General features: G+C 32.4%; 5 protein-coding genes and 4 long non-coding RNA genes across 16 annotated transcripts; 3 read left to right on the forward strand and 6 right to left on the reverse strand.

Moving 5' to 3' along the window:
- Positions 1-1,790: 1,790 nt before the first annotated feature.
- On the reverse strand, positions 1,791-6,678 carry LOC132723815 (uncharacterized). Its single transcript, XM_060708599.1, has 3 exons — positions 6,483-6,678; positions 2,715-2,916; positions 1,791-2,088 (listed from the first exon to the last, which is right to left on the reverse strand). Exons 1-3 carry the CDS (start codon positions 6,592-6,594, stop codon positions 2,007-2,009), a joined length of 396 nt encoding a protein of 131 aa, XP_060564582.1. The 5' UTR covers positions 6,595-6,678; the 3' UTR covers positions 1,791-2,006.
- A 1,720-nt stretch (positions 6,679-8,398) lies between these two features.
- LOC132723807 (uncharacterized) lies at positions 8,399-25,125 on the reverse strand. 2 transcript variants are annotated; one of them, XR_009624789.1, is made up of 5 exons: positions 25,070-25,125; positions 13,732-15,314; positions 9,846-9,922; positions 8,981-9,057; positions 8,399-8,479 (listed from the first exon to the last, which is right to left on the reverse strand). It is a non-coding gene; the product is annotated as an uncharacterized LOC132723807 (long non-coding RNA). The 2 variants fall into 2 exon arrangements; XR_009624790.1 differs by lacking the exon at positions 8,981-9,057.
- Positions 25,126-25,863: 738 nt separating this feature from the next.
- On the forward strand, positions 25,864-29,552 carry LOC132723813 (jerky protein-like). The gene is made up of 3 exons (XM_060708598.1): positions 25,864-25,887; positions 28,502-28,570; positions 28,974-29,552. The coding sequence occupies exons 1-3, from the start codon at positions 25,864-25,866 to the stop codon at positions 29,550-29,552; spliced, it is 672 nt and encodes a 223-aa protein (XP_060564581.1).
- A 4,226-nt stretch (positions 29,553-33,778) lies between these two features.
- On the reverse strand, positions 33,779-38,608 carry LOC132723810 (uncharacterized). Of its 2 annotated transcripts, XR_009624795.1 has the most exons (3): positions 38,154-38,439; positions 36,741-36,837; positions 33,779-35,994 (listed from the first exon to the last, which is right to left on the reverse strand). It is a non-coding gene; the product is annotated as an uncharacterized LOC132723810 (long non-coding RNA). The 2 variants fall into 2 exon arrangements; XR_009624794.1 differs by lacking the exon at positions 36,741-36,837 and having other exon boundaries at positions 38,154-38,608.
- Positions 38,609-41,030: 2,422 nt separating this feature from the next.
- LOC132723811 (uncharacterized) lies at positions 41,031-42,962 on the reverse strand. The gene is made up of 2 exons (XR_009624796.1): positions 42,864-42,962; positions 41,031-42,100 (listed from the first exon to the last, which is right to left on the reverse strand). It is a non-coding gene; the product is annotated as an uncharacterized LOC132723811 (long non-coding RNA).
- Positions 42,963-49,963: 7,001 nt separating this feature from the next.
- Positions 49,964-70,087, reverse strand: LOC132723809 (zinc finger protein 600-like). Of its 5 annotated transcripts, XM_060708596.1 has the most exons (3): positions 55,799-59,009; positions 54,436-54,532; positions 49,964-51,629 (listed from the first exon to the last, which is right to left on the reverse strand). In XM_060708596.1, the coding sequence occupies exon 3, from the start codon at positions 51,592-51,594 to the stop codon at positions 50,476-50,478; it is 1,119 nt and encodes a 372-aa protein (XP_060564579.1). In that variant the 5' UTR covers positions 51,595-51,629; positions 54,436-54,532; positions 55,799-59,009; the 3' UTR covers positions 49,964-50,475. The 5 variants fall into 5 exon arrangements, 3 of the variants coding, with proteins under 3 accessions (XP_060564579.1, XP_060564577.1, XP_060564578.1); XM_060708594.1 differs by lacking the exons at positions 54,436-54,532; positions 55,799-59,009 and adding an exon at positions 62,158-63,243; XM_060708595.1 differs by lacking the exon at positions 54,436-54,532.
- A 3,254-nt stretch (positions 70,088-73,341) lies between these two features.
- Positions 73,342-80,848, forward strand: LOC132723812 (uncharacterized). Of its 2 annotated transcripts, none has more exons than XM_060708597.1 (4): positions 73,342-73,736; positions 76,731-76,798; positions 79,385-79,538; positions 80,557-80,848. In XM_060708597.1, the coding sequence occupies exons 1-3, from the start codon at positions 73,477-73,479 to the stop codon at positions 79,417-79,419; spliced, it is 363 nt and encodes a 120-aa protein (XP_060564580.1). In that variant the 5' UTR covers positions 73,342-73,476; the 3' UTR covers positions 79,420-79,538; positions 80,557-80,848. The 2 variants fall into 2 exon arrangements, 1 of the variants encoding a protein (XP_060564580.1); XR_009624797.1 differs by lacking the exon at positions 73,342-73,736 and adding an exon at positions 74,880-75,076.
- A 15,027-nt stretch (positions 80,849-95,875) lies between these two features.
- LOC132723816 (uncharacterized) lies at positions 95,876-97,744 on the reverse strand. Its single transcript, XR_009624798.1, has 3 exons — positions 97,544-97,744; positions 96,809-96,931; positions 95,876-95,996 (listed from the first exon to the last, which is right to left on the reverse strand). It is a non-coding gene; the product is annotated as an uncharacterized LOC132723816 (long non-coding RNA).
- Positions 97,745-103,503: 5,759 nt separating this feature from the next.
- Positions 103,504-105,225, forward strand: LOC132723817 (uncharacterized). Its single transcript, XM_060708600.1, has one exon. The coding sequence runs from the start codon at positions 103,504-103,506 to the stop codon at positions 105,223-105,225; it is 1,722 nt and encodes a 573-aa protein (XP_060564583.1).
- The last annotated feature ends 2,309 nt before the right edge of the window (positions 105,226-107,534 follow it).

The raw sequence follows: 107,534 nt of genomic DNA on the forward strand, positions 1-107,534 counted from the left end.
ATTTATACATTTATTAAACTTTAAAAAAAAAAAAATTACTTACTATTATAGTGAAAAACTTCCTTCCTAGTTCATTTACATAATTATTTCTTATTTTACAGATATAATATCCAAATATATACCAATACATTATACATGTATATTAGAAGTTACATAATAATAAATTATACAAATTTGAGAAAAAAATGTTTTTAAGGACCCGTTTTTAAACATTCAAATTTCCATCCCTTCTCAAAAGCATTATATCACTAAATTAGGATAGGTATTCTTTCTCTATGGTGACATTCCCTGCGGTCTGGAGACCGCAGGGTATTGGTATGCGTTTAACTTTTGAGGCATGGAGGAGCATGTGACCTGTTTTCGGTACATGGAGGAGCATGTGATTTGTAAACCGTATATGATTGGTTAATTGACCTTTTCGAAAACCCAGCTAAATACCGTTTGCCAGTACGTTACCGATTTACATGTAGGGAATTAGTCCGAATTACACCTAATTGAAAACAAAAATCTATTACGTGATATTTCTAACTTTCTATAATTATTTTACCTTTAAGGTGGAAAAACATGAGCAATGTCTTTGAAAATTATCAATGTTTCTTCAATATATATCTCAAATTTTACAAACAATAAATTGTTTATACTGAAAATCTACAAAATTAAAATATTCGTAGTGGCATCTGTCATAATAGAGTTGTTTTCTGTGTAAACTTGTGCGTTTACTTTATTCTTTTTTGGTCGGAATTATTCATAAAATGGTAGGCCTATGTAATCATTTTCTTAAAAAGAAATAATTGTTTTATGTTTGACCTTTTCCGGTCTTCAATGGTCACATACAGTTTCCAAAGACCTTCTTCTATATTGTTCGATTATGGTCAACTATGTTCCTGTTACAAACGTTTATTTATCCCCCCCCCCCCCCCCCCCCCCAAATAATGTTGAAAATAGTTAAATAAAATATTTTTATATCATTAAAATGTTCACCGCAGGAAACCATTTTACTTGTACATCTTTGATACTTAAAGGGACTACTCCACTGAGGTTTCTTCACATGGCAGGACTGAATAGTTATTTATCTAATTTGTGTACAATGAGATGAAGTTATGGATAAAAAATAACATGCAAAAATTTAGATCATTCACTTTCTCCATTTTTCTAAAATAAACATTTTTAATTTTTTATTAAGGGAAATGACACAAAAAAGAAAAGCCTTTAAACACTTATAACTCATAAAGAGCTAACAATGGTACAAACTATCCATTTTCAGTTAAATTTGTTTGATATTTTTCTATCATCTTTTTGCATATTCTCTGCTTTGAGTTTCCCAGTTGATCTATAAAAAAATTTCATTTTTTTTTATTTTAGGCTTTTGACCTCAGTGGAGTTCCTTTAAAAATATTGACATTATAAGACTATATATGAATGAGCAAGCTGGCCTGACTATAATGGTGACATGGGTTATTTTAAAATAACTAAAACAAGCACCCGAAATTGTTTACACTACTTTCATAATTATACTGAACACAACCTTATCATATGTTGAATAACACATTTCCTTAACAATAAATGAGCCGTGTCATGACAAAACCAACATAGTGGGTTTGAAACCAGCATGGATCCAGGCCAGCCTGCGCATCCGTGCAGTCTGATCAGGATCCATGCTGTTCGTTATCAGATTCTCTACTTGTTATAGGGTCTGTAAGCAAACAGCATGGATCCTGATCAGACTGCGCAGATGCGCAGGCTAGTTAGTCTGGATCCATGCTGGTCGCAAACTCATTACGTTGGTTTTGTCATGACGCGGCTCATTTAAAAATCACTTATTTTTCCAAGAATCTGTTCATATATGTTCACAATAATTGCTGTTGGCATATAGGCTGTTGGTACAAAGTCACTTGAACTGGGTACCATATATTTACCAGAATTCATTGGTCCCATTGCTTATCCATATTGTGAATGTGACGGAACTACGTTCACATTATGAGTAGGAATACTCTGTTGCGGTGGAACTACATTTTGCTGTGGGTGTGGTTGTTGGGGTTGTGATTTAACTGCATTATAACAGGCTCCTGACCTGGTAAATTGTGTGCACTGAAAATAAAGGTAAAATTAGTAATTACAATTCATAATGTCAAAAGAGGGTTTGTCTGCAATACATAAATGGCAAGTTTCTTGGAAGAACTATCAGCCTTCAATCTGCAATTCCTACACACATTTCACAGGAAAGAATATTTGATCATATAGAGTTATCCTCAACTATGCTACATGTATTAAGTCTTAGCCCCTAGGTAAATTATATAATGTAACATACAGAAAGATGAGAAATACTCACAAATATTTGTATCAATTTCAAACATTGTTTCCTGTCTTTCCTTGTCAGCTGATAAGGGTAACAAGTGTTACCTTTGCTAAACCTTGCTAAAAATTTATTATCCGATGGAACATTTAAACTAGATTAAGACAACAAACATGGGCAAGACAACAAATTTGTAACTACATTTGATTCTGTATATCTACTAATAATAAGTTTTCACCTCTGAAAAATAACTTAACTTTCATAACAGATAAATATATCAGTTAAAAATTCTGAGGCATACATACTTAAATCACATTAACGTTTTCCTATTATAAGGCATAGTTACAGAAGTTTATGTATCAAAATAGTCAAATTGTATCACAAACAGAGAATAGAAGTTATAATAATGACTAATTACTACCTATTATTATAGTTTTGACTAGAGGCTGTTGTGTATGTCTGAGGTTGACCTTGACCTGGAATCATCTGACCTGATCTTGAGACATTTGTCGCATCTGTGCTATCGGTCCAATTTGACCTAGTACCATTGGACCTTGACCTTGGGTCATTTGTGGCATTTGACTCATGGCTGCTGATGGCATGTATTGGGTGCCATTGAATTGCTGAAATAAAATGTGCATCAAAATAATTATACCATCATTTCTTGTTTAAACCTTAACATACCTTTAATATAAACTGTTTGTTTCAAACAAGAGCTGTCCATTGAACTATTCTCAGCGCATGACAGTAAGAAGTGATTTAGCTCTTTAAATATTAACTCTGAGTTATGAACTTTTCAAAAACTGTATGATCATGTTTATTATTCTTATAACTATGGTTTTTCTAACAAAAATCTCTGTAAATAATAGCTTTATAGATTTTAAAATGAAACTAAATACATGTATGAATAAAATCAGTAAAATTGTTTTATGTGACTTAGTTATGTGAATTACTTTAAAAGACAACATCACAACAAATCAAACTATTGATCAGAGATCCAACAAGAGCCATGTTATCATGGCCATCCCCCGCCGATGTGTTCGCTCATTGGAAGAATATATAAAATTATGTAGTAGAGCAAAATTAATTCAATTTTAAGAGGTCTTTTGTTGATGAAAACTTATGGCTGGAGTGATAAAAGCTATTGAAACCTATGTGAATACTGATGGCTGAAAATAACAAAGGGCAATAACTGAAAAATAATGCAGGGTAGGCTATCATTCTTGTGCTCAGCATTCCTCCTCAAGGAGATCTATCCACCTATGAAGTTTCAAGTTGATATCTCTAACACTTTTTGAGATAAGCTCTGGACAAAAAGTATGAACAAGAGCACCGCTAGGCAGAGCATTATATGCCCGAAAGTGTTTTTTTTTAGTAAGGATGAAGCATTTGTAAGACATGGGAATTAGCTGTTCATCCTATTAAATTTTACAGATGTAGTTTGATTAATACTTAAGTTATTAATAATGACCTTAACCTTTGACCTTGTGACCTTGGTCTTCTACCTTATATGGACAATCATCCTAAGGAGTTTGAATATTGTGGGCCAAATGGAACTTTAGTTATGCTCCAAAAACTGTTTTCAATTTTAAGGTGATAGTGACTTTGACCTTAGACCTTTTGACCCCAAAATCAATAGGGGTCTTCTACCCAATATGGACAATCATCCTATGAAGTTTGAATATTGTGGGCCAAATGGAACTTAAGTTATGCTCCGGAAACTGTTTTAAGTATCGAGGTAATAGTGACCTTGACCTTTCACTTGTGACCCCAAAATCAATAGGGGTCTTCTACCTAATATGGACAATCATCCTATGAAGTTTGATCATTGTGGGTCAAATGGAACTTAAGTTATGCTCCGGAAGCTGTTTCAGTTTTAAGGTAATAGTGACCTTGACCTTTGACCTTTTGACCCCAAAATCACTAGGGGTCTTCTACCCAATATGGACAATCATCCTATGAAGTTTGAACATTGTGGGCGAAATGGAACTTAAGTTATGCTCCGGAAACCAAACTGCTAACAGACAAATTGCTAACGGACAGAAACTGTTTTCAGTATCAAGGTAACAGTGACCTTGGCCTTTAACCTTTTGACCCAAAAATCAATAGAGATCTTCTACCCAATATTGACAATCATCCTATGAAGTTTGAACATTGTGGGTCATATGGAACTTAAGTTATGCTCTGGAAACTGTTTTCAGTTTTAAGGTAATAGTGACCTTGACCTTTGACCTTTTGACCCTAAAATCAATAGGGGGTCTTCTACCCAATATGGACAATCATCCTATGAAGTTTGAAGATTGTGGGCCAAATGAAACTTAAGTTATGCTCCGGAAACCAAATTGCTAACGGACAAATTGCTAACGGACGGAACTGTTTTCAGTATCAAGGTAATAGTGACCTTGACCTTTGACCTTTTGACCCAAAAATCAATAGGGGTCTTCTACCCAATATGGAAAATCATCCTATGAAGTTTGAACATTGTGGGTCAAATGGAACTTAAGTTCTGCTCCGCAAACTGTTTTCAGTTTTAAGGAAATAGTGACCTTGACCTTTGACCTTTTGACCCTAAAATCAATAGGGGTCTTCTACCCAATATGGACAATCATCCTATGAAGTTTGAACATTGTGGGCCAAATGAAACTTAAGTTATGCTCCGGAAACCAAATTGCTAACGGACAAATTGCTAACGGACGGAAACTGTTTTCAGTATCAAGGTAATAGTGACCTTGACCTTTGACCTTTTGACCCAAAAAATCAAAAGGGGGGTCTTCTACCCAATATGGAAAATCATCCTATGAAGTTTGAACATTGTGGGTCAAATGGAACTTAAGTTCTGCTCCGCAAACTGTTTTCAGTTTTAAGGTAATAGTGACCTTGACCTTTGACCTTTTGACCCTAAAATCAATAGGGGTCTTCTACCCAATATGGACAATCATCCTATGAAGTTTGAACATTGTGGGCCAAATGAAACTTAAGTTATGCTCCGGAAACCAAATTGCTAACAGACAAATTGCTAACGGACGGAAACTGTTTTCAGTATCAAGGTAATAGTGACCTTGACCTTTGACCTTTTGACCCCAAAATCAATAGGGGTCTTCTACCCAATATGGAAAATCATCCTATGAAGTTTGAACATTGTGGGTCAAATGGAACTTAAGTTCTGCTCCGCAAACTGTTTTCAGTTTTAAGGAAATAGTGACCTTGACCTTTAACCTTTTGACCCCAAAATCAATAGGGGTCTTCTACCAAATATGGACAATCATCCTATGAAGTTTGAACATTGTGGGCCAAATGGAACTTAAGTTATGCTCCGGAAACCAAATTGCTAACAGACAAATTGCTAACGGACGGAAACTGTTTTCAGTATAAAGGTAATAGTGACCTTGACCTTTGACCTTTTGACCCCAAAATCAATAGGGGTCTTCTACCCAATATGGACAATCATCCAATGAAGTTTGAACATTGTGGGCCAAACGAAACTTAAGTTATGCTCCTGAAACCACATTGCTAACGGACAAATTGCTAACAGACGGAAACTGTTTTCAGTATCAAGGTAATAGTGACCTTGACCTTTGACCTTTTGACCCAAAAATCAATAGGGATCTTCTACCCAATATGGACAATCATCCTATGAAGTTTGAACATTGTGGGTCAAATGGAACTTAAGTTATGCTCCGGAAACCAAATTGCTAACAGATGGACGGACGGACAGACGCCAGGGGGTATAACATAATATGCCCTTTCGGGCATATAAAAATAACAAAGGGCAATAACTCAAAAACTATGAAGGGTAGAGTTATCATTCTTGTGCACTGCATACCTCTTGAGTGAGATGTATCCACCTATGAAGTTTCATGTTGATATCTCAAAGGCTTATTGAGTTATGCTCTAGGCAAAGGTAAAGTTAGAAACATAACAAAGGGCTATAACTCAAAACTTATGCAAGGTAGAGTTATCATTCTTGTGCAATGCACTCCTCCTCAATATGACCTATCCACCTATGAAGTTTCAAGTTGACACCTCAAATACTTTTTGAGATATGCTCCGGACAAAAATGTCTGAGGGAAGGACGGACGGACGAAGACTATTTCTATATCGATAATAACCAATCCATACTTGATATTCTGGCATTTATTTCCTTTGTATATAGACAATATAGTAGGAATAAACCAATATAAATACCAACCTGTGGCACAGATCCAGGGGGGCATCGTCATGCTTGAAGCAGGGTTATATCCTGACTTTGACTGTGTGTAAGCATATGGCATCGGTGTCTCCTTCATTAAGTTATCGTACATCCGCAACGCTTCTAACACCTTGGTGTGAATTCCACATTACTCAGCATGTCTCCTGCAAATTATTTTAAACATTAAAAAAACAGAATTAAAGAATAGTTCTTAAATTGAAAGGATGTCTAATAAAAACAAGTGTTTAAGGTTAAAGACTTCAAATTACCTGCCTCTCATTACTATTTGTTCGAATCCTGTCCAAAATTTTCACCTGAGGAAATTATCCAACAAGCACAAAAAGGGTCAGTGGTTCTCAAGCCTAAAATAATGCATGAAAGGGCATCTGAGGTATTTCACCACTAGTAAAGCTAGAAAGTCCCCATTTAAGTTTAACATTGTTGCTTTAACTTGAATATTGCTCCTTGTACTATCAATATATTTGATTTGACAGAACAATTAAATTATTGTCCCAGTTGAGGGTAGGCAGCGATATTTGAATTCTGGATTTTCTTAAACTCATGGTAAATGGCTTAATGGCCTGTCATGCAGAGACTATTAGACGATTATTATAGTTAAATACCCCCATGCAATGAGAAATTAACATATATTTAGATGCCAAAACAAAGCAATCAAACTTCCATGGCAATACTGATGTAAACACACAAGGTAAGATCCCTAATCATTTGCCCAACTATCAACCATTGCACTGCCCAAAGCATGGAAACATCAATGTTAGGATTGACTTGTAGGGTATTATATGCAATATAAAGACATACAATCTTTTCCAGTTGTGCATCTATCAGTGGACCCATTGCGTTACATTGTTCTAGAAAACAAAACAAAGTTGAAAGAGTATTTCCTGCATACTGGATGGCACAAATCCAACTGAGCTTGGATGCTGATAAAAACCAGAACATGTTCAACAATTTAAATAAGGTCCTTTAAATCTCTACGCAGAATTGATACTTACATGAAAGGCCAATTATGCCTCAGAAATGCTATCAATCTTATTCCTCAAAAACTTTTATTTTTGGTATCTTGTTACAGTTTCCACAAGAATACTCATAAGATATAGTCATGAACTATCTTTGTTACTTTTCTTTGTTGGCAATTGGTATAATTATAATCATTAGTGAATCAGTATTTTTATGGAAATATGGAAGTCAAAATGCTACTTTGTTTACATTTTGCTACCTTTACAACACATTAATACATGCTCAGCGCTACTTTCCTAAGTTATATAACATCTAACATGCATTAAATGCATTATCAAAACATTATTAAACAAATATTTGACAGTTCCAAAGAATTAAAAAAGTATGAGTTTCTGAGGCATAAAGCGCCTTTAAAACACCATTGAAATTTTACTAATACTTAAAGATTCATCATTTATATTTCACTTCTTATTATTACTGAAGTACTATGTCAAATAAAATCGAAGCATTTATTTTTGTTACCAACACCATGTGTATATCTTCCTGCAGCAGTGTTATATCATTTATATTTCACAGACAAGTACAGAATCAATAAATTCTGATCATATACATTTCCATGATGAAATACAATTATTATTTCAAAAAGAAGTCTACCAATAACTTCAAATAGTAACTTTTCCATAGTAATAGACCTAGTCAAATATCACATATACTTCAAAGTTTTAAAAAACAACAATTGAGCCGCGTCACGACAAAACCAACATAGTGCGTTTGCGACCAGCATGGATCCGGACCAGCCTGCGCATCCGCGCAGTCTGATCAGGATCCATGCTGTTCGCTTACCAACTCTATTACAACTAGAGAAACTGATAGCGAACAGCATGGATCCTGATCAGACTGCGCGGATGCTCAATTTATAAAATCAATACCTTCTAACTTAACATTTCCATGGTATCCGGTCAGGTCTCTCCAGTGAGGTCAGTATTCTGTATCTGCTGCCACATTTCATCTATCTTTGACTGAAATAATGACAATTTTTTTTTCAAGATGGACTTAAAGATGGATTATGAAAATTAATAATTGTATGTAAAGTTACAAGTTATGATACATGTACTAACATTTTTGATGAACTTAGAAACATGATCTCTTATAATCAAAAAACTGGGATCGAAAATCAATCAGAATATAATGCTTGTTTGTTTTGTTTTGTTTTAAGGGATATTTAACACGCTGAAAACAGGAAAGATGATTTTGGCTACCCTCAGGTGTTACAAACTTAAAGCAACACTAGAGGTCAAAACCTGGTGACCCCCATCTGCTGGAGCTAAGAGAATCCAGTAATTTGAATCAATTTTGTCACCTCTTATGATCACGCATGGATATACAGTTGGTGTAATTCTGATGTCTCAACCCTTAAAGGCAGCACCTCAGCCACAAGGGGTAAACTTGAGGTTCGTTTTTAACAATAATGCATTGTCAAAATGACTGAGCTATGGTATCTCTATTTTAGCCATTCTTACCTCATCAATTTCCAGCTGTTCTGGTGCCTTTATCATCTTTACTTGAACTTCTTCACTAAACTCTACCTTTCGTTTTGCTATACAAATATATAGAATATATATATAAAATACATATGTACTAAGATTAACATTTAAGCTAGAATATTATGTGTAATATAACTTTGCTAACACTATTATATCAGGTGTCTTCAAGTCACACAAAAATGGTCAATATCATATTGGTCCCTTGATTTATTCTAGTGGAAAAATCTCTTTGTGTATAATTTAAGATATAAGCTCCTCATCCAGGATAGTTTCCTCTGACACATACATGCATGTATCAAAAAATCATCTTCCTCGACATGGTCTTTAACCCATTAATTCATATAGACATCTTTTCGAGCCCTTCTCCTTTCTTCTTTTGGGGCCTCAAATAGTGAAAAAATTATCCCATTTAGACCCTAAACACTTTTCGTTTGAGAAATGGTGTTTAAAAAATGATTACTTTTTCAGCGCCATCCCCTCTCCAAAAGAATTTTTCACTTTTGAGAAGCTAAAAATGGCCTCAAACATACAATAACATGTAACCAACACCGAAAAGCCTTTGACTCTATCTCAATCATTGAGAAGTTGCATCATTTTGAAATCAGTTTTTGATGGAAAAATCATTGCAAAATAATGATTTTTGGCAATTTTGAGATGTTCTTTCATTGCCATGGTAAAAGTTAATTTAAGACTGAGTATGCCATTACAGAGGTTATGGTCTAGTCAACATTTGTGCCTAGTTTGAACAGTATTAGATACTTTTTCATAGTTTCATAGCAGTTTGAACTTGTAACAGGTGGCATACTGAGACAACTTGATGATATATAAACATTATACATACGTTCTTCTGGTTCCACTGACAGGTCTGCTGTTACAAAGTTAACTGGGAACAAGCCCTCTCGTCATCATTAAGGGTCACTGAAATACCATATTTTTCAATAAATTTTGAAACAATAAATATATAAGAATCTTACACTGGCTGCCGGTACTGACCGATATATCTAGCTCTAGGGTAACTGTTTACTACGGTAATGAGGCTCTGCCCAGTTTACACTAAACACTTACCCGAGAGCTAGATATTTCCATCTGTTCTGTCCTGTACGAAAATGCCTACCCTGACTACACCCTGATTTGACATGGGATAAGACATTTATTCCCAGCCAGGTTTTTTAAGCTATTCAGTTGACTATAGAGAAGACAGAAATCTATTTTTAGATTTTTTAGTATACAATATATAGTGTTTTCAGGGTGGTTTCAACGAAATATTTAAATGAGCCAGAAAAAATACCACCCTGAAATGGAAATCCAGGGCAGAATTTTCACTGACACAGATTTCTAAAAATAGATTTACTTCTAGTTAAATTGAGAGCAATTTCAGGGTGGGATAAATTTGAAATATTTAAATGAGCCATAATTCACCCTGATTTCTGTTTAAAAAGTCAGGCCAGACTTTTTTCCTCCTGCTATTATCCCGCCCTAAAATTTTGCAGATCCCACCCTGAAATTAAAATAAAAATCCACCCAGATTCCTGTTCTTCTTAGAACCAGTCCAAGAAAATATTCTTAAATAAATTTCATCATATTCTGAGCATTATGTAAAATAGAATAATAGGTGATCACAAGTAGCTCATAAGAAACAAACAAATTAATTTGATGAAAATAGCGCTGAATTGATCATCTTCACAATTCAGTGGTGGCTATTTCCTTATAAATTTTCATCCATGACATTTGACAAAATAATAATTAATTCAGAATTTTGTTTCACTTATCTGTATTTGATTTTTATACAATTAAATACATTTCAAAAGTCATTCTTGTTTGATAATTCCACTTGATAACTGTCAGCTGTATTACATAATTCCACTAGTATCTGGACTGCACAATCTGTAAACATATGAAAGCAGTGTAGGAATATGCTATAGACAACTTTCAATTTATATATTAATCTAAAAGAAAATGTAACACCTTAATATAGAGAAATGTGTCCATACAATGTAGTTTTAGAGATATATATTGCATTAATTGCAATCAAAAAATCAAAAGAACAAATGATTGATGAAATTATTTTAAAGAAGTTACAGCATTATAGACATTATAAATTATGTACTGACTTTATGAAGTCATTAATTCTATAAAATTTGCAGGGATGAATACTTTTGATAATTAAAATTGAAAGTAATTTTGATAGAAAATAAAGAAAATAAAAATTACCAGTAATATTTCTTCTATTGTATTCTTTTGTTCCAACTACACCATTTTCTTCTTTTCATTCTCTTGTCACGTGTTACTGAAATATTTGGCTTCAACCTAAATTTTGAAAGAAGAAAATTTATTTTATTATAATTTTTATTTCATTTTAAGACTTAAGAGTTTTTTTTTCTAAAATGGAATGATCAAAATGTATAGTTTATTTAGAAAAATTAAGAATGATTTCTATTTTCCCTCCATATTTTAAAACAGGTTTCCTGGAAATTTATTTAAGGTCTTTTCAGAATACTTGGCTTGCAAAATTCATTATTTTATGAAAAATTAAAAATATTAAGAACTGTAATTAAATTATAACTTACCATTTATCTGTCACAAGTGGCTGCTAATTTCCCTCCATTTTTTTCAAAACGAATAACGAGGTTTAACACATCTATTATGCTCCATGTTATATATATTTTAAAGTTTCACAATAAATTTTCCAAGAAAGTTCTTTATAGCTGGGGCAGCTGAATTCTTAAATCTCATTATCTATATAATTATCAAAACTCATTTATATATTAATATATATAAGTGTAAGTTGATTTATTTGAAACAAAATCACAACTTAAGCCTCCAATCTTTCAAAAGAAAATGACCATGCTGGAAACAATTTTCAGGGTGTGATATTTGCTCTGGATTTTAAACTGCTGTCGGTCAATCTGTGGTAACTTCTGTATTTTCATCTGCCAGATAGCCCAGTTTAACATAAAGTATTTTGAAATACTGTACAAAGTTCCACTTGAAGGTTATTTGTTTATATAAACTGAAAGCTGACCTTAGACATGTGAGATTCTGTGCAGATTGTGAGATGGTGGATAAAAACTAAAAATCTTGAACATTACTTATTGCTGACCAAATTATGCATGAAATAAAAAAATTGTTTGCCATAAGTTAAATATTGATACAATCAATTACTGATAACAATTATCAATTTCATAGATAAAAATAAATCATGTTAATCTAAATAATCTCAAATTAATCTACATATTGATTTTAAAAAAATCAGTAACTGAAAAGATTTTTTGTTAAATGGAGTTTACCATAAATCAAGTGATACTTTCTAGAAATAGACATTATAAAATATTTTTCTTCTGACTTTAAAATTTAATTTTGTCTGAACAGCAATGTAAAATGTATAATTAGTGTATTGCAATTTTCATTTCTAATAACTCTAAGTCAGAAAAATCAGGCTGGAAATGAAGAACTTTAAAGACTTATTGAAACTGGTTCTAGAAAATTTTCTAACTTTGAAATATCTGGGTAGATTTTGCTTATATTTCTCAAAGTCAGTAAAATCTGTGCCAAAATATTTTCAAAGTGCAAATATTCCTGCCTCCACCCTGACTTTTACCAAAATGAAGACGGTGTCGGGGTAGAAAATACTTGAATTCCCATGTGAGATTTATTGAAAATTCAGGGTCCATGTCTATTTCACCCTGATTTTGCCAATTCTGGTTCAAAACAGGCCTGAATCGGTCCTGTTTTTCATAAAAGCCATGCTGATTTTTCGTACAGGGACAGCCAGTGTTTGATTCTTTTTCTTGCATATTACACATCAATTATTTCCAGAACAGAAATTATGAAAACTGATTATGCACTTTTTCTTAAGTAGTGTATATTCATGACGGTAAAAGGAAGTCATCCTAAGACTGCAATTCATTCATAAAAGGCACACGGCAATTAAAAGCATGCAACTTGTCTTACATAGGAGGTGTAACACAGAGTTTTCAAGCACTGGTGTAAATGGTAGATAATCCTGTCTGATATGCAAAAATAAATCTTAAATCTTACAAAAATGATTTGTGCCCTAGACATGTCAAGTCTGCAATTTTGAACTGTACATCAATAATGATAGCAAACAGAGTTTTATTATCAAACAAAAGCTGACAGACGGGCAGCGTCCTTGACAATTCTCAGTGCTTTAATTATAATAAAACAATTGCCTTTATAATGTAAAAGTTCAAAAACAGCCATAATTCTGTCTACATTAATGTTAGAGCTATCAAACTTCAGGATAAAGATCTACTATTATATCAAATAAGTGTGTAATTTGTGGTTTTAACCTGATCAAAGTGTGACACAAGCCCCAACATAAGTGCAATAGATCCAAGAGGTTAATTTTAGATTAAAGTAAGAACAAAAATTGAAGAAAAAAAACATCCGGAAATCGGAGTCGACAGGTTCCAGATCTGTTAAACTGTTGGTGTTGCAGGTACTTAACATACTGAGCATCAAATATACATGTAAGTTACCAGCTTTGATCCAATATCTTTTAGTTTGATATGTCTCATAAGGGTGCATTGTGTAGAAAATTCTTTATCACACACATCACACTTATGTTGTTTTTTTCTGCTCACCCATACGGTTTCTTACTGGTTGCGAGGGTAAACAAACGCAAACACACTCATGGAATTTTTGTCTGTATAAATAGTCATGTGTTTCATCAGTGAACTTTATTAAGAAAATGTTTTATCACATACCTTACAATTATGATTTTTTATCTCGCCAGTGTGTATTGTCATATGGCTGATAAGATGAACTCATTGAGAAAATTCTTTATAGATGATCCTTCTCGCCAATGTGTATTTTCATGTGTGCTTGTGTCGTATGCTTGATCAAATTACTTTGTTGAGAAAATGTTTTACCACATAATGTTACATTTATGATTGTTCTTACTAGTATATGTTGTCGTATGTTTGATAAGATATTGTCGTTGAGAAAAATGCTTTCTCACATATTTTACATTAATGATTCTTCTTGCCGGTGTGTACTGTCATATGTGTGATCAAATTTACTTCGATGAGAAAATGTTTTATCACATATTTTACATTCATGATTTTTCCCGCCAGTATGTTTTGTCATATGCCCGAACAAATTACTTCGATAAGAAAAAGTTTTGTCACATATTTAACATAAATTATATGGTTCTTCTTGCCAGTGTGTATTTTGATATGTGTGATCAAATTGATTCGATTAGGAAATGTTTTATCACATGTCACATCTTTGATTCTTCTCAACTTTTGTTTGTTTGTTTCATTTTACGCCTTTTCCCAACAGTATTTCAGTCAAATAGGCAGGTAGTTTCCTTACCTTTGTTCATGGAGATCAGTTACACCAGTACTAGACTACCTTCCTCCATGCTAAACATCCAAAGCATCTCCCCGGGATCGAATCCACGCCAGAGAGGTAACTTGATTAGAAGTCATGGACTATAACCCCTCGACCACAGAGGCCGTTTCTTCTCAACAGTGTGTATTCTCACCAGTATGTATTGTCATATGCCTGATCAAATTATTTCGTTGAGAAAATGCTTTACCACATTCGTCACATAAATGATTCTTCTCGTCATTGTGTATTTTCAAATGCCTGATCAAATTACTTTGATGAACAAATGATTTATCACATATTTTACATTCATGTTTTTTCTCGCCAGTATGTATTGTCATATGCGTGAACAAATTACTTTGATGAAAAAAAGTTTTGTCACATATTTTACATATATGATTCTTCCTATCATAGTGTATTGTCATATGCCTGATCAAAGAACTTCGTTGAGAAAATGTTTTGTCACATATTTCACACTTATGATTCTTCTCACCAGTGTGTATTCGCATATGTGTGATCAAATTACCTTGAAGAGAAAATGTTTTATCACATATTTTACATTCATGTATTTTCTCTCCAGTATGTATTGTCATATGTCTGACCAAATTAATTCGTTGTGAAAATGCTTTATCACATATGTTACATATATGATTCTTCTCGCCAGTATGTTTTGTCATATGTGTTTTCAGAGAATTTTTTCGAGAAAATGCTTTATCACAAATTTTACATACATGATTCTTCTCGCCAGTATGTATTGTCATATGTGTTTTCAGAGAACTTTGTCGAGTAAATGTTTTATCACAAATATAACAACTATGTGTCATTTTACACAGACTGAGCATCTTATTGCTTTGAACACCACTTTTTTGCAATTCAGATGATATCTTCTCACAAAGTGTGTCTTTATTTAGATTACTGTCCATCTTGTCAGCTTTTATTTCCTTGCTGGAAGTAAGACCTGGAATTAAAGAAATCATCACATATTTCACTTGTAATATTCACATTATACAAATTTTAACATCTTAAAGTTTGCTTTCATTGTACAATGTACTGATATTGGAATATAATATTCATCTTACTAAGTAAATGCATGTGGAACTGTAAAACTTAAATCGTAATAATAATGAAATAATTAACTAACGACGCTTATTCTAAACTTTTTGCTGATATATGATGAGATGACCTCATTTCTGCTATTTAGAAATTTTTTCAAATTACTTGCGTAGTTATAAGGAGAAAGTCATTTCTTTCCATAGTAAGTATAACATCATAAACAAGAGCTGTCCGTAAGACAGCGCGCTCGACTTTTTTATTGCTTGCCAATAAAAAAAGTTTTTGCAGTAAAAGGCAATACAAGAATCTCTGTATTTTTAAAGTGAACAATGGCCATGAGCATTAAGATATTTAGTGAAGAATTATTTTATTATGACATAATTTATGGTAAAGTGAACAAGTGGATAGGAATGAATTTTTTTAGATTTTTTAAGTTTTTTAGTGCTTGCCTATAATACAAAACATTGACAGTTAAGGGCCATAATTCAAATAAAATCTTTGACAGAATTACCTTCTCCTGGACATGTTTGGGAATCATGATTGTAAACAAGTATTCCAACTTTCAAATTAATATCTCAAACAGTTCAGTCAAAAAGTGGACTGGTACTAAAAAACTTAACCAAGATTCTAAGTCGATAAAAGGCCTTAATTTTTAAAACAAATCCTTGACAGAGTTACCTTCTCTTGCGTACAGATGGGGGTAATGATGTGAAATAGCATTAAAGTTTCAAAGCAATATCTCAAAGGGTTAAGGCAATAAGTGGATTTTACCCATATTCAATGTATTTTCTAAGTCAAAAAGGGGCATAATTCTGTCAAAAACCTTGACAGAGTTATGTCCTCTTGTCTGTTGATGAAGGTCGTGATGGTAAACAAGTATGGTCAGTTTCAAAGCAATACCTCCAATGGTTTTGAAATAAAGTGAGGTGGTACAAAAAACTTAACCAAGCTCAATACACTTTCTAAGTCAAAAAAGGGCCATAATTCTGTCAAAAACCTTGACAGAGTTATGTACTCTTGTCTGTAGATGGAGGTTATGATGGTGAACAAGTATGGTAAGTTTCAAAGCCATACTTGTAATACTTCTGAAATAAAGTGGGGTGGTACGAAAAACTTAACCAAGGTGTGACGCCGACGCCGACGCCGGGGCGAGTAGGATAGCTCCCCTTTTCATAGAAAAGTCGAGCTAAAAAGCATTGTCTGCCATAACTGACAGGGATATCTGGCTATCAGGTCAAGTAGTTAAGTCAGCACAAGTTGCAGGTGTGCAAGAGTACTGAGTCAACTATCGTTATCTCGACATCGCTTTTCTCGATATTTCGTTATCTCGATGAAATTATGAAAGTCCTGATTTTCTTACTTCTTTATCTATATTGGAAATATTTCTTTATATCGATATTTTTATTTCGAAAATTTCAGTATCTCGATGTAAAATTTAAATTTCAGCCCCAACATTTATTTACACACTAATATCCTTCCTTTATCTCAACTTATAATTTTCTTTCGTCTGTGTCATAATGATGACTATGTTTGTAACAAGTTTAAAGCTGTTTTTATAAAAAAAATTATCTATTTAGAGTGTTGGTTGACTTATGTCTAAAATGAGTGAATTTTACGTTCTTTATAAATATTCGAACACTGTATCAATTCATTATGACATTAAATGTAAATGAAATAGTGAAAGTATAGAAACGCTTTCGTTGCAATATTGTTTCACAACATCACCAGCAAATCCAATTCAGCGATCGAACAATATCGAGGATGACCCGATTGATAACCAGTGAGGATATTCGGATCAACCACCCTGAAAACAATGTTTTCACTATATTGGTGTATTAATGAGTAAACCTAACTATGTGTTTTTATCACAGACGCCTGTATGTCCGCTGGTAAACATCCGCTTATGTTACTTTGTTAAATATTGACTAGGCCTATGAAAACAAGACAAAGGGATATCATAGTTTATTTGACATAATGTTTGCACATGTCTTTTGTAAAATTCAGTTTCTGCCTTATTCAAACCCTAATATATTTATCCAGACATTTTGTTATCTCGATATTTTTAGACGGTCCCGATGACTTCGAGATAGCGAGAGTCGACTGTATTATATTATGCAGCAAAATGGTTAGGCATTTTAGTTGCGCAGAAAAGTTATTTAGTGCTTGCATATTATAAGACAGGATTTTCTAATGTATAATAAACAACCACATTTTATATATTTTCACTAAAAATGACGCCACTGTAACCCCTTTTATTTTTGAATATCGCATTCTTAGATCAAAAGCTACTCTGATAAAAATATGGAAATAGAAATGTTCCTATCTGAAACATGGTTTATATGTAACATTCAAGAAAAAGGACCAAATACTCTGTGTTGCTACTGATAGGAATATTCGGCTTTTGGTACCTTATGGGGGGGGGGGGGAACACAACATATTCTCTGTAACACTTAAAACAGTTTCCATGGGGTAGATTGCAAAATATCCAAGTCTGCTCCAAACTCAGTGTACAATATGTGTAGCCTAGCACATGTTCAAATAGTTAGAAACTCTTGTCTGATATGTAAGGAAAATTTATCTTAATCGCATTTTGTTCGCTACTTTTCAACTGGATCATATAGATCCATCATCAACTAACATAATACAGATTTATCTCTGCCACTTAATCAAAGAATAATAGAATGATATTTTTATCCAGTAAATGACTGACAGAATAACTGACAAAACATGTCAATATTGCAAACAAGAGCCACCCTCGGGTAGGGACAACACTTGACTTGTTTACTTCTTTAAAAAGCAAACTAATCAAAAGTTTATAAAAATCTTAAAAAATAATTTAAAGAAAAAAAATTAATGATAGAGTTAAGAAAAATATAATCAAAATTTTACAATTGATGGTCAAGGTCATTTTAAGGTCACTGTCATATCATAAATATTCCACATGTCTGTTTGGTCACATGTAAGATGTAAGTGTTGTTCTGTTCACGCATGAATCAAATCTGTACATAATAAGCAAAATTGTGACAACTTAACCAAAATTCAATACTTTGACTGTCATCTAAAGCTAAATGTGAAGATAAATTTAACTTTTTAAGAAGGTCTTCTCCAAAAGGTTGTTTTGTTCTAGTATGAAAATAATTCATTGATTAATCGTTACGTTAATTATACCACAATATTAATTAAGTGAAAAAGGAAATAATTTTACATTCAATGTCAATTTGAGTTAAATAACAATATACATGAAGTTACTGACCTAAAAGATGTTGTATCTAAATATGAAGTTAATCCATTGATAATTAACACAGTTATAGCCAGAAAAAAAAAACTAGAGAATTTCATTAAATGAGTTTATCAATATTTATCAATGGACTTTGAAAATATTTGACTTGATACACAAACTTGAACATAACTTGTTATGCCATGTAGGTGCTTGGATGACTAGGATATCTCAACTCATTCTTATCCAGGGCTCGCGCTGGCAGGAGCCAATGAGTAAATTGGCTCCAAAATTATTAAACTGGCTCAAGAAAATCACGATTGGTTCAAACTTACGAAAAATATGACTTTTGGAATCTCCAGTCTAAAGTTATTGAATAGAATGAGCTAAAATAATATTGTTTAAGGAAAATTCTAGGTTCAAGGGGAGGTAATTCTGAAAGTATTGCTTTTACAGTTATGAACCTTGTCACTTGTCTTAGATGTGACACATATTTAGAGTTTGAAGTAGATATCTTAAGAATTGAAAAAAAAAAAATAAAGTTAAATGTATTGTTTTGCACCAAAACTTTAATCTGAAATCACAACAAGGACGCCGGGGGGGGGGGTTGTAGGTCAACTCATCATATACATGTTCTTCATATTGTCCGGTTTTAAACTACATGTATTGACCATTTCAAAAATCTAGTTTAACACCGTTTTGAGGTACGTTATAGATTTAGCTCTGAGGAAATTACTTGTAAACAATTTAAATGGGATCTGCTAATAATAAATACAGTAATTTTCTGCGTAAAAGTTTAAGTTTTCATTTAAAAGAAAGAACAAGGGAAATTTTTACCTCGATATGTTATAATTTGGTTAACTGAGACCATAATGTATCACATTCATACCAACACATTCTTTTATTTTATACAACTAAGACGATTTGTCTCATCAACAAACTCAATCAAAATAGTTCTGTACAATAATCATTGCAGTATAAGGGGTAGTTTAATATTCACCATCAAGCAAATATTCAAACATTCAGAACATTATATTAATCCATTACTGTACAATTAGGTATACGAATAAAACAAATAGGAAGGGGTGGAATCTAAACATGTGATCTACTTGTCAACCAATTACAGTTATAATGAACTAAGACTTTTTGAGATGAAAAAAGGCAAAAATGTTTACCACAAATGATATACCCACTGTAGAGGTGTCATCGATAGTGATGGAAATCGGATGAAATTTGTCCCAATCGATCATCGGTTCAATCGGATGGGACATAATCGATAACTTTTCGATTAAAGTCGCGTTAAAAAGAAATAGGGAAGAAACATTTTACAGTTTTAATCCTATATAGTTAGTTATAATTTTAAGAAATACATATAGATTTAATTTTCCAATGGATGACAAATAATAACATTCACATCACATTATATATCTATTGTTTACATCACGTATTGATCCTATTTAACTCCAAATAGACGCTGAGATAATTTTTTGCGATCGGCGAGGTGTTCCTAAAAGAAAATTTACGTCAGAATTAATTCCCTTTGATACTTTAAACATTTTCGACGATGTCGCGGAACAAATATATGTGAATCGATTATTGTCGCTTTACATAACAGTAACTGATTATCGGCAACTTGCGACAATCGGAACATCACTAGTCATCGATAAGGATTTTTGTATCGATATATTGGTAATGAATTATCGGCGATACAGCAGTATATCGATTGCCAGGCTAAATTTTAGCTTTCAAGTCTTTTTAAATGTTTCCTAAGGCAGACTTCCTGAAATACATCTGGCCAACGGACATGTCCGATAAATTTTGATCAGGTCCGACGAGTTTTTATTCCGGACCAGTCCGACTGTCCGGCTTTTATCCAAGCCGCATGTATACAAAATGGCGTCGCTAAAGGTGCCAATACTCGGAAAAATAAAAAATCTATGTCAGAGGAACACTGAGGCAAAACAGCAGTAAAAGGATAAAAAGAATAGACCTGAGACAAAATTCAATGAAAAATAGAAGCAAGACAGTGAATCGTTGGTGTATGATAGGGAGGAGATGAAAATGCGCTTTAAGGAATGTGCCGATTTTACTGCGAAAAAAATAAAAACAAAAAGTGATTTAGAAATACAAACACAAGTCATTCTTTGATTTTGATCAATTTTATTTGGTCCGACAGATTTCGTTTCGGTCCGACAGATTTTCATGGTTTGTCAGACCGAATGTCTGACTAGGGTTGGATATCGTTCTTCATGAAACAGTCCGATACCGATACCGGTACTGACGAAACGATACAGGTATTTTTATCGATACTGATACTTTTACAATACCACATCAAACCCTTTGCTGAAAGTATAAGAACTGAAGAGATACAACATAATTATAGTGCTAGAAAATAATTATGTTACATTACTGGTCTTTCTGAAATTTCATGCTGTAAAGTATACTTTTCTCAAGTTCCATGTTTTGTTGTTTTGTGTTTACTGTTAATTGTAAAATACTTTTACTTTTTCATCAAAAGAACATGACATAATTTAAACACAGCAAAATATCTTATGCAGGACAGCAGTCTGCAGCTGAGAAGTCTACAAATTATTGTTTTAATCTTGATATCTCTACATCTGAAAGAATTTAAGACAGTTGGTTATCTTTTATTTTCTTACAGCTATTATTATTACTGTGTAGAAATTTTATTCTGATGCTGATATTCTTTTTTAAATCACATTATTGTTTACTGTAATAAATGAAATCACTGGATTGGCTGGCTTACTTTTCAATTTGGGAATTAAAATTTAAAGAAAAGTCATTAAGTTTTTTTTCAAAGTTTACTTAGGGTTTCCAGTCTGGGTTTTACTTTTTAAAAGCACAAAAAATTTTTTTCCACCCGTAATTTAAATTAGAAATTTGGGAAAAACAAAGTAATCACCCGATCAGACTGTTCCCCAAAAAGACTTTTTTTACAAATTTTTATGTTAACCAATATTTGTCCTTTTAGAAGCATTTTAAACAAATACCCATTTCTTTACAAAAAAATAAAGGGTTTGGTATTTATTTAAAATTAATTTCCTTTTTAAAATTTTTTAAAATCTTTTATTTTTTAAAAGCATACACCGTGAACATCTTTCTACAAGGGAAAAAAAATATTTTCCCCCAAATTGCATAAATTTCCCTACTGCCTTTCAAATACGCAAAAAATACTAGCCAACATTTTGCAAAAAATCCTACAAAACACTATATGAAATATGTTTCAGTTGTTTAAAGTATCACAGATCTAAATGTGTAATACACACAAGTTGACCTTTTGACAGGGTGCATAATAGGCTATTCAAAAGAATATGCCTCCCTTTGATGTTGTTACTCTATCACCATCAAAGAGCCGCTGACATTCACAATTTTGACTGAAGTTCTGTCAGCATTCTTTTGTTACGAAAATGTATTCATGTTTAATAATAGTTCAGTGTTTACACCAAAGACAAAAGGAGGCATATTTTGTTGGAATATTTCGGTCTCATTTATGTTCAAATCGTAATTCACGTGTGGACTTGTACATGTGGTAATGGAAGAAAAGAACCTGGAAAAACATTAAATATGTATTAATTATGAGTGTTTAGAAACTTAAACTGAAAAAAGGATTTAATTATTTTTAAAAGCATTGTTTGAATTAACAATTGTCATATGTTGGATTTACATTGTCATTACGGCAAAAGCTGCGTGCAATGTGTTTGGAAAGGGACTGTGTGCGATGTTCCGATGATTACTCAAGTATTTGAATTGTTTTCTCGTTGTTTCTTTGACATTTAAAACTTACAAACTTTTACCAAAATCAGTTTAAATAATCATATTTTCCATCTGAGTACAAAAAATATCATTATCTTGAACGTAAGTGGCACAATACTTTTACAAAAATATCGCCGGCGTTTCACAAACTTCAACTTTGCCCCGAAAGCCGTACTCGCCGCATGATAATAGTTGTTCATAGTTTTGTTTTACGTGTTTGTAGGCTGTTTTTATTTAAAAATCTTTCTTATTTTTTTTTGAATTGTTGACTATTAAATTATTTTTTTACAAAATTAACAAAAGTATCAAACCCCGTACCAGTATTTTACGAAACGGTATATACTGGTTATTTACGAAGTTTACTAATCAGTATAGGACATATACGGGAACCGCGTGTCCAACCCTATGTCTGACAGTTTTTTTTCAACTTTCGGGAAGTCTGCTAAGGACACTGACAAAAAGCAGTTTATATTAAGACAAATGCAAAAAAAGATATTGATAAACTATGAAAACTGAACAATTTGTTTCTTTTTTATCATATATAGCTATAAATGAAACTTTATAGTAACTATAAAGTTTAAAGCCTTTTCCATTTTGGTACTTTAGTTGTTGTTGTTACTGATCATGCTAAATCTTGTCCTTGCCGTTCCAATTACGCCGGGTTAATTGGCAAATTAAAGTGTTTGAATAATTATTAAAGTTTAACATTTTGTCAAATCATAATTTTTACAAAAAAACACTGACAAATTTTCTTGCCATTTTCCCTTTTTTAAAATCTGAATTGAGGGGGTCTATACATCCACTTAGCAGACTTGCAACGAAATTTAGGCAGCATTTGTTAGAGGACACTGGGAGGTAACCTTTGGCATTGATTTCCGTTTTCATTTTTAGAAAAAAAAATTATTTTCTGGCATTCATAACTTTATATGTCGCTTTTATTTTTGATGTTTTTGCGACAGTAAATAGGGTCTGTTCATTCTATAAAACCTGTTCGCTGAAGTCTCTTTAGCTAGAAATTATATGTGCATTCGATATCCGATATTTAAACAAGAGCTGTCGGTAGGACAGCAACGCTCCACTATTCTTAGTGCTTGATAGTTACCTCCTCCTGTTTACAGGTTGGGGTCATGATGGTGAACAAGTGTGCAAAGTTTCAAAGCCATATGTCAATGGACTTTGAAAATATTTGAACTATTACAAAAACTGTTATGTAAATTCTAAGTCGAAAAAGGGGCATAATTCTGTCAAAATGCTTGATAGAGTTACCTTCTCCTGTTTCCAGGTTGGGGTCATGATGGTGAACAAGTGTGTAAAGTTTCAAAGCCATATGTCAATGGACTTTGAAAATATTTGAACTATTACAAAAACTTTAACGTAAATTCTAAGTCGAAAAAGGGGCATAATTCTGTCAAAATGCTTGATAGAGTTACCTCCTCCTGTTTACAGGTTGGAGTCATATTGGTGAACAAGTGTGCAAAGTTTCAAAGCCATATGTCAATGGACTTTGAAAATATTTGAACTATTACAAAAACTTTAACGTAAATTCTAAGTCGAAAAAGGGGCATAATTCTGTCAAAATGCTTGATAGAGTTACCTCTTCCTGTTTACAGGTTGGGTTCATGATGGTGAACAAGTGTGCAAAGTTTCAAAGCCATATGTCAATGGACTTTGAAAATATTTAAACTTTTACAAAAACGTTAACGTAAATTCTAAGTCGAAAAAGGGGCATAATTCTGTCAAAATGCTTGATAGAGTTACCTCCTCCTGTTTACAGGTTGGGGTCATGATGTTGAACAAGTGTGCAAAGTTTCAAAGCCATATGTCAATGGACTTTGAAAATATTTGAACTATTACAAAAACTTTAACGTAAATTCTAAGTCGAAAAAGGGGCATAATTCTGTCAAAATGCTTGATAGAGTTACCTCCTCCTGTCTACAGGTTGGGGTCATGATGGTGAACAAGTGTGCAAAGTTTCAAAGCCATATGTCTATGGACTTTGAAAATATTTGAACTATTACAAAAACTTTAACATAAGTGGTTACGCCGACGCCGAAGCTCGGGTGACTGCAATAGCTCTACTTATTCTTATCGAATAGTTGAGCTAAAAATGGAATCGATATCGAATCGGATAACAAAGATCGTTGATACACCGATATTGATTCAATCGATGACACCCCTAACCCACTGTCACTCAAAGCGACGTCACTAATAGAAAGTTTTTTATGGCATACGTAAACCATTAACTAAAATCCACTAATGGAAACTTTCAAAAGAGTGATAAAAGGTCAACTTCATTTAATCTTCAAGATACATGTTATCAAGTTATTTTAGTTCAGTACAACTGAATTTTGTATTTTTTTGCATGGAATAATTCATTCAATTATAAATTTTGATTATACAGAAATATATATTTTATTTCATTTCAATCAAAAAGGCTATAAACACACAGATCGTTATTCAATACACCATTTTGTGATTTTGGTGAATTTCCAAAAGCTATGAACAGAAAGTACCGAAAACGGCGTTTAGCTAGGATTAGAATTCGTGAAAAAATCAATCATGATGTTTGTAGATAAACTCATAGAAATATAAAAAAAATTCAATATGCTTTTATTCAAAGGCTTATATCAAATGAAACAAAATCTATAAATATTAAACGTTTTTTTTACCTGTTATTAGACAAACTGTTAAACGATATATTTTTAGCAGGGTTAATGACGATCATGTCTCAAAGGGGAGTAACTATGTAAGAATTTGGAGGTTACGTACCTAGGAGGAATCGTACCACTGTATAAATGTACCAATTAGGAGGTTCTATCCATCTTGTCTTATGAATTTAGAAGTGCAGCTTAACGCATTCAACACTCTATATCTATATATTTATATTATATATAAATGAAGCTTTTACTTCGTGGAAATGTAATTCACTCTATGTCTTTATCTTTTAACTGAAAATGATATCATATATATATATTATTAACTTCATATAAATAAATAAGGCAAAGCATGAAAGTGATCTCTTTAAGAGAAATTATAGTTCAAATACATTTCACTACAAGTTTAGCTTTCAAAAATTTATTAATATGGTCATAATATAAACAGGAGTCTAGGTATAGTAGCTATTTTTTACACGGATCTTGCAATGAAAGAAGAAGCCGACATGTTAACTTATATATATGATCATATTTAACTTTAAAAATCCTTAATGGCCAATAATTTTGTATGAAATGAAAAAAAAATCACCATTGTATAAAAAATAGGTTCTACCGATATTTAAACTCGGATCGCAGTTCGCTGGATTCAAAGTCAAGAGTGATAACCATTACACCATAGAACCTGTACATGAACCATAGACATATATTATCTATAAACACATATGTTGTTTATTATCAGTTTATCAGGTACGTTGTCACAAATTTGACAATCGGACAGATCATAAATTAATTATAATGTGATTTGTAAGATGGTTGACAGACTTGACGATCGGGTGAATGATATTATTTGGTTATGGTTATCCCATATCGTATGCCGTCTTTCATATACAAGTCATAGACATTTGGTTACGTGACAAAAAGCCCTTTGAGAGATTGTAGAACTCAAATTTAATTGAATGTAACCAGAGTCTTTCTATTTGAAAGATTCTGATGTAACGATATTTTAACGTATATACTTTTTTTTAACTTTTCATTTTTCCATTTTTAGTAACATTGAAAATCAAAGCACATAAGGCGCTGAATTTGCTTGGGTCTCAGACTGTCAGAAAGGTGAAGGTTGTGAGATTATAAACCAATTTGTTTTTGTATAGTGCCACCAATGCTTTCCAGTGTTTAACTGTAGTAAATATTGGCTATAAGACTAATTGCAACACAGATAGTCAATTCAACTTAAACAATTGAAAAAATGGGTTGTTTCAACTAGGATTTGAACTCTAAGACCTCTCGACTCATAAGCGAGCGTGCAAACCCCTCAAACACGGTGAAGTTATATGTTAACGGCCTGAAGAAAACCATATTATTGTAAATTAGGGTTTGTAACTCTTATTATTTCGACGCTAAACCTGTTGTTTAACACAGATGTAAATAATCATGGAGCTTACTGTAAGCATGTATTTCTATAAAAAATGAAACAATATTAGAGATCTTCGACTATTCGGGAACTACTTTGCTTGAAAATTAATGCGCCTGTCATTTGACAATCTTTACGCATTGATCTCCCCTGAATATTTCGGCGTTAGTGTACATATAAAGGGAAGAAACTGCTTAAAAAGTGGATTACTTTAGGCATTTGCAATTAACAGCATTTGGCTCTGAAATATCGCTACCATTATTTGTTTGGTCTGACGACCCAAACAAATAAAAAACCGACAGTTTTAGAAGACTTCTAGGTTAAAAAATCGTTACATTCAATTGAATTGAGTTCTACAAACCTCTCAACGGTTTTTTTTATCCCGAAACCAATAGCCTATGATAAAGCATGTTTTATAAGAGACATATGAATGACAAATACAGTTTATTCTTCTAAGACAATATATTTACCATAAACTATAACTGTTAAACAAAATATTACTAAAGTATAATGTTGACATGGCAAAATCTTAAGCACTCTTAATAATAAGTTATGCAATCTCGTGGCAGTTTAACACCGGTTTTTTCTTCTTTGCCTATAGTGACAAAATCACGAGGAGTGTTAAAATTCACGTTTAATTGCCTTTCAGTGCAATAAACTATTAATACAAAGATTGATTATTAGTTTTCTCTATGTATCCAATACGATTCCGCCCCCAATTTATTTAAAAGTTATTGTAAATAAATTGAAATTGAATCGATTCCGCCCGTCCCTACCGTCATATTGGAACCGACGAAATATATAGAAAATTTCAGTGATATAAAACTGATAACTTCACTGTTTTAAACAGTAAAATTATCAATTTGATAATTTCACTGTTTTGAATTTAAGCCCCTTACGTTGTTTCAGTGAAATACCTGCGTGCACAGTACTGGGAACGTTGTATTATTATTAGGCGCGTTTTTCATCCAGTACGTATTATAATTAGGTTTAATGTCTTTTTAAAACGTTTCTTTGCATATAATAAAAAGAAAATTTTTTAAGTATAGTGTAAGATCCAAATATATTTCACCTTGTGAACACCAAAAGTTCATATTTCACGAGTGGCTGCGCCAAATGACAAAATGTTTTATCACATAGTTTACATCGATGATTCTTGTTGCCAGTGTGTATTGTCATATGTGTATTGAGAGACTTTTGTTGAGAAAATGCTTCATGACATATGTTACATACAGTGAGTTAGCCAATTGCGGGTCATAGCCAATAACTGGTCAGTCAGTAATTTAATAAATTATTTTACTTAATATTTTGAACTTAAAAGTGTTATAACCTAACAGTCATGTGCATTTGGATGTTAGCTACTCGACAGCGAAAAAAAAATGTAAACATCCGGATAATTCTAATCAGATTCATTCAGATGCTTTACTAAGCGTTTCCGTTTGTCGCGAAATATTGCGCCAGTAACAACACAAATTCGCAGTCGCTGCCTTATTGCCGAAAACCCCCAAAAGATATTAGATCAAAGCTTGTAGGTATTTGATACCCAATGTGTTAACTATCTGCAGCAGCAGCCGTTTAAAAAATGCATGATGAATTATAGTGATAGCGCTGGTCAATTAAATTGCATCACATTGCCCAATAGCGTGTCATGTAGTTTTCCAGGAAGGGACCGACTAAAAGTTATTCAATAGGTTTTAGAAAATATTTTTTAAAGCAAATTTTGGTTTGTATACAAATAAATATAAAATTTAATTCATTTATGTTATTATTGCAAGTGAATTGTGCAGTCCATGCTAAAATATGGTGTTTTATGTAGTATAAACTGCTGCAACATTGAAATAGCTCTTGACTAGATTCTAAAATATTATTTTTAACTGTACAGTAACTTCTTTATTTTTAAGTTATCCATTTTAAACTTCAAATACATGTTTTTTATCATCAACCACAGGATGTGTGACAAAATTTATTACTTTATCACTCATTTTTTTACAGAATTATTTGACAAGCTCAATTTTTTACTTGTTTTATTGTTTCAGATTCTAATGCCTAAGGGAAAGAGAAAGAGTGTTCAATGTAGTCCAGCCCAGAATGCAGCCTCCTCAGTGGTAAAAAATACAGAGGGAAGCGAATGAGTCCTTGGAAAGTGCAGAGAGTGAGACGAGCCCTATACAGTGTAAGTAACAAGAGTATGTCACTAAGAAAAAGCTGCATGTGAGTATGGACTGTCGTACGGGTTTTTGCAAAGGAGATACAGTGGGGAAACAGACATCAACGCTATGAAAGGTCCTGCTACTGTTTTCACTGAACAGGAAGAAACATCTATGGCTGAGTGGTTAAGTGAGATGGCCCAGAGGGGCTTTGGCCTCAGAATGTGTGAGTTTTTAGACTTTGTTCAAGACATTGTTAGAAAAGAGAAGCGTTAAACCCCATTTCTTGAGGGGAGACCAGGTTACAGCTGATATCAAGGATTAAGAAACTGGAATGCACACATAATTGGTTTACGCTCAGAAAACACCTCTTGAACTGAAGCGTTCAAAACTTTCAAAAGAGACACTTGATGAATGGTACACAAATTATAAGGATTTCCTGATCAGTAAAGGTTTTCTGGAAAAACCAGGTTGTATTTGGAATGCGGATGAAACTGGCTTCAACATGGGTGCAAACAAGAGCAAAGTTATAGGTCCATCCCGTAAGGATATTCCTGTGCCTCAGATAAGTGCTGGAAAGCAACGTCTAACTGTGATGTACTGTGGCAATGCTTCAGGACAAATGATGCCACTAGTTTTTGTTTTTCCTGAGCCCAAGCCTAGAGCATATGACCCATTAAATGGAGCTCCAGAAGGAAGTTATATTGCCTATACGAAGAAAGGCTGGATGGACGGCACAACATTTTCAAAGTTCATTGATCACTTCGATAAATTTGCCGTTGTTGAGCGACCTGTTGTGTTACTATTAGACAGTGTTGGAAGTCACATTAGCCAAGAAGTGTTTGTGAAAGCAAAGGAAAAGAACATTGAGCTGTATCGCATTGTCCCCAATGCGACACATTTGATGCAACCCTTGGACAAAGGTGTATCGGTCCTTTGAAAACGAAATGGCACTTGGTTGCTAGAAAATTTGCACGTGAAAACCCTGGAAGATGCATTGGGAAAGAGATATTTTGCCAGAAGTTAACAGTGGCTTTTTTGAACTTTTACAAACCTCTGACTGTTATCAATGCCTTCAAAGCTTCAGGAATTTATCCAGTGGATAGCTCAGTTATTTCAAGTGAATGTCTGAAACCCGGGCTGACATTCTGCAATGATAAGTCGAAGAAGTCTAGTACATCAAAGAAGTTGAAGTAGAGGAATATCTTGAACAAGTCAAGGCAAAGGGAGCACTTGAAGTATTGCAAGAAACGTTATCTACTCCTGTGCGTGAAAGATATCAATCACGGTTGTCTGAAGGCTATTGTCACAAAGTGAAAGTACGTTTGTAAATCTTGCATTATATTTTCACGCCGATCCTCATTTTTACTCTATATTCATTGATGTGAGATTGCATCATCTTTTGTTTAATTTAGAGTTTTCGGGTGAAATTATTATTTAGAGTATTTTTATGGTTTGCATAAATTTCCATGTCTCAATTTAAACATTTTGCCGTTTATTTCACAAAAATCCTTTCAGTAATAAGAAAGTTACATTTTTGTTTTATGAACCAGATATATGTATTATGTCTGTATTTGAAGGACGGGCCTTTATTTTACATAACTATTTTTCCCGCCGTCCAGCTTTATTTCGTGCAAATCGATTTTTCATGTTTTGCACGATCCGTTTTCCCGCTCAGTACTCAGTAGTTTGCTATATAATGACTAAATTTTAAGTGATATATTGCAATGCACTGGACGTTATACAGGTCACTATGACGGTGACAGACAAATTATATTTGTCATAAAATTACAGCCTGTACAAGGTAAATTTAATTTTCTAGTGATTTTGTTTCATAAATTTTTGCTATTTCGTAAAATACTATTTTCTATTAGAATTATAGTTTATTTGATTCAGGTTTAGTTATTTGGCAGTAATTTATTGTTTTCTAAATTTTCTAATTTTTTGCAGATTAAATTTTAAAAGCTCTTTTTATTCTAGTGTTTCGCTTTTGCAAATTTATACCGAGACATGTTAATTGATGTATGTTAATTGAAGTTTTAATTATATTGTAATTGTATAGGAGTTATGAATATTTTATAGATATATATATATATCTATTCATAAATAATTTTATTATGGTTCTACCGTATTTGTGTAACTTTATGTAAAATGCTGCAGTATCGTAATGATTTGTTTCAATCAATTTAATTTACGTTATCATCTTACTTCATTTCATTTATCATCAGTTTTTGTTATAAGTAAATACAACGTATCTCTAGAGAAGGATCTTCAGTGGCATGATTTTGGAAGACGTTTATTTATTGGTGGTTATTATGTGGCGTATATTTGAATATATTTGCAACGCAGTATTATGCGGATGTGATTGAATTTTTGTTCCACGGAATGTATGGTGTACTATAGTGGACATTTTGTTTATTCAAAGAAGCACGTTATTTTATTGGAAACCGACAAAGGCCGAGTCTTTTCCAAGGGACTTTATTATACCCTTATGTTTGATTATCATGGAACTTATCATGTTTTATACTTTGTAGCTTCTTATTTGAGGACACACCCGAAGATGACACGGGCCCTCCACACGTATGTCCATGGCTAAAGGGTGACGCATGCCCTTGTTCAGGATCCTATCCAACTGTGCCAACACTGTATGAAGTACAGTTACGCTTGATAAGATTTTATACAAGATCCCCGCCATTGTGACGAATTTTGTTCAACAACGCCACCACTTTATTGAAACATCATGACAGAAACTTTACGGGAGAAATAGACTGAGATACGTTGATAGTGTTTGTTTACGCAGTGACTTTTCATCTATAATCATTTTTCATTTATAAATATTCATTTCTTGTAAATAAATTTGTATATATTTTCTGTTCTGAGTTGTTGGTTGTTTTAGATAGCAATTGTGGTCGGCCTGGTATCCCATCGTAGTCTCTATTGTGACAGCTATGACATTGAAGGCCAGTCCCCCTGTTTTGACATTTATAAAAAGTTATATCAGAAAGCAAATCCAGTTAGTACTGCTGTGTCATCTGATAGAATGATTAAAAAAGTGGATTGGATTTATTAGCAGATGTGGCATTTCAGTCATACAATGATCCCCGATCGAGATGCTGATAATAATATGCAATCAACTGATGAACAGACCAAGCAAAACTGGCATACATGAAAAAAAAGAGTAAAACAAATCTATGTGAGAATGCCTTAAAGAAAGGAAAGTCTAAGATTAATGGAAGCAAAAGAAATGCACCAGGGAAAAAGAGTAAAACAAATAAAGTTAATAAAGCAGAACTGAGAACAGACTTTTGTAAGGGGTGTATGGCTACTTGGGAAGAAGATATGTCATATGGATTTGATAAACTGTGAATGCAGTGTGATGGCTGTGATAGGTGGTTGCATGCAGAATGTGTTTCAAGACCTGTTGATAAAAACCCAGACTTCTTTTGCCCAGATTGTCAATAAATGTAAATTAAAATTTTATTACACAAAGTATGAATTAAAGAATAATAGTTTTAAACCTGGCTAGCCCATAAAAAATAAATAAATGCTTTAATGCTGTGCTACTGTTTATTCTTTTTTCTTAACTTATACTCATTAGATTACTTTTTTATATAAATAAATCTATTGTTAAATATAATTTTCCTTTATTTATGAAATAATTTTTATTTTTCAAGAAACTTCAGAACAATCCATGGTCCTTAAAAAGTCAGTTATCAAAGGGTATCACGCTTTTCAAATAAGACCACTTTTCAACTACACCCCCAACACGTCTAACTGTAGAGCCTGAATATACAAATAACCATGATACTGATGCCTGCTTGGTGTGATGGCCGCCACTTGAGTCATTCCAAACATTGTTACATGATAGTGTCACTGACCAACAATAGCCACCGCCGGGCTAGAAAAGTTTGAACATATCTTAACGTTTACTTTTTATAAATTTAGTTAGTCTGTCTTGTCACATTAGTTTTGTTTATATATTTTATATATATATATATGAATACAAACATTACGCAATTTCTAAAGATAGCAACATTACGCAATTTCTATAAATAGCAACAATGACGCAATTTCTAAAAATAGAAACAATGACGCAATTCTATAAATAGAAACAATGACGCAATTCTATAAATAGAAACAATGACGCAATTCTATAAATAGAAACAATGACGCAATTCTATAAATAGAAACAATGACGCAATTCTTGTTGTTGTTGTTAATACACACGCACGCACGCACACACACACACACACCAATAAATATATAATTATGGTCATTTAATGCACAAATCTGAGAAAATTCAGTAATTTAACCTACAAGGTCAAGGTCATTAAAGAGCCAAAGCAAATGTGGGTTTCTTAAACAACGATGTCTGGTCCTTAAGAATGTTCTGTTATAATATGAAGTTGATCCCTTCAATAATAGCAAAGTTACAGTCAGTTACCGCCAAAACAATGAAAATTTCAATAATTTGACCTTCAAAGACAATGTCATTAATGAGTGAAGGTCAAGGTCTTTCGGTATATTTTTTACAGTTATCTTTGAAGATTATTATGTTCAAGTTTCAAGACAATCCATTCAAAAATAACAAAGTTACAGCCAATTATAGCAAAAAAATGAAAATTTCAATAATTTGACCTTCAAAGTCAAGGTCATTTATGAGTGAATGTCAAGGTCTGTCTAGTTATTTTAAGGGATATCCTTGAAGATAATTATGTTCAAGTTTGAAGACAATCCACACAAAAATAACAAAGTTACAGCCAATAATAGCCAAAAAAATGAAAATTTCAATAATTTGACCTTCAAAGTCAAGGTCATTTATAAGTGAAGGTCAAGGTATGTCGGTTATTTTTAAGGGATATCCTTGAAGATTATTATGTTCAACTTTGAAGACAATCCATTCAAAAATAACAAAGTTACAGCCAATAACAGCATGAACAAGCAAAAATTGGACTTTTAACCTTGAAGGTCAAGGTCATTTATGGATGAAGGTCAAGGTTAGTGTGGTCTACTGAAAGGTCTTGTCCAAAGGGTTGTTGTGGCCAAGTATGAAGACAATACACCAAGAAATAAAAAAGTTATGATCCAGGTACAAGTTTGCGGACGGCAACGGCAACGGCGACCTGACTATAACAATACCTCTACTTTTTTTTCCAAAAAAAAAAAAAAAAAAAAAGTCGAGCTAAAAATGCCAGCTACGGTTGCAAAATGTAGCAGGACTTCCAATTGGCCATGTTCCACGAGGGATAGCTGGTTTTTTTCGTACAAAGGACATATCGAAGCTGAAGTTACCGGTGAGCCTACTCAGAGTTTCCCACCATGGCCGGCTCCAAGTTCTGAAGGTGGTGGGGTTGTGTTGCCATGCAACTATATTATATTTCACCCAGATATTGAGAGTAATTTTCAAAAACTTTCTGTAATGTTAGATAAAATCCCAGAAGGCCATGCTATGACACTGAACAAGGAATAAACATGTGTAAATTTTCAACTCTGTAAAAGCCAATTAAGCCTAACAATGCTATCATTATTTTTTCAAAGTCTTGTTATTTTAAGGCTATCACTTTATTTTTTCAAAGCTTAGTTATTTTTAATGTCAATTTTGCACTTTCCAAAAGTTACTTATTGGTCATATTTCTGAACCATTTTTAGTTTCCTTTTTGCTTAGGTTTAGTACAGTAAAAGTTAATTAGTATTTTGTATTAATTTACTTGCTTTATCACAATGATTTAATATTCAAAGGTATTTTTATCAGATGATAAGCATCACATCATATGATATAAATCCCTATTACAACATACTTAAACTCATTTTTGCACTTTCGACAGAATTATTAATCTTTCATACACATAATGTGCCTGTAAGTGACTGTACATGTTACATGTATTTTGTTATAATTTTGTTTGTTTATATCACAGAGTGTACTCAATAAGAGAAAAACAATTTTGTTATTCTTAGAAAGTGTATCCTCATAATGACAACATAGAAGAACATGCACATTTCTTGAGACTGCATTTTAAGCTTTTGATTCACAAAAAATGACTTGTGTTACAGTTAATTTAATGGAATTTTACATAGAATGTGCACAAAATTGCTTCGATGAGCTGCTTTGTCCCCTGTAACCCTGAAAATGAAATAAATATGTTATCTACACAATTTACAATTCATTGAGCAGATATCTAGATCAGCAAAACTATAATCATTATTGTTTTTATCACAATCATGCAGCTGTCACTTGGATTTTTTACTTATTGGTACCCCTTTCACTTTAATACTCAGCGGTAACACATAGTTGTGTAATATTTTCCTGGTTAAGGGAAGAATTTGACAGATAATTAATGTTTTGAGAAAACCCCCCGTTCGTATATCACGTGACCCGCTAATGACCGATTTGATCCGCTATTGGCATGTTTACAAAGGGTTTGGAAATGGTAAATACACCACGATGCATTCAAAATATGAATTCACAAGAAGTATACAGTAAAAGGGGAATAAAAATACTTCTTATCATCATACATTTATATATGAATCTAAAAATCGTTCGTTCATAAACACTAAAAGTTTCGCTAGTGACCCGCTATTGGCCAACTCACTGTACATGATTTATCTTGCCAGTATGTATTGTCATATGTGTATTTAGATTATTTCGTTGAGAACATTTTTATCACACATTTCACATTGATAATTCTTCTTGCCACTATGTATTGCCATATGATTGATGAAATTACTTTGCTGCTCACATATGTCACATTTATGATTCTTCTCACCAGTATGTTTTGTCATATGGATATTCAGAGAAATTCGGTGAGAAAAGGTTTTGGCACATGATTCTTCTCGCCAGTATGTATTGTCATGTGCCTGATCAAATTACTTCGATAAGAAAATGCTTGATCACATGTCACATACATGATTCTTCTCGCCAGTATGCATTCTCATATGTCTATTCAAAGAACTTCGATCAGAAAATGCTTTATCACAAATTTTACATACATGATTCTTCTCGCCAGTATGTATTGTCATATGCCTAATCAAATTACTTCGAAAAGAAAATGCTTTATCACATATGTCACATACATGATTCTTTTCGCCAGTATGTATTCTCATATGTTTATTCAAATAACTTCGATCAGAAAATGCTTTATCACAAATTTTACATGCATGATTCTTCTCGCCAGTATGTATTGTCATATGTGTTTTCACAGATCTTCGTTGAGTAAATGTTTTATCACAAATATAACATCTATGTGTCATTTTACACGGACTGAGCATCTTATTTCTTTGAACACCACTTTTTCGCAATTCAGGTGATAACTTCTCACAAAGTGTGTCTTTGTTTAGATTACTGTCCATCATGTCAGCTTTTATTTCCTCGCTAGAAGTAAGACCTGGAATTAAAGAAATCATCACACATTTCACTAGTATGATTCACCTTATATTTACAAATCTTAACATTTTACTACAGGCACCCAGGGTCTTAAGTTTTGCTTGCACTGTACAATGTACTGATATTGGATATTCATCTTACTAAGTAAATGCATGTGGAGCTGTCAATTAAATCGATATATTATGAAATAATAAAACTAACACGCTTATTTTAAAATTTTTTGCTGATGTATTCTATCAACATGCTGAGTGACATCATCAAAAGCACGCAACTCCTTTCATAAAAAGACGCCACAATTTCGTCCTCGGAAAGAACAAAAGTTATCTTATATACATGTAAGATGAATGTTTGTTCCATTGTACTTTAATTTTAAGAATGATCTGCATTCTTTAGATGACCTCATTTCTGCTATAAGAAATATTTTCTAATTTTAATGCGTAAGTAATAAGGATCCAGTAGAAAGTATAGCATTTTTTCCAGGAAAATGAAATATGCATTGTCTCTCATAACAGACAGGAATGTCTGACTCTCTGAGTAAATTGTACACTTAAATAGCAAAACAGATTCCCTCAGGTCAAAAAGTTAAGTCTACACAAGTTGCATTAAGTCTGCAAAAGTTGTGTAAGAGTATTATATTTATATGCGGACAAATGGTTAGACATTTAACGTGCACAAAAAAAAATTCCTGCTTGCATATTAGATAGGATTTTAAAACGTCCACTAAACAATCTCATTTTATATACCCACTTTAAAATGACGCCAGTATGATGCTTTTATTATTGAATATTGCGTTCTTAGATCAGAAGCTGCTCTGAGAGAAATATGGAAATAGAAATGTCCTTATCTGAAACAGGATTTATATGAGACTTTAAAGAAAAAGGTTGCTACAGATGGGTGTATTCAGCTTTCGGGTAGTTCATGGTGGGAACTCGACATAGCCTTGTTTACACTTTAAATAGTAACTTACCATGGGCAAATTGCAAAATATCCATGTATGTACCAAACTCATTGTAAGATATTTGTGGAGTAGCTCCTGTTTAACAGTAGAAACCACTCTCCGATATGCCAGAAAAATGTCTTAACCGCATTTTGTTTGCTACTTTTCAACTGGATTTATCTTCAAATAACATTACACACAACATTCCTTACAAATAGATGACTATCATATATCTACTTATATTATCAAATAGTCAAGCTGAAAATAATATTGTTTAAAGAAAATTCTAGGTTCTAAGGGGAGATATTGATAATTCTGAACGTATTGCTTCTACAGTTATTACAGTCAAACTAAAAAAAATGACCTTTTAAAAAATCTAGCTAAACAACATTTTGAGGTACGTTACAGATTAAGCTCTTGGGAATTACACGTTATGAAACAAGTACAATCTTTAAAGTGTCATCTGCTACAATAAATGTAGCAATTTGTCTGCGTAAATTTTTAAGTTTTCATTTATGAGAAAACAAAAGATATTTTATTACCTTGATATAATATAATTCAATAAACTGAGATCATATTTAACACATTCATATAAACACATTCTTTTATCAAATACAAATAAGACAATTGTCTCATCAACAAATTCAATCAAGAGTTTTGTCTATCCATATTCTAGCACAATAATCATTACAGTAGTAATATTTATCATCAAGCAAATTTATATACAAACAAATCTAGCCTATACGAATTCATTATTGTATAGTTAGTTATACAAACAGATATTAGGAGGGATAGGAGTGTAAATGTGATCTACTTGCCATACAAATACAGTTAAAATGAACTAAAACTTGAAGAGATGAAAAAGACAAACATGTTTACAATACCACCAAGAATATAAGTCACAAAACATAATGAATTTATCTTTTGTTCAAAGTAAACAAACTTCTGTATATCTACATTTTTTGCATAAAATTATTCATATAATGATATTTTAATTATTTTCTTACAAAGAACTTATTTCTTAATAACATAGTTCGTTATTTAGTTCGTTATTATACGCCCCAGAGCTATGTACACTATGTACCGGAAAACGGCATTTAGCTAGATTTTCTAATTCGTGAATAATAAACGTTTGTACTCTCACAGAAAAATAATAATATGTTTTTTATTCAAAAACTTCTATCAAATGAAACTAAATCTATAAATATTAATCATTCTTTTACCTGATATTTCTATGAGAGAAAACTGTAAAACGTAGTTTTTGTGCAGGGTCAATGACGATCATTTATGAAAGGGGAGTAACTATGTAAGAATTTGGAGAGGATACGTACTATGGCGGAATCGTACCACTGTATAAATATACAATTTTTGGAGATTTAGGGTTTCATTTCGGGTATGTGATAAAATGTTATATTATATTCAAAACTAAATTAATTAAACTTGTTAAATAACAAATATCATGATCACCAGAGGCTCGAACAATAATCGAATAATTTAATTCATCTTATCTAATAAATTTATTAATGAAGCCTAACTCATTCATTATACCCTCTATTTATTTATATTATATGAAAATGAGAAGCTTTTACTTCATTGACATGCAATCGCTCTATGTATCTATCGTTTTACTGAAAAAGAACTTAAACATATAATTTTATTAACCTATAACTACACTTAAATCCACATATACATTCAATTATCTGACGAATGACAAGGTAAATATATTAACTTCAAAGCCTAAAATCGTGCTCTTTAAGAGAAATTACATTTCACTACAAGTTTAGCTTACCAAAATTCCTTCTATAGGACAACACTAAATTTATAAATATGGTAATTAACAGAAGTCCAGCTATAGAAGCTGAAAAAATATAATTGTAGGCCTATATATATGTATATCTTTTAAGATATATATTTACACGGATCGTGAATTGAAATGTTGCTTTATATGATCATATTAAACTAAAGAAATCTTTTTTTGGGCCAATAATTGAGTATAAAATGAAAAGATAAAAAAAAATCACAACTGTTAACAAAAATTAATGGGTTAAATTCTAGCGAGAATTGTACTCGGATCGCTGAATTCAAAGTCCAGAGTGCTAACCATTACATGATAGAACATGTAAGACTTGATAATCTAACGAATGATATCATTTGGTTATGATAAGCACATATCGTATGTCGTCTTTCATATACAAGTCATAGGCACTTGGTTTCGGGATAAGAACCCTTTTGAGAGCTTTTAATTGTAGAACTCAAATTCAATTGAATGTAACGATATTTTGACGTAGATGTCTCCTTTCCAAAAAGCATCATTTTTCCTTTTTTAGTAACATAGGAAAAATGACGGTTTAATTTTGATAAGACTTCTACGTTAAAGAAATCGTTACATTCAATTGAATTTGAGTTCTATAAACCTCTCAAAAGGGTTTTATAATCCCGAAAACAAGTGCCTATGATACAAGTGTGAGTAAAGAATGTTGTATGAGAAACACAGGAATGACAAACACAGTTTATTCTTTTTAGACGATATATTTACCATAAACTTTAAGTAATATTCTTCAGTGTTTGAACAAAATATAACCTGCAGGACCAGATCTAAAGAACACTTTATATAAGTTAAAACATTTTCACGGTATCACGTGTCACCTATACGAACATTTACCAGCTACTTGAAATGAACTCTGTCAGAAAATTTCTTTTTCTATCTCTTTCATTCAATTATTCATTTATATCTGGCAATAAACACATGCACTCTTTTATGCGGATTTACTTCCTAATTGTGGCCAATGGGAGGCAAAAAACTGTGGACTGATTCCTATTTAAATACTTTAGATCGTTTTAACATGAACACCAATGACACAAATCAGTCGCTGTGTTTTTTAGAGTCTTTTTTTAATTGCAATAACATTCTTTTGTAATCATTAGAATGTAAATTTATACCTTATAGTTTTATACAAGTACATGTATTATTAAACAAGAAGCCGAGATATTATCTAATGGTATGCCTAAAATACGAAAGTGACTTTATTGACGAAGGTGAGCGAAAGTGACCTGCAATTTTATTGTAAAAGTCTATTAAAACGCTATAATTCATATTTTAAAAGTCACTTTCGCTCACTTTCGTCGATAATGTCACTTTCGTATTTTAGGCAAACCCTATTATCTATTACTGATTGGAAAGATCCATCTATATTTCATTTCCAAATTGACACGTGTTACAATCCTAATTACGAACTGACTGTAATCACTGAACAGGAGACTTTCTTTGGGAACTCTGCGAAGAGTTGACTAACGAAAAGTAAACTTAATGTGCTGCCCACTCTTTGAGGCAGCATACTTGAATTTAAATAAACAGGTTTTAATATTTAAATGATAAAATCATCTTACTGTGTATTGACATAAGTGTGATACGATGAATTCGTTGAGAAAAACGCTTTATCACACCCTTCAAACTTAATAAAATGCTTCTTAATTATCCCCAGTGTGTATTGTCATGTGTGATCAGATGAATTTCTTTAGAAAACACGTTATCACACACTTCACTATGTTTCATATCGATAGAGTGTATTGTCCTAAGTAGGTTTTGTACACTTTGCTATAAAAAAAGTTTTTTCACACATCTGACACTTATGTTTCTACTAACCAGTGTGTATTTTCATTTGTGTGATAAGAGAAACTCGTGTAGAAAATCCTTCAATACCTTATGTTTCTTATTGCCAGTGTGTATTGTCATATGCGTGATAAGATGAATTCCTTGGAAAACGTTTCATTACACACATCCAATTATGTTTCTTATCACCAGAGTATATAGTCATATGACTGTGTGATCAGATGAATTTCTTTAGAAAACGCGTTATGAAACATTTCCAACTTATGTTTTATATTGCCAGAGTGTATTGTCATATTTCACATTGGTGAGAAAATGTTTTTTTCCACATACTTGACAATTATCAATGTTTCTACATTGCCTGTGTGTATTGCCATATGTGTGATAAAAAAAACTCTTGCAGAAAATTCTTTATCACACATTACACACTTATGATTCTTGTCGCCCGTGTGTAGCCTCATATGTCTGTTCATAGAACTCATTTGACAAAATGTTTGATCACATGCTATATTTATAATTCTTTTCACCAGTATGTATTGCCATATGTGTTTTCAGAGAATAGCGGTTAGAAAATACTTTACCACAAAAATTACATAAATGTTTTCTCTCGCCAGTGTGTATTGTCATATGTGTGATCAAAGCACCTCGTTGCAAAAATGATTTGTCACATATTTCACATTTATAATTCTTCTCGCCAGTATGTACTTTCATATGTGTGATCAAATTACTTGGATAAGAAAATGTTTTATTACATATTTTACATTTAAATCTATGTCTTTTCTCGCCAGTATGTATTGTCATATGCCTGTTTAAAGTACTCTTTTGAGAAAATCCTTTATCACATATGTCACATATATAATTCTTCTCACCAGTATGTGTTACCATATGATTGATAAGATACCGTCCTTGAGAAAATGCTTTATCACAAATTTTACATACATTTCTCGCCAGTATGTATTGTCATATGTCTATCCAGAGAACTTCGTTGAGAAAATGTTTTATCACATATTTTGCATATATAATTCTTCTCGCCAGTATGTGATGCCATATGTATGATAAGATATCGTTCTTAGGAAAATACTTTATCAGAAATGTCACATACATGATTCTTCTCGCCAGTGTGTATTGTCATATGTGTGATCAAATTACCACGATGAGAAAATGTTTTCTTACATATTTTACATCTATGATTCTTGTCGCCAGTATGTATTGTCATATGCATGATCAAAGTATTTTGTTGAGAAAATGCTTTATCAAATATGTTACATATTTAATTCTTCTAACCAGTCTGTGATACCATATGTTTTATAAGATATAGTTCTTGAGAAAATGCTATATCATAAATTTTACATACATGATTCTTCTCGACAGTAAGAATTGTCATATGTGTTTTCAGAGACTTTTGTCGCGTAAATCTTTCATCACATCTATGTGTCATTTAAAATAGGATCAGCATCTTATTTCTTTGAACATCACCTTTTTGCAATTCAGATGATAACTTCTCACTAAATGCGTCTTTAACGTCCAACTTGTCGGCTTTTATTTACTTGCTGGAAATAAGACCTTGAATTAACAAAATCATCACATATTTCACTTGTATTATTCACCTTATATTTACAAATTTTAACATTTTAATTTTCTACAGAAACCAAGGGTCTTAAAGATTTCTTTCATTGCATAATGTACTGATATGGGGACATTCAAATGAAAATGCATGTTGAACTGTAAACTTAAGTCTTTTTCCTGATGCATTCGTTCAACATGGCTGAATGCCATCATCATAAGCACGCAACTCCTTCATAAAAGACGCCACAATTTCGTCCTCAAAAATAACACAAGTTATTTTACATACATGTAAGATGAATGTTTGTTCCATATGAGACTTTTTCCTTGAAACAGATCTGTTGCATGCTTGTAAATGATGTCATTGCCGTTCATTTTAAGAATCAACTGCATTCTTGAGATGACCTCATATTTGCTAATAGAAATATTTTCAAATTCCATGCATAGTTATAATGAAAATGTCGTTTATTTCCATGGTAAGTATAACATTTTATCCAGGAAAATGAAATATGCATTGTCTCTCATAAATGACAGGAATATCCTGCTCTCTGAGTACAATTAAATAGCAAAACAGTTTCCCTCAGGTACAAAATAGTTAAGTCTACACAAGTTGCATTGCGTCTGCACGAGCTGCAGGTGTGTAAGAGTATTATATTATGCGGCAAAATGGTTAGGCATTTAAGTTGAACAAAAAGAAATTCCTGCTTGCATATTAGACAGGATTTTTAAACGTCTACTAAACAATCTCATTTTATATACTCACTTTAATTGACGCCAGTATGATGCTTTTATTATTGAATATTGCATTCTTAGATCAGAAGCTGCTCTGAGAGAAATATCGAAATAGAAATGTTCTTATCTGAAACAGGATTTATATGAGACTTAAAGAAAAAGGTTGCTACAGATGGGTGTATTCAGCTTTCAGGTAGTTCATGGTGGGAACTCGACATAGCCTTGATTACACTTAAAACAGTTACCATGGGGCAAATTGCAAAATATCCAAGTCTGTAGCAAACTCATTGTAAGATATTTGTGGAGTAGCACCTGTTTAAACAGTAGAAACCCCTCTCCGATATGCCAGAAAAATGTCTTAACCGAATTTTGTTCCCTACTTTTCAACTAGATTTATCTTCAAATAACATTACACACAACATTCCTTACAAATGGATGACTATCATATATCTACTTATATTATCAAATAGTCAAGCTGAAAATAATATTGTTTAAAGAAAATTCTAGGTTCAAAGGGATGATATTGATAATTCTAAACGTATTGTTTCTACAGTTATAAGTCAAGCTAAAAACTAATGACCTTTTTAAAAAATCTAGCTAAACACCATTTTGTGGTACAATACAGATTGAGCTCTTGGGAATTACACGTTATGAAACAAAACTACACTCTTTAAAGTGTAATCTGCTATAATAAATAAAGCGATTTTTCTGCGTAAATTTTTTATTTTTCATTTATAAGAAAACAAAAGATATTTTTTTTCCTTGATATAATATAATTCGATAAACTGAGATCATATCATATTCATATAAACACAATCTTTTGTCAAATACAAATAAGACAATTGCCCCATCAACACATTCAATCAGAGTTTTGTCTAGCAAAATAATCATTACAGAAGTAATATTCATCATCAAGCAAATGTACAAACATTAAGGTAATCTAGCCTATACGAATTCATTATTGTACAGTTAGTTATACAAACACAAATGAGGAGGGATAAGAGTGTAATTGTGATCTACCATACAAAAACAGTTATAATGAACTTAAACTTTTAGAGATGAAGAAGACAAAAATGTTTACAGTACCACCAAGAATATAAGTCACAAAAGATAATTAATTTATGTTTAGTTCAAAATAAACAAACTTCTGTATATCTACATTTTTTGCATGGAATTATTCATACAATGATATTTTAATTATTTTCTTACAAAGAACTTATTTCTTATAATAACTTAGTTCGTTAACTATGTACTGTACAGAAAGTACCGGAAAACGTGAATAATAAAAGTTTGTACTCTCACAGAAAAATAATAATATGTTTTTTATTCAAAGGCTTCTATCAAATGAAACTAAATCTATAAATATTAATCCTTCTTTTACCTGGTATTTCTATGAGATATCACTGTTAAACGAACTTTTTGCGCAGAGTCAATGACGATGAAAGGGGAGTAACTATGTAAGAATTTGGAGAGGACGATCATTTATCAAAGGGGAGTAACTATGTAAGAATTTGGAGAGGATGCGTACTATGGCGGAATCGTACCACTGTATAAATGTACAATTTTTGGAGGTTTAGGGTTTTAATTCGTAATGTGATAAAATGTTATATTATATTCAAAACTAAATTAATTAAACTTGTTGAATAACAATTATCATGACCACCAGAGGCTCGAACAATAATCGTATAATTTTATTTATCTTATCTAATAAATTTAGTAATGAAGCTTAACTCATTCATTATACCCTCTATTTATTCATATTATAAGTAAATAAGAAGCTTTAACTTCATTGACATGCAATTCACTCTATGTCTATCTTTTTACTGAAAAAGAACTTATACATATAATTTTATTAACTACACTTTATCCTAATATTCATTCAATTACCTGACCAATGACAAGGTAAATATATTAATTTCAAAGCCAAAAAGCGAGCTCTTTAAGACAAATTATAGTTCCAATACATTTCACTTCAAGTTTAGCTTACAAAACCCGACATGTTGCTTTACATGATCATATTAAACTTTAGAAATCTTTTTTTGGCCAATAATTGAGTATGAAATAAAAAGATAAAAAAAATCACAATTGTTAACAAAAATGGGTTCTACCGAGATTTGAACTCGGATCGCTGATTTCAAAGTCCAGAGTGCTAACCATTACACGATAGAACCTGTACATGGTGTAAAGGAGACCTATATCACCTATAAACACACATGATGTTTATTATATCTTTTTATCACAAATTTGACGATCGAACATATCATAAAATGAAGCTCATATCTCACTCATAATGTTGACAGACTTGACAATCGAACGAATGATATTATTTGGTTATGATTAGCAAATATCGTATGTCGCCTTTCATATACAAGTCATTATATACAACTCATATAATATAGGCACTTGCAATGGTTTCGGGATAAACACCCTTTTGAGAGCTTTGTAGAACTCAACTTCAATTGAATGTAACGATCTTTTACGAAGTTGTCTCCGTGTTCGAGACCCGTGGTCGAGGGGTTAGAGGCGATGACTTCTAATCCAGTCACCTCTCTGGCGTGGGTTCGATCCCCGAGAGATGCTTTGGTAGTTTAGCGCGGAGGGAGGTAAGGTAGTCTAGTACTGGTGTAATTCTCCAGGAACGATGGTTAGGAAACTACCCGTCTATATGACTGAATTACTGTAGGGAACAGGCGTAAAATGAAACAAACAAACAAGAAAAATCTAAAAGCATATTTTTTGTATTTTTTGATTGCAGATCAGTAAATACAATGCTGACATTTAATCTCTGACACAGGTGCTTCACGACAAACCTAACAACAAGTAGTTCTCAAAACAGCTTAAAACTAGTGATGTAAAAGAAAGAAATATTTTTATTTTGTTACAAGTATCAAACAAAGCACAACGCATTCAAAGTTTAAAAGTAGCGTTGTTTTATTGAATTTTTAAATAAATGCACGCGGATGAATATAATTTTAATCAATGACAGTGCTATTTTTAGCGATGTCGATTACCGAATACCTCAGAGCGTATTACACAAATAAATCTGTCGAGTAGTGGAATATATATACATGTCAGACTGTTTCGGCGAGAAGATTTTCGCTAAATTATTTTCATCAATGTTAATGGAAAAATTCTTGTAGTATACTTTTTCAGATATATATTTACACTGATAGTGCAATGAAAGACAAAGCCAACATGCTATCTTATATGATCATATTAAACTTTAGAAATCCTTAATGGCCAATATTTGTGTATGAAATGAACAAATAAAAAAGTCACCATTGTGTAAAAAGTAAGTTCTACCGATATTTGAACTTAGATCGCTGGATTCAAAGTCCAGAGTGCTAACCATTACATCATAGAACCTGTATATGAACAAAGACATACATGTATATTATCTATAAACACATATGTTGTTTATTATCAGTATATCAGGTATGTTGTCAAATTTAACAATCGGAAAGATCATAAATTAATTATAATGTGATTGTAAGATGGTTGACAGACTTGACGATCGGGTGAATGATATTATTTGGTTATGTTTATCACACATCGTATGCCGTCTTTCATATACAAGTCATAGACATTTGGTTTCGTGATCAAAACCCTTTTGAGAGGTTGTAGAACTCAAATTTAATTGAATTTAACCAAGGTCTTTCTATTTGAAAGATTCTGATGTAACGATATTTTAACGTAAATACTTTTTTAAATTTGTCATTTTTCCATTTTTAGTAACATTGAAAAAAAACGACGATTTTAAAAGACTTCTACGTTAAAAAAATCAGTACATTCAATTGAATTTGAGTTCTACAAACCTCTCAAAGGTTTTTTTTTTACCCCGAAACCAAGAGCCAATGATAAAGCATGTTTTATAAGAGACATAGGAATGACAAATACAGTTTATTCTTCTAAGACGATATATTTACCATCAACTATAACTGTTAAACAAAATATTACTACAGTACTTTGTTGACATGACCAAATCTTAAACACTCTTAAGTTATGCAATCTCGTGGCAGTTTAACACCGGTTTTTTCTTCTTTGTCTATAGTGACAAAATCACGAGGAGTGTTAGAATTCATGTTTAATTGCCTTTTAGTGCGATAAACTATCAACACAAAGATTGATTATTAGTTATTCTATGTATCCAATACGACCCCCCACGTTATACCGTTTTGGGAACCGACGGAATATAGATTACCACTATATATATGTTTCAATAACGTGCCTCTTAAGCATAAATTTATTTTGTGATGTTCAACCTAAACTAAACTATCAAACGTTTCTTTACCAAGAAAAAAGGAAAAGGTTTTGGTAATATTCATACAAATTTACTTTGATATGCACTTTATCAGCTTCTATACCTTGTGCCATTCATTCACAAGTTACCTGTATGTCTGTCTTATCAGCCATTTGTTACTATTAACAGATTTTATAACAATAACAACGTGTAGTCACGTGATTCTTACAAAAGAACATTATATAAATAAAATAATCAAATAGAATAGGTCTCATAAGATATAAACAACCAGATAATATAAAAGTGTCATTTCAAATATCATGCATGATTTATTTATCATAAAATCAACGCTTGACACTTTGAAAAAAGTAAAAGTATCCCTAAATTCAATGACTTATCCATAGGTCCATAAGATCTTGAACCTTGAAAATCTTGAATCTATTAAACTGTTACAAACAAGCATTTGATAGTATTGCGGGCAATACAGTAGTCCCCTACCGGTCCCTCAAAAAGTTCTTTAATTGTCATACACTCCTGTGTATTGCCATTTATAATGAATTTGAGGATGAAGTCTGTATTTGAAAAAATCGACCACAAAACATAATAAAATAAGTTTGTCTATATCACAGTAATGTGTTAAGTTTCCATGCTTAGTAAGGAAATTATGTTTATACAACCTTGTCATATTATTACGATGTGGGATTTTAAACTAAATCCTATAAGGAATGAAGAAGTTGGAGTGAAAATACCAGTTTCTCGAAAAAAATCTAAGTTCAAGGGGGACATAATTCTGGAAATAGTCTTGCTAGAGTATTTAACCTTCTCAAAAATGTCGAGTGATAATATGAAACATATATATGAAGTTTGAAGTAGATACATTAGGAAATAAAGAAGTTATTTAAAAAAGACAACATTTTTTCCCCTAAAAAATCTAAGTTCAAGGGAGGTAATACTGATATTTTTTGTGCTAGAGTTATAAACCTTGTCACATATGATGTGGTTGATGACCAGAAACTTATATTTAAAGTTTGAAGTAAACACCTTAAGAAATAAAGAACATATAGTGAAAAAGCTGAAAAATTTAAATCAGAAATCTTGAAATTCAGGCTATTTGTTGCCATAGCAACCAGAATTTTCAACATAAGAAGAAAAGAAAAAGGTGTGCATAATCTCCAGACTGCCATCTACCCATATTTCAAGTTTCATAAAAATATTTTCAGTACTTTTTGAGTTATCACTGGATCCAGTTTATGTGTTAAATTTGCCATATTTTCAGACTATTTGTTGCCATAGCAACCAGAATTTTCAACATAGGAAGAAAAAAAAAAGACGTGCATAATCTCCATACTGCCATCTATCCATATATCAAGTTTCATAAAAATATTTTCAGTACTTTTTGCGTTATCGCGGGATCCAGTTTTGTGGACGGACTGACAGACTGACAGACAGACGGACAGACAGACAGACAGACAGACGGACAGACAGACGGAGGGTAAACCTAAAGTCCCCTCCGGTTAAACCGGTAGGGGACTAATAAAGTTGCCGGTTTCTACCGGGTACTTATAAATGTATTATTTAGACGTATATTTTCTATCATAATAGAAAAATACAAGCATAATTTAAATTCTCGTTAAACAATATATTTCAGATTTCATGGCTTACTTATAAGATACACACACTAACATATTAGTAAGGCTCAACCAATATGGTTTCTCCAGCTATACACACGTAAAAATATATATTTCAACATTGAATAGCTAAATGATAAATATCATACTTTTTCCCAAACACTTGATGTAATTTGTGAAATGTTAACGTCATGTACCGGTAATACAAATGTAGGACAATGCATATTGTATAAAACCTTAGTGATTTCCGGCCTTTATTTTTAGCAGCTATGAGTGTTGGAATGTGAACCTTTAGCCATATGTCTGTAACATACTTTCTGATTACTGTAGTTGTAGTGTAGTGTAGATTAGTGGCTTTATGTTGTGATAAATATTTCTAATCTTTCCATTATAAGAGTAAATAAAGTTACAGTATAGAAAATGATTTTATTCTGACTTGAATATTGTACATAAAAATACATGCAGTATAATACATCGATCAATATACATACAAAATACACTTTAAACAGCAATTTTACAGAAATTAAAAAATTATTACATGCTTTTCGGTGGTTTATAGAAAATTTCAGTGATATAAAACTGATAACTTCACTGTTTTAAACAGTGAAATTATCAATTTGATAATTTCACTGTTATGAATTTAAGCCCCTAAATACGTTGTTTCAGTGAAATACCTGCGTGCACAGTACTGGGAACCAACTTAATGACATGACGTCGTAAATGACGTCACGTTATATTATTATTAGGCGCGCTTTTCATCCAGTATTAGGTTTAATGTCTTTTTTTTAACGTTTCTTTGCATATAATAAAAAGAAAATTTGTTAAGTTTAGTGTAAGATCTAAATATATTTCACCTTGTGAACACCAAAAGTTCATATTTCACTCGTGGCTGTGCCACTGTGAAATATACATTTTGGTGCTCACTGGGTGAAATATATTTCGATCTTACACTGAACTAAACAAATATCCTCTATGTATTGTAATTATTAACCTACTTTAAATACTTTGTTACACCGACATAAGCTTGCAAAAAATATATAGAGTCGTTGGCATTGTCAAATGTTGTTAGAAAGTAAAAAGAATTTAGATGTAATTGATCGGCTTTTTGCCATTGTCCACATTCATAATTTTATTAGTTGATAGTCAAATATTAGTTAAATAATTATTGCTTTTTCAGATGTCAAATAAATGATTCTTTTCGCCAGTATGTAATGTCATATGTTTATTCAGAGAACTTCGTTGAGAAAATGATCTATCACATATTTTACATTCATAATTTTTCCTCCCCATTGTGTATTGTCATATGCCTGACCAAAGGACTTTGCTGAGAAAATGCTTTATCACACATTTCACACCTATATTTCTTTTCGCCAGTATGTAATGTCATATGTTTATTCAGAGAACTTCGTTGAGAAAATGATCTATCACATATTTTACATTCTTAATTTTTCTCCCCATTGTGTATTGTCATATGCCTGACCAAAGGACTTTGCTGAGAAAATGCTTTATCACACATTTTACACCTATATTTCTTTTCGCCAGTGTGTATTGTTATATGCGTTTTCAAATGACTTCGTTGTGAAAATGCTTTATCACATATGTCACACCTATATTTCTTTTCGCCAGTGTGTATTGTTATATGGTTGATCAAACTACTTCGTTGTGAAAATGCTTTATCACATATGTCACATACATGATTCTTTTCGCCAGTATGTAATGTCATATGTTTATTCAGACAACTTCCTTGAGAAAATGATCTATCACACATTTTACATTCATAATTTTTCCTCCCCATTGTGTATTGCCATATGCCTGACCAAAAGACTTTGACGGGAAAATGCTTTATCACATATTTTACATATATGATTCTTCTCGCCTGTGTGTATTGTCATATGGTTGATCAAACTACTTCGGTGAGAAAATGCTTTATCACACAAGTCACATCTATGATTCTTGTCGCCAGTGTGTATTGTCATATGCCTTATCAAATTACTTTGTTGAGAAAATGCTTTATCACATATTTTACAAATATGATTCTTCTCGCCAGTATGTATTGTCATATGCTTGATCAAATAAATTTGTTGAGAAAATGCTTTATCACATATTTTACATATATGATTCTTCTCTCCAGTGTGTAATGTCATATGTGTATTGAGAGAACTTCGGTGACAAAATGTTTTATCACATAGTTTACATCGATGATTCTTGTTGCCAGTGTGTATTGTCATATGTGTATTGAGAGACTTTTGTTGAGAAAATGCTTTATCACATATGTTACATACATGATTTTTCTTGCCAGTATGTATTGTCATATGTGTATTTAGATTACTTCGTTGAGAACATTTTTTATCACACATTTCACATTTATGATTCTTCTCACCAGTGTGTTTTGTCATATGGATATTCAGAGAAATTCGGTGAGAAAAGGTTTTGGCACAAATTTTACATACATGATTCTTCTCGCCAGTATGTATTGTCATATGAGTCATCAAATGACTTCGATAAGAAAATGCTTTATCACATATGCCACATACATGATTCTTCTCGCCAGTATGTATTGTCATATGATTGATCAAATTACTTCGTTGAGAAAATGCTTTATCACATATGTCACATACATGATTCTTCTCGCCAGTATGTATTCTCATATGTCTATTCAAAGAACTTCGATCAGAAAATGCTTTATCACAAATTTTACATACATGATTCTTCTCGCCAGTATGTATTGTCATATGTGTTTTCAGAGATCTTCGTTGAGTAAATGTTTTATCACAAATATAACATCTATGTGTCATTTTACACGGACTGAGTATCTTATTTCTTTGAACACCACTTTTTTGCAATTCAGGTGATAATTTCTCACAAAGTGTGTCTATGTTTAGATTACTGTCCATCTTGTCAGCTTTTATTTCATTGCTGGAAGTAAGACCTGGAATTAAAGAAATCATCACATATTTCACTCGTATGATTCACCTTATATTTAAAAATGTTCACATTTTACTACAGACACCCAGAGTCTTAAGTTTTGCTTGCACTGTACAATGTACTGATATGGGGATATTCATGATATCTTACTAAGTAAATGCATGTGGAGCTGTCAATTAAATCGATATATTTATGAAATAATAAACTAACACGCTTATTTTAAAACTTTTGCTGATATATTCTATCAATATGGCTGAGTGACATCATCAAAAGCACGCAACTCCTTCATAAAAGACGCAACAATTTCGTCCTCGGAAAGAACAAAAGTTAACTTAGGCCTAAAAAAAAAATTGTTTGTTTAGGGTAACCTTCCCAAAATTGCTAGGTAGGGTAGGTAGGGATTTTTTTTTATTTTTTTTATTTTTTTTTTCAAAATCTGTCGTAAGTTCAGAGTGTTTTCTTGCACATGGCAGTCTTTCCTACACTACTGACATTGCTTGACTTTGTATTATCATATTTTATCATATAAACAATAATTCTGATTAAAATCTGCATAGCTTTAATGCCATTTAATGTTATTTCAATATTGAATAAAGACAATATACCCAAACATGTGTTAATTTTGATGTTTGTTTGCTACAGGCACTACTTTAAAGTTTGACACTAACCTGAACAGCAAACATTGCAGATTCTCATCAGCTTGCATGGTTGCAATTCTGCTGATCTGAGTCTACATTGGTTGCATGGTAGGAGTTAAGCATAATAAAAGACCTAAAATCACATGCTGTGATCTGGCTTTCAAAGTTTCAGTTAAAAAATCTAGACTTATTCTGTTTTTCACTATTTGATATTCATGCATTAAATACTGCACATTTCATTGAATTAACAATCTTGAAGCTCTTACAGTATTACAAAGTTTATATTTTGACACTGTGGTACAATTTAACAAAATCTATAATTCTGAATTGCACTTTTGATACACTGGTTCACATAAAAAGTGCAAACACTTCTATTTGTAAAATGACACCCTTGTCAATCAAATACTATTTATTTCTATCAGATACATGTATATCAACATATCAAAGACAATAGCCAAGCTTTTTGATGAATTGGCATTTTGTAGATGTCATTCAAAGTGTCGTCTCATAGTGTCCATGGCCCATCTGAAAAAAAAACAAAGACTAGGTCTCAATAACACATGGAAAATGGGATACATTTGTGACGGTATGAAACAAAATGATGCACAGTAGAGTCAGACTCCAAGTCTGGTAAAAATTTGTTTCAGTATGCAAAAGAGGATGAAAAATATACTGGAAAAGCTTTGCAGATCTCCAGAATAGCTATGTACATATGACCTGTGGCTATACTTTATACTCAAGTGCACTAAGTCTTGATTTTCAGTGGGACCAGCTAGGGTCTCATTCATTTTGAAGTGTGGCACAGGACATATCAAAACAGCTTTTCAAATTTTTAAATATTAAAAGAAATAAAAAAAATAATGGCATTGATTTGAACTAAAATGTGTTAAACCTTGTTATTTATGCAATAAAATATCAATATACTAAAAAAAAAAAAAGAAATTTCACCGACAGGTATGCATGATCAGAGTACGAAAATTATGGGTATGTTCGTTCTCGGTGTCAAAATTTTCCACCGGCAGGTAATATCGTCGGATTTTCGCATGGAATCCATGCAATATATATTTTCTATCAAAATTGTCTATGAACAGATCCTTATTTACACGTAAATTTACCACAGTAAAGCCAGAAAGTCAGAAATCACCCAGGTCCGAAAGATGAGACCGTCATACATTGTAGCCTGAAATACGACATCAACAAAGAGATCAAACGGGTCGAACACACATGCTAACAACTGGATTTTACATACTTTTAAATGGTTTTATCCTCCACGAGTGACACTAAGTCCTATGTGCCTGTATTTTAAGAAAAAATCTTCATGTATAAGAAATTCCTAAATCGGAAGTGTTTTCCCCGCAACACGTGCTTGGTACCCCGTTCCGCTCTATGTCAATGTATGTAAAACGGAAGCCGGAGAATACTTCCGGTAGGAATTACCTTCTAAAAATATCGTCGTCATGTAGAATTTTTGTTTCCAATAGCGTGATATTCATTGGACCGCAATACAGCACGAACCAATCAAAACACGTATAACTAAAAATGACCGATCCAAATCGTCTGAGAGTTTTACGACAGCGTCTCAAGCGTTCAATTCGCATTTATCCGCCCTTTGAAACTCTCTATTCGCTAACGAATATATTTTTTTTTTGTTCAGAAACGGAAAAAAATAGTTAGGGTCGGCGCATTTTTATAGGTAGGGTCGGGTTACCCGAAACAAACATATTTTTTTTTAGGCCTTATATACATGTAAGATGAATGTTTGTTCCATATGATACTTTAATTTTAAGAATGATCTGCATTCTTTAGATGACCTCCTTTCTGCTATAAGAAATATTTTCTAATTTTATGCGTAGTTATAAGGATCCAGTAGAAAGTATAGCATTTTTTCCAGGAAAATGAAATATGCATTGTCTCTCATAACAGACAGGAATATCTGGCTCTCTGAGTAAATTGTACAATTAAATAGCAAAACAGATTCCCTCAGGTCAAAAAAATAAGTCTCAAAAAAATAAGTCTACACAAGTTGCATTAAGTCTGCAAAAGTTGTGTAGGAGTATTATATTTATATGCGGCAAAATGGTTAGACATTTAACTTGCACAAAAAAAATTCCTGCTTGCATATTAGACAGGATTTTTAAACGTCTTCTAAACAATCTCATTTTATATACTCACTTTAAAATGACGCCAGTATGATGCTTTTATTATTGAATATTGTATTCTTAGATCAGAAGCTGCTCTGAGAGAAATATCGAAATAGATATGTTCTTATCTGAAACAGGATTTATATGAGACATTAAAGAAAAAGGTTCCTACAGATGGGTGTATTCAGCTTTCGGGTAGTTCATGGTGGGAACTCGACATAGCCTTGTTTACACTTTAAACAGTTACCATGGGCAAATTGCAAAATATCCATGTATGTACCAAACTCATTGTAAGATATTTGTGGTGAAGCACCTGTTTAAACAGTAGAAACCACTCTCCGAAATGCCAGAAAAATGTCTTAACCGCATTTTGTCCGCTACTTTTCAACTGGATTTATCTTCAAATAACATTACACACAACATTCCTTACAAATAGATGACTATCAATAATCATATATCTACTTATATTATCAAAAAGTCAAGCTGAAAATAATATTGTTTAAAGAAAATTCTAGGTTCAAAGGGGAGATATTGATAATTCTGAACGTCAAGCTAAAAAACAATTGACCTTTTAAAAAATCTAGAGCTAAACACCATTTTAAGGTACGTTACAGATTAAGCTCTTGGGAATTACACGTTATGAAACAAGTACAATATTTAAAGTGTAATCTGCTACAATAAATGTAGCAATTTGTCTGCGTAAATTTTAATTTTTCATTTATAAGAAAACAAGAGATTTTTTTACCTTGATATAATATAATTCGATAAACATTCATATAAACACATTCTTTTATCAAATACAAATAAGACAATTGTCTCATCAACAAATTCAATCAAGAGTTTTGTCTATCCATATGCTAGCACAATAATCATTACAGTAGTAATATTCATCATCAAGCAAATATACAAACATTAAGGTAATCTAGCCTATACGAATTCATTATTGTACAGTTAGTTATACAAACACAAATGAGGAGGGATAGGAGTGTTTATGTGATATACTTGCCATACTAATACAGTTATAATGAACTAAAACTTTAAGAGATGAAAAAGCGTACATGTTTACAGTACCACCAAGAATATAAGTCACAAAACATAATGAATTTATCTTTTGTTCAAAATAAACAAACTTCTGTATATCTACATTTTTGCATGAAATTATTCATACAATGATATTCTAATTATTTTCTTACAAAGAACTTAATTCTTAATAACTTAGTTATTATACGCCCCAGAGCTATGTACAGAAAAAAACGGAAAACGGCGTTTAGCAAGGTTTTCGAATTCGTGAATAATAAATGTTTGAATTCTCACAGATAAACAATAATATGTTTTTTTATTCAAAGGTTTATATCAAATGAAACTAAATCTATAAATATTAATCCTTCTTTTACCTGGTATTTCCACGAGAGAAAACAGTTCAAGGAAATTTTTGTGCAGGGTCAATGACGATCATTTATCAAAGGGGAGTAACTATGTAAGAATTTGGAGAGGATACGTACTATGGCGAAATCGTACCACTGTATAGATGTACAATTTGTGAAGGTTTTGCGTTTTATTTCGTAATGTGATAAAATGTATTATATTAGTTTCGTATATGTTCAAAACTAAATTCATTAAACTTGTTGAATAACAAATTTCATGATCACCAGAGGCTCGAACAATAATCGAATAATTTTATTTATCTTATCTAATAAATTTAGTATTGAAGCTTAACTCATTCATAATACCCTCTATTTATTCATATTATATGTAAATGACAAGCTTTTACTTCATTGACATGCAATTCGTTCTATGTCTCCATCTTTTTACGGAAAAAGAACTTAAACATATAATTTTATTAACCTATAACTACACTTAATCCACATATACATTCAATTACCTGACCAATGACAAGGTAAATATATTAACTTCAAAGCCTAAAATCGAGTTCTTTAAGAGAAATTATAGTTCAAATACATTTCACTACAAGTTTAGCTTACCAAAATTCCTTCTATAGAACAACACTAAATTTATAAATATGGTACAATGTAATTAACAGGAGTCCAGCTATAGAAGCTGGAAAAATATAATTGTATATACATATATATCTTTTAAGATATATATTTACACGGATCGTGCAATGAATGAAGAAGCCGACATGTTGCTTTATATGATCATATTAAACTTAAGAAGTCTTTTTTGGCCAATAATTGAGTATAACAAGAGCTGTCGGTAGGACAGCAACGCTCGACTATTCTTAGTGCTTGATAGTAAATAAAATGTTTGAAAGAGTTACCTCCTCCTGTTTACAGGTTGGGGTCATGATGGTGAACAAGTGTGCAAAGTTTCAAAGCCATATGTCAATGGACTTTGAAAATATTTGAACTATTACAAAAACTTTAACGTAAATTCTAAGTCGAAAAAGGGGCATAATTCTGTCAAAATGCATGATAGAGTTACCTCCTCCTGTTTACAGGTTGGGGTCATGATGGTGAACAAGTGTGCAAAGTTTCAAAGCCATATGTCAATGGACTTTGAAAATATTTGAACTATTACAAAAACTTTAACGTAAATTCTAAGTCGAAAAAGGGGCATAATTCTGTCAAAATGCTTGATAGAGTTACCTCCTCCTGTTTCCAGGTTGGGGTCATGATGGTGAACAAGTGTGTTAAGTTTCAAAGCCATATGTCAATGGACTTTGAAAATATTTGAACTATTACAAAAACTTTAACGTAAATTCTAAGTCGAAAAAGGGGCATAATTCTGTCAAAATGCTTGATAGAGTTACCTCCTCCTGTTTACAGGTTGGGGTCATGATGTTGAACAAGTGTGCAAAGTTTCAAAGCCATATGTCAATGGACTTTGAAAATATTTGAACTATTACAAAAACTTTAACATAAGTGGTTACGCCGACGCCGACGCTCGGGTGACTGCAATAGCTCCACTTATTCTTATCGAATAGTCGAGCTAAAAATGAAAAGATAAAAAAAAATCACAATTATTAAAAAAAATGGGTTCTACCGAGATCTGAACTCGGATCACTGAATTCAAAGTCCAGAGTGCTAACCATTACATGATAGAACCTGTACATGGTGTAAAGGAGACCTTTATCATCTAAAAAAACACATGATGTTTATTATATCTGTTTATCACATATTTGACAATCGTACAGATCATAAATTGAAGCTCATGTAAGCTAATTTTACATTTTGTCTTCTAAATTTCTTAACTAATTCATCTGTCACTCAATAGCTTAAAATCAAAACAAAATCAAATCATATTCCTCTGTATTTGATCTACACAGACATTTAACATGAAACTACAAACAGTCATTCGGTTATTGGGTGCCTAATGCAAAGTCTTCATTCTATATTCATTTTCAGTGAGGACACAGAGTTTCTATACGGCGTGGAAGCATTTTTTCTAATGTTTTTTTTTTCTTCTTCTTCATGTTTGATGTTTTCTCTTATTTTTATATAAAATCAGAGACATATAAATACATGTATTTTAACGTCTCTGATAAAATCTGAAATTGAGAAAAAAGTATTATGCATATTTTTTACTGTAAATTGTTTGAAATTGGTGGATAGGGGAACAACTTAAAATAATTATAAATTGAAAAAGGCATGGTTAAATTTCTGTATATTTTTTTTTTTACAAATGTTTAGATTTGTATCAAGATGATTATTGTCAAATGATATTTGATGTCCCTATTTTATTTGACAAAATCTAACAGGTTTTCTTACCTCACCCTTTTAAACAGTGAAATTGTCAATTTGATAATTTCACTGTTTTTGAATTTAAGCCCGCCCCCTTACGTTGTTTCAGTGAAATACCTGCGTGCACAGTACTGGGAACCAACTTAATGACATGACGTCGTAAAAGACGTCACGTTTTATTATTAGGCGCGCTTTTCATCCAGTATTAGGTTTAATGTCTTTTTAAAACGTTTCTTTGCATATAATAAAAAGAAAATTTGTTTAGTTTAGTGTAAGATCTAAATATATTTCATCTTGTGAACACCAAAAGTTCATATTTCACTCGTGGCTGCGCCACTGTGAAATATACCTTTTGGTGCTCACTGGGTGAAATATATTTCGACCTTACACTGAACTAAACAAATATCCTCTATGTATTGCAATACATTATTAACCTACTTTAAATACTTTGTTACACCGACATAAGCTTGCAAAAAATAAATAGACACTTGAGTCATTGGCATTGTCAAATGTTGTTAGAAAGTAGAAAGAATTTAGATGTAATTGATCGGCTTTTTTTGCATTGTCCACATTTATAATTTTATTAGTTGAAGGTCAAATATTAGTTAAATAATTATTGCAAATAAAAGATCAAGGTATTTTCTGTACAGTGTATGATTAAACTACTTCTTTACTCATGGTCACACAATTAACACTTATTCATTATCACTAGTGTGTAAAGTCTTATCTTAGAAAAAGTAATTCACACAAATCATAATTATGTTTTCTCTTGCCATATGTGTGATAACGATATATATGTTGTATAGATAACACTTTCCACATTTGTGTTTCTTTTCCATAACATGTTTTGCCATGTATGTGAAACATAAAAATGAGAAAATACATCAACACAGATTCCTTATTTATTTCTGTTCACCAGTGTGCGCGATCACATGTGCCTTCAACGAACTTTTGCGAGAAAATACTTTATTACACACTTCACACGTATGATTCTTCTCGCCAGAGTGTATTTTGATATGTCTAATAAGAGTACATTGTAAAGAGAATGCTTTATTACATATCCCACACTCATGAATTTTCTCGCTAGTATGTATTGTCATATGCCTGATCAAATGAATTCGTTGAGAAAATTCTTTATCACATATGTCACATCTATGATTCTTGTCGCCAGTGTGTACTGACATATGTGTGGTCAAATTACTTCGTTGAGAAAATGCTTTATCACATATGTCACATACATGATTCTTTTCGCCAGTATGTAATGTCATATGTTTATTCAGAGAACTTCGTTGAGAAAATGATCTATCACATATTTTACATTTATAATTTTTCTCCCCATTGTGTATTGTCATATGCCTGACCAAAGGACTTTGATGAGAAAATGCTTTATCACACATTTCACACCTATATTTCTTTTCCCCAGTGTGTATTGTTATATGCGTTTTCAAATGACTTCGTCGTGAAAATGCTTTATCACATATGTCACATCTATGATTCTTGTCGCCAGTGTGTACTGTCATATGTGTGATCAAATTACTTCGTTGAGAAAATGCTTTATCACATATGTCACATACATGATTCTTTTCGCCAGTATGTAATGTCATATGTTTATTCAGAGAACTTAGTTGAGAAAATGTTTTATCACAAAATTTACATTCATAATTCTTGTCACCAGTATGAATTGTCATATGTGTTTTCAGAGAACTTTGTCGAGTAAATGTTTTATCACAAATATAACATCTATGTGTCATTTTACATAGGCTGAGCATCTTATTTCATTGAACACCACTATTTTGCAATTCATATGATAACTTCTCACTATATGTGTCTTTAATGTCCAACTTGTCAGCTTTTATTTCCTTGCTGGAAGTAAGACCTGGAATTAAAGAAATCACATATTTTACTTGTAGAATTCACATTATATATTTACAGATTTTAATATTTTTGATTTCTACCATCACCAGGGTCTTAAAAGTTTTCTTTCATTGTACAATGTACTGATATGGGGATATTCATCTTACTAAGTAAATGCACGTCGAATTGTAAACTTAAGTCGTAATAATAATGAAATGATTAACTAACACGCTTATTTTAAACGTTTTGCTGATGTATTCGATCAACATGGCTGAGTGACATCATCATAAGCACGCAACTCCTTCATAAAAAAAAGCCACAATTTCGTCCTCAAAAAGAACGCAAGATTTCTTATATACATGTAAGATGAATGTTTGCTCCATATGAGACTTCTTCTTTTAAACAGATCTGTTGCATGCATGTGAATGATGTCATTGCCGTACATTTTATGAATGATCTGCATTCTTGAGATGACCTCATTTCTGCTATTAGAAATATTGTCAAATTTCATGCGTAGTTATAAGGAAAATGTCATTTCTTTCCATAGTTAGTATAACATTTTATCCAGGAAAATGAAATATGCATTGTTTTCATAAATGACAGGAATATCCGGCTCTCTGAGTACAATAAAATAGCAAAACAGTTTCCCTCAGGTCAAATAGTTAAGTCTTCACAAGTTGCATTAAGTCTCCACAAGTTGCAGGTGTGTAAGAGTATTATATTATGCGGCAAAACGGTTAGGCATTTAAGTTGAACAGAAAAAATTATTTCCTGCTTGCAAATTAGACAGGATTTTCAAACGTCTACTAAACAATCTCATTTTATATACTCACTTAAAGATGACGCCAGTATGACTCACTAAATTATTAAATATATTGCATTTTTAGATCAGAAGCTGCTCTGAGAGAAATATCGAAATAGAAATGTTCCTATCTGAAACATGATTTATATGAATATGACATTCAAGAAAAAGGTTGCTACTGATGGGAGTATTTGGCTTTCGGGTATTTCATGGTGGGAACTCGACATAGCTTGTTTCACACTTTAAACAGTTACCATGGGGCAAATTGCAAAATATCCAAGTCTGTACCAAACTCATTGTAAGATATTTGTGGTGAAGCACCTGTTCAAACAGTAGAAACCACTCTCCGATATGCCAGAAAAATGTCTTAACCGCATTTGTTCGCTACTTTTCAACTGAATTTATCTTCAAATAACATTACACACAACATTCCTTACAAATAGATGACTATCAAATAGTAAAGCTGAAAATAATATTGTTTAAAGAAAATTCTAGGTTCAAAGGGGAGATATTGATAATTCTGAACGTCAAGCTAAAAAAAAATGTCCTTATTAAAAATCTAGAGCTAAACACCATTTTAAGGTACGTAACAGATTAAGCTCTTGGGAATTACACGTTATGAAACAAGTACAATCTTTAAAGTGTAATCTGCTACAATAAATGTAGCAATTTGTCTGCGTAAATTTTTAAGTTTTCATTTATAAGAAAACAAAAGATATTTTATTACCTTGATATAATATAATTCAATAAACTGAGATCATATTTAACACATTCATATAAACACATTCTTTTATCAAATACAAATAAGACAATTGTCTCATCAACATATTCAATCAAGAGTTTTGTCTATCCATATGCTAGCACAATAATCATTACAGTAGTAATATTTATCATCAAGCAAATATACAAACAAATCTAGCCTATACGAATTCATTATTGTATAGTTAGTTATACAAACAGAAATTAGGAGGGATAGGAGTGTAAATGTGATCTACTTGCCATACAAATACAGTTAAAATGAACTAAAACTTTAAGAGATGAAAAAGACAAACATGTTTACAATACAATACCACCAAGAATATAAGTCACAAAACATAATGAATTTATCTTTTGTTCAAAGTAAACAAACGTCTGTATATCTACATTTTTTTGCATAAAATTATTCATATAATGATATTTTAATTATTTTCTTACAAAGAACTTATTTCTTAATAACATATTTCGTTATTTAGTTCGTTATTATACGCCCCTATGTACCGGAAAACGGCATTTAGCTAGATTTTCTAATTCGTGAATAATAAATGTTTGTACTCTCACAGAAAAATAATAATATGTTTTTTATTCAAAAACTTCTATCAAATGAAACTAAATCTATAAATATTAATCATTCTTTTACCTGATATTTCTATGAGAGAAAACTGTAAAACGTAGTTTTGTGCAGGGTCAATGACGATCATTTATGAAAGGGGAGTAACTAATGTAAGAATTTGGAGAGGATACGTACTATGGCGGAATCGTACCACTGTATAAATATACAATTTTTGGAGGTTTAGGGTTTTATTTCGGGTATGTGATAAAATGTTATATTATATTCAAAACTAAATTAATTAAACTTGTTGAATAACAAATATCATGATCACCAGAGGCTCGAACAATAATCGAATAATTTAATTTATCTTATCTAATAAATTTATTAATGAAGCCTAACTCATTCATTATACCCTCTATTTATTTATATTATATGTAAATGAGAAGCTTTTACTTCATTGACATGCAATCGCTCTATGTATCTATCGTTTTACTGAAAAAGAACTTAAACATATAATTTTATTAACCTATAACTACACTGAAATCCACATATACATTCAATTATCTGACGAATGACAAGGTAAATATATTAACTTCAAAGCCTAAAATCGTGCTCTTTAAGAGAAATTATAGTTCAAATACATTTCACTACAAGTTTAGCTTACCAAAATTCCTTCTATAGGACAACACTAAATTTATAAATATGGTAATTAACAGAAGTCCAGCTATAGAAGCTGAAAAAATATAATTGTAGGCCTATATATATGTATATCTTTTAAGATATATATTTACACGGATCGTGAATTGAAATGTTGCTTTATATGATCATATTAAACTAAAGAAATCTTTTTTTGGGCCAATAATTGAGTATGAAATGAAAAGATAAAAAAAATCACAACTGTTAACAAAATGGGTTAAATTCTAGCGAGAATTGAACTCGGATCGCTGAATTCAAAGTCCAGAGTGCTAACCATTACATGATAGAACATTTCAGACTTGATAATCGAACGAATGATATCATTTGGTTATGATAAGCACATATCGTATGTCGTCTTTCATATACAAGTCATAGGCACTTGGTTTCGGGATAAAAACCCTTTTGAGAGATTTTAATTGTAGAACTCAAATTCAATTGAATGTAACGATATTTTGACGTAGATGTCTCCTTTCCAAAAAGCATCATTTTTCCATTTTAGTAACATAGGAAAAATGACGGTTTGATAAGACTTCTACGTTAAAGAAATCGTTACATTCAATTGAATTTGAGTTCTATAAACCTCTCAAAAGGGTTTTATAATCCCGAAAACAAGTGCCTATGATACAAGTGCGAGTAAAGAATGTTGTATGAGAAACACAGGAATGACAAACACAGTTAAATTTATTCTTTTTAGACGATATATTTACCATAAACTTTAAGTAATATTCTTCAGTGTTTGAACAAAATATAACCTTCAGGACCAGATCTAAAGAACACTTTATATTAGTTAAAACATTTTCACGGTATCACGTGTCACCTATACGAACATTTACCAGCTACTTGAAATGAACTCTGTCAGAAAATTTCTTTTTTCTATCTCTTACATTCAATAATTCATTTATATCTGGCAATAAACACAGGCACTCTTTTATGCGGTTTTACTTCCTTACTGTGGCCAATGAGAGGCAAATAACTGTGGACTGATTCCTATTTAAATACTTTAGATCGTTTTAACATGAACACCAATGACACAAATCAGTCGCTGTGTTTTTTAGAGTCTCTTTTTTAATTGCAAGTAATCATTAGAATGTAAATTTATACCTTATAGTTTTATACATGTATAAATGTATGTAAAACAAGAAGCCGAGATATTATCTATTGGTATGCCTAAAATACGAAAGTGACTTTATTGACGAAAGTGAGCGAAAGAGAGCGAAGTGACTTTGAAAATATGAACTTTAGCGTTTTAATAGACTTTTACAATAAAATTGCAGGTTGTAGACGCATATTGTAGACATTGGGTCAGGTTAAGAAACAACCATTTTATTCTTGATAAAGAGAAAAAAATTGTTCCTGTGGCCGCCTAGTGTATTCATTTTGAGGACGAATGAAAAATTCAAAACGAAGAAATGAAAATGTCGCATGTGTCTCCCTGAAAACATTATTAACAATGAAAGTTACTTATTTATTTATTTATTATAAAAAACATTAACATCATGAATATTGACATTCACTTTCGTCCGATTCAATCATTTTCGTATTGTTAAATGTGGACGAAAGCAAGATATCTGAACAGGTATATAGAAATTATGAAAATACATGGATATTAAATCCTCATAATAATTATATTTTTAATTATATCTTATTCATTTCTGAAAACATGCACCTTTAAACGCTATATTTGATAATTTTTAAGTCACTATCGCATTTTTCAATGTGAGCGAAAGGAAGATCTCTGAACTTGTGTATAGAAATTATGCAAAATCATATTAAATCATCATAATAATTATTTTTCAAAATAGATATCATCAATTTCTGATAATATATGTCTACAAATTTTAGTAAACAAGATATGTTTGTAAAACATGTATGCCCCCTATCAGCAGCCAATGAGTCATGTGATAAGGTTATTATGCATGACTTCTGACCCAGTGATCAAACAATTAATAAGGGTTATCAAGTATAACTGGTCATGACCTTAACCTTTGACCCATTAACCCCAAAATCCAATAGGGGTTATCTGCTGGTCACGACCAATCATCATACAAAGTTTGAAGTTCCTAGGCCTAAGCTTTTTAAGTTTTTTGATCGGAAACCGTTTTAACATACAAGGTCAATGTGACCTTGACCTTTGACCCCTTGACCCCAAAATCAATAGGTCATCTGCTGGTCATGACCAATCACCATACCATGTTTGAAGTTCCAAGGCCAAAGGGTTCTTAAGTTATTGATTTGAAAGCATTTTTACCTACAAGGTCAATGTGACCTTGCCCTTTGACCCTTAACCTCAATATCAATAGGGGTCATCTACTGGTCATGAAAAATCATCATACCAAGTTTGAATTTCCTAGGCCTAAGGGTTCTTTAGTTATTGATCGGAAACCGTTTTTACCTAAGAGGTCAATGTGACCTTGACCTTTGACCCCTTGACCCCAATATCAATAGGGGTCATCTACTGATCATGACCAATCACAATATCAAGTTTGAAGTCCCTAGGCCAAAGGGTTCATTCGTAATTGATCGGAAACCGTTTTTACCTACAAAGTCAATGTGACCTTGACCTTTGACTCCTTAACCCCAAAATCAATAGGGGTCATCTGCTGGTCATGACCAATCACCATAGTAAGTTTGAAGTTCCTAGGCCTAAGGGTTCTTTGGTTCTTTTGTTATTGATCGGAAATCGTTTTTACCTTCAAGGTCAATGTGACCTTGACCTTTGACCCCTTGACCCCAAAATCAAAAGGGGTCATCTACTGATCATGACCAATCACCATACCAAGTTTGAAGTTCCTAGGCTTTAGTTCTTTAGTTATTGATCGGAAACCGTTTTTGCTTACAAGGTCAATGTGACCTTGACCTTTGACCCCTTGACCCCAAAATCAATAAGGATCATCTACTGATCATGACCAATCACCATACCAAGTTTGAAGTTCCTAGGCCTTAAAGTTCTTTAGTTATTGATCGGAAACCGTTTTTGCTTACAAAGTCAATGTGACCTTGACCTTTGACCCCAAAATCAATAGGGGTCATCTACTGATCATGACCAATCACCATACCAAGTTTGAAGTTCCTAGGCCTTAAGGTTCTTTAGTTATTGATCGGAAACCGTTTTTGCTTACAAGGTCAATGTGACCTTGACCTTTGACCCCTTGACCCCAAAATCAATAGGGGTCATCTACTGGTCATGACCAATCACCATACCAAGTTTGAAGTTCCTAAGCCTTAAGGTTCTTTAGTTATTGATCGGAAACCGTTTTTGCTTACAAGGTCAATGTGACCTTGACCTTTGACCCCTTGACCCCAAAATCAATAGGGGTCATCTACTGGTCATGACCAATCACCATACCAAGTTTGAAGTTCCTAGGCCTTAAGGTTCTTTAGTAATTGGTCGGAAACCGTTTTTGCTTACAAGGTCAATGTGACCTTGCCCTTTGACCCCTTGACCCCAAAATCAATAGGGGTCATCTACTGGTCATGACCAATCACCATACCAAGTTTGAAGTTCCTAGGCCTTAAGGTTCTTTAGTTATTGATCGGAAACCGTTTTTTGCTTACAAGGTCAATGTGACCTTGACCTTTGACCCCTTGACCCCAAAATCAATAGGGGTCATCTACTGGTCATGACCAATCACCATACCAAGTTTGAAGTTCCTAGGCCTTAAGGTTCTTTAGTAATTGGTCGGAAACCGTTTTTGCTTACAAGGTCAATGTGACCTTGCCTTTGACCCCTTGACCCCAAAATCAATAGGGGTCATCTACTGGTCATGACCAATCACCATACCAAGTTTGAAGTTCCTAGGCCTTAAGGTTCTTTAGTTATTGATCGGAAACCGTTTTTGCTTACAAGGTCAATGTGACCTTGACATTTGACCCCTTGACCCCAAAATCAATAGGGGTCATCTACTGGTCATGACCAATCACCATACCAAGTTTGAAGTTCCTAGGCCTTAAGGTTCTTTAGTTATTGATCGGAAACCGTTTTTGCTTACAAGGTCAATGTGACCTTGCCCTTTGACCCCTTGACCCCAAAATCAATAGGGGTCATCTACTGGTCATGACCAATCACCATACCAAGTTTGAAGTTCCTAGGCCTAAGGGTTCTTAAGTTATCACTCGGAAACCATTTGGTCTACGGACCGACGGACCAACGGACCAACGGACCGACAAGTGCAAAGCAATATACCCCCTTTTCTTCGAAATGGGGGCATAAAAATTGCAATTTTTAAATGGTATGTTTAATGTTTTATAATTCACTTTCGTATTTTTCAATGTGAGCGAAAGGTAGATCTCTGTACTTGTGTATGGTAATAATGCGAAGAAATGGCGATTAAATCATCATAATAATTATGTTTGAAAATATATAAATATTATCAATTTCTGATAATTACGTCTGCTTAGTGCATTATTACAATGTAGTAAAACATTCTATCTAAACAGTATATCTAATATTTTTATAAGTCACTTTCGTAGTATTCAATGTAAGTGAAAGGAAGATCTCAGAACTTGTGTATAGAAATTATGCAAATAAATAGCGAGAAAATCATCATAATGATTATTTTCGATAATAAATATAATCAATTTCTAATAATATACGTCTACAACCTGCAATTTCATATTTTAATTCACTTTCGCTCACTGTCGCTCACTTTCGTCGACAAAGTCACTTTCGTATTTTAGGCAAACCCTATTATCTATTACTGATTGGAAAGATTCATATATATTTCAGTTCCAACTTGACACGTGTACGATCATAATTACGAACTGACTGAACAGCAAACTTTCTTGGAGAACTCTAACGAAAAGTAAAGTTAATGTTCTGCCCACTCTTTGAGGCAGCATACTTTAAGTAAACAGGGTTTTATATTTAAATGATAAAATAATCTTATTGTGTATTCACATAAGTGTGATATGATGAATTCGTTGAGAAAACGCGTTAGCACACACTTCAAACTTAATAAAATACTTCTTATCTCCAGTGTGTATTGTCATGTGTGATCAGATGAATTTGTGCAGAAAACACTATCACTCACTTCACTATGTTTCATATCGCTAGAGTGTATTGTCCTATGTAGGTTCTGTACACTTTGGTATAAAAAATATTTTTTTTCAGACATCTGACACTTACATTGTATGTTTCTACTAACCAGTGTGTATTTAAACCAGTGTGTATTTTCATTTGTGTGATAAGAGAAACTCGTGTAGAAAATCCTTTTATACCACACATTTCACACTTATGTTTCTTATCGCCAGTGTGTATTGTCATATGCGTGATAAGATGATTTCCTTGGAAAACGTTTCATTACACACATCACACTTATTTTTCTTATCAACAGTGTGTATTGTCATATGACTGTGTGATCAGATGAATTTCTTTAGAAAACGCTTTATGAAACATTTCCAACTTATGTTTCATATTGCCAGAGTGTATTGTCATATTTCACATTGGTGAGAAAATTTTTTTTTTTCACACACTTGACACTTATAAATGTTTCTACATTGCCAGTGTGTATCGCCATATGTGTGATAAAAGAAACTCATGCAGGAAATTCTTTATCAAACGTTACACACTTATGATTCTTGTCGCCCGTGTGTAGCCTCATATGTCTGTTCATAGAACTCATTTGAGAAAATGTTTAATCACATGCTATATTTATAATTCTTTTCACCAGTATGTTTTGCCATATGTGTTTTCAGAGAATAGCGGTTAGAAAATACTTTACCACAAAAATTACATAAATGTTTTCTCTCGCCAGTGTGTATTGTCATATGTGTGATCAAAGCACCTCGTTGAGAAAATGATTTGTCACATATTTCACATTTATAATTCTTCTCGCCAGTATGTACTTTCATATGTGTGATCAAATTACTTGGATAAGAAAATGTTTTATTACATATTTTACATTTAAATTTATGTCTTTTCTCGCCAGTATGTATTGTCATATGCCTGTTCAAAGTACTTTTTTGAGAAAATCCTTTCTCACATATGTCACATATATAATTCTTCTCACCAGTATGTGTTACCATATGTTTGATAAGATCACCTCCTTGAGAAAATGCTTTATCACAAATTTTACATACATGACCCTTCTCGCCAGTATGAATTGTCTTATGTCTATCCAGAGAACTTGGTTGAGAAAATGTTTTATCACATATTTCACATATATAATTCTTCTCGCCAGTATGTGTTGCCATATGTCTTTTCAGAGAACCTCGTTGAGAAAATGTTTTATCACATATTTTACATACATGATCCTTCTCGCCAGTATGAATTGTCATATGTCTTTTCAGAGAACTTCGTTGAGAAAATGTTTTATCACATATTTTACATATATAATTCTTCTCGCCAGTATGTGTTGCCATATGTATGATTTAGATATCGTCCTTAGGAAAATGCTTTATCAGAAATGTCACATACATGATTCTTCTCGCCAGTGTGTATTGTCATATGAGTGATTAAATTACCACGATGAGAAAACGTTTTAATACATATTTTACATCTATGATTCTTGTCTCCAGTATGTATTGTCATATGCATGATCAAAGTATTTTGTTGAGAAAATTGTTTTATTACATATTTTACATATATAATTCTTCTAACCAGTCTGTGTTACCATATGTTTTATAAGATACGTACCGTTCTTGAGAAAATGTTTTATCATAAATTTTACATACATGATTCTTCTCGACAGTATAAATTGTCATATGTGTCAGAAAACTTTGTTGCGTAAATCTTTTATCACATCTATGTGTCATTAAAATAGTATGAGCATCTTATTTCTTTGAACATCACCTTTTTGCAATTCAGATGATAACTTCTCACTAAATGCGTCTTTAACGTCCAACTTGTCGGCTTTTATTTACTTGCTGGAAATAAGACCTGGAATTAACGAAATCATCACATATTTCACTTGTATTATTCACCTTATATTTACAAATTTTAACATTTTAATTTTCTACAGAAACCCAGGGTCTTAAAGATTTCTTTCATTGTTCAATGTACTGATATGGGGACATTCAAATGAAAATGCATGTGGAACTGAAAACTTAAGTCTTTTTGCTGATGCATTCGTTCAACATGGCTGAAAGACATCATCATAAGCACGCAACTTCTTCATAAAAGACGCCACAATTTCGTCCTCAAAAAGAACGCAAGTTATCTTATATACATGTAAGATGAATGTTTGTTCCATATGATACTTTTTCCTTTAGACAGATCTGTTGCATGCTTGTAAATGATGTCATTGCCGTGCATTTTAAGAATCAACTGCATTCTTGAGATGACCTCATATTTGCTATTAGAAATATTTTCAAATTTCATGCATAGTTATAATGAAAATGTCATTTATTTCCATGGTAAGTATAACATTTTATCCAGGAAAATAAAATATGCATTGTCTCTAATAAATGACAGGAATATCCTGCTCTCTGAGTACAATTAAATGGCAAACAGTTTCCCTCAAGTACAAAATAGTTAAGTCTACACAAGTTGCATTAAGTCTGCACGAGCTGCAGGTGTGTAAGAGTATAATAATAATTATATTATGCGGCAAAATGGTTTTTAAGTTGCACAAAAAATAAATTCCTGCTTGCATATTAGATTAGATTTTCAAACGTCTACTTAACAATCTCATTTTAAATACTCACTTTAATTGACGCCAGTATGATGCTTCATATAAATATCGAAATAAAAATGTTCTTATCTGAAACAGGATTTATAATGAGACATTAAAGAAAAAGGTTGCTACAGATGGGTGTATTCAGCTTTCGGGTAGTTCATGGTGGGAACTCGACATAGCCTTGTTTACACTTTAAACAGTTACCATGGGACCAATTGCAAAATATCCAAGTCTGTACCAAACTCATTGTCGGAGGCACGGTTGTTTATATTAAAGACTCAATTTGTAAAGGTGTAAAATTAATACAGAACCATCATGACACTATTTTATGGTTTAAATTAGATAAACACTTTTTCAACTTTGTTACTGATGTATTTATTGCAGGTGTATATATATGGGTCGAGAATTCCCCTGCATATAATGTTGTCAATGTAAATTTGTTTGATTTATTACAAAATGATATTAATATGTATCAATCGTTGGGCAAACTGTTCTTGGCCGGAGACTGGAATGCAAGAGTAGGCTCGAAGAAAGATTTTATAGAAAATGACCGTTATGTAGATTTCATAGATGACGTCGATTATTCACCAGATTTTTCTTGTCCACGTAATTATATTGATAATACAATTAATGCAATGGGTCTAAAACTTATCGATCTGTGTTTGATGTGTAATCTACGTTTAGCCAATGGAAGGTTAGGAAATGACGCAAACGGTTCATTTACATATGCAAACAGTCTCGGGTCAAGTACGATTGACTTTCTATTATAGAATGAAAATAATTTTGAATGTATTGATGATTTTAACGTTCAGCCTTTTAATGAATGGTCGGACCATTGCCCGTTATCCTTCACAATAGTATGTAATCATATATCTCCTGATAATACTGATGAAAATGAATCAGTCAGGGTACAATGGAATGATGATTTAAAAACCGACTTTAGACGCGGTATTATTGGCCAGTTAAATGAATTAAACGATTTATTTTTAAATTCTGACATTTCAAGCGCTGATGACGTAAATAGTTGTGTTCAGTCTTTCACTGATATTATTAATAAAGTAGTTGAACCACTGTTTTGTAAACGTGTCTCGCGAGTCACGCGCAAAGGGCACAATACAATTTTTGAAAAGGCTGACTGGTTCGATCATGACTGTCATAATGCTAAATATGTTTATTTAAATGCTGTAAATATGTATAATATATCAAAAACGGAGGAAAATAGAATACATATGTTAAATAATAAGGCTGTTTATAAAAGTTTGATAAAAAGAAAACGTAGACAGTATGAAGTAAATAAAATTACCCAATTACAAAATCTTAGACACTCAAAGCCAAGAGATTTTTGGAGATTATTCAATTGTAAATCAAAAGGTAATATCAGTGGCAATTTAACAAATAGGGATTTTTCAACAATTTTTCGTCTCTTCAAAGTGAAATAGCACAATTTGAAACTGAGGAAGCAGAGAATTTTTTAAATAATCATGATTTTGGCCAGGAGGGATGTTTTGATGAACTAGATAGTACAATAACTGTAGAAGAATTATTGTCTGTTGTTAAAAATTTGAAAAGGAATAAAGCTTTTGGGAATGATATGCTTTTAAACGAATACTTTATATCATGTATCGATATATTGTCATCTCATTTAGTAGATCTTTTCAACATTATTTTAAATACTGGTCACTTTCCAGATAAATGGTCAGAGGGCATAATTATACCTATTTTTAAGAAAAACGACCCCTGTGATGCTCGTAATTATAGAGGGATTACATTAGTAAGTTGTTTATCAAAAATTTTTACAGTTATTTTGAATAAACGAATTTCATGCTGGGCCGAAAATAACAGTAGATTGAGTGATGCGCAATTCGGATTTCGTCAAGGTCGGTCAACTACTGATGCAATTTTTGTTCTTAATGCTATCGTTCAAAAAATCTTAAATGATAAAAATCGTCTTTATTGTTGCTTTATTGATTTAAAGCGTGCCTTTGACAGTGTATATTTAAATGGTTTATTTTTAAAATTATATAAGCTAGGTATAGGTGGCAAAGCTTTGCGAATTATAAGAAGTATGTATTCACATGTTAAAACATGTGAAAAGGCTTGTAACTCTTACTCAGACTTTTTTGCATGCGCTGTGGGCTTGAAACAAGGGGAGATAATGTCGCCTCTACTATTTTCTCTTTTTATAGAGGACCTAGAACTGTTCTTACAAGATAGTCCGTTGTGTGGTTTAACTCTTGACGATATTACTTTTATTCTTTTATTATTTGCTGACGATATGGTTTTACTTGGTAAAAGTCCTGTGGAATTACAGCATAGTCTTGATTTGCTAAATGAATATTGTGATAAGTGGGGGCTTTAAGTCAACACTGAGAAAACAAAAATTGTTGTATTCAGAAAGCGAGGCCCGTTAAATGCAAACGAAAAATGGACATACAAAGGTAGCTTAATAGAAAATGTCAATAATTTTAATTATCTAGGCACTGTTTTTAATTACACAGGCTCTTATACTTTAAATCAGACGACATTAGTAGGTAAAGGATTAAAAGCTTTGAATGTTTTAATACATAAAACAAAACATTATGCCGTTAAACCCTCTGTTATGTGCCAACTGTTTGATGCTTTTGTTGCCGCCACCTTGAATTACGGATGCGAAATATGGGGCTTTGGAAAATCGAAAGAAATAGAACGTGTTCATTTAAAATTTTGTAAACAATTATTAAATGTTAAAATGTCAACATGTACAAATAGTATTTATGGAGAGTTAGGTCGATTTCCAATGTATATAAATAGATATGTTAGAATTATTAAATTTTGGTGCAAAACTGTATCGACGGAAAATAACTTGATCAGTAAACTATATGATTGTCTACTTGAAATTAAGAATAATAAAAATAATTGGGTTTATAATGTTAAATCTCTTTTAGATGAATACGGATTTTCCTATGTATGGTACAATCCAGGCCCCGAGGTTATAAACATTTTAAAAATCTCAACTCAGAACTCAGCTCAAAACTCCGAGTTTGAACTCAGTTGAGATTTGAGCTCAAAGTGAGATTATAAAAACTTCTGAGACCGATCTCAGTTGAGCACGAAAATGAGTCGATTTCGTTATTTACATAAGCGGCCCGGAGTACCGGAAAATTACACTTCGTCTGCTGTAAATATGGAGACAGAAGTTGAATGTGTTCCCAAGGCGGATAAATCAAGGTGGACAGTGGCAGAGGAGTCCACCTTGATAGATCTCGTCCTTGGGAACGAGAATTTATTGTTTGGTGCCCTTGCGGGCCCAAACAAGGAGAGTATCCGGAGATCCCGGCAGAAATGCTGGGATGACATTTGCCAGCAACTGAACAGGTAAAACAAATGCACATTTGTTTAATTAATTATATAAAATGTAATTAAAATTGGTTTATTCATGTGTAGTAGATCTAAATAATAATGTAAAATAATTATAAACGTTCCCGCAGAGATCGTAATTTACAAATGCTTATAGATTCTATATCGGAAAAAATCCCCTAAAGAGCCCCTACAAATGTCATTGTAAATTTTCTTATTTCCCTTGAATAGAAGCAGTGGTAGTTATTCCCCTTTGCAACCTTGACCTCCCTCGTGTTAGTCATCACGATGCTTCAAAATCGTAAGCAGTGCAAATTTATAGACACAATGTGAAAGCAAGTTAAAAAGAAATACAAGACTGAGATAAAAGTTAAAATCAAAGTTGGCTAAGAACTGGTAAAAAGGATGCAGCTGCCCAGTACAGAGGTCTAAACTGGGACTTGCTTGTAACGAATCCGGGTCAGCTCGGCCCTAAAACGTACTCGGCCCCCGAGTCAGCTCGGCCCTATTCCAACTCGGCATGGGTCAACTCGGCCCACTTTTCAATTATTAATATTTAGGTTTGTGTTATCACTATTTATTGTAATTATTGCAACTATTTATTCTTTTTTTATGATAATCTTAATTATAAGCTTTTGACAATTACAAACAAATTAAATGAAATTGGTAAAATAAATTAAAGGGACTCCTATTGTCACGGGCTATTATTATCAATCAGTGAACACGTATGTTAAGGATACCGATTAATTATAGGTGATAATTATGATTGACGCATTCATTTAAATTTGATTAGTGACCACGTGCAATTAATTTGAAGCTTATGATATTAAGTAAACACGTTTTTGTTTCAAATTTTTTTTAATATTACTTTACAAACAAAATGCATCTAAGGAAACACATTTTTATTAGATCTTTATTAATTTTTATAGAATCTGAAAGACAAATAACTAACAATTTTTATGTAAATATACTTTATTTCAGCAAAAGTACAATGCATAATTATATGATAATAAGAAATTTCTTATCATTCATTTACCTTAACAACATGCAAAGCAAAGTTAATACGTTATATATATTTTTTGTAAAGTGGGCCGAGTTGACCCGTGCCGAGTTGACCCGTGCCGAGTTGGTATAGGGCCGAGTTGACTCTTTTCCCTTGTAACTGTGTAAGGCCTAAGGGCAATGGATAGGGCATTCCAATGGGGAAAATTGAACAGGAGTGATACTGTGTCCTTGAATATGGTATTAGGTAGTTCAGGTTCTAGTGGGGTGTCAGGTGGTGATGGTCGACCCTCACAAGATTGTGTTGTCTTCAACAGTGTCCTGCTGAACAAATCGCATTTAAAAGTTTCCGCATGGTAAATATTTTCCTAATTCAAAGATGTGTCAGAATGGAATAATCAAGTAACAAGATATTGTTGATTCGTTGTTACACTAACAGTAGTACAAATAGCATTTTAGACTTTATAAATTTTGTCAATTATGAAAAATCTTATTCTTATTCTTCAATAATAATAATAGTGTCAGTCCTCTCCAGATAGCCTTATGATTATTGGGGGTCAGACCTTAAGGGTGTTGCTACACATCAGGGACCCTACTGTATGCTTGATAAATTAAATGTATATCTCTTAAAAAACACAACCTGGAAGTTTTAATTGTGTTTTATACATGTGTGATGTTACTCGAACCAGTGTTGAGGTCAGGTTAAATTGAAGTAAAATTAAGAGAATGGCCAAATGTTTATATCAGATAATTTGTGTGTCAAGTACGTAATCTAAAGCTATTATCCCAGTCCCACTTATTGTAGTTTGGGCTTTTTTGAAATGAAATTTCATAAAAAGATGAAATTTCACCACAGGCGTGTACATTAATATATATGGAACTTGATGATTATACATTTCTTGTGCGAAGAAAAATACAAGAAAAGTATTTGTAATTTCTATGATGCTGTAATTTCAAATCATTGCAATGATTTTTTTTGTAAATTGTGACTTGAATTATATACACACCCTTGAACTGTTTACAAGTAGATTGGTTGGTTGGGGGGGCGTAATATAATTGGGTTCTTGGTAATTATTTTATCTTGCAGTTGATTGCTGCACAAAGTATCATAGAAAATTATGTGTACTTAAAGAGACTAAAAAAGAGAAGAAAATGTATTGGTTATCCTGTTTAAAACTGACACTTACGTAGTAAGTTCTACAAACATCAAGCTGTCATACTCTAAACATTTTCACGGGTGTGATAAAAAGGTAGTTAATATCTGTATCAAGTGAAACATAACAACCATTAGATCACAGTTTCTTGTGAAAACTGCAAAATTTACTTCTACATGTATACATATATAGGAACAGATATTTATGATAGATATTTTGTTACTTTGTGTAATTTTATATAAATTTTCATTACTCTTGTAAAACAAGTCCAATAGATACACCATTAACTTATGTGATAATGAATATTATAAACAGAGTATTTGAGATTTGTAATTGAGAGCATTTATCTGTAAGGTGCTCCTATACCATGTGATTATGTCATGTGACAACCACTTCATTGGCTAAACTAAACAGTAAGATTTCGAAAGTACTTGGAAGGGATTTGAGATTAAGTCCTTTATCTAAAGTGGTAAGGAATAGTTTTTCAAAGGTGGGTTTTGCTCATCCAAGATGGAGATTATGGAGGGAGGGAGAGCAGGCTGATGGAATGTCATTTAACTTCATGGTGCATAAATATGTTAATTGATCACTTACTATTAAAAAGTCATGCAAACTCCTGAAGCCTTTTTGTTTATATGATTTAGAGACTCCATTGCTGCATAATGCTCAGTGCTCTTAAATTATTCTATTACAAGTATTTAGCATGTAAAAATGATTACGTTCAAACAATGAACAATTCCATTAAAAAATTATTATTTAATTAATTATCAAGTTACTAAGAATGTAGATTAAAAGTAGTGTTGATAAAAGCTATATGCTGCAGTATATTTTTATATATTTTTTCATTTTATTACAGTCAATTCATAAATTCTAAAAAAGATGTTGCTGGCATCAAGAAGAAATTTTCCAACATAAAGCAGAGGAGTAAGTATTGACAGTTTTTATTTTTATATATTTCAGTAAATTTTTTTAGCTTTATTTGTATTACCAAATAAATTAATTAAATATTATAAATGATAACACAGTGGATGAAAAATTTAGAAGAAATTTTTTCATCCACTGTGTTATCATTTATAGTATTTAAAGTTAGTTTTTCTCTGTTTTTTTATCCTTTTCATTATTAATTCCTTTTATTTTTTTTAAAGTATCTAATTCAATGTGATGGGTCAAGCTAATTTGGTCATTAATGAAATTTGTATTTTTTATACCCCCCGCACAACGAAGTTGTAAGGGGGGTATTCTGGAATCAGCTTGTCCCTCCGGACGTCTCCCGGTCAGTAACTCAATAATCAGTCCGCTCAATAACTTTAGTTTTCTTTGGCCCACAGTCTTCATATTTGGCATGGAGGTTAGTCATGATTAGTAGATGACCCCTATTTTGAGGTCACCAGGTCAAAGATCAAAGTCACAGGGGCCTTGACTAAAAAGCTTTTCTGCTCAATTGATCAAGAATGCTTTGGTCAACAGTCTTCATATTTGGTATTGAGGTTGTTTATGACTAGTAGATGATCCCTGTGTCAAAGGTCGAGGTCAGAGAGATTTTAACTTTAATACACTTGTTACTATATATATTAACACAATTGCCTATGATTTCAACTGATTATGAGTGTCACGTGACCTATTATGAGTTTGCGGCCCGGGGCCGAGAACTAGTTATCAGCCCGCAGAACATGTACACGTGCACAAACTGAAACAATGACGTCATATTTTACGTCATCAAACAGTTTACTGTAAAAGTGAAAGTAGGTTGTCAGCACGAATCGCTTTATTTTTATTATGAGAGCTTTAGCGTATTTTAAGTACAAACACATTTTTGTTACTATTGAAATTTGAAGAAATAATACGACAAATTTATTATATACTTATAAATGAAATATTGAGAAATATTGATGAAATAAAATGCGTATTTTCATTTTCCGTATTTTCACTGTAAAAATTTATTTTTCACTGCAGTGAAAAATATTTTCCGTATTTTCACTGGTGTCTTGCCGGACTACTTTCTTTTAAATTCTACCAGTACACAAAATTTAAGGGAATGTTTTTCAAATTTTATCGCAAAAAAGAGAAAAATGTACATAATAAACAGAAAATTCAAGTTTTTTCTATAAATACATGATTTATTTTCATCTTGTGGCATGAAAATTACCATATTTCACTCGTGGCTACCGCCACTCATGAAATATTTATTTTCATACCACTCGATGAAAATAAATCATGTATTCATAGAAAAAACTTGAATATCCTCTATTTATTCCGAAAAAAAAGAAAGAAAATAAAACTTGCTTCTATATTCTACTGCTTTGAACACACAAACAGTAAACATCTCTGCACAGAACAGTAGAAGAGTAGACAAGAATATCAACGAAAGAACTTTGTTTTGTTTTTTTTTAAATATGATACTATAAGATCTACCAAGTGTATTAAAGACATTCATACACGTCAGAGTAGGGCCGGAAGGTGATAATCGGCCCTGAATGAATAATGGCCCTCGGGCTAAAGCCCTTGGTCCATTATTCACTTTACGGGCCGATTATCACCTTCCGGCCCTCTCCTGCCGTGTATTAACCTCTTAATAGTAAGCTTGTCTGCTGAAATGCTTAATAATACCAGTACGCAGTGTATTGATTTTGATATTTTCACATTTGAGGCATGGAGAATACATAACTTAGAAATGCACTGGCTTAGTAACCTCAGATTTGGCAGGGAGGTTGTCCTTGAGCTCTAAATGGCCACTGTTGATTGTGACAAAGTGGTATGCGGGGGTATTCACGCCATGACAGTGGCAGTTCTAGTTTATATTTATTCAGTGTTTACCTATGTAAATGTAGAGTTTTAAAGCTGAAATGTACCAAAAAAGATAACAAAATCATTATCTTCAAATATAATATATTTGAACATAAACAGAAACAAATCATTATTTCTTTCTTCATAAGTAATATGCATTGGCTTAATCATGTTAAAATGTTACAAAAGCATTCATGTTGGAGGCTTAATACCATTACCTGAAAAAAATATCAAAATATGAACAAAGTAGAAGTTTTTATATTCTATACAATAGTACTAAATCACTATAAATATACTAATTTCAAGAAATAACAGAAGCAAATTATGACTCCTGCCACTGATAGAAAAAATTCAAGAACTTTTTCATGTATATACTTAGATGTCAAAATATGCCAAATTTCCTTTTTTTTCTCTTCTTTTTTTGTGAAAGAAAGATCATCTCTTGCATTCAAGCCAAACATCATTTCCTATACAAAGTTAGAAAAAAATAACTTAAAAAGCATGTATTGTGTAACGCTGCAAAAACGAGTGTTAAATTTTAATAGAACTAGTACAAAAAATACATAACATACTATATCCTTGTACTAATTTTATATAAAAGATTATTTGTTCCCATAAGTCTGTGTAGACAGATAATTTTTGATAGTTATCATTTCTATATACTTTGAGATGGCAGAAAAAAATTGCCTTTCCAACTAAAAAAATTGTTTTTATACTATATTTTAGCCAAAGAGAAAATTGACAACGCAAAAAAAAAGTAGGAAGAAGACTGGAGGAGGGCCTGAAGCTCCACAGTGCACACCTGCAGAAGAGGCCCTCCTCCAAGTCACTGGTGACCGGCCAGGAATGGTTGGCATCCCAGAAGCCATAGACACTGATGGTAAGGTATATTTATAATATGTTTAGTAATCATGGTAATGGAATATTTTGGAAATAATATATCCCAAACAGTGATTTCATTGCTTAATAAGTAGAGGATATTGAATGAGTGTAAGTTCAATACTGAATTTATTGCACAAGTTGAATAAAATTATATTATGTGAGCCTCTGGTGAGCATAATATAATTTTATTAAACCCGTGCAATAAATTCAGTAATGAACTTACACAAATTTAATATTCTATTTATTACATACCCAAAGAAAGACTGTTTTAAGTGAAATAAGAGTCATTTTTCATTCACGCGCCTATAGTATAACGCTAACATTTAGCGCGTCTTTACACTATGTTTGTATAACGCTAATGACGTCACATCAAAATATATGCACGGCCATGCAATATCATATTTATGGAATCGCAAAATCAGCACGGATGTGTCATAAAATCTGTTTTGAGTTCGGATACGAAGATAGAGAATACATGGTTGATGCATGGATGGAGATGGTTTATTTTACACATAAATTTTGATTTATGTTTTACACATAAATTTTGAAATATTTTTCATTTGTGAACACCAGCTATTATATTTTCACTCGTGGCTACGCCACTCATGAACATATTGCATCTGGTGTTCACTCAGTGAAATATATTTCAATCTTACATGCAAAAGAAACAAATATCCTCTATTTATATCATGGGGACATAGCCATCGAAGTAAATGCAAATGTATCAGATATCAAGTTAAATTGCATCTAATTTTGGCGGTACTTATTTAGGCCATGTGAAATATGACATTGACCACCAAATTCAGTGAATACTCCTGTCAGTAATCAGTAATTTAATCAATTACAATGTCAAAATGGAGTAATCAGTAATTTAATTTAATCAAGCATTTTGACAAATAATCATAATTTAATTGATTACAATTGTCAAGTAATCGCCACATGTCTGAAATTCACAAGATTCTGTAAATTGAATACATTTCAGCTACGTTCTTAAGATATTTTTCTTTACTTTACAGCATCATGCTGTACAGCAACTATAACTGATGCTGGCACATCAGAAAAGACCAGTAATTGTAAGTTTTTATTTTAAGTTTTCAAATCATTTTTTGATAATTTTGAAAATTAATTGCATCAATAGAAAAATACAGGTAAAGTCATTAAATAATTTTATTGATACAGATGTATTTAGAATTATTCTGGATATAAATTAGATACAATATAACAAAAATAATATTCTTAGAAAAACATGTTTTTGAAGGGTTTGGGAAGACCATTTAATTTTTGCCATTTGGTAGTAGCTAATGACTTTTTATGCCACCGCAGCATCTGCATTGCGGTGGCATATAGCGATTCACCTGTGTGTGTGTTTGTGTGTGTTCTATAGATTATATAGTGAACTTAAAAAATCATCTTGTGAAAAACCACTAGTCCAATTTCAACCAAACTTGGCAGGATTGATCCTTTGGTGAAGGGCTTCCAAAGTTGTTCAAAGAATTTCATTCTATGCAGAAATCTGGTTGCCATGGCAACCAAAAGGAATTATAAGAATAAAATTAAAAAAATTTCTTGTAAAGACTCAAAAGGCATAGAGCTTAGATTTTTTGCATAAGGCATTGTCTGGTAGACCTCTACCAAGATTGTTCAAGTTATAGCCCTGGGGTCAAAAGGGGCCCCACCCCGGGGGGTCATTGATTTTCACTATATGTACATATTGTAAAAACTTAAAATACCTTCTTGTAAAGACCCAAAAGGCCTAGAGCTTAGATATTTTGCATAAGGCATTGTCTGGTAGACCTCTACCAAGATTGTTCAAGTTACAGCCCTGGGGTCAAAAGGGGCCCCACCCCGGGGGGTCATTGATTTTCACTATACATGTATATACACATTGTAAAAACTTAAAATACCTTCTTGTAAAGACACAAAAGGCCTAGAGCTTAGATATTTTGCATAAGGCATTGCCGGGTAGCCCTCTACCAAGATTATTCAAGTTATAGCCCTGGGGTGAAAAGGGGCACCTCCCCAGGGGTCAGTGATTTTCACTATACATACATATTGTAAAAACTTAAAATACCTTCTTGTAAAGACCCAAAAGGCCTAGAGCTTAGATATTTTACATAAGGCATTGTCTGGTAGACCTCTACCCAGATTGTTCAAATTATAGCCTAGGGGTCAAAATCGGCCCCTCCCCGGGGATCATTGGTTTTCCTTATATGTATATTGTAAAAACTTATATAGTAAAAACTTTAAATAAATTTCTTCTAGCAATTGACAAATGCTAGAGGTTAGATATTTTGCATGAAACATTGTGTTGTGAACCTCTAGCAAGATTGTTCAAATTATAGCCCTGGGTCAAAATTGCACCCGCCCCGGGGGTCATTGATTTTCAATATATACATATAGTAAAAAATCAAAAAATCTTATTGTCAGAAGGTACAAGGCATAGGGCTTTGATGTTTGCTATATAATATCATCTATAGATCCTCTACCAAAGTTGTTCTAATTTTTCCCCTTGTGTCAAAATTGGCCCTACACGGGGGTAGTGATTCTCATTATGTACACATAGTAAAAATAGAAAATAAAACAAATGTTTTCTGAATGGGAGAAAGCTACAGCTTAGATATTTGACTTGAAATGTTGTTTGGTGGACCTGTATCAAGATTGTTTTGAATTAAACCATTGGGTCAAAATTTTGCCTTGCCCAAGGGGACAGTGACCTACTTTCTTGTCCGTTGATGTACAGCAATGAAATTTGACCATGTGCACAGTTTAAGTTGTAAAATTGAACTTTGATATCAGGTGACCTAGATTTTGATGATGTGACCGACTTTCTTGTCCTTTGATGTACAGCTATGAAATTTGAACCATGTGCACAGATTAAGATGTAAAGTGAACTTTGATATCAGCTGACCTAGATTTTGAGAAAGTGTCTTACTGTGTTGTCCTTTGATGTAGTCATGAAATTTAGGCTGTGTGAAATATGACCTTCACCACCAAATTCACTAGACTTAAGTGCATTGATAATTATATTCCTACTCTGATCTTTTATTGGATTAACAATATTGGATTTAACTACTAATCTGATAATAAGAATTATAAAGATCAGGGATCTATGCATTATAAAGATCAGGGATCTATGCATTATGACAATCTTCAATTATATAGAAACAAAAAAAAATCTGTTCCTACACTAGTGTTGTCCCGATTGTCTCTGAAAATCGATAACTAATCGGACCACCCCAAAATCGGCAACAATCGATAGTCCTTTTTAAAAAATCGATTATTTTAATGTTCTACCACTGCTGAATTGCCTAGTGTGTCACTTTTTTACATGCAGTCAATTCCAGACGATCCTAGTCTTTTTTGTATTCAAAACCTATTTAACATGGTTGATGCTACTTAAGAAAATTATAGTGTGTAATAGCATAACATTATAAACGTATATATGATTATCTAGTGTAATTAAATTAGTGTTCTACAATGCTACTCATTAATATTTTGACCTGTTGTCTAGTCCTAATATTGACTGCCATAAAGTTGTATTATACAAAACTTGACTGTCACAAAGTAGTATTAGGTATTTGTGTTGTTTGTTTTAAATTCAAAGAGTAAATCTTACTTTAATCTTGGAGACAACATTTTATTCATTCTCAAAATGCGGTCTCTAGTCTCTACTGTATAAAAATACAAACAAGGATTGGTACATTAAAAGAAAAAAAAGCTATAATAAGTGCGAAACTCGATTATACTATCGGCAGACAATCGATTGTGGTGGTCCGATTATCGATAGTGATTTTTGAGTCCGATACCCAACACTATCCTACACTATTATTTAGTGTTGTATCAATGCGGTGGTATAGCATTTTTCTCAAATGCAATCTTGTTTTAAATAGAGGATATTGAATGAGTGTAGGTTTAATACTAAAATTACTGAACTCGTTGAATAAAATCATATTATGCGAGCCTCTGGCGAGCATAATATTGTTTTATTCAACGAGTACAATATAAATTTAGTATTAAATCTACACGAATATGATATTCTATTTATCACATATATAAAATAAGAACGGTAAACTGTTAACAAGAGTCATTTTTCTTTGACGCGCCTATAGTGCAACGCTAACATTAGCGCGCTTTAACGCTATGTTTATAGTGCAAATGACGTGACGTCAAAGTGTTATTACACTAGTGTAATATCGTCTAGTGTAATATCGTTTTTGTATTCGCTGCGTTAGCAGTGAATACAGTTCTATCACAATTTGCGGGATTGCAATAGAAGAATGGGTACCGAACAACGCAAAGTAGTTCTACACAGATTTTCTTGTCACACACAAGTGATAAGATTTTGAATTGTCAGTAGTTCATTTTTGATTGTGTTATTTCTATCGTATATTATTTGCATGTTTTCAGGATATAATCAGTAAAAAATATCATTAGTATTCATTCGCGTTAACTTTGCGTAAGGAAGTAGTTCGTACCAAAACAAAGTTTTCGACGTGAAAGCTGATCTCATCATTTTCTAAAAGTAGGTACAGAAAACTTACCAATATTATTTGAACTTAATTTTATTCTGTTTTGGAATTCTTATTTGGATTTCATGATGCGTAACAGTGTTGATAATTCAGGTGTCTTGATATATTTTTTTTGTTGTTTGAGTTGTTTCCCTTGTTTTCCCGCAATATCACTAGTTTTGTCTATGTTTAAGCGGCTTTGTTTGTAAAAAGTTCAAAGTGTTCTTAATTTATTGGAAATATGGATTATTGGTAGTTGGTCAGTATTATTTTGAGTTGCATTTGGTTTAAATTAGTGTTTTATAGAGTGTATGTCATAGATGATTTTTTAATTAAGTAACGAGTGTGGTCTGATTCGAAATGTCATCAGTTTTCGTGATTTGGAACCTTTGAGAATTGTTTTCAGAAAAATCCGTTAATCTAGCTCTCTGTTTCCTTAATCTCACAATTTATTCATATCACTTTGCACATTGTGTTTATCATATTTTGCAGAAGTTACAGCAGAGAGAGAGAGAGAGTTTGACAGTATGCGTGTTTGAAGAAGATATTGCTTTTATTGGTACATTCAATTCCACAAACTGGTGAGTTTAGAATTTATTTATGATTATGATGTATTTAATAATAACTTCATTAAATGAACTTATGATTGTGGCGGCTAATAGAAAGCATATAGCTATATTATAAGTTAATATACCTACAGGTTAAGTAAGCTGTTCAATGTGTTGTAAATATTTAATACACCGATAAACACTTTCAGAACTAGCAGACAAGAGGCTTTTCTTATCAGTAGTTTTAGGAATAAAGATAACCGGTTGTTTTCTCACTATATAAATTGTATGTAAAATGGTCTGACATGTGGTAGGGTTAACTGTTCATTTGAATACTTTGTGGAGTCAAAAGATGTGTTGAAGAATATACTGTGATGAAGCTAAGATCCAACGTTTGCTATTGGTGTAATTCATTTTAAAAGCGGACATTTAATCAGAACAAACTAGCGGTTTTGTTTAAGCATAAGAGATATCAATTTTACTCGAAGATAAGGGAAGCAACTTGTATTTTTTCACTTGATATACCTCGGTTATTTACGTAGATCATATAGAAAGTGTGAATGGGTTTATTGTAATTGACCATAAATTTGGAGGTTTGTATTTAAATGATAATTATGCATTTCAGACAAAGGAAATTGATTTAACTCTATTTTTATGTTGATGTAATTTGTTTAATTTCAGAGTGTTGATTTCCTCGATTTCATTGACTCGATGATTCATTCTTTGATTTCTAATGATCAATCAACTTATTGATTTACTGATTGATTGGACATGTCATGGAGCTTAATATAGATGGAGAAGTAACTTAGACGTCATACAGTTAAATTCAGTATTATTGGGGTTGTTCTAGTGCAAGTTATCGTGTGTTTCGGGATTTTCCAAGATTTGATGCATCCTGGGTAATAGTAGCCAAAATACTGCCATATTCAATTCCAAGAGGAACATTGACAAAAAAAAAAACGAAGCATTTTCTACTTACATAAGAAGCAATAGTTATTTATGTTAAAACGTACCATACACACTTTTCCACACAGATATTTTTTTTACTTGAAAAATATTATTTTTTACTATGACTTTTTTAGTTTCAAAGGCATCTACCTCTTACTTCAAATACATATTCCTTATCATCTAGGTTCAATTACATCTTATGTGACTAGGTTCATAATTTACTCTTAAAGCAAATATTTCCAGGTTAAATATCCCTTTGAACTTTTTTTTAAAGAAATATTATAAGTAATTTAATTTACTTTTTAGCTCACCTGAGCAATGCTCAGGGTGAGCTATTGTGATGGCCCTGTGTCCTTCGTCGTGCGTCGTCAACTTTTAACATAAACAACATCTCCTCTGAAACCAATGACTGCATATTGACCAAACTTTACAGAAATGATCCTTGGGTGGGCCCCTTTCAAAGTTGTTTCAAATGGTTCCGGTCTGTTGCATATGTAGGTCATAGGGCCAGAAAAGGATTTCAAAAAAACACAAAATTAAAAAATCTTCTTGTCTGAAAGTACATGGGCCAGAGCTTTGATTTTTGGTATATGGTATCATTATGGGTCCTCTACCAAAGTTGTTCAAATTTTGTCCCTAGTGTCAAAATTGGCCCCGCCCTGGGGGTCATAGGTTTTTCCTTATATGTATATAGTAAAATCTAAAAAAATCTTCTTCTCTGATTTGGCAAAGGCTACAGATTAGATATTTGGCATGAAACATTGTGTAGTAGACCTCTATCAAGATTGTTCAAATAATGGCCGGGGGGTCATTGATTCTCATTACATATATATAGTGAAAACTTGAAAAATCTTCTGGTCTGAAAGTAAATGGCCTAGAGCTTTGATATTTGGTCTATGGTATCACCTATAGGTCCAAAACCAAACTTGTTCTAATTTTGTTCCTAGAATTAAAATCGGCCCGGGGTCATGATTTTCCCTATATGTATATAGTGAAAACTTAAAAAATCTTCTTTTAAAGAACCCAAAGAGTAGAGCTAAGATTTTAGCATGAAACATCTTCTAATGGTGTCTACCAAGTTTGTTCAAATAAAAGCCCTGTGGTCAAAATTGGCCCCGCCCCAGGGGGTCATTGATTTTCCCTATATGCACATAGTAAAAACTTAAAAAATTCTTTTAAAGAACCAAAAGAGCTAGAGCTAAGATATTTAGCATGAAATATGTTCTAATGGATGTCTACCAAGTTTGTTCAAATAAGAGCCCTGGGGTCAAAATTGGCCCCGCCCCTGGGGGTCATTCATTTTCCTTATATGCATATAACAAAAACTTAAAAGATCTTTATTGAAAAAAATCAAATAGCTAGAGTTTAGATACTAAGCATGAAACATCTTCTAGTAAGTGTCTACAAAGTTTGTTCAAATAAAAGCCCTGGGGTCAAAATTGGCCCCGCCCGGGGGTCATTGATTTTCCTTATATGTGTATAGCAAAAACTTAAAAATCTTCTTCAAAAAATCTGAATAGCTAGAGTTCAGATATTAAGCATGAAACATTTTCTAGTAAGTGTCTACAAAGATTGTTCAAATAAAAGCCCTTGGGTCCAAACTGGCCCTGCCCCAGGTGTGTCATTGTTTTTAACTATATGTGTAAAAAAAAACTTGACCAGCTAGACCTTAGATGTTTAGCATGAAACATCTTCTAATGGGTGTCTACCAAGTTTGTTCAAATAAAAGCCCTCGGGTTTAAACTGGCCCCGCTACGGGGGCCTTTATACAGGTGAGCAACTAGGGCCATCATGGCCCTCTTGTTTATCAATATTGCAATTGGTTTTAAAGCTGTGTTTTCTTAAATATGGATATTATTGAATCATCCTTGACATCAGTATTCTCATTTTTAGCTCGACTATTCGCAGAATAATCGAGCTAATGCAGTCACCCATTTGTCGGCGTCGGCGTCGGCGTCCCTGTGGTTAAGTTTTTGTATGTAAGCTGGTATCTCCATAACAACTGAAGGGAATGGATTGAAACTTCACACACTTGTTCTCTGTGATTATCTAAGATGATTGGCACAAGTCCCATAACTCTGATTTGCTTTTTTTCATAATTATGCCCCTTTTTCGACTTAGAAATTCTTGGTTAAGTTTTTGTATGTAAGCTGGTATCTCCATAACTACTGAAGGGAATGGATTGAAACTTCACACACTTGTTCTCTGTGATTATCTAAGATGATTGGCACAAGTCCCATAACTCTGATTTGCTTTTTTTTATAATTATGCCCCTTTTTCGACTTAGAAATTCTTGGTTAAGTTTTTGTATATAAGCTGGTATCTCCATAACTACTGAAGGGAATGGATTGAAACTTCACACACTTGTTCTCTGTGATTATCTAAGATGATTGGCACAAGTCCCATAACTCTGATTTGCTTTTTTTCATAATAATGCCCCTTTTTCGACTTAGAAATTCTTGGTTAAGTTTTTGTATGTAAGCTGTTATCTCCATAACTACTGAAGGGAATGGATTGAAACTTCACACACTTGTTCTCTGTGATTATCTAAGATGATTGGCACAAGTCCCATAACTCTGATTTGCTTTTTTTCATAATAATGCCCCTTTTTCGACTTAGAAATTCTTGGTTAAGTTTTTGTATGTAAGCTGGTATCTCCATAACTACTGAAGGGAATGGATTGAAACTTCACACACTTGTTCTCTGTGATTATCTAAGATGATTGGCACAAGTCCCATAACTCTGATTTGCTTTTTTTCATAATTATGCCCCTTTTTCGACTCATGAATTCTTGGTTAAGTTTTTGCATGTAAGCTTGTCTCTCCATAACTACTGAAGGGAATGTATTGAAACTTGAAGAGTTTGTACCTTTTCGGACAATTTTATGTATTCATATAGGTAAGCATTATTATACTAAATGAAACACCCTTGTGACAAATTTTCGAATAGTCGAGCTTTACTGTCCTCCGACAGTTCTTGTTTTAGCTCACATTAGCAAAAGCTCAGCTATTACAGACAGTCAAAGATTCCTGGTCTGTCCATCATCCATATTTCAATAATGTCATATTAAACTACTCAGTTTGAAAACGTCAAAAATTCTCATTTACTGTGTGCAAGAACGCTTAAAATTAATTTGGTCTTTTGCATGATAAGGTCACAGTAGGTAAAAAAAGATTAGATATTACAACCATCCTTTTCTCTTATTGTCCCATTTTGCTTGTTTTGCATTATTAAAGCCATTTCCTCATACTCCCATTCCATTTGTAATGTTTCTTTGCAAAAAAGTAAATAACAGACTTTTAAAATTTATTTTTGACTGTTACAGGCTAATTAAAAATATAATACTCAAACTATTAAAAGTACTTTTTTTGTATTTTTTTAATCTCAGAAATTTTTAAAATTAAAGTATTTTACAAAAATACCTATATTTTCTTCTTAAATTTCATGAAATTAACATGTTCCAAGTTTCACTTTTCATCAAAACTGAAATGCTTTAGCTAGGTAATCTGTCTGTCATTACATTTGAAGCTTATGTAGCAATATAGTATTCTAGGTATTGTTACTGTATATATATTCATTATAACATAATTCTCTCATCATGTTAAGGATCTAGTCATGAATGTACTGCATGCATTCATATTTTTGATGTATATTTTATTGTACCACTTAGATAATGTAATAAAGTTGTTCTCATTTAGTTTATTCTTATTTCTTTCCCTCTTTCAATGTAATTTTCAACAACCAGTGTTAAATAATGTCTCTATCAGATTGATAATCTGTAATTCAGTGGCCCATATTCCTTTATTCGTTACAATTGCAACACTTCTAGTAAGACACATATGTATTTATAATGCGCAGCGAATACATCAGTGCTTTCAGCGCTTTGATTTATATACTGATAATACGAAAACTGCATATATTAGATTGAAAACTATTTTTATTTTAATGTCTTTTTGTGGTTGTTCTTTCCAAAGTAAATTGTTTATTAACAAAAAATGTACTTATTATAATTCATTTTTAAAAAAAGGAATTTTTTATAATAAATGAGGCAATGAATGATAAAAATAATCTTGATCCCATAAATGCAAATGTTTGTATATATATTTCACCAATATATGCGACTCCGCTTATAACGAACTCAATCGGACATTTAAATATATCGTTCGTTATATCTGAAGTTCGCTAAAAACGAAGAAGCTACAACTTTCTGACTTATTTGGGTGGCCAAATTTGCCGTGAAAAAGCCGTAGCTGTCACTGCTTACCAATGTAACCGGTATTTTTACGGTATCGGTTATTTAATGCGGGGCATTTTATTGAACAATATATTATGTACATGGTACATGTATTTAGAAATGCAGTACTTGTCTTTAAAGTGTTTACCGTTTCTTCTGCTATTTGTTTATTATTGTTTGGTTAATATTGCAAACAAAAAAATCGATTATTTGGTAATTATAGCGTATTTACTGCAGTTTATCATTTGAGGGTGCGAAATACAAATTTTCTGTAACAAGTAGGAAATTATGCTGTGGAAGCATTTTATCAAAATCTTTATTCCCTGAAGCCTGTTGAATGATTATCAGATAGCGGTATACCGCCTCCGTGGCCGAGGGGTTAGAGACGATGACTTCTAATCTCCAGTTACCTCTCTGGCGTGGGTTAGATCCCTTGGTTTTGGTAGTTTAGCACGGTGGAAGGTAGTCCAGTTACTGGTGTTATAATAATAATAATAATAATAATAATATCTTTATTTTGAAAAAGATTACACATTAAGAACATACAATAACAATAATATATATCTTATTTCCAATGCCGGCCCTCTGAAATAAAAAACAACAACAGCAGGACATGTATAGGTAGAAAAATGAATGTATAATATGTAATTTTTAGGATAATTCAACTCGACAGACACTCAACAATTTGTTTAAAACATATACGTATATTGCATCATTCGTTCGTTTCGTTCATTTATTGATTAAATTCATTCATTCATTCACTCACTCATTCATTCAACTCTTTAGGTACGATGGTTCCTGCCTACCCGCCTATATGACTGCAATACTGTTGGGGAAAACGCGTAAAATGAAACAGACAAAGATAGCGGTATTTATGTACTGCTCTTAATCGAGCGCATCCTGATATTTTCATTAGAACAGGTTTTATTAACCGAGAAAATTTACATGTTTTTCGTCGTTTAGGGCTCCAAAAAATGGTTCGCTATAGCCGAAAATTCGTTTTAAGCGAGTGCGTATTAAGCGTGATTTGTGATTTTGTGAAATGTGATTTAATACAAAATAAAGAAGGAATCGACCGGGTATGTCAGATTAAGTTCGCTCTTAACGACAATGCGTTATAAAACGAGTTCGTTATATATGGAGTCAAATGTATTCTTTTGAGTTAATTGGTTAAAACATTCTAAACAGTACTGCTGTTATAAAGACAATCTTTACAAAATAAAGACTATTTTATTGTATCGTATTATACTAACCAAATTACCTAATTTACCAAAATTACACTGGCTAAGCAGAAGAAAATAAAATTTTTTAAAATAAGACAATTTTGTGAATGAAGAAGCCTATCTCCATCTATTATGACATACTTACCAAATTAGGCCGGAAGTGCCATCTTAGAAATTCGGACAATTAAGGAAACTTTTTTATTTATTTACTTATTAATTTAGTCTATTATTCTTTTGTCATTTTTGATTCTTTTCTTCATTTTGTTCGGATTGGAACTTTATATTTCGAAGAACGAAAAACTTCAATTCTGAATACTTTTTAAATCAGTAGGAATATAAGAAAAATCTGGAAACAAAATGATACCTCGGAAGCATTAATCACAACTAAATTATATGAAAATTGCAGACACGGTTTGATTGAGTCTGTACATGAAGGAAAACGAATTACTGCAACATCCCTTACGCCCTCTAGCACCGGCTTGAGCGGTACTCAATTCTCAACACTTAATAATGCTGGCTGGTTTCTATATAATTATCCTTTAAAACCACTTAAATACATTAATGAACGCATTTTTTGTCCAGAATCATCATCGACATTTAACATTCCTCTTTGCATACATGGTTATTAGAAAAAAACTGGAAAAGAGGAGATCCCTCGAAGGCAAGAACACATAATAGGTCTATGGGTGGTTTTACATTAAATGATATATTGAGTTATAATAAAAAAACTACATACCAAACAATCATAATGCTGATTTCAGTAAATTATTTTTATGAACATTTTTTAATTTTATACCTACAAAATTAAGGTTTTTATAAAAGTATTCAAATAGAAAATACTGAAAACAACCCAACAAGAAAAAATATCAAAAATAGAACGTTTAACACCACAAACACAACAATGTCAATGATTTTAAGGACGACATAAACAAAATAAAAGTGACATTAGAATAGAGATAAACATATCCACTTAAAACACCAAAACTAGTACGGTTTCTGGTGAAATTATGGACACTGTATAACATAATGAAATCATGGTGAAATTATGGACACTGTATAACATAATGAAATCATGCATCCATGTCCCTATTTCCATTATCAAAAATTATGCAATTCTAAACGTTACAAATCTGCATTGACAATACAGATAACATATCATATAACATACTTTGGATATGATAGCTTGATAAAACGAAGTTTTCAATTTAACGAATATACATGCGGTTGCCTTGCCAATTATCTTAAACAGGGACCATTGGCTTCGATTAATAATGTAATATAGCGTCGTATTTTGTGGTTGTATAAAAATATACGATATATAAAATTACTCCATAAATGAAAAGAAAGATTTGAATTTGACAAAAAAAATCTAAACATTCACATCCATTACAAGTAGTTTGGATGTTATAGTTTAGTAAAGATATAAAGGAGGACATCCAGTTATACGTTTTATCTTCAAAAAAAAATATGAATAAAAATGATGCTTGAAGCTGGACTATGTACTGAACATGCAGAAGCTATTTTGTTGATCCATGTAAAAAGCGACGGGACAATGGTCTGTTCTGTGGAAGGATTACTGTGTCGTTGCGACCGAATATTTGTGCAAGGATTGCTATAAAGTGCATTGCCGTCCCTCTATAACACGGCACCATGTTGCTAAAAGGAAAGACAAACATTGCCAAAAAAGAAAAGAATGCAAGGCCCGAGACCACCTGTCCAATCCATGCTGAGCAGGTGGTAGAGTATTATTGCGAAGTACATGAAGAGGTTTGCTGCTCTTTTCATGCAAAGGATCGAGTCATTGAAAAATGTTGAAAATTGTTAAGAGTATCAATGACATTTTGCCTGAAATAGATATAAATAAAGAGTTTGAAAAGCTGCAAGGAAACACAAAACTGCTTGAGGAATGAATATAACATAACGCAATATGTCGTTCAGTCAAGCCTAAAAGGCAATTTACATTAATCATGACAAAGCTAGGCATTGAGATGTCATCTATTCGAAAAACGTATAAGGGGGGAACACATTGGACGGGATCTAAAGTAACCTTGACAAGAAATTGAAAACAATAAAAAGATGAAGATGAAAAGAAAAATCATGTCTCAAAAAAAATACATGTAGGGGCAATGTATTTTTGATGCAAAACACTATCGCAATCCTATGTTCAACCTAAAATATCAAGAAACAGAACACTTGATGCATTCATATCTATGAAAAGGGCACAAAGCAAAATAAAAGCCGACCACGCCGATCTAGAAAAAATCAGAATGGACAGTAAAATAAAAAGATATTCCTTTACACCAGATAAAAAAGTCACAAAACTTACTTTACAACCGAGTAATTTTGGAAATTTTTCTTTCAACGGAACAAAATCAAAAACAATTCATTTTATCAGAGATCTTAATGCAATGTCTACCGATGACTCGAAGGAATGTGAGGTAACCGGACTTTGCGTTATATCAGAATCACTTGTTGCAATAGTTGATAAGGGGAACAAGAATGTGAAAATAATAGACACAAACAATGACAAAATAACAGCAAATGTATTACTAAGTTCACCGCCTTATGATTTAACAGTTGTACCTGACGACAAATTAGCTGTCACTCTTCCGGAAGAAAAAAAGATTCAGTTTCTGTCACTTGCATTACCAAAGGCTGATGCAGTTACGCCTGAAAAATCCCTCACTGTCTCTGGAGCATGCCATGGTATAGATTTTATTCGAAATGAAAGAAAGCTGATCGTTACATATTCAAATCCAGGGACAGTCGAATTATTGCATCTCGATGGAACAGTCGATCGAAAAATCGAAGTCAGCAATATAAACAAGGTTTCAGTAATTCCAAATACAACACTGGCATACATTTCTAAAGGGAGCTCAGTGTTGGCAATACTAGAATTCGAAGGCAAGCTTGAAAATGTTTATGAAAAACGTATGTATCCTAACCATTGTTACAACATGCAAGGCATCACAACTGACAAGACTGGTACTGCATACATATGTGATGACCACCAAGTTTATGTTACATCCAACGTTGGATTATTAGACAAGAATACAGTCCATTCGTCGAATGTGAATACAGAGAAACTGGAAGAATTAGACTACCAGTTGTACGCTCGAAGTATTGCTTTCTGTGATAGAACGTTTAGACTTTACATTGGGAAAACAGGAGGGAAAATAAAGGTGTACACTGTTGCCTAACAATAGACATGCATAATCCTGAAAAAAATGCTCTGTGGTGCCCACTTGGCTGATTGGTTAAGTGCAAACCAAAAGAATTGACAAAAAATATCGTGATACGCTACCTTCCGCAAACAAAAAAAAATGTTGATATAAAAACCTATTTAAAAAAAAACAAACACAAAGAAGTATATAAAAACAAACAACAAAACCAAACAAAAAATATACGAATGTACAAGTTATGTTTTATTAAATGTTAAGTCTGTGTATATCTATTCAATGAAATATTATGAGACTGACAAATTCGCTGATTTTAGATGAATTGCTCGTCAATGCAGGTTGAATCCCTGCATTGAGTTCACATCTTTTCATATGAAATATCAATCAGAATTGTTTTTTTTTTATAGAACAGTGTAAGTTGTTTCACTCAGGTGTGCGTTGCAAGAGCCGTCTGACGTCCTGTTCTAACAGTAAAGCTAAACTGTTGCCATTGACTGTGTCTTTGTGATTTTAGAGACTCCAGTTCCTTCACGACCTCCAAAGAAAGATCTTTCAAGGGATTTGTAAATAGAATTAGTAACATTCTCCTTAATTTTAAATTTAGTTACATTTAAGGATTCAATGTATTGTTTTACAGGATTACAGATAATATTTGGATTACTTATCCTGATATTATTAGGGAAGGACCCTAGATGATATTGGTATAACTTTTGGTCCAACCCTTTTGTATGTACATTATATTTATGCTTAAGATAATAAAATATACAATTAAATATTATTTTACTGATATCTTTTATGACAAGTTTTTTCTTATTCTAAAGAGAGCTTTAAGCTAGTGCATGCCTCAAGATAAGCAAAGAAATTCAACCTTCAGAAAAATGTACTAATATCTTCTGAAAAGTAAATATATTTATAATTCAAGTATAATTAATAATTTACATGTAACATGCAATGAATGACTGATTTTCAGTATTTGCCACCATTTCTATTGCGTGACTAACGCAGTAAGGGCATTTTTTTGACATTTGTATTGTAAATTACGTGGATTAAAGGTGACCTTTGCTTCGTTCGTAAATTGCTGTCTTTGTTCACTTTAAACATACTTTACTTTTTAAATACATTTTCAAAATTTTCTTAAAAAACTGAAAAATTGGGATTAATCTGAAGACATGCTGCTTCAATAAGACTTGAGCGAGCAAATGACTTGAAAGTGACCAGTATAGAAAAAATGACCACATAAGTGTTTTTTTTATATTTAATAATGATCACGCAAAAGGGTTCCATATTTTAGAAATACGTTCAATTGTCACTTTAATTTTAGAACAAGCTTTGAAAATTGTAAATTGATATTTGCTATAATGGAATTGTCATATAAATAAAAAAAATGAGTAAAATGGAGCGGTGACCTAGTGGTTAAGGTAACTGCCTCTCAACCCAGAAATTATGGGTTCGAGCTCTACTCGGGTTACGACCATGTTTCTTCATATGACACCAGTACTGGTTGGTTCCAGGAAGCGGACTCGGAAGTGATTAATATAAGTTGCAAAACTTGTTTCGCAATCTTGCTTTAAATATGCTAAAACAAATTGAGTAAAATCGGACCTAAATGTTTCCTGTTATAGAAAGTAAGTTTTAAAAGTGATGACTGGTACTGATTCTAATGTTTTATATAAATAATGCGTCACAAGACAAGTGTATAATTAGCTGTTTAATATATTCTTTTATCGCATCATAAATATGTCAATTTCAAAATTCAAATCGTTGATTCTCTAAATTTAAAGTAGAAGTTTATGCAGCTCGTCTGTTGAAAGAAGGTCTGAAAATAGAAATAAAACTTTAGAAATAATAAGATAATGAAGATCAGTATTTATCTTTGCAATATTTCTAAAAGATACTTTATTTATCACATGCAAAATTTATATAAGATTTTCTACATAAACAAGGAAGACCACGTGGTTTGCAAGTCTTTGTAATGAGTCGATATAAAATATCGTTCAGTCATATGATACAAGACAAACAGTTTGTACTTTAAATAACTTTTTAATTAACACTTTGCATGCCGGGTGAATTGTCATCTGCTAAAATGTCGTCTGCTTTTCATTTTTATTTTACAGTTATAAAAAGTCTGCCAAACTTCATAGTAACTGACGGGTACTCGGCGTTTGGTCCGCAATCAAGATGTTTGAAACGATTTTTGTTATCTTATCAGCAGAATATCGGTTACTCCTAAAGAACTATAGCACGTTTTTATCACAGGCGTGGCTTGGAAAGTATACGTGTGCATGGCCACGTCTACTTTGATTTTCTTAATTTAAAATATATTTGTATGAAATTTAAAAGAATTACCCCCACTCCAGAAAAAAAAACAAAGAAAAAACAAAACAAACAAACGCCTGCCTGTGGTTTTTATATAATTATTTCTTTTAAGATAATACTTAACTTAAAAAATCGTAATATATAACATATTACTTGGAGTAATATAATTCATGAAAAGATCATTATGTAAAATCATGTTCATTCAAAATTTATATATTTATAATGTGGCCCACGTAGAAATGTATTTAATTATTGTTATGATATAATATAACATTTCAGTTTTGTATCAAAACATGTCTATGAAATATCTACCTTTTTCAAGGATTTACTCATTGCAACAAATATCGTTCGGATTGCAACCTCCGCACAGAGTAACCGCAACACATGGCGCCTGGTTGGCACAACCTGGATCTTCTGGCAAACACGTATATGCATCTATAATTGGAATTAAATACATATGTTAACAATGGAATATTTTTGACAAAATTATAATTATGTAGAATAAAGCATATTTTGTTAATATATTTATATACACATTGCCAACAAATAGTGATGCATGGTGAGTAGATGGTAATGGATACCTGAATTTTCGACGTACTTGACGATTGAGGAACTTAATGATTTATATTTTGTGTGAAAAAAGACATATTTTGCATAAAAATATTTAGATCATATCTTTTTAACTTCAACGTATGGACGACCGCACGTTATATTATGTTAAGAAAACATCGGTTATAGAGTTTTTTTTCGATTATACAGGTTGAAGATACGGTGCTCTTGACGCTTTTTATTTCGTAAAGAACGCAATAATATTTCGTAAAAAAAAATAATTATATTTCGTTCAATTTACGATATATATTTCGTTAAAACGCAATATTACTTCGTTTTAATGAACTTATGTTCTGGTTTGTTCTGTTCTGTACTTTTAAAGTGTTCTGTATGAATCAATTTTGACATCGTCTTTGTCATATTTAAAAGCTACGAACATAATCTACAAACATTATGAATGCCACAATACATCATTGACTACCCTAAAAACAAACTTACCAACGCCGAAATTGTAAACAGACGACACTGTCAAAATTCCTATTATCAGAATCAACATTACGAATTTTCCTTCCATTTTATCTCTTAAATCCCCTAGCTTTTATGAATACAAAATAATTATTCCGCAGGCGTACAATTCACTTTAAAAAATGAAAATTTCCTTGCTAAACTGTCAATGTACCATCTGGACACACGATTAAAATGACTTCAGACATGTATTTATCTTGACATTTTCAATAATTATTGGAACAGCTGAGTTTTTTCCCATATATTAATCAGAAAAAAATGATAGTGAATGATGATAGTTAGGATTGGTATACATGTATACATGATTCACTAAATTATTCTTATAAGAATAAGGTGTTATGATATATGTCGTCTGTAATTTTGTTACCCTTGGGGAAAGTGAATAAAAGTTTAGTGTTGGACAGTTCTTGTTACCTTGTGTAATCATAAATACACTTAGATTTGATATATGTTGCGGCAGTGAGGTAGTAAATCATTAGAATAGGTCTGTATCCAAATAAAACTTTGACGTGAGGTAGCGAACTTCTAAAGACTTACTCTTCACTTCTGTGGAGTAAAATGTAAAACAGCTATCAAGCTAATTTTTGCGGAAGGAGATTGTTTCTATTCGTGCCTGATATAATTAAATGCAGGGGCACTAGAGGTCTTCGTCCACCAGTTAAGTTCAAAAGGTCAATGTGACTGGAAACTTCCTCTAACCACCCACACCCCCACACCCAAAAAAAGAGCCCCCCCACCCCACCCCCCCCCCCCAAAAAAATACACACAAAAAACAACGGGGTACAACAACAACAAAAAACACACACACCAAAGAAATTAAAGAAATTTGGTCACTTTTTATTACCTTTACATATATCATTTACTTGTATATCTGATCTTGTAAAACAAGAAACTCAACAGATAACGTAATTTCATAAACATTTGAGATCTGCAATCGTAGATCGAAGCTAGCTTTAAACATCGACCTGGCTCTGATTTTCTATGTCTATTTTTTTTTTTAATTTTAATTTTAATTATTCACAGCCTGATTGAATTTCGAGCCAAATCTGCGATCGAGATATTCATTTGTTAATAAGCAAATATCGTGCAAGCATTGAATCCAGAGCTAACTCTGATATTATCATAAAAACTGTTAAATAAAAGGACGAAAACCAACCAGCAATAAGCTCAGAGCTTGTTCTACGATCGTTATACAAAATTGTTAAAACGGTCGAAAATCGAGCCAGCACTAATCTCAGAGTCTGCTCTGCGATCGTTATACAATATTGTAAAAACGGTCGAAATTCGAGCCAGCACTAATCTCAGAGCCTGCTGTACGATCGTTATACAATATTGTTAAAATGGTCGAAATTCGAGCCAGCACTGATCTCAGAGCCTGCTCTACGATCGTTATACAATATTGTTAAAACGGTCGAAAATCGAGCCAGCACTGATCTCAGAGACTGCCTCTACGATCGTTATACAATATTGTTAAAATGGTCGATACTCGAGCCAGCACTAATCTCAGAGCCTGTTCTACGATCGTTATACAATATTGTTAAAACGGTCGAAAATCGAGCCAGCACTGATCTCAGAGACTGCTCTACGATCGTTATACAATATTGTTAAAATGGTCGATACTCGAGCCAGCACTAATCTCAGAGCCTGTTCTACGATCGTTATACAATATTGTTAAAACGGTCGAAAATCGAGCCAGCACTGATCTCAGAGACTGCTCTACGATCGTTATACAATATTGTTAAAATGGTCGATACTCGAGCCAGCACTGATCCCAGAGCCTGTTCTACGATCGTTATACAATATTGTTAAAACGGTCGATACTCGAGCCAGCACTGATGTCAGAGCATGTTCTACGATCGTTATACAATATTGTTAAAACGGTCGAAAATCGAGCCAGCATTAATCTCAGAGTCTGCTCTGCGATCGTTATACAATATTGTTAAAACGGTCGAAATTCGAGCAAGCACTAATCTCAGAGCCTGCTGTACGATCGTTATACAATATTGTTAAATCGGTCGAATTTCGAGCCAGCACTGATCTTAGAGCCTGCTCTACGATCGTTATACAATATTGTTAAAACGGTCGAAAATCGAGCCAGCACTGATCTCAGAGACTGCTCTACGATCGTTATACAATATTGTTAAAATGGTCGATACTCGAGCCAGCACTAATCTCAGAGCCTGTTCTACGATCGTTATACAATATTGTTAAAACGGTCGAAAATCGAGCCAGCACTGATCTCAGAGACTGCTTCTACGATCGTTATACAATATTGTTAAAATGGTCGATACTCGAGCCAGCACTGATCTCAGAGCCTGTTCTACGATCGTTATACAATATTGTTAAAACGGTCGAAACTCAAGCCAGCACTGATCCCAGAGCCTGTTCTACGATCATTATACAATTTATTGTTAAAACGGTCGAAACTCGAGCCAGCACTAATTTTAGAGCCTGCTCTACGATCGTTATACAATTTTGTTAAAACGGTCGAAACTCGAGCCAGCACTGATCTCAGAGCCTGTTCTGAGATCGATATTCAATTTCTTTTAACATTGAATCTGAAGTCAGTTACGAAATCGATATTAGAGCTACATTATAAATGAGCGAATATCAATAGCTTGAATTTACCTCAGTACTAGTTTTAAGATCGATATTTTACTTATTGTTAAATGTAAACATCGTACTGGAATGTAATCCAGATGTCGCTCCGAAATCGATGTTCAATTTCTTTTTTTTTGAAGCAGCATGCCTCTAGATGACCGAAAAAATTTCAATAAGTCAAACTTATGAAAAATATACTTAATTTTAGGAAACGTAGAATGATTCAAGATTCAAGTAATAATTTACATGTTATGAACGATTAATGGTGAATGTTTCATTATGTGTAACTATATTTCTTATGCGTTACTAACGCAGTAAGGACAGATTTTGCATATTTTGACCTCTTTTGTAATTGATGAGCGTTGTAAGTGTGTTTGATAATGTGTTAATTGATTTATTTAATTTACTTTACAATATTATACATTTAATTTCATTTTCAAAATTTTTTATGAAAATAAGCATATTAATATGGCTGCTTACTGCTTTAAAAGTAGATCTTAGATTAGCATGGAACTAAGGTGCAGCTCTGAGCCTAGCTAGCAAGCTAGCTAGCTATCTAGCTAGCTATCTAGCTAGCTAGATAGATAGATAGATAGATAGATAGATAGATAGATAGATAGATAGATAGATAGATAGATAGATAGATAGATAATAAGATAGATAGATAGATAGATAGATAGATAGATAGATAGATAGATAGATAGATAGATAGATAGATAGATAGATAGATAGATAGATAGATAGATAGATAGATAGATTAGATAGATAGATAGATAGATAGATAGATAGATAGATAGATAGATAGATAGATAGATAGATAGATAGATAGATTAGATAGATAGATAGATAGATAGATAGATAGATAGATAGATAGATAGATAGATAGATAGATAGATAGATAGATAGATAGATAGATAGATAGATAGATAGATAGATAGATAGATAGATAGATAGATAGATAGATAGATAGATAGATAGATAGATAGATAGATAGATAGATAGATAGATAGATAGATAGATAGATAGATAGATAGATAGATAGATAGATAGATAGATAGATAGATAGATAGATAGATTTTTAGAACATTAAGTTTTAACAATTCCAATTGTCGATAATTCCCGATAAATTCACTTATTTACTGATAAAACCTTACTTTATCTCACCTCTTCCGTACACCTCACCTTATCTTACCTTACCGTATTTAATCATATAAATAACCACAAGGCAAGTGCTCAATTTAAATGTTTTAATAAATTCCTTAGAGCATCACATAAATTAAAATTTCAAATTCGGAACACTGTTGCTTTTTTATAGTAGAAGTTGATGTGTCTAGTTAGCTGAAATATGATCTGAAAATAGAAAACAATATTTGTTTTTTGTGTGTTTTTTTTACAATATACATGTATTTGTAATGTATACTTGAATGGTCACGTGTCAGTTAGATTTCTTACAGCTGCATCCTCCCAGATGAGCTAAATTATATCTAGAAAATTAACCCTGACAAAAATGTTCTAAAATATAAGAATAAATGTACAAATATTCGCAATTCAAGAAATAATTCAAATGTTATATGCAATCAAAGACTGATTTTCAGTATTTATCGCCATTTTTTAGCAAGGCACTGTACAAAACGGGATTAATCCGACAGGAAAAAATGCAAAATTCAGTCCTATTTATGACCCGCCAGATAATACATGTTAAAACTGTTCATCTTGAGTCCGCCAGCTCAATATTGTAATCATGATGTTGCGGTTCAATTCTCTGGCGAGGCTAAATCCGCAATGACTGACCCGGATATTGAGTCTAATGGCCATTTGTCTTTTTTCCCAATAGCCATTCATTTGCAGAGAAAAATACGAAAGACCGGTTGGGACATGTCAACTTTTCATCGCGGAATCACAATTTTAACTTCGTTTATTCAAATATTCAATATTCATAAAAATATTTATACAGTTTCAAATAGGAATACTGGAACAACCGAACTAGAAAAAGATCAAATGGAAGGAACTATTAATACAACAAACACGACAATACTAAATGATTTTCTAGGACGGCACAAACAACACTACAGTGACAATTGAATAGAAAAAAAGAACAGATTTACTAAGTCGAAAAAAACAACAGCCGAAAATAGTACTGTTTCTGTTGAAATTATGGACACTGCATAACATGATGAAATCCCTATTTCGATTTTTTAAATTATGTTTTGCTTAACGTAACAAATATGTATTGACTTAAGGTAGTACACCCCTAATGGGCACTATAATGAACTTTAAAATTGACAACATAAGACAGTAATATGCCTTCAATGATACCTGTATGCAAAATTTAAACAAAATTTACCGTGTGGTTTATGAGTTATGGAGTTTTTTCTGAACTAAAACTTTGCCATTAGAAGGGCTTTTTTCAGAAATGAAGAAACTCTAAATTGTCTATAATATTATCATTATGAAAAATGTTTTCATTAAACAAATTTAACAAGCAAAATGATTGTTTTTAAACGAAATGTTTTTAAAATGTATAAAACTGTAACCCTACCCCACCTACTTTTAACACTTATTTGACCATTTCCCGGTGTAAAAAGCCTTCTTTAAAATATCCCTTAAATTTTCCATAATGAGGGGCTGTTTTCAAAGTTTGCCTAAATTTTCTTGAATGTATATTGGTTGGACTTGCAAAATATAAAATACTTTCACCGTGTAGTTTTTTATTTTATTAAACTTTGAAAATATCTGGTATCATATTTGCAATTAAATTTGGCATTATTTAGTAAATAAATACCTACAAAAATTATATAATTAAAATGAAACATTTTTTTCTTCTATTAGGGATCTGAGAGATTAATTAAAAATGTTAAAAAGAAAAAATAGAAAGGAAAAAAAAGTTGCCCCTTCTGGGGATTGAACCCACGCCCCTCAGTTTCAATACACTTTACAGTGATTCTAGCCTATTTGAATACTCTTCAAAGTGGAGATAGTGCATAAGGGGTGTACTACCTTAAAGTTTAAATTATATAAATTGCATATCACATAACATACTTTGGATATGTTAAGCTGATAAAACTAACTTCAGTTTAACAAATGTACATGTCGTTGCCTTGCCGATTATCTTAAACAGGAAGATTGGTCGATTGAAAATGTTATAGAGCGTCGTATTATTACACGGTAATATACGATATATAAAATTGCTCCATTTATAAATGAAAAGGAAGATTTAATTTTGACAAGAAACTAAACAGTCATCTCAATAACAATCAGTTGGATATTATAGTAGTAAATATTAATAACGAGGACTTCCAGTTATTCGTAAACTTAAATCTTCAAAATAAAACATGTATAAGAATGATGAGGCTGAATTATGTACTGAATTTTTAGAACTGTTTTGTGATCCATGTAAAAGCGATGGGCAGAGCCTGTCCGTGGAAGGATACTGTGTCGACTGTGAAGAATATTTGTGCAAGGATTGCTATAAAGTACATTGCCGTCCTTCTATAACAAGACACCATGTTCTAAAAGGAAAGGACAACATGCCGGAAAAGAAAGATTCCAAACCCGTTACATGTACAATTCATCCTGGGAAGCTAATAGAGTTTTATTGCGAAACACATGATGAGGTTTGCTGCTCTTCCTGCCAAGGATCAAGTCATGAAAAATGTGAAAGTGTTCAACATATCAATGACATTTTGCCCGAAATAGATATAAAGAAAGAATTTGAAAAGCTGCACGACAACACAGAACTGTTGATGGATGACATAAACATAACACAATATGCCATCCAGTCAAGCCTTAAGGCAATTTCGATCAATCATGACAAAGCAAGTAATGAGATGTCATCTGTTCGACAACGTGTAATGGAAAACATTGACCAGATTGAAAGCGAACTTGACAAGAAATTGAAAAAATTTAGAGACGATGATGAAAGAAAAATCATGTCTCATAGAAATGCATGTGAGGCAATGTGTTTTGATGCAAGCACTATCGAATCCTATGTTCAACCTAAAATATCTAGAAACAGAACAATGGATGCATTCATATCCATGAAAAGGGCACAGAGCAAAATAAGGGTAGACCACGTCAATCTTGAAAAAATTAGAATGGACAATATAATAAAAAGATACTCGTTTACACCAGATAAAGAAATGACAACGCATACTTCACATCGGTATCCTTTTGGAAAAGTTTCTCTCAACGAAAAGAAATCAAAAACAATAAATTTTATCAGAGACCTTAATGCGATGTCTACCGATGATTCGAAGATATGTGAGGTAACCGGACTATGCATTATTTCAGAATCACTTCTTGCCATTGTTGATAAGGGAAACAAGAAAGTGAAAATAATAGACATAAACAATGACAAAATAACGTCTATTTTTTTACTAAGTTCAGCGCCTTATGACATAACAGTGATATCTGACGACAAATTAGCTGTCACTCTTCCGGCAGAAAAAAAGATTCAATTTCTTGTACTTGCATTACCAGAGGCGGATGCAGTTACACCTGAAAATTCCCTCACTGTCTCTGGAGCATGCCATGGTATAAATTTTATTCGAAATGAAAGAAAGCTTATCGTAACATATCAAAATTCTGGGACAATCGAAATATTGGACCTCGATGGAACAGTCGCTCAGAATGTCGACTTAAACTACCGTAATGTGAACAAGATTTCAGTGATTCCAAATACAACACTGGCATACATTTCTAAAGAGGCAAACCAATCCTCTGCTTGTTTGGCAATACTAGAATTCAAAAATAAGCTTGAAAATGTATGTGAAATAAGTAGAAATGCCTTAATGAATGCGTATCTATATCTTAATGTGCAAGGCATCACAACCGACAAGACTGGTACTGCATACATATGTGATGATCACGCAGTTTATGTTACATGCAACGTTGAAATATGCAATAACACACTTAATTCGACGGATGTGAAAATAGAGATGCTGGAAGGATATGACACTCCAAGGAACGCTCGATGCATTGGTTTTTGCGATAGAATGTTTAGACTTTATATTGGAACAAAAGGAGTGAAAATAAAGGTTTACACTATTGCCTGACAGTGCGCATACGGAATACTGAAAACTTGTTGGCTCGAACTGGCATGAGTAAGTTTTGGTGACTTCGTGGCTGATTGGTTAAGCGCAAATCAAAGGAGTTGACAAAAGTATTGTCATACTATTCCACAAACAATAATAAAGAAAAAGATAAAGAAAAAAATAACAAAAAAAACCCCAAAGAAATATATGTGAAAATAAACAACAAAAACAAACAAATAAACTACATGTGCATGTAATATTTTATAAAATGTTTATTCCGTGTATTCAATGTCTATTCAAAGACTAGACTGACAAATTCGCTGATGTTGGATAAATTGCTCTTCAATACAACGGCGTTGAATCCTCCATCGACTTATGATCTTTTCAAATGAAATAACAATTAGAATTGTTGATACATAGAACCCATTGAAATATGCATCGTCTCTCTGACGTCTTCTTCAAACAGTAAAGCTAAACCGTCGCCATTAATAGTGTCTGTGGGATTTTGAGGGATTTTAAATATATTTAGTTATATTTTCGGTATATTTTAACACATTAATAAGAATAATATAATTTCAACTTTAAATACATATGGAAATATTTACATACCGAGAGTGATCTGAAACGGTCTTTTACCCCATAGATACAGTTTACCGATCATTTTGTAATGCTAATTTTGATTCAGTAAATGATTCAATCTGATATCAGTAAGTATTTTGTGAAAGTAAATTGTACCCGATTATTCAAATTTGATACAAGGGAACGAGGAGAGCCATTCGATACAAATGGAGCTGGAACTTTTTATGCTTAGACTCTTAATGTATTGCAATATAATCAGTTGTTATAAATTTGGACATTATAAATTAATTTACTTTAATTATATGTTGCTTGAAGTACATAATAAAAAGCCCTAAGAAATTAGAGTCGTTTATTACTTTTTTTCCACTATCTTTTTTCTTGAATACGTTGAAAAATAAATAGAATGAACAGAAATTATATATAAACATTATTAAAGTACAGTAAGAATGACTTCAGTAGTATCCACCCCGGTTTGTGTGTAAACAAACGGGCGCCATCTTGGATCTATATTTAGATACGTTAGGTCATTTTGGTTACTATAAATAGTAACTAATTTGCATATAAGACTTTAGCTATTGATTGGATGTTATTTTTAGATGTACCAAGGATGCAACGTAGAGTAGCATCTATATTTAGTTACGATGACATAAGTTTGCACAGTTTGACCCGTACAGGTCAGTACATTATTGAAAGGGTGAGGTAAATACACGTACATCCCGACAGTTTTACGGAAGTCAGTTGACAATATTATATCATGTATGAGACATGACACATAGGAAATAGTACGATTACGTGTGTTTTGCAACACATATCAAATGTGTAGATGTATTAAACGAAAGGTCATTTAGTAATTTATTTGCATATAAGACTTTAGGTATTGATTGAATGTTATTTTTAGATGTACCCAGGATGCAACGCAGATTCCTTTTCATTTCGGGGACAGGAAAGGTTTAAACCGACACGGGTTGCATTTCGTGCCCTACAATTCCTCGCCCTAGAAAAGTACTCCTGTAGGGTACAATAAATACCAGAATCAATAGAATAGTATCAATAACATATAATTTAAACGGAATCAATAGAACAATTCCAATAAACAAGAGCTGCGTTAAATACGTTCTACCTGTTCAGTGTTCAACAAAGAAATGACAAAGTGCGTACTGGGCATGCTCGGCCCCAAGACTGCACACGCGCGGCGGCCATCTTGTTTACACATATATAGTAGTATATTTGCATATAAGCGATGTGAAGTTCGGCAAATGTGCGGCGGATATATTTTATTGACTTATTTTTTAATATCCCATCGATGCACAGGTCCTAGATAAATTATTTATATGGTATATGTGACATGAAATATACTTTTACCCGGTAATACGCAAATGACCGTCATTTACATATAACGGAATAAGCCCACAAACGCAACAGTTATTTGGAGGTTTTAGTTTTAATATACAAATTTAATTTTTTATCATAGTCGGTATTTGGCCAATCTCTATATACATATTCCAAGTAATATTGAATTTAAAAATATGTATCGGAGCTAATTCATAAACAACGCAGCTGAAATTAACTTTAATTTTAAACATTAATAAATGACACATTTTATATACCCGTAGGCTGTACCGTGTGACAAGCGTGCTGTATGTTTGCACCATGTAAGCCTTTTTAAACCATACTAAAAGTAATAAATCCTTAATAAATGACATATTTTATATACCCGTAGGCTGTACAACTATCATTTGCTGTTGTAAGCC

Source organism: Ruditapes philippinarum, unplaced genomic scaffold (genome assembly GCF_026571515.1).
Source record: "Ruditapes philippinarum isolate M1 unplaced genomic scaffold, ASM2657151v2 ctg8621_1_1_1_1, whole genome shotgun sequence".
NCBI classification, from domain to species: Eukaryota; Metazoa; Mollusca; class Bivalvia; order Venerida; family Veneridae; genus Ruditapes; species Ruditapes philippinarum.

Coding starts and splice junctions, on each gene's coding strand:
- LOC132723815 (XM_060708599.1), bottom strand. CDS start 6,594: ATGTACGATAACTTAATGAAGGAGACACCGATGCCATATGCTTACACA. Junction 2,917..6,482: donor CCCCTGGATCTGTGCCACAG/GTTGGTATTTAT, acceptor ATTTTATTTCAG/CAATTCAATGGCACCCAATA. Junction 2,089..2,714: donor AGTCAAAACTATAATAATAG/GTAGTAATTAGT, acceptor CTTTATTTTCAG/TGCACACAATTTACCAGGTC.
- LOC132723813 (XM_060708598.1), top strand. CDS start 25,864: ATGGTTGACAGACTTGACGATCGG. Junction 25,888..28,501: donor TTGACAGACTTGACGATCGG/GTGAATGATATT, acceptor TTATTGTTTCAG/ATTCTAATGCCTAAGGGAAA. Junction 28,571..28,973: donor AGAATGCAGCCTCCTCAGTG/GTAAAAAATACA, acceptor GTTTACGCTCAG/AAAACACCTCTTGAACTGAA.
- LOC132723809 (XM_060708594.1), bottom strand. CDS start 62,218: ATGATCGTCATTGACCCTGCACAAAACTACGTTTTACAGTTTTCTCTC. Junction 51,630..62,157: donor TTCTCTCATAGAAATATCAG/GTAAAAGAATGA, acceptor CTTTAATTCCAG/GTCTTACTTCCAGCAATGAA.
- LOC132723812 (XM_060708597.1), top strand. CDS start 73,477: ATGAGTCGATTTCGTTATTTACATAAGCGGCCCGGAGTACCGGAAAAT. Junction 73,737..76,730: donor ATTTGCCAGCAACTGAACAG/GTAAAACAAATG, acceptor ATTTTATTACAG/TCAATTCATAAATTCTAAAA. Junction 76,799..79,384: donor TTCCAACATAAAGCAGAGGA/GTAAGTATTGAC, acceptor ACTATATTTTAG/CCAAAGAGAAAATTGACAAC.
- LOC132723817 (XM_060708600.1), top strand. CDS start 103,504: ATGTATAAGAATGATGAGGCTGAATTATGTACTGAATTTTTAGAACTG.